The sequence below is a fragment of the Sturnira hondurensis genome, unplaced genomic scaffold (genome assembly GCF_014824575.4).
Source record: "Sturnira hondurensis isolate 20B ecotype Veracruz unplaced genomic scaffold, ASM1482457v3 Scaffold0007208, whole genome shotgun sequence".
Taxonomy (NCBI): domain Eukaryota; kingdom Metazoa; phylum Chordata; class Mammalia; order Chiroptera; family Phyllostomidae; genus Sturnira; species Sturnira hondurensis.
The window spans coordinates 804963-946417 of NW_028079839.1; the positions used below are offsets into that span (position 1 = coordinate 804963).

The window sequence follows — 141455 nt, forward strand, 5'->3', positions numbered from 1 at the left end:
GGGGCTCCCTGCCTCAATTCGATTAACGAGCAGGGAGCTTGGCAGAGGCAATGTGGGAAGAACCCCGGCTGATTGGGTGTCTACGTAAAATAAAAGAGGCACTGTGGGATTTTTAGCCCCGCATGATGGACAGCTCTGTGTTGAGACAGGAGTTGTCAATCCCTGGGTGCTCACGTTACACGCCCACAGGCCAAAGTTGTTCTGCCTCTTGGGAACACGGGGTCTCTGGGCAGGCTAAGGGGCAATGCTGGGGTCCAGGCAGTGTCTGGGGAGCAGCGAGGTGGCAGCGAATTTCTCTCCTCTGTTACTTCCTAATCGCTGTGCGGGCCACAGTGGCGTGGGAGAGAGCGCCGGGGCTACGGCATTAGGAATGTGTTTACGTGTGTAGGCGGGTGTGTGCCTGTCTAAATGAAGAGAGGTGTGTGTGCACCACCTTATTCCCACAGTGAGAATTAAAAGTGAGTAACAAAGCTATGCACTACAAGATAAAAGTCAAACAGATGAGGAAATCAGGGCAAGCAGTATAGCGAATAAAGACTAAAAACAGGCCGGGAAGCAGAGGGGAGAGAGCAGAGAGTGGGTGTGAGGACCAGAAAGAAAGAAGAGTGGGAGGGGAAGGAACGAGGAAAGGAGAAGGGACACGGTGAACAAAGCTTCTGTTTCCATGGCGACCAGCAGCTCCAGGTCCAGAGAGATAAAGCTCCGGAAGGTGCTGTAAGCTGATCATTGAACAGGAGGCAGCGGGCATCCTTCCCAGTGATGGGCCAGCCCAGGGGGTAGCTGGCGGCAGCCTCAGCACATGCACTTCCCACACAAGCTCCCCACCCGGGGCCACACCGGACATACCTGGGGGGACCACCACACGTCCCCTCCCTTGGGGGTTTGGAGGTCAGCTGAGGGACATGCAGTCTGCGGCGTCTGTTGGCAGCTGGTCCTGTGCTTGGAGCCTGCAAGCTGGGAGGGGCTCTCCACTGCCCTGTGGGCTGAGAAGCAGGGAAAGTGAGTGCAGTCAAATGGAAGGTCAAAGCAGCTTTTGCCAAGGTCAGCGGGGCATTCCACGTGCCCACGCATGCCTGCTTCTTTCTAGTCATTCTCTCAGCAGCATGGGCCACTGAGGACGGAGGCTGGTTTCCCAGACACTCTACCATCGTGGATTCCAGAATGCCACCCTTCCTTGGCTTTTCTCCCACACCCTGACTCGGCCGTCCCTGCTCCTTGTCCCTGAGCAAAGAACCTAGACCCTCAACATCTCTCCCTTTACCTCGTCTCCCAGCCCGCAGCACCTCTCTCTAGGGGATCACTTCCTTCCCTGAGGGGTTAAATCCACGTGTGCTGACGGGTTCCAGGCAGGCACCAGCCCTGGGCAGCTCCACGAACCCCCGATCTGCGCATCCACAGATTCCTGGACATCTCCACTGAGACGCCGCCTCTACACCCCAACTTACATGCAAAGTAAATGCTTGGCCGGCTCCCCTAAACTTGTCCCCTCCTCAGTAAAAGACACCGTCGTATCCTGGAGGGTGACTTAAGCCAGAAACCGGGTCCTCACCTAACGCCTGCACTCACAGCGTAGACTCCATCACACGGCTGGTTGATTCCGCTCTCAAGGTGAACCTCGAGTCCTCTCAGTCTCCAAACCCACTATTTCCGCCCAGGCCCCCACCATCCCCAGCCTGAGTTTGCTCAGCGGCCTCCTAACCTGTCCCCATGTCCACTCTCGCTCCCCACACTCTGCTCTCCACACAACAGCCAGAGGGGTCGGTTTATAACGAAAACAGGGTCATGGCACTCTCCGCCTTCCAGCTCTTTTGATGGCTCAAATCACGCTAAGACTGGTGTGCAAACTCCTGTCTCTGGCATTTGAAAGTGGACCTGCTCTGGTCCTGCCTCTTCCAACAGCTTCTCTGGCCCCTTCCTCACCCCGCCCCCAACCAGCTTCCTTTCGCTTCTCCGAGAGCTGGCACCTTTCCTGCCTCAGGGCCTTTGCTCCCACCTGTCCTCTGTCCAAATCTCCCTTGCCCTGCTCTTCGTACACCTGCTTCTCCCTCATCCATCTCTCTGCACACCACCTTCCCCCAGGGAGACCTCCTCCCACCTCTCTAGCCAAAATAAGCCCCACCTACCGCTCTCCATCTCAGCCACGTCCCTGCTTTCTCCCTGAAACGTCACACACCTGGTAACATTTAGTCAGCTTCCCCCTCGTGTCCTGTCAACTTTCCCCGCTGGTGCACAGCTCCTTGAGGACAGAGACTGTGTCTAGTTTACTGTCACTGTGTCTCAGAGCCTGTCCACAGTGGACATCCAGTGAGGATTGTCCTGAAAGCTAAGCAGAGAGAAGATAGCACGAGACAGGGAACGTGGCCTCCAGATGTCCGGTCCTGGTCTCTCTGGAAGCCAGTGGGCACCCCGCCTTCAGTTCCACCGAAGACTTCCAGAGTCTTCCAGCAAAGCCCCCGCCCCCGGCCTTGAGCAGGCTTCTGCTCCTGGAAGCAGGGTCCTATTGCTCCCTGCCCTCTGGGGAACCAGAGCCAGCCTCAGAAGCTCGTGGGATCCACAGCTCTTGGCATAAGGCTCGCTCTGCTGCCCAGCATGGAGGTCAAGGCTGCACTTTATGCTTTTGGAGAAGTAAATGCTGTGCTGATCCAAATGGCTGCAGGAGGGGAGCCGTCTCGGCCACCACCCTTCCAGCCCTGGCAGCACAGGTGGGCCACTGCGGAGCTTGAATCGCCTCCCGGAGGTAGGGGCAAAGTGCCACTATTTGTGCAGTGGGTGGCTGAGTGAAGGGGGCAGAGGTGGTGTGACCCAGGGGCCAACCCCAGGTAGAGAAGCAGCATAAGCCATAAACTGGATCAGACTCCGGACTCCTCTCAGCGTCCATGTCCTGGTCTGTAAGATTGAGACAGCCAGCCACCGAGTCACCCAGTTCAGTGTGCGCACACGCCCCTGCTCAGCGTGGCAGGGATGTGTGTGTGTGTGTGTGTGTGTGAGATCTCATTAATTCAGACTCTTCTCAAGGGCGAGGATCTTGGGTCCCCCTCCTCCCTCAGCTCAGAGCCTGGCATACAGCAGGCATCAATTTAATGTTTGTTGGTTTGATCTGGGTAAATGATCTCAGGGGCGCCTTCCAGCTCTGGCTGAAGCTGCCTTTTGCCTGCACTTTGCTGGGGGGTGTGGGCAGCAGGAGAGGGGAGGGGGCGAGGGGAGAAGGGCAGATGGAAGCTAGAGAAGGGAGGGAGACTGGGCCTGGCTCTCCCAAAACTGGGTGCGGTGGGCAGAGGTGCAGACGTTCGGAGGGACTTGAGGTGCAGAGGAGAGCGGGAGAAGGAGCAGGTGATTCAATCACCAGGTTCTAGAATATTCAGACCTCCCTGAGCTTCCCCGAAACTTGTCCCCAGAGGAGCCCGGAGAAGGGCCTTCACCCTGTTTCTAATTCAGGGTCCTCTTTGATGTGCTGAGCCCCCAGAAGAGGCACAGTGACTAACATTTTAGTGTCATTAAAATAATTGATTTACACAGTCACTTCTCACACCCCGCCGGGACTTTTTCCCCGACCCCTTCCTTCCAAGTGGAACACTGCAAAGGTCTGGGGGAGCTGGGGAGAGCCCGTGACAGACCTCCACTTCCACCGTCACTCCCGGCGAGGGCTGCCACGGGCCTCGCAGCCCACGCCAACGGCCTTGCCGTTTGTGCACCTGACAGACATAACCCCTCGGAGGTCGGTGGCTCTTCCCACCCGACAGCCCCGTGTGCGCTCACTAGAATGTTCTCTTGTCGTACACCCAAGGGGGAAAGGAGTCCTGGCCCCGCGTCACAGAGGTAGCAATTTGATGATGGCAGAGTAAGTGCTTACAGTCACTGAACATCCCCTCCCCCAGACACTGACCACCCCAGCCACTAGCCTTCACCCTCCCCAACTATCGTTGCAGGTCTGAGTCAGGACTCGCACCCGGGCCTGTGACTAAGAACAGATGCGCTTAACCACGATGCTACCTCCTTGGTTCACAGAGGTTTGTTGGGCAGCTATTGCGCACCAGACACCCAGCCAGGGGCCGGGGACACAGCGGTGAATGAGGGAGGCAGGCCCCCGCGTGGAAGGGATGGCATCGGAACAGGAGCGTGCAGCTACCAGCCGAAGAACCTGACTACTTCACACACAGAGATGTGAGCGGGCAAGAAATTAAAACAGGGTGATGTGAGCAAGGGTGTATGGCAGGTGGTGGAGGAGGGAGGGGTGACATTTAAATGTCAAGTGGAATGACAAGCGGGCCCTCCTTTCAGAAGGATATGGGGTAGAGCACTCCAGACAGAGAGAAGTACATGGGTCTAAAATAGTCCCTTATTTAGCTCAGTAGTTCCACTCCTAGGTATCTGTATTAAGACATTTTTAATATAGAAAAAGATATTCACTGCAGACTATTATAATAATGAAAAGTCACAGAAATGACCGAAATCCAATAGGAGGAAAGTTCAAAGAATCATAACGTATGCGCTTGGAGAAATATTGCACAGGCGTGAAAAGTAATTGTAAAGGCTTTGATTCTGCCTGACAGGCGCAACTGACCCCATCCTTCCCAACAACAACCAAAAACCTGGGTGGACTCTACGGGAAAGCGATCATTCTGCCACATAAGTGCTAACAGCAGAGTGGAGAGGGGACTCGGACGCGAAGACATGCAGATACAGCAGTGAGGGTGTGAGTCCCCCCAACATTCTCCGGCTTAGATACCGGGGCGCCGAACCTAGGAGGACACAGCCGCTACGGACAGGTCAAATCCCAAGAGGAATCCTTTGTCTTTTTCATTGACAAGGGTCCACTTTGCCTGGAGAGAAGGCGGTTTTCCTTGTGTTAGTTTATTGCTGTTCTTCTCAGATACCTGGGTCTTGGGTGCTCATTCATTCAAACGATGCCCAGTACGTGCTGGGTTTCCGACGCTCCTCCCCTGGCAGTGACCAGCCCGATCAGCTGGCGTCTGGAACGAGCCTCCCCAGTTCGGAGAAACAAATGCAATTCTCTAGAGTTTATAAACTCTACTTGGCCTCACTGGGTCTCACAGCGTTTCTGAAGGCTGAGATTAACCTTCCCAAAGAGAAGGAGGCTCAGAGGGGTGAGGGGACATTCCCAAGTGGGCGGGCATTGGCAGTGGGGAAGCTCCGCCTTATGGGATCAGCATGGAAGAGCTCGTTTGGCATCTTCAACGCAGTCACGGACTCAGCGAGTTGTTGGGGAGCAGGGTAGTCACACGATGCCAACGTTATCACTCCATAGACGCAAAGCCACCAGCCTCACCTATAAAGTAGCGTTTTGCCAGAGAAATCGAGTGAAGCCCAGTTTAAAGAAAATGCAGGGGCTTAGAAGAAGACATAAAACCTGCAGGGACCCAGTAAGACAGGTCCAGAATGAGGGCGTTCTACAAGACAATGACCCGCAGGTGTCAAAGCATCGTGGAAAAGGAAAAAAAGCAGACAGACTGTTCTAGATTTAAAAAAATTAGAGACATAAACGACCAAATGCAGTGCGCACACCTGAGGGGGGTCTGGTTTTAACAAAATAGCTGTGACACGCATTGTTAGGACAGCCGAGGGACCATGAACAATGACCGGATAGTATATCGTTAAAATCATTGTTATTTTGAAAATGCAACAAAACCATTGCATTGCTACGAGAAATGTCATATCAGTCAGAACTGATTTTCAAATGATACGTGCATGTGTGTATATAATAGATACATATAGACACAGTCACACAGAGGGAGAATTCAAATAGGCCACATGTTAAACTGAATCACGGTCAAGGGTACAAGTGTTTAACTTTTTGTAAGTCTGACAAATTTTAGGAAAGGTTAGTGGTTCCGGTTCCCATAGCAACTCATTCATGTATCCACTCAACACGTGAAAATGAACCCTTGCTGTAGGCAGCTGAACAATGTATTTGAGCTGGTGACCCCAAGCCCAGCTGGGCACAGCCCTGACCTTGAGAAGCCAGCCATCCTGAGAGGGATAAGGGACAGTGTGCCCCTGGAGCCAATGAAACCAGCAAATCTGGTGCTTTGCCTCTGCTTCGTATATCCGGTTTTAGCAGGGGGACTCTTGGGGTAAACTCTGTTGGCTATTTTTCTCAATTCAGTATGAAAACTGCACTGCTTAAGAAACTCAAAGCTGTCAGGCTTGAATGCTTGCCTAGTCCTTCGGCAAGTTTCCAGAGCTCATTAAGCAGTGGAAATTATTAGAAAGACTCTCACACACTTATTAATTTTGTTTTCCAGTGAATCAAAGACCATCTTTGCCAGCCTCTGCTAAATCTGCAAAACACATCAGCATTTTGATCTCTAATTAGTGTACAGAGAAAGACAGCGGCTTCGACAACAATTCCACATAACAGAGTAAACGTAATCGCAATGCATAAATTTAACAAACACTCTAATTTGCAAACATCCTCTTGGAGAACTTACGTGTGTGCCAAAATATTGGTGAGTTGTACACATCCGACGAAACGGGCATCCCCGAGTCCTCACATGTGTTTCGAGGCAGAACTTGCAGCTCCTAGCACAACCCCGGGCGCTTCCCCACCCACGGCGCCCGCCACACCGCGTTCCCACCACCGGGTTACCCACCCGCTCCTCCCGTGGACGCAGAGTCACTCACTCACTCAGTCACTCATCAGATGTAACGGTGGTCAAAAGCAGGGTTACCGTTGGGAGGATGAGACAGAGTTTATTCTTATGCTATTGTTGATTAATTGTTGTATCATTTATGTGTGTCATGTTACTTACACAAATGACCGTGAACCCCCTTTTGCCCACCCTGTACGTATTGACAGTCTGCAAGTGTGGAGACTCTGGTCTAGAAACTAGAGAGAGAGCCGTGAGCAAGTTCACGGCCCTTAGAGATGGAACCCTAACGAACAGCGACAACACAGTCAGAATAGGCTCCGAGATCTCTGCAGAGGCGCCCTATTTGCACTGATTCCCGTGAACTCCCTGTAGCGTGTGGCAGCAGGCGACGCCTGGAGAGCGCAACAGGCTTTCGGGGCGAGGGGGCCCTGGAGCTCATCTGTCCCAGGCGCCCCCTTTTCGAGAAGCGACCCAAGACATTCCCTTCTCACGATGGATCATAATGGGGCCAGAGAGCAAGGTCACAGGGCCTGTGCCGAGTTTCTGAAGTTCCACTGGCCAGAGCAAGTCGCCAGCCACCCCCCAAACTGAGGGGCAGTGAGGAACTGGAGACCCAAGTCCCATCCCCCCACGAGCAGCCTTGCCTTGGGGGTGCTGCTCCCTCTGCCTCTAGCTTCTTCCTCTGCTCGCTCCTACTCTCCCTGAGATGCACCCCAACACTGTCTTCCCAGAGGAGCCCTCGTGGTCAGGCGCCCCTTCTTGGCCGCCCACTGCCCACTGTCCACTCCCACCCTGGAATCCTCGGCTTGGCTCGGCTGTGGCACCAACCACTTTCCCATGTGCATCTCCTGGCCAGTACCCCAGCCTGCTGGTCACTCGGACCCTTCTCTGAGGCCACAGCCAGCTCGGCCCGAGCTCTGAGCCATCGCCTGCCTGGCACTGCCTGCTCATCACCTGTAACAACCTTCTTTCTCAGGTCCCCTGACAAGCGCCTCCACGTGTCTTCTGGCTCCAAGCCTGCTCGCCCCTTGAGGGGTGGTGGACCCAGCCTCCTGCCCAGCAGGGGGACTGGCTGCAGGCTGCCTGTAGGATGCTCCACTCGGGGGCCCCACTCCACTCTGGACCACAGGTGGCTTCCCAGGCACCCCTGTCGCAAGTTCACATCCCAGTGACTACTGTAACACCAGGTCGAACCACCCCAGACTGAGTGGCGTCAGACAACCACCTTTTCTTGTGCGCAGATTCTGGGGGCCAGCAAGCCAAGAAGGGGCCAGTGGGGTGGCTCCTCCCTGAGTTTCCTGTGCCTGGAAAGGCTCAGAGGCTGGGTTGCCTGGGGCATGGCACTGCACCCCTCTGTGCCTCCACTTCCTCATCTATAAAGTAAGGGCAATGTAAGCCCTCACAGGGGCACAGGGAAGAGGAGATGAACCCATGGTGTGTTCGGGGTTTAGAATCGTGCCTGGCGGGCACAACCATTGCTCTCCTGACGGTCGGTCAGACTTAGCTAATCCAGCCGTCACAACAGCCCTCCGAGGCAGGCACTGCCATTGTGCTTGCTTTGCGGGTGAGGCCGCCGAGTCTCGGGGGCCTTCTGCTGCTCTGGAATCACTGAGGCTCCCAGAGCAGGTCCCTCAAGGAGGCCCGGAGGGAGAGAGGAAAGAGCAGGGCAGTCCCTCCTGTAGAGGGGTGACCTTCACAAAGGCCTGAAGGTGAGCCAGAGCGGGGCTCACATAAGGCGCCACCTGCAGAATGGGGCTGAGCCCAGAAACCACGAGGGAGTCGCGGTGAGCCTGGTGAGGGAGTTGGCAGAGCGCAGTCAGCCCAGCCCCAGACGAGCACTCATGGGGTTCCTCGCGTGTCCTAGGGCCTGGACTGTGTCTAAGACTATAGCAGTGAGTGACAATTCTGTCCCTTCCGCGAGAGGCTCTAGCAGTTCACATGCATTGGGCTGGGACTCAGGAAACCTGAACAGCAATGAGTTAAGGAAGCAAGGGATTTCCCTCACGTCATAAACCTAGAGCCAGGTAGTGCACGGCTAATGCAGCAGCATGGAAGCCGCTGGGAACGCCATCCTCTCCCCGCCTCTCTGCTATGCCTCACGGTTCTAGTCCATGAGGCGTTAGTGCTCATGGTTGCATTATAGCTGCTGCACCTCCCGACATCACATTCATGTTCCAGGCTTCCTGGTTGACCCATTGGTGGTTGGCATCCCTGGGTTCCTGCCAAGAGGGAAATTTCACAAGAGCGACTGTATCTGAGCAGAGACCAGGTAAACGGAGGGTCTAGCAGACAACAGATTTAAGAGGAAGAAAGCGTTGAGGCCTCCCCAGAGGAGCCTGCGTTGCCCCTGGACCAGCCGCTTCACTTTCCTGTGGACCCTCTGTTGCAGCATCTTTCTGGCTATCACCCCTTCTCCTCCCACCTCTGCGCCTGCTCAGAAACGCCTTTCCCACAAGCCCTGTCTCAAATCAGCTGCCTCCAGGCGATCTGCTACCCAACAAGCCTGCTTTAATGACGCCCCAGAGAGGCAAGCGGATGTTCCTGGGGCGAGTGTGCACCTCATACACACATGGACACACTCACACACGCACACACTACCTGCCCCTAACCAGATCTCACTCACGTCCAAGACCCCACTTGTAATCGCCAGAAAGGGGCAAGTCAGCAGGGGCACCCATTCCTGGCCACCTGGTCCTGCTTCCTGCGGCCAGGGCTCCCCTGGTTGGCCTGGAGCCCCTGGGGCCCCTGGGGCCCCTGCCAAAGCCGACTTGACAACACCCACCTTGTACCAGGAACACACCCTGCCCGTGGCTGTCTCGGAAAGCCCAGCTCCTCGGCAGGGCCTGCTTCTGCCAGCACAGCCGCCCCCTGCCCCTTCTTGCCTAGATGAATAAAACACACCTGCCCAAACCGCCCGCTCGCAACTCAACACCTTGATGGCTTTATTAAGATTCCTGGGAAAACACCGTGCCCAAATGCACACCCATAAGGCAACCCCAGACTCTTCCCCTACGCCTGTCGCTCACCCGACAGGCAATTTGCTCTCTCCAGCACATCTGAACTTGAGACAGAGGTGCTGTCAGCAAAATAAAACCCAACCGGGGCCTGCTGCTTCCAGCAGCCCTGTGGCTCCGGCTTCGTTTATCTTGGGCCCGAACGATGGCAAAGGAACGCAGCCCCCTTTGCCAGGGATCGGCCTGGAGGAGCGCCGCCACGGTGCGCTTCCTGCTGGGACCCACGCAGGATTCCTGGAGCCACTCTGGCTGCGAAAGCTCCTTTCTCCCCAGCAGGCCTGGCCTCACACTGCCATCGGGGCCTCAAAGGACACTCAAGTGAAAGATAACAAGCCCAGAAACAGCTTGACGAGCCACTCGGACCTCGGGTGGGGGAGCTGGGATTTGAAATTTCAAACCATGCCCGAGAGCGGTCATGTGCTTTCAATTTCCCTGTTACGGTAAACACAGGGGGAAAGGCCATCCGCAGCATGGATTCAATGAGTCACTCCAAGAATGCTCCCCAAACAGTTCACAGTGGCGTTTTCCTGGCATTAATTTAATTGGGCAGCTTAATGTTCGATTATCACAGCCCAGCCCTCTTACAGTTACCGAAAGTGGGGGGCCCGTGAAGTCCTCAGAACTTGGTGCTGAGCTCGTGAATCTCATCCCCAGATCAGAGAGCAGATGGGACACTCACTCACACTGGGTTTGCCTCTATACCCCCATCAACGGCCCAGGCTGCTGAGAATCCAGCCATACCCATGGGGACAGCCTGGCCACAGGTAACGCCTTTGGATGCGACCTTGGGACCAAGCACTGGGTGGCTCTGTGACCTGGACAGGGAATGAACAATGACGATATTACAGGGCTGGACAAGAGGAACAGTCTCCCGCAGCGACACCACATGACAGCCAGAGGCAGCCCAGTCCTGCACTGACGACATGACATCCCGATCACCTGGTCCAGCGTTTTGGCCCAGCTGCCATTGCATTAAATAAGTCCCAGGGGTCTGGATCCTGTGCGGGGAGGGGTTGCCTCAAGATAGATGAGTTATTGCAGGGATCAAGCAGAAAAGCAGCAATGACGTCACCGTATTTGGACACCAAAACTCAAAGAAGGAAGCACACCAGAATCTGGGACCCAGCTGTTGGGGCGAGTGGGCCGAAGGCCACTTACGCTCTCTCCCGCTCAGCCGTTGGGTGGGGGGCTGCCCTCACCTGCCTGCCTCTGCGTCCAGGCCTGGCCTGTTGGGAAGGATGCCGCCGGTTTCAACACCAGAAACTCTGACCGGCTTACCTGATGGCGACTCGTCGTCTCCCCAGATTGGAGGCCCAGCCAGGCCGAGGGGGGCCCTTGCACGCTTCACAGGCACTGTGTGCGTGGGGAGAAGGGGGCCGTCTTCTCCTCTGGGGCCTCCTTGTTGGGAGAGAGGAAACCATTCTTACCAGGAACCCCCCCGCCCTAGCTCCCTCATCTCTTGTTGGCCAGATGGGGTCATGCCTGCCCCGTAACCAGTCCCAAGCAGGGGCAGAGGACAGCAGGCCTGGACCTGGGGAATGACAGTTAAGGCTGTTCCTGGGGTCAGGGCAAGTCCCTTCCTCCTCAGTCATGTTGGGGCGGGGTGGGGGTAACACCTGAGCAGATGTCAGGCTCAGTTCGGAGAGAAGGGGGGACCTGCCGGCAGGTTAACAGCAGCGTCCGCTGGACCTGGTAAGACACGAGAGGGGAACCAGTTTCCCAGGGCGCCGTAACCACGGACCCCACACTGGTGTCTTGAAGCAACAGAGCTGTATTCTCTCACAGTCCTGGAGGCCAGGAGTCCACACTCAGGGTCAGCAGGGCCATGGTCCCTCAGGCAATCCTGGGGAGAATCCTTTCCAGCCTCTTCAAGCTTCCGGGGCGGGGGGTGACACTCCTGGGCTTGCGGCCCCATCACTCTGGTCTCTGCCTCCATCTTCCCCTGGCACCCTGCCCTGTGTGTCTGGGTGTCTCTGCCCAAATTTCCCTCCTCTCAGAAGCACATCGGTCACACTGGACTCAGGGCCCAGCCTCATCCGTATAACTTCATCCTGACTTGATCACACCTGCAAAAACCCTGTTTTGAAACAAGGTCACATTCACAGGTTCTAGGTGGACATGAATTTGGTCGGGGGAGTGGGCAGAGTTCACTCTTCCTTCAATCCACTACAGCCCCCAAGTGAAAGAACAGACCCTGTGAACCGCACACAGAGAGCAGGCTGGCTTCTAGTCCGCCCGTCTCGGGGAAACAAAAGGCAGACATAGCTCTCTGCTCTCTGGTGGGAGGTCCCTCCGAAGAGCAGACCAGTGGACCCCTTCTCCGTGCCTACCCCCACTGTGTGGAGGAGGAGGGCTGTCGGATCCTTTCTCCTCTCCCCCTGTTTCTGGTTTCGCCATGCACGGCCCACTGCTTACACCCTGACTGGACATCCTGGTGGCTCCATGTCCCTCGGGCTCTGTCTCAAGTTCCCCTCGAGTCCCCTCGAGTCAGCCTTCACGTGATCAGGCTGCCGAGAGGTGAGCGCCTCACCGCCGAGAAGGAGAAGAAGCTGAGTGTGAGGTGGGCGCCGGTCAGCGGGAAGTTCCCAGCGGCTTTGTCTGCACACGCTCTCACCCCAGCCCAGCAATTCATCAGGAAGTTACCTACCTTCATGCCCTCTGCCCCCCCTCTGCAGAGCGGACGGGTGTGCACAGTGGGAGTCGGTGGGGGAAGGTCCAGCCACAGAGCCTAGCACATGCTCAGTCCTCTGAACTGTGACCTGTTATGGGTCCCCCAGAGACAGAACACAGAACGTAGCTGTAACTCACAGTGGGGTGACAATGGCTGGCTTAAAACGTGACCCACCTCAGGGAGGGTTGCATTTTAAATGAATAAAGTCTTGAACTGGTGATATTCCCGGGGCGGGGTGGGGGTGGGGGGCTTGAGCAGAGGCAGCAGCCCCGTGGTTTGGAACAGGGGACTCTGGGCCATATCCAAGCAAAGCCGTTCTGGGAGGTCAGCAGGCTGGGCCTCAGAGACTGGGCGGGGCCTGTGTGGTGGCTCCACACTCAGAGGGCAGGGTGTGACCACATCTGTCCCTTAAAGACCCTCTGCCGGTGGTGTGTGGCCTCAGATACAAATTCTGGCCTCACCAGCAAGGCCCAGAAACCGGGGAGAAAGTCCACGAGAGGGGCCTCCACAGCCCCAGCAAGGAGCTCTCGGGCCTCCTCTCCCCACCCCGCGGCCCAGCGGCTCTTCCCACTGCGGCTGGTAAGTGTGGCGCCAGCCACTTCTATGCTGGTGTCCAGGGAGAGAAACGAGCATCATTAGCATCACCACAGTCACCCTCACCACCATCCTCATCATCACATACGATCATTGAACTTTTAGTTTTTACCAGGGATGAGGCACTGTGCTTTATAGTCATTGTTCGATTTAACCTCAAAACTACCCTGCCAGGTCAGCATTATTGTCCCCATGTTACAAGTGAAGCAGCCAGGGCTCAAGGAGAGTAAATCAGACAGGACTCGAACCCAGAACTGCCTGACGCTAGAGCACGTGATCTGGACCATTACGCCCCACGGACTCCTCAAGACCCGTCAGTAACTATGGAAGCAGATGGGTCAGAAGCTGAGTGATCACTCAGAAAGTTCTGGAAGTCCCTTCTTGGCTGCATGCCAACTTCCTGCAGCGTAGGTGGGTCAGGCTGGTGCAGAGTTTCGCTCTCTGGGCAACAGCCATGCAGAAGAGATTCACCCACGTTTTACAGGCTTTCCATGTTAAATAAAAGTGCATTGCACCCCATCACAGTGCCAAGAGCAGCCAAACAAAACAGAAACACACCTCCAACAAGCCTCCAGAAGGAATGAAGGTCTTGAGTGAAGAGGGACTTACATCGGAGAACACTGAAGGTTTCTTCAAAACTTTCTCAATTCTCCCTCCGTGGCCTCCAGTGGCATTTGTGCTCCACTCTCCCCTCCAGTCCCCCTCTCCCTCCACTCCCTACCCTGTGCCGGGGGCCATGGCTTCCCGCCCACCTGCTCTTCTCTCTCCCTCCATGTGGCAACCAACTCCCTGCCCCTGGCTTTGTCCCTTCGGCTTCTGGACCCTTCATCTCACTCACCACGGACAAGACCAAATAATCTTGTGTTACCTCCATCTCAGTTGGATGGGGAAACTGAGGCTCAAAGAGGTCAACATAGCTAGAAGGAGGCAATGCGGGGAACTTTCCCAGATTCTGGGCACTCAGCAATTCCCCTCTCTGGACCTCAGCCTCCCTGAAAAAATGACGGGGAGCTCAGGTGACCCCAATAACTCAGAAATGTGGGGGTGTGCTAACCCATGGAGAAGGAAACCTGAAGTTGGGTTCTGACTCTGTCATTTACCAGCTGGACATTTTGGGAGAACCAGGGTGCCCCTTGGAACCTGGGGCTTCCCTTCCGTGTTGGGGGTGTTTTGGGCAGAAGGTTTGAACCCTGAAGTTCAAGGTTTGAACTTCCCTTCCGTGCTGGGGTGCCTTCCTGATCTAATGCTGAGAAACCTTTATGGTCCCACAGCTTTGAGGTCCCTCCACCCTATTTGCTAACATGCTTCTCCACCCCATGAGAAGGAAAGAAGCAAAATATGAAAACCCCGGCACTGCGGAGAGAAAAGGTTCTGGCCTGTGAGCCCCTGTGAACTTCCCGAGATCTAACACCCTTCCTCCAGAAAGAACTTGGTTCCTGGAAGCTGAAATTCACTTTGAACTTTCTCCTCCCTGCTTGTCGAAGAAGGAAACAAGCTTTTTGAAAGAGAAAGCCTCGGGTGACGTTTTTTATTTTTCAGGGTTCTGTTTTGAGCATGCAGCTTTTAATCTTTCTTAACCTAAAGCCCGGAATTCAGAGGAGAGGAGGAGGGATCCAGCCCTGAGAGCAATGAGCCAAGTGCCATGGTCCCCTTGTGTTGCTGTGATAGGGGTGGACCCACTAGAGCTGCTCCCCACAACACACACCCCATCATTTCTGCAGCTGGATGGGGAAGAGGAGGCTGCGGGATAGAGGGTGGAGGGTAAGGGGCAGAGCTCTGCCTTCCTTCCACACAGAATTAGGATTTGATTGTTCCCAGATCAAAGAGGCACAGACACACAAATGCCACTGGGAAGCGAACCTCCGGAACATCTCCAGCTCCTGCAGGGGTCCGTAATTCTCTCTCTCCGGTTCTCACGCTTTAAGTGCTCACGAAGCACCTGGAGATCTTTCGAGGTGTACCAGGCAGGAGGTCTGAGAGGCCAAGTGTGCATTTCTAACACACTCCTAGGTGACCCTGAAAGCTGGGGTCACACTCTGAGTAGCAAGGGCTCAGGCAGTGAAAGGCATTCCGTCAGGTCCTCACATCACACAGCAGGTGGGCGGGAGGGGACAGGCACCCGGCGGGTGGTCCGAAGCTCAGTCCTGTCAGCGTGCGTGGTCAGTGTCCGCGATTTTCCTGAATTTGGTGGAAATAAAAATAAGGGGGAGCCCAGGTGACCCCCACCTTCCTCTCCCAATAACTCAGACATGTGGGGGAGGAGCCAACAGGGGAGAAAGAAGCTGCGGGAAGGAGGAAGGATGGCTGCAGGTGGCAGGTTCTCCGTGAGGGGACAGGAGGCAGAAGGGGAGTCTTTCTTATGCCTCTTCCTTCTCCTAGGACAGGGACAATTTTCCCAGAAGCCACCTCAGAGAGCTGCCCTAATATCTCATTGGGCAGCCCTCTGTCTTGGGGCCACCTGGGCTGCAAGGGAGCCTGGGAGAGTGAGCATCTGGTCAACAGGAATGGGGCGACCATGGCCGACACTCCCAGCAAACAGGAAAAGGGAGCAGCTGCTGACTGGCCGGCCAGCAGAGTCTGCCGCAGCCGCCTACCCAGTGCCTAAGGCGGCCCCTCGGCTCTGTCTCCTGGGGGCCATGGAAACAGACAAGGGTCATGCCAGGTTTTCCAAGTGGGACACCATCCAGGTGACCCAAACTGAGGGACATAGGTGAGACATGCCTCGGGTGGCCCTAACCGGGGGTGGTACACAGTCCAGGTGACACTCCTCTGGGGGGCTCATCTGGGTCACAGTGCAGGTAGCCTCATATCCCAGCTGGAACATCAGCCCTGACAGCCCCTCTCATCCACCTGGAGCCAATGCCAGCGACACGCCCAGGCTCCCCTTCCCCCTCTTCTGCAGGAGCAAACACACCCTGTCTCCTGTATCCTGGAGACCACACCAGGGACACAAAGCCAAGAGGTGTATCCGCCCAGCCAGCTGGGAACCGTGCCAGTAAAACTGGCCCCACAGCCCGGGAGAGCTCTGAGTGCTGGGAGCCACGGTGTCATTTTTTCCAGAAGCAGTGGGCTGCCCCTCGGAAACAAGGGTTACCATGGTGATGTTTTCTACCTGGGCCTGCCTGGGGGGAGGTTGGAAACAGGACCCAGGTATTTCAGCCGAGCCAGGCAAGTGGGGCCCCGTGAGCAGAGGGCAGGCAGGTGCAGGAAGTCCCTGCTCTGGGTGTCCCGCTGGGCTGGGACCTTCGGGGCCCCATGGAGGCTCTTCTGTGGAGGGGCCCCGCTTCGCGAGCCAGCCTGGCGAGGGAGCGTCTGAGCCTGGGAGTCGCTTCTCTGCAAGTTTGCTCACCTCTGATCTAAACACGGGGGGTGTTCGTTTTAACAGCAGGGCCCAGTGAACACGCTTGTTCCCTCATTTCCAAGTTCTGGGGGAAACCTCAGTGTCCCCCTCACAAGCATTTGTGTACCAGCAGCTTCTCTGTCCCTGCTTCCACATTTAAAGCCCGCCCTGAGTTCTCAGAGGGGCCGAGGGAACGCAGTGGTGCACACCTCTCCAGGGCATGGATCAGACGGAACTGTCCCCCTGGTGGGTGCAGCCCAGGTGGGGTGGGGTCCTCAAAGCTGCAGGACCAGCCGGGCTTCTTCCTGCAGGGCCCGCTGCTCCATGCTCAGTGTTTCCGTGTCCTGGTGCTGCCGGAATGAAGTGCCGCACACTGGGTGGATTAAAACAGCAGAAACGCACACTCTCCAGTTCTGGAGGGTGGAAGTCTGGAATCGGGGGTTGGCAGGACAGGCTCCCCTGGAAGGGAAGGTCCTTCCTCACCTCCTGCAGCACCTGAAGGCCAGGGACTCCTTGGCGTCCTCGGCCACCATTGCAGCGCTTCCATCCCTGTGTCCACCCGCACGTGGCCTCCTTCCCCACGTGTCCGTGTCTCTGTGCCTCCTCCCCTCTTCTAAAGAGGACATCAGTCCTATTGGATGAAGGGCCCACCCTGTGCATTACGACCTCATGGAAATTTACACCTGAGGCCACATTCTAAGGTGCTGGGTGGGGGAGCGGTTAAACACTCAATGTATCTTTCTGGAGGACATGATTCAACCCATAACAGTCATTTTAAAACCGTGTTTGCGTGTTTAACCCAACATGGGTCAGTGAGGGACTACACGTAAAATTCCCTTGGGCTGAAAAGAAGACCCCCACCACCACCTACAGCAGGCTGGACGCAGCGAGGGGCTGGGGAAGGAACTCAGAGCCGGAGTCTGGGCCCCAAAGACCTCATTTCACCAGTTCTCATCCGCAGGCCACCCCCTCCCTGAGCCTCATCTGAGATGAGGGCAGAAGCAGCATGAACAGGGAAACCTGGGGTGTGCGGGCAGGCCGGCTCACAAGCTCTCATGTGCTTAGACCCTCGTGTGCTCGAGGGAACGGGCAAGGTGAGAGCATTCGAAACTGGCCAACAGGATCGCTGGTGTCCTGTCTCACACACCCTCCAGGGTGTCAGATTTTCTAGGGTCCTGAACCCCTCGCTGCCTTTGAGCTATTTCACAGTTCTAAGTCTCAGAACAGCCTGGGGCAACACCAGTGACGCTTGCCCATGGAGGCGCAGGTGACTTTTGTCCAGAGGACTGTCACTGGCGGCTGCCCTGTGGCTCTCGATCGTTTTGTCTCTGTTTCTAAATTCTTTGCGGCATTCCCGACTGCCTCTGGGCGCGTGTTCTTCGAATTTCCTTTGAGTGGCTGTCACATGCCCTCGGTTTCCTCATTAAATCATGACTTAAATAAACTGACAGATGTTCATCTCATATCACCCGAGAGTCATGATTGTAACCTTTACAAAACTATCTTTCTACCAGGGGCAAAAGGAGGAAGCATTTGAAGGTACAAACTCCTGGACAGTTGGGAAATATATGGTCNCCTGAGTTCTCAGAGGGGCCGAGGGAACGCAGCGGTGCACACCTCTCCAGGGCATGGATCAGACAGAACTGTCCCCCTGGTGGGTGCAGCTCGGGTGGGGTGGGGTCCTCAAAGCTGCAGGACCAGCCGGGCTTCTTCCTGCAGGGCCCGCTGCTCCATGCTCAGTGTCTCCGTGTCCTGGTGCTGCCGGAATGAAGTGCCGCACACTGGGTGGATTAAAACAGCAGAAACGCACGCTGGGGCAACACCAGTGACGCTTGTCCATGGAGGCGCAGGTGACTTTTGTCCAGAGGACTGTCACTGGCGGCTGCCCTGTGGCTCTCGATCCGTTTTGTCTCTGTTTCTAAATTCTTTGCAGCATTCCCGACTGCCTCTGGGCGCGTGTTCTTCGAATTTCCTTTGAGTGGCTGTCACATGCCCTCGGTTTCCTCATTAAATCATGACTTAAATAAACTGACAGACATTCATCTCATATCACCCGAGAGTCATGATTGTAACCTTTACAAAACTATCTTTCTACCAGGGGCAAAAGGAGGAAGCATTTGAAGGTACAAACTCCTGGACAGTTGGGAAATATATGGTCGCAAACGGCAGCAGCAACGACGATGATGATGGTGATGAAGAAGAAGAAATCAGAATCAGAATGTGCCTCCTCCAGGGATCTGGGTCACGAAACTCGATTGCAGAAGGGATATGCCTGCTGTCCAGGACACAACCCACGAGAACCGAATCCTGGTGGGGGGGGGGGGGAGTAGGCTGCAGGAAGGCCAGACACAGGCTGTATTTCAGCTCTACAAAGGACAGAGTGATGAGGTTAGGTCTGAAAAATAACAAACAGGACTATAAAAGCGTCACCACTGGCGGGATGGCTGGGCCACGCATGTGCCAGCAGGCTGGAGTCAGGTTGCCAAGACGCCGCTGACCGCCCCGGTGGGTGGAGCGCAGGGCTGAGACTCTGCTGGGCCGTCCAGCGTATGATTCCACCTCCACAGACAGACAGAGTTCGCCTCAGGCCTGAAGATGTCCCACCCCCCGGGATCCTCTTCCCCAATGCAGGAGGCAGAGCCCTGAGGACAGCTTGTATGAACGGTGGCTCAGCAGGGCACCTCTGTCTCCAGAGCTGAGGCTGTGCAGGTCCTCTGTGGAAACCCAGTTAAAGAAGCCCATGGTCTGAGGCACCAGCTGCTGCTGCTTCCACTGGGGCCACCCTGCAGCTGGGGACAGGCTGTGCCTGCCCGTGATGTTGGTGTCAGGAGCCCTTCGTCCCCGAGGCTGCTCAGAAAACCCAGGCTGGGGTGTGAGACTGACCTGGGGCTGACTCCCAACTCTTCCGTGCCTGCCTGCTGCGTGACCTTGACGGAGGGGCTCAGCCCAGTTTCCTTGGGCCACCCAAGGAGAATCACCATGGCGTGCACCTGGTGGGTTATGGGGATCACTGAGGACGTATGAAACATGCTGAAAACAGCCTGCAGACTCCACCCACACGTGGGCTCCCCACCCGCCCCTTGGAGAGTGGACACAGAAGGTCTTACATCGGCTCTCCAAGAACCAGACACAAGTTTACATGATTTGATTCTGGCTCTGAGACAGACGCATTCATTTCCGCTCTCTGGGTCTTTAAAATAAGGGGATCTGTACCAGGTATGGAAGTCAAGCCATCGCCATCGCCATTTTTAGGATCTGGGAAACCGAGTTGCTTCCCTGAGAAATGGCAGCAACATTTCTGCCAAACGCTGTTCCCACTCTCTGCCCCTGGGGGCCCTCCCCAGGTGGAGGCTTCTCAGCCGGACAAGACTTCCTGTGCGGGGAGGAGCAAACCCGAGTTCAGCTCCTCCGCCTCCCCCGTGGTAGTTGCTACACCCACTGCTCTCCGGCAAACAGGTAGCATCTCTGGTACCTGCGGCTTCTTGCCTCCCTCCCTTCTTTCCCTCACTGCGATGCCCAGCGTCCTCAGGCCTCCAAGGCCGGAGCTTGGGCTCCCTGAGCAGCCAGCCAGCCGCAGGTCTGCACAGGCAGACAGTGACCTTAACCCATGGAACTGTAGCCCATAGGTTGTGCAAGGCAACGGGATTATCTGGCCTGGAAAACTCTCCATGTCTGTTCGAGCCTCCTGGTTTCTGCCAAACGGTTATAGTGTTGAGTGAAAAACAGTTCTGGGAATCAAAGGGACCAGAGGGTGAGGACAAATGTGTCCTTCAGTGACCCTCCAGGCTGCACCTCCCGGAGCGCCTCACTCAGCACTCCCAGGATCCCCGTTGACTTTGAGAAAGACCCAGGAGGGCGATTCCTTCCCCTCTCCTCCAAAAGCCACATGTTTGGGGCAGACATTTCCCCCTTGACATCTATTCCAAGAACGCAAGGGAAGGTCATGTTCTCTGCTAAGAGTAGGCCTTCAGGCTGGCCGGAACTGACACCCAGGCCAGGTCAATGATGCGCTGCCCATGTGACACCCTGGAAGCATGAAGAGAGGTCTTCAGTGCCGCCACCCCCATCCCGCAGACAGTCCCTCTCGAGGGCTATTTCAGGTGCATTGGAAATGACTGCAGGAACTGTAACCCGTGTGTCTCCCTGCCTCCCAGGAGCTGGGTCAGACCAGCGCTGATGTTCCTCCGCGGTCTGTAGAAATCCACAGCTATGGGGTGCAGGGGAGGCACATTAAGGTCCTCAACGTCCCTCTGCCCCTCAGTCCACCGTTTGTGCCCCTCCCACCTCCTCCCACACACCCTCTGCTGCTCATGGAGTCAGCTCAGACCGGACTCTGCAGTTTCCACACACGCACATGCATGCACATGGACACACTTGCCATGCACATGTGGCATTTGTGTGTTTACAGATCTCTATGGGGTAACTGGAGGCAGGAGAGGCATATGAGGATGGGCATGCCTGGGCAGAGGTTGCTACCTGTTCACTACAATAAGTTCCCTTTCCCTGGGCACGGAGACTAATAGACTACACTTCCCAGCTTCCCTTGCAGTTGGGTTTGGCCATGTGACAAGCTCTAGCCAATGGAAGGAGAGCAGAAGTGAATTGCTAGTCTATACATAACAGAATATTCTTCAGCAATAAAAAAGAACAAACTACTGACCTGCGCTATGGCAGCATGAACCTCAAATGCGTTATACTCAGTGAAAGAAGCCAGGTACAGGAGACCACAGATTGTATTATTTCCCTTATATGAAATGTCCAGAATAGGCAAACCTACAGAGCCAAAGAGCAGACTAGTGATCACCTACAGGGTAAGAAGAGAGCATGACAGCAAACGAGCACAAGGACTCTCACTGGGAGGATGGAAATGTCCTAAAGCTGCTGAAAACTATTGAATCTCACACCTGACGTGGGCAAACTTCAAACGTGTCTCAGTAAAGCAGCTTTCACCGAGAGGAGAGCGTGGCACTCCCAGGACCGGCTGTGAAACCTCCCAACTGCTCCACACCAGCCCTTTCCCTTCACGCAGACAACGAGGGAGCTGGGGCAGAGGTCCCGGGTCCCTGAGTGACTGCGTGGAGGAGAGACAGCCCCTAGGAGCAACCAGTGACCTGCCGGGATTTGAGCAGTTTGTTCCGGGGCCGTGCGCACGTCTGCATTGGGCTCACCTTCTGGTTCTTTGGCTGCAGCACCAACAGCAATGTGTTTGTTGGCCAGAAGGTCTCTCATCTTCCCCACAGCTCACTGGGTCCTCTCTTCCTCCTGCCCTTCCTCTGTCTGCCTCACCCCTACCTCTGGAAGCGTGCCTGGGAATTCCAGATTCTTCTCTCTCCGTGACACAGAGCATAGCTGTCCGTAGAGACCAGACATGACAGGTTGGAGCAGGGTGGCCTTGATGGGAGAGAGAAAGCAGGTGAGGGAAGAGTCCCTGTGAGTGTCGGGGGATGGGCGCAGGGCTGTGGGGTGGGGGAGGCGGGAGTGCTGCGTGGTCAGGCTCTATCGGAAGGGTGCTGCAGGTGAGGGCGGAGCCAAGGCCACGGAGAACGAGCCACAAACTGCGGCAGAGGTGTGAGCCAGCATGGGCCTGGGCACGTGGGGGCCTTCTCGCATCTCAGGCTCCCAGGTTTTTCATTTCTCCAAAACCAAGCTGGTGTGAGGGCTCGCTTCAGGACTCCAGAGCCCTCTTTGAGTCATGAATAGGAAGAGGCACAGCATAGTAGCATGGCTGAGGCACCAAAGTAAAGACGAGCCCCAAGGTGTGCGTGTTATCTACGCCATTTTTGGAGCACCGTTGAAACTGCGGAGGAGGAGAGTCCTGGGAAGTCTCCGAAGCATAAGCAATGCACAGGGAGGCAAATGGGAGGCCTGTTGGTGGTTACTGTGGGAGCTTACAGTGGTGGGGCATTTCCTTCGTCTGGAGGAGGGCTGTGTTGCTGCCCCCAGGCTCCAGACCCTGTGGAACCCCCCCTGCAAACAGCGAGCCTTCCCCGCCTTCCTCCCCAGTGTGGCCTCCCTGGGCTGCCATAGCTTCCCCCCAGCCACTGTCCCTGCCTCTTCTCTCTCCACCCAAGTGCTCCCCACCCCCAGCATCAATAACCCGCATGGAGCAGGCCCACACTGCTCCTTACTGGGCTGTGCATTGCACAGGTTTAGACAGGCTCCTAGGATGGTGCAGGACACAGGCCACACGCCTGTGCCCCACAGTCCAGAGTATAAGGAACATGAAGAGACCTACAAGGTTTCAGATCCTCGCATCTCTCTGCCCTCGCCTCATGGTGGGACCCCATGGTGGGACCATGTGCTTCCAGATCTTTCCACATTCTGCTCCTTCAGCCTGGAACTCCTCCCACCTCCCTCCTTCATGCAGGTATTTCCCATTCACCCTGCAAAGCTCAGTCAGCTCCTGCCTTTCTCTTTCTCACCCAGGCTGCTGGGCTCCTCCACCAGGAAGGCACCCAGGGTTGCTGCTTCTGCTCTAACGTCCATACCAAGGCCCAGACTGCACTGTGCTGTGACTCTCCCCTGAGCCCCGCCGAGCACTGCCACACACCGGGAGCTATCAGGTGGCCCTGGTCTGTCCCTGGTGGAGCCAGAAATGGAGTCACAGATGTTTCCACCTCAGCCAGGAGGAGGGTGAAATGCTGAGAGAAGCAAAAGGGGAACTGAGGCCAGCCTGAGGGCCCCAGGGCAACCAGAGCAGAACCCAAAGTCAGGCCTGGGACACCAGAGGAAAAATGGCATGTGAATGTTGAAGCTATTCACCATCCCCTTCTCTTCCCCCCACCCCTCCTCATCTACATCCTGGCCTTTCCTGGACCACGACCACCAACCCCTGCTCACCCAGGGCCAGCAAAACACCCTGGAAAAACTGCCCAGGGCAGGCCAGGGTGGCAGGGGAAGCATGGCCGAGTCCATCAGGCAGTGCTGGCAGCCAGTGAGAGGTGCTGCCGGCCTACGAGCTGGCCCAGCAAAGTTACTGTCATAGCAGCAACATTAACGGGGCCACCAGAACCCCAGGCCCCATGCAGGTCAATGCCCCTGAGGTGAGATGCAGGGCCCCATCTCAGCTGCCGGCCCAGCATCCTCTCCCACGGCTGACCAGGGGGGCGGTTGGCCCACTGACACTGGCCGAGGACGCCTGCCCAGGGTGGTCTCGTTTACCCATGCAAGACGACAGAACTGCACATTCATGAAGATTAAAACGCAGTCACAGAGAGCCACGGGAATCTCTCTCTCTCTGCCGGAACGATGAAGATCCTCGGGCTGTGGCCCCTGTACAGAGGGTCAGGTGATGGCCTGCTCTCCAGAGGGGTAGCTTTGGACTTGTCCGTGCACACTGCCAACCCCCACTCGGGAGGCAAGGCTCCGGAAGCTCGGGGGGGGGAGCCCGGTGAGTGTGGGGCGGGGGGCTGCACGCGGAGGGGCCCTCCAGGACTGTCGTGACAACCTCTTCTTTCGGCAGCCAGGCCCTTTCCTGTCGTATTTTTTAAGGCAGTCGCTGAGTTCAAAGCTTGTGCTTCTGTGCTGGGTTTCTAAAAGCCTGAGCTTTGTTTTTCTTTAAATGAGAAACACACCCCAATGGAGACATCTTGTTATGTCTATTAAAGGCAGACACATCCAGAAAAAACAAATGAAAAGGCAGACATAACGCAAGCTTGTGCCTCAGTGTTCTCATGCATATGCATCAGCGCAAGGTCCCTTCAAATAAGCCAGTTTCCCCGGGCTTTCGCTGTGTGCAGAGCGGAGTGTCTGCTCCAAACACTCATTGGGGGGGGGGGGGGGGGGGGGGGGGGGGGGAACTGGGGCCNAGGGCTGGGCGCCCACCGTCCTCCCCGCCCGCCCCCCCCCCCAGTGTGCGTTGACCACTCGTCCCTTTTGGTATTTTGTTACTGGTTGGAGGTGAAGCAGTTCCGAACGAGCCTCCCCCAGAATGTACCGCTTGGGTGTGTGGATTATTCTGGGCTGAAGTCAATCAAAACCCAGGGGCCTGAAGAAAAAACAGCTACCTCTCCCTCAACTGCCTGAAAGAATTTGGAGAGAGGGCCCTGCCCAGAGAGAGAGCTGTTCCCGGATGGCGTTTTACATGAAAGGCCTGTCTGTGCACTGCTCTGGCATCTGCTTTTCTCGTTGTCCCACGGGTCACCACCTCCTGTGCCTTCCTCAGCTCCGATGGCACACAGGCCTCCGCTGCCACACTGCCTTTGGGGCTCATATTTTATCGTGTCCCCCTAAGTACGTATTTAAGTTTGTTTTTCTCCTATTAACCTGTCTCACGCCATTTTAATTATTAGACCAGCCAAAAGAAGCTAGACACGTAGAGAAGAAATTTCAACTCTCCCAACAGACAGAACGCTTCAGGAAGGCCCAGGAGGGTGTTTCCGGCGGTCCCCTCACACCAGGCAGAGACACACAGAAGCCTGAGCGCCAGCCTCATGTCTTTGCCCCAGGGCCTGCGCGCACATGCACAGGACAGCCACTCAGTGCACAAATCAGTGAATAAATGAGACGCGGCTCCATCTCTCCCGCCCCTATGTTCACCCCTAATTTTTCTCTCTTCAAGTCCTACTTTGAAAGGAGCACAAGTCCAGACTGGAGAGAGCAGGAGCAGCAGGCAGAACCTCGGCTCTGGGCACGTCGGACCCCCGAATCACACACCTGGCCTCAGGTCTGGAGAGGGCCCACTGACGTGGCAATCAGGGAGGGCCCGGCCATCACCCTTCAGACAGACTCTGGGCTCTCGTCTTCCCTGCCCAGCTGCCAGGGGTCTGCCTACAAAGCAGCCCTGGTCCTGAGCACCGGGCCCTCCACTGACCCTTCTTCAGGAGCCTGGTGCTCACAGAACCTTCCATCTGGCCCAGGCCCCTGAGCCCCACTCAGCAGGAAGCAGGGAGACCCCCACCCACTCCGGTCCGCAGCCCCCAGCTCCTTCCTTGCCCCGGGGGCATTGAATCAAGGCAGCCACCTTCCAGAGGCATGGGGATCCCGTCTGCTTTTTTTTTTGTTTTTCAATGAAGCCAACCAGATGGAAAAGAGAAAACTCAAAAAGAAATCTTTTCAAAGTAATGACTGTTTTTCTTTTTGTTGCTGTTGTTAAAAAATCATGCTCATTAAAAAAACAGATCAAGCAATGTAAAAAAGGACCAAAAGATACCCTTCAAAACTACGGGAGGAGAAGAGTCTAAAAGTAGGAAGAACTTGAGGTCACTTCGTTTGGATATGGCTGTGTGTGTTCCATGCTTGACTTCCTGCCGTGAGGAGGCGGGAATACCACCTTGCCGCTCCTGCCCTTCAGGTTTGGTTACGGCTTCCTAGGGACGCTGGCCAGGGTGGGGACAGCGACACCCTGGTCTGCCACGCCATCCCAGGAGCTGTGGAGTCCCGATTCCGGAGCATCGTGGAGCCTGGGCTCCACCAGCTCTTAGGATGCTGCCTTGTGTCTGAGATCTGCGGCTAGAGTCCTCCAGGTTCCGTCATGAAGGCTTTGGGGGCGTGTGTCTGCCCCAGGCTTGAAACCCTCTGCTGCCTTTTCTATCCGGGGACCGCAGGGTCACATTCCCTTTCCCTCCGCACTCAGTGGACCTTGGCCATCCTCTTCAGGCGCTGGACGCCGTGGGGTGTTTTTCCTTTTTAGTTTCATTTGGTTGTTTATAGGGCTCTGCCTTGGCCCTGGTGTTCAGTAGCTAAACATGGTTGTGATTCAGCACTGACCACTCTCTGCTTTTTTTTTTCCTGGACTACCACGCACTTGGCAGATGGGAGAGTGCAGGCCTTCTTCTAGAAAGTACTTCTCGTGTTTCGTGGAGTGCTCGCCATCCCAGTCCTTCCGTCCCTTCTTCAGAAATGCTACTTAGCCTTTCTCTTCCCCGTGGGTCTTCTGGCATCTTTGTGCCGTTTCACTGGGCACGATTTTGTCAGGCTTGTGTTTTTAGTTTTTTGTTGCTTTACGTGTGGTTTCCACTGTCTCTGGAATGCTTCACGGTCCTTTCCTCTTCCACTTGTGTCTAAGCTCTGTGGGCTCGCTCGCCTTTTATCTGTCTGCTGTCACAAAAGCTCTTCCTGGAAACTGACTCAGATCTCTGGCTTCTCGGTCCTTAGTGTCCAGTTTCTCCGGATCACAGGGAACTCACGTGATCTCGTCCTCTCCTCCTCTCGGCAGTGACCTCTCTTTGGAAGCACGTGATTCATCGGATGTTTACTCAGACTCCTTTCCTCCTTGTTTGTTTCTGGCTGCCTCCCGCACGGGTTTGACGCGGGTGCCTTCCTGTGGATTACTCAGCGTGAACGGGCCCAGCGACCGGTTGAGAAAAATAGTGTGCGAAGGAGCAAAAGCTGTGAAATCATCTGCTCAAGTCGGGCTTTTTCTTGGGGGCCATGACCCCCTCCAGGTTCTGTGCCCGAGAAGGAGGTGATTGTCGACGCTGCCTCACCTCCAGCTGTTGGGAAGATAGTCACAGAAACAAACGGGCCCGAGGATCATTGTCTCCTCCTTCGGCTCCAGGTCCTGGGCCCATGACCATGCCCTTCACTGAATTAAGGCTCAGCAGGGCACAGAGGGCAGGGGGCACATGGTTGGGGTGGAGGGAATTACAATGGTGGTGGGGAAGTGTTCAGAGTTCTGTTTTCACTTAAAGAAGATATCCCAGTAACAGTTCAATTTAAAATTTATTTCTTTCTAAAAAATTTTTTAGACTTTTATGTATTTTTAGAGAGGGGAACAGAAGGAAAAAGAGCTAGAGAGAGACATCGATGTGTGGCTGCCCCTGGAGCGCCCCCCACTGGGGACCTGGCCCGCAACCCGGGCATGTGCCCTGACCGGGAACCTAACCGTCGACCCTGTGGTTCCCAGGCCCGAGCTCATTCCACTGAGCTACACCAGCCAGGGCTAAAAGTTATTTCTTTGATCATTTTCTTCCCTCTGTTTTCTCTTTCTTTCTTCTGCAGATACTAGAATGTCTAACTTGATCTAGTTTTCTTCTCGTTTCTCTCCTACTTCCCATGTTCTTTTCTTCTCCTGCCCCAATTTTTTCTCATCCTCCTGTGGGGCTTGTCGGTGCAGGCCACCACACTCTGAATCTCAAGAGTCCCCACGCCCTACACTGTGAGTCCTCGTGTGGCAACAGCCAGCCCAGCCTTCCCTGCCTTCTCTTCCCCTGCTCACCGGGCTGGCGGCGGACCGCCTCTCAGGCACACGTGTTCCCACACTCCCCCAACTCTGTACAGTCTGAGCTCCCCTCCGCCCTGCAAACAGCCCCCCCGGCCATTCTGTGGGCCTAGAGCTGCCCCTCCAATAGCAGCCCCCCACCCAGGGAGACGGACCCAGGAAGGAGGCCAGCGAGGTCCCTGAGGTGCCTTGGGGCCATGTGGACGGGGACTTCCAAGAGTCCAGGAGCTGGAGTCTTGTCCAGAAGGAAAGGGGCATGGGCTCCAGCTGGGCATGTCCGCTTGGCATTTGGGCTCTTTGACCCTCTGGGAACAGGCGTGGCCAGGGGAAGGCCGGAGGGGGTGACACAGAGAGTGGGCAGGCTCGCGGCATCTCAGGAGACTTTCAGATCTCACAGGGATGAAAGGGAGGAAACTGTTCTCTGTTCCAGGCACCGTCCAAAGAAAGAACCTTACACAGAGGTGTCATGGGCCCTGGTCTTACACTGTCATCTAAACCACCTGCCCCCCCACCCCCCCACACACAGTTCCTCCCCACCTGCCGTTGTTGTAATAACACACACCTTCCAGGGGACAGGATGCCAGAGGGAAGCTGTGGGGTCACCTCTCAGGGTCCTCGCCTTCCCCTCGGACGTGCCATGCTCTGCAGTGCGGACACCCGAGTCTTGGTCCCCTGTCCACCTGTCCGTCTTTGGGAGCCTCATGCCTGTGGATCAAACTCCAAGCAGGACTGACATGCATCTGAGCCGGGGAGGCAGTCGGCGGCCCAATCGCGGTTCTCAGCCTTTAGGGTTTCGGGAACCAGCACTTTAAATTTGAGGTTAAATCAGGGACTGACAGTGGGTCGTCCGCTTAAAGCAAAAAGCAAAACAAACGAGAATGACAACCACAACCGAACTACCACCCACCGCTCACGAAGGTTCCATGCAAAACGCAGCAGCTGAGTGGCAGAAAGCGGGGCAGCACCTCTCAGTGTGAGGGTGTTCCTTCCAGGTGACTGAACTTGGCTTCACGAAACACACACACTGTGTCGTCTTGGTTTTTCATGTTTGCCTTAGACAAGGGAACACTCGAATCTTCCTTTGCTTTCTCACACAGACCAATGTTTGGAAATCACTTCTTGTGTAAAGGAAACATTTAAAAAGCCATCGTGTTAACACAGAGCCATGCCAATTCCCTGAACCCTGGGGTGGTGGTGGGAACCCACAGAGAAGAGCTAGAAGGGCTGGCACAGGACTGTCTGTCTGCCCTTGGACTTGGCTATTCCATTCCGGGGGAGGAGTCAGTCTCAGCGGGCTCGGCCGGCCCCTGATACGGGCACGCGTGGCACCTGCACCTTCTCCTCCCAGATCCTCTGTCCCGGGAACAGTCTAGAGGGCGCGCTCTGCCTGAAGGACAGTTGTTGGCTTTGGTGTTCTCCTTCTCATCTCCAAGGCCAAGGGCAGGTGGAAACTCACCTCTTACCATAGCAGAAATCCTCCTCTTTTAGACCCTGCCTCTCCCTGCCCTGCTGGGCGCTGTGTGCATTCTACCTTTCGTGCCTGTGAGTCACCCCCTTCCCGCCTTCCAGACGCTCTGCAGTCTGGCCACAGTCCCGGCCGCAGGAAGCCACAGGAAACTTCCTGTCCACGTAGCCAGACCTCTTCCTCCTCAGCCATCTCCAGCCATTCTCAAATCCACCCCAGTGTGTCCACTGCAGTACTGAAGCTAATGTCTCTGTCACACACTGTGACAGATGTGGACAACTTCCTTCCTCTGGAAGAGTGTATTTCTGCAGGGGCCAGGCTGGGGCTGACCCAACTTCGTTCTGCTTCCCGGGAGGGACCTGGCAGGACTCGGCTGACAGCTCTGAGACAAGACCTGGAGCCTCAGACTGGGTTGTAGCTCAGCCTCCTCTGCATGGCGGCGGCGGCTGAGCTGAGACGCACGCGCCGTCCTGCCTTCCCCCACTTGAAGGCAGCTCTGTCCCTTGAATCCATGTCCCTCCCATTTCTGCAAATTCTCTGGTCACACTCCAAGCTCTGCTGATGCCATATCTGTAACCATGACGGTCCCAAGGCTATATTAAGGTTTTATGGGTCTCTTTGTAAAATGGATTAAGAGATTCAGTGTGAAACTCCCTCCATTTTTAAAGTTCCCCCTACCACTCACTCTCTCGGCTCCGAACACTCACGCCCACCCAGTTTCTCTCAAACAGATGGAGGAGCTTCCCTCCCCTGCCTTCCGGCACTACTACTGGGCTGGGTCCCCGGTTCCCTTTTTCCTGGCACACAGGCATCCAGAGGGCTCCCTACATGGACCGTCCTTCCCTCCCTAAAGCTGGCATGGCCCGGAGTGTAAGTGGCTCGAGTGAGGACACGAATGGGCCCAGCTGGCCTTGCCTGCCTGGGACGTGCCGGCTCTGCCGTGACATCTCGCCTGCGAAACCCTGAGTCCCGGCACCCCAGAGGGCCGGCTGTCCCAGAACCAAGGCTTGTTGCAGATCATCCAATGGTAGAACCAGGAGAGCTCCCCGGGCTCTGGGTCCTCGAACTTCCAAATGACACAGAAGCCAGAAGCAAACAGGTGACACTGTGTGCCCCCAGGGGATGGAGGGCAGGAGACCTGCAGCCCCCGGCACCTCTGCTGGGTGCTCCCAGAAGGCTTGGCCTCCTCTGACGTCATCCAACCCCCATGCAACCTGACTCATCCAAACCACCTCTCCGGGAGCGACTTTGCAGTGACCTTGATTGATCACAGTGGATGTGAAACCGCAGCCCTGGGAGGGAAATGCCTCCCCAAGACCACGTGGCTGGTGGCCGTGGGGCTCAGGCTGGAGTCCCTCATCCTCAGTTTCCCAGAGGAACTGAGACAGGGCGCTCCACACCCTCTGGCAGCACCCCTCCCCCCCCCCTCGCACACTGTTGCTCTACATTTGGGACAATCCCCTGTGTTCCTCCCCACGCATCAGGGGTGGCCAGGCTCCTAACTTACCTGGAACTAGACACTTCCACACTCAGAAACTTGGATTCCGCCCCCAGGCCAGCCCCGCAGAGCTTCCAGAATGGAGCATGGCCTGACTCTCAGCCTTTGGGAGGGAGGGGTGGGCCTGCCCACCCTGCCATCCTTCATTACTGGCCCACAGCCACAGACCCAAGCAGCCTGGGGGCACCCAGGGGTGAGGGCTCCCCTCAGGCTTCCAGCTGAAGCTCCTCCAGGGCCAGAGCAGGTTTCCATGGAAACATGCATCCAAAGCTGAGAACCTTCTGGGTCCCTCTGAGCCACCTGCCTGGGTGCCCCCGCTCTGTCTCCACCCAGAGACGTGCCATCCCTACCAGGCTGGACGAGGCTGATGGCGGGCCCCCTGTGCAAGGTGCTGAGTGGTAAACATAGACCGAGACATGTCAGACCTCTCAGGAGCTCCCTGTGCACACGTGGGTTCAAGTCAGGCAGCGCCACACCGACGGTGGTTAGGAGCGCTCCGGGTCAGGGGCAGGGAAGAGGTTTTTATGGGGAAGGCACAGAAGCAAAGCCAGGGAACCACGTGACTGGCTGCGGCTTGGGCAGCTGCCTTACCTGGAAGAACCCGGGTTAGGCGGCTGTTTGTGCTCGGTCGTTCTCAAGTTCCACTTTCTCTGATTCAGGTGCACTGACCCCGGCTTAGGTTTCCGCTCCACGAGACATTGGAGCCCCCAGGCTGATGTTTAACTGACGTGCTCCGTGGTCCTTCTATTCCCTTCTAACCACCAAGTGGGTGGGGCCTCGGAGCCTAGGTCATGATAAAATAAACCACCTCGGAGTCCCCTTGGCGCCTTCCTGCTAAAGAGGGCTCTCAGAGGTTCTACTTTACCGTCACTACTTCTGTTTGTAGGCGGGGACCCCGAGGTTCCGACCTGCCTAAGGACCCCAGTGCGTTAATGAACGCAGCACGGATGCTCCACTGTGGCTACCTGTCACTCACGGGAACGGCCACCAGCCCCTCTTTCCCCTTCTAGTCTGACGGCAGTCTCTGAGATGGCAGGATCACCCACCACCCACCACCCCAGCAAGGTTGCGGGCCCTCGGGTCCCCACTCGAATGCCTGGAGCGAGAAAGGGAGAAACCTGTGCCCCCCACCCCTGCCCTGCACGCCAGGTCGCACAGCACTGCTCACCACTCCCGGCTTCCACTCCATTCAGAGTTCCTGGGCCGTTCCAGGGCTTTGCAGCTTCCAGGGAATCACTGGAAATGCGGCCGAGTAGGCAAGAAAAAGGCCCTGTGGGCCAAGGATGGGGCTGGGGAGACCCCCATCAAGCCCCGGCTCTGCCAGGGCCCGTCTCACCCCCACCTCCCCACCCCCATCAGGCCTGTTTCCTCCTCCAATGAAGCAGCCAGACCGATCGCCTCCAGCTCTACTGCCTCCCCACCTTTTTGTGATTAAGGTTTCGACTGATCCGCTGAGTCAGAGGAAAGACTTGCTTTGGAATTCGCACAGTGCATACACCCTGGGGGGCGTCTGGGAGAAGGGCCTGTGGCAACCCGGTCAGACGCAGCCCCAGGCCGCCCCAGCAGGGAGCCAGAGGAGCCACACTGTGCCATGGCTGGAAAGGACAGCCTGCTCGGGATGGGGGGTGGGGCGGGGGGCATCTGCAGGAACCTGGGGAGCAAACACTGGCCTGGGGGTTCCACCAGACAACGGGCCATGTGTGGGGTCCAGTGCCCTGTGCTGTGGCCCAGACAGAGGGTGTGTGCATGCCCTTGAGCTTCACTGTGCCCTCTGTCCCACCCACAGCCTGGCCATCTCCAGCCCATGGGCACAGCCCGGCTGAGCAGCCTCGTCTGGCAGTGAGGGTGGGGAGGAGGCTTCACGACTCCTGGTAGCTCTCACCAGCCTAGCCTATCTCTGGGGGCTTCTAGAATGATCCAGGCACATATATAATTTCAGGGCTTCCTTACTTTTCTAGTCTGGGACTGAAACTCAACCCCTCAGCATTTAAAATAAACAAGAGGAAAACTCAATCCCTTTTCCTTCCATAGCGCATGGGGACGGGTGGCTTGCAGTTTAAAGTCTCCTTCAAAGAAAACAGAGCTTAATGTGCTGATGGAGACGCCAGTGGAGCCAGGAGGCTGAGGTCGCCCACCCCACCCGCGGGTGGACAAGGCCCAGGCAGCGTGAGCGTCTGCCTGGCGCGGGGCTCCACGAGCTCTGGCTGGGCACCCCCACCTCGTGGATCAAGGTCACTGAGAGTTTCGGGTGGGAAACAGTGTTCCGGAGCTTAAGAAAAACGTATCTATTTATCATCTACATATGTGTATGTGAATCCACCACAGATTACACAGCAGGCACTTTTCCAAGCACTTCTCAACTATTGAGTCATTTGGTCCCACTTTACAGACAAGCAAACCAGGGTGTGGGGAGCCACGGTTCTCTTGCTGCTGATGGTAGAGCCTGGAGCTGAACCTAGGCCAGTCTGGAGGGCAGGCTGCTAACTTCTGTGCCCCTCTGTCTAGGCAGGTCCGGGGCTGGAACGCGGTGGGACTCCACAGGCCTGGAGCTGGCTAAGAGCCCCAGGCCCAGGGGTGACCCAGCCAGCCGGCCCTAAATGGGCAGCAAGGGGGGGCAGGAGCAGCCTTCTTCCAAGACCTCGGGCCCCAAGCCTCCAAGGGCCAGGTCAGCCAGGACCAGCTGGTGGGCAAGGGCGGGGAGCTGTAGAAAGAAAGCAGAGGCTAACTGAGAACTCCCAGGGATTTCCTCTTTGTGGGGAGCAAGCTGGGTCCCAGCAGGGGGCCAGCAGGGTTGGGGAGCAGGCGTTGGGAGGGGTCAGATTCTGGCATCCCTGGGCACTTCCTGGGAAGCCACCCCCTCCCTTGGACCTGTCTTCAGCACATTGTCGGGGCCAGTCCGCCCTCTGCTGGGCTGGTTGGAGTCTGCACCCTCGGCCTGTGCCCAGAGGCCCCTTTCAGGCGTGCGTGCCCGTACACAGGGGTGATGACCCACAAAACCGTCAATACAGCACTGCTTATACACTCACACCCGTTCTAGTCACGTATTTGGACCGAGAACTCTTAGTGCACGTTCTCCTTGTCGTGATGTCACTGCTGGAATTGTATAGAAGGGGCGAGTGGCAGGTTTTTGTCAGGGCCGGGGGCAGGGAGTAAAAGGCTGAGCTCCGAGTCTCCCCTGCCCCAGCATGTCCAGGTCCCCTCAAGTTTATCTGGATCATGAGAGTGTTGCTCTACTTGGAAGTCAGACGCCCTTGGCCACCTGCTGGCAGGTCCAGAATAAGGACCTTGTGGTGCAAGCCTACATCGAGTTCCAGAGGCCATTTGGAATTGGACACCCGAGACCTAAGTCCCTAATGCACTTGACTCGGGGCCTAACTGAGACCCTCAATAGTTGGGAGCAAGGATTGAAGTCTGCTAAGAAAACAGTGTGATGCCTGTTTAACTATGAGATGTTATTTTTCCTCTCTGTTAAATTCATGGTTCTTGTCACTCCAGATATTTTCAAAGCTCTTTCTCAGTGGCCAGAAACACACCCTGATCCCGAAGGACAGTTCTAGAAGATCAGAATCCCAGCCGATTGGCATCTTTTCAGGACCCAAACTTGACCCATAAAATCCTGCCCTCCAGTCAGACTGGCTTCCGGTCAGCAGCCATTATTTGGGTATTTGTGGAAGGAAGTCCAACTTTGTTTCCCCTCTGCCAGGACCTTGAGCTCCTGCCCCCCGTGGGCTGGCACCTGCAGCAAGAATGAGCTGCACAGGCCACCACTCGGGTGGCATCCACACCGGGACTTCACTTGGGAGTCGAACGTCATCTAGCTAATAACAGAAAACAGAACCCAGCCATCCCAGGCACAGGCCAGGGACGACTTGGGCTCTCTCAGCTCCAGCGACACGCAGCCCCGTTCCCCAGCCTCACCCGCCCCTGAGGATGAAGACACGCCTCTCTGCCGGTGACCCCGGGTCTCTCTGCTGGTGACCCCGCACCTCTCTGCCAGTGACCCGGAGCCTCCCTGCAGACCAGAGCCTCCCTGCGCTCCAGCGCAGCAGCTCCAACAGAAATGGCCTCCACCAGCTCCGCACCCTCTAAGCCGTCCCTGTCTCTCAGACCCAGGCCAAAACCTCGGCCGTCACCCCTCGTCCTCTCCCCTCACACCTGAAGCCGATCTGCCAGGACAACCTCTGGGACCACCTCCCCCAACACTCCGATGGGACCCCCGCATCATCGGCATCGCCCGCCCTGGCCCTTGGTTCCAGCACCGCATGCATGGTGTCCACGCAAGGCCTCGGCTCCAGCACCGCATGCAGAGTGTCCACGCAAGGCCTCGGCTCCAGCACCGCATGCAGAGTGTCCACGCAAGGCCTCGGCTCCAGCACCGCATGCAGAGTGTCCACGCAAGGCCTTGAGCCGCCTCTGGCTCTTTCAGTTCCAACCGATGACAACACAGTGAAAGGTAAAACCCGGGCGCTCCATCACACCGATTCCAGGTGCTCAGGGGCCACCTGTGGATGGTGGCAGTTGAACGCCACAGACACACAGTATTTGTGTCACGGCAGGAAGTCCTGTGGACAGCACCGCTCCAGGACCTATCAAGGACCAAGAAACCCGGATGGCTGCCTGCTCGGGGTCTCCGGCCCCCACCCAGCCCACCCCCCGGAGCAGGCGAGAGGTTCTTCCTGACGCAGCAATCGGCGGTCCTCACACCTCTGCTGGAACTCTCCCACCGCCTATTCTGGAGACCAGAAGAACGTTCAGCATCCTGCCATGGCCGCCCGGGGCCGCGGGTTCAGCCCACGTTCAGTGACACGCCCTGAGCACACACCATGTGCAAGGTACTGAACTGGGAACGTACGAGAGGAGAGGCCGGGGGCAAAGAGGCAGAACTCCTTCTGGCAGCCACGGAGCCATGTCGTGGGAGGGGGCAAGGGGGAGGCAGCCGCTTGCTGAGCAAATGATGGTCGGATGGAAGATGAAACGTACTGCGACGAAAAGAAGCCAGAGCAGAGCCCTCGGGGGTGGCCTCACTGCGGGTGACAAAAGTGTCGCAGGAAGGGGGTCAGCCAGGTGGGGGCAGCTCTGGGGTGTGAGGAGCAGCCTGGCCTTGGGACTAGGACCAGGGAGCAATGGGGAGATGCCAGGACACCAGGGAAGCAAAGATGAGAGGGGCCAGGCAGGCAGGCAGGCCCTCGGGGTGCAGGGCAGGACACGGCATCCATCTGAGTAACGGGGCGTCTCGGCGGGATTTGAGGGATGGCCCAGCTCACATTCTGGCTGCTGCTTGTAAGGCAGGGGTGGGTGCTGAGGGCAGAGCCTGCCCAGCCTTTGGAGGAGTCATCTGGGAGGCAGCAAGGAGATGGGGCGGGCGGTGAAGCCTGGACTTGGCTGAGGGATGTGCCCACAGGAAGGATCCTGGCCCAGTGGGGTGTGAGGCGGGAGAGCAGAACAAGCATGCTGCCCCCTGGCGGGGGGCTGGGCCGTGTAAGGATGGAGGTCCAAGGTGGGAAGGTAGGGGGCAGGCAGACCTTCAGGCGGTGGTGAAGGCCAGGAGGCTGAGGTGCAGGCTAGACATCCTCAGCCGGGCGCAGGCNCTCACTGTGGGTGACAAAAGTGTCGCAGGAAGGGGGTCAGCCAGGTGGGGGCAGCTCTGGGGTGTGAGGAGCATCCTGACCTTGGGACTAGGACCAGGGAGCAATGGGGAGATGCCAGGACACCAGGGAAGCAAAGATGAGAGGGGCCAGGCAGGCAGGCAGGCCCTCGGGGTGCAGGGCAGGACACGGAATCCATCTGAGTAACGGGGCGTCTCGGCGGGATTTGAGGGACGGCCCAGCTCACATTCTGGCTGCTGCTTGTAAGGCAGGGGTGGGTGCTGAGGGCAGAGCCTGAGCAGCTTTTGGAGGAGTCATCTGGGAGGCAGCAAGGAGATGGGGCAGGCGGTGAAGCCTGGACTTGGCTGAGGGATGTGCCCACAGGAAGGATCCTGGCCCAGTGGGGTGTGAGGCGGGAGAGCAGAACAAGCATGCTGCCCCCTGGCGGGGGGCTGGGCCGTGTAAGGATGGAGGTCCAAGGTGGGAAGGTAGGGGGCAGGCAGACCTTCAGGCGGTGGTGAAGGCCAGGAGGCTGAGGTGCAGGCTAGACATCCTCAGCCGGGCGCAGGCCTTTCCCCCCTCTCCCCGCCCTCTCACCCTCAGCCGGGACACCAGGTCTCTGTGTCACCCGCAAATGTGGCCTGGCCTCCTGTCCAGGCACACTACCCTGTCTCACACTTCCCGTAGCATGTAGCAGCCCTCGAAATGACCTCAGTCCCTTCCCTCTTGTTGCCCAGCATCAGCTCCTTGAGGACAGATGTCCGTCTGGCTCTGGGCTACGTGCCCCATAATGGAACAGTCCCGGGCCCCTGGGCACTCAGCAGCTGACCGTGCCAGCAGCCACCTGTGGCTCTCCTGCCAGCACACCACAGAAGTGACATGGGGTCCACTGCAAGGGGCAGGGACTCCATGTCACTGCTGCTCCCAGACCCTAATGAAAAAGAACGTCCTTCCTGCACTCTGCAGGACCCAGCTGGACCTTGGGGTGAGACACAGTGTCTGTCTGTCTGTCTGCCTGTCTCTCTCTCTATCTCTCTCACACACACACAGAGGGTTTAACTCGTTTTGTCCCTCCAACCCCCCAGTTCCTATCTATGCCTGAGGGTTGGGGCAGGGAGACTGAGGAAGCCTGGACAGCCAACGGGACCTGTGTGTATTTTTTTAATGCACTGCAGTGTATTAAGTATTACGACTTCGAGCTACAATGAAGAGTGACTGACACTCTTTTTCAGCAGCGGGACCATTTAAAAGGGATAAAAGCGGAAGGCGCAGGACCCAAGCTTGGCTGGTGGACAGTGGTCCTGCCCCTATTCCTGAGCCAATGCCAGTCCCACAGGAAAGCACTGAAAAATGCTGGTAAGCACAACTACAACAGTGGAAATGCATATAAATACATTGGAGGTGGCAGAAATTTTCCCTTTTGTCTCAATTTCACAGCACATCTTGGCCCCAGGAAAAAAGTCTCAGCGGGCAGAGGTCCGAGCTCCGGGGTCTACACCACATGGAAGGAGCTCCCCCTGGAGGCGTCTGGGCGCAGGCCCCCTCTTCCCAGGGCTCCGGAGGATGGGGTGCTTCCCAGAGCCTGAGGTCGGTTATCTGCAGAGGGGGGTCAGGTTGGAGGACAGCTGCTTCATCTCTGCTGGCATGGACGATCGAATGGTGGGTACACTGTTTTTAAATCATTCACAAATGCCCTCTAATCCCCAGGAGAGGAGCATGGTGGGGGGGGGGCAGGAAGCTTCTTCGGCATCACTTGCCCCCACCCCCACCCCACCCCTCTGTCCTGGGAGCCACAGTGGCCGTGCAGGGCCTGCAGACTCCAGGCTAGGTTCAGTGCCTTCCAATGCAAGGTCTCTGCCCATAATGCAGGGCAGGTACCTTCTTCCTGGGATTTTGGCGAGCCCTCAACCTCTTCCTTCAGGTGCACCAAACCTCTCCATCTTCCGAAGACATCGCTGCCTTTTGCCTTCCGCCCCTTGGCTGACTCTCTTGGTGAAGCTGACATGCCTCGTTCAGGAGCGTTCCCCGCTCAAGTTCTGCTGTCGGAAGGTCCTCACCCCACTCCTCCCAGGAGGTCTGCTCCTGGGCTTTGGGCTTTGCCTTATCTGGAAGGCCAGTTACTGCTGACGAAGGAAACATCGCTGCCTATTCCCCTGAATCTTTTATTTCCAGACCACAGCCCTTCAAGTTCCAAAGCAGAAATTTGCCATCGTCATACTCTGTTTCCTTGGTGACCTGCCCTCAGGCAAAGTGGTTCTCCTCACTACTGAGCCAGTTAAAGGGTTTGCTGGAGTGACCAGAAGCCCACCGGCTCCCCTTCCACAGGTCATCCTGCAGGGACGGCACAGGTGGCTCTGACCTGTCTGGCTTCCTGGAGAGCTGGCTGGGTTGTGTGTCTTCCCTGAAATTGAACGCATGCACGGACACATGCGTTCCTCACCTTTCCCTACCCATGCCCTGGGCCAGGGGCACGGAGGACAGAGAGAGGTTGGGTCAGCCCCATTAGAGTCGCTCAGGACGGGTGCTTGCCGCCCCTCAGAGTCCCAGACCTCAGTGTGTCTAGAGTAAGGCAGGTGCTCAGTTCACTTGGGAAGGGGGGCAGGAGCCCCGCAGCCCCCTGGACCCACTGCGCTACTCCCTTCGGCCCCTTACATGTAGCAAGGGATCTGCCTGAGGTCAGGGGTGGCAGATCCTGTCTGCACAGGCTAGAAGGCCACAGAGGCAGGGCCTGAAGCAGGGCGTTCGCAGGTGGGAGGGAGGGAGCTCTTGGGGGCACTGGCTCCCTCCGGGTTCCCCTGGTGTGCACAGTCTTAGGGGGGCTGCCTGAGTCCAGAGCAAAGTTGGCTCAGGGCAGTGTGTTTGGAGGGGTGGGTTGGTTGGAGAGGGATGGGAAGGGCAGGCACCCTCAGCAGAGGCACCGCAGTGGGGAGGGGCTAGGGAAGGAGGTGTCTGGACCACTACCAGTCCCAAAGGGGTCAAGGGGCTCAGCTCAGCCCATCAGGAGTAGCGTTCCGGAGGTACCAGACACAGAGGGGGCAGCGCTGAGCCAGGAGGCAGGTGAGTTCCCAACTCCCAGCTCCACAGCCGGCCATTTCCGGGCCACCCTTTCCCTGAGCGCCCTGTGGATGCAGACTGGACTATGGCTGCAGACCAGGTCTGCTGAGACAGGGGCGGGTGCATCTCTGGGAGCTGCCACAGCCACCCTTCCCCACATCCCAGCACGTTCAGAGCAATGCTCCTGATGGGCTGAGCTGAGACCTTAGCTCTCCCACCCTCAGGCTCCCTCTTACTTGGGGTCACCCTTGATCCCTGGGGGCTCCCTGGCCCAGGAGAGAGGTGGGCAGGAAGACAGGAAGTCAATTGGGCAGTCCACATAGGTGATGGGCATCCTCTACGGCAGCCCTGGGAACCCTGGGCCAAGGCTTGCTGCCTGCAGTGCCCATTGAGGCCACACGGAGGCAGCGTAGGGCAGCATTTCGGTGCCGCCGCTCTGAGGGTGGGACGTCCAGGAATCCCAGAGGCAGGGAGAATGGCCGCTACTCCCATTTCCACCCGCTTCTCCACGCGCTTCCTCTATGAAGTGCCTTAGGAAGGTAAGCAACTTAGGAAAAGTGACAGGTCTTCAAAGGGCAATAAAGGGATGGGCAAATCTGAAAGGGTCTGTAAAATCCTCCAGGCCCCCACCCTGTTCAGTGGCTGGGGAAACGGAGGCTCAGGAAAGCTAAATCACTTTGCCCGATGTCAACCAGTAACCCAGCTTCCAGGGCAGGTCTCTCCAGGCACCGGCTGACTGTCTGTTGGAACATCACTCCACTGCTGGGCGTGAACGCTGAGAAAGAAGATGACAGCTTAGCAGGGCTCCTGGTGACTAACCGGGCTCAAAAATAAATAATACAAATAAAAATTAAAAACCACACACACATTTAAAAAAAGACCCAGAGCCTCACTCACAGCCATTTCTACCCAGGGGCTCTCAGGCTAAGCCCCCTGCCCCCTGCACCTGTCCTGCTCTGAGCCAGATTGGAAGGAGTTCTCGGAATCCTGGTTCAACCAATAAGATGGTGGGGGGGTTCCATGTCCAATTGGAGCGATACCCTCCATCAGTATCTTCACTGAGCAATCAGACAGGCCCCATGGTGATCAGTCAAGACGGTGCCTTTTGGACAGAGCAAACTGCAAGGATTTGGAGTCCTTATTTGCATGAGAAAAGACCAATCAGGGACCAGGGGTGGGGACATCAGTCCATATAAGTCAGGTCCCTGCTGGCTGAGTGTGCTTTCCCCTTCCACCAAAGACTGGATATTGCTTGGCCCTGGCTGGACCTGAAACACTGAAGATGAAACACTAAAGGTGTCTTGCCAGACCGAGGCAGAACAGAGCTGTCTAGCAGGACATGGCCTTGGCCCCAGGGCCACCGAACGGTCTTCCCCAGGCATGCTGTCCTCCAGTGGGGTTGTTTCACCGTTGAGCAGTTTGCACTGAGTAAAGTTTCCTTCCTTGCTACACTACAAACTGGGGACTCCCGCTGGCGTTGCGTTGGTTCCAACCACCATTGGTTGACATCGGTATCTGGGGGAGGGGTCCCCAGAATTTGCTATATGGACAGGGGATGGAAACACAGAAACCAGTNACGGCCTTGGCCCCAGGGCCACCAAACGGTCTTCCCCAGGCATGCTGTCCTCCAGTGGGGTTGTTTCACCGTTGAGCAGTTTGCACTGAGTAAAGTTTCCTTCCTTGCTACACTACAAACTGGGGACTCCCGCTGGCGTTGCGTTGGTTCCAACCACCATTGGTTGACATCGGTATCTGGGGGAGGGGTCCCCAGAATTTGCTGTATGGACAGGGGATGGAAACACAGAAACCAGTAGAGTCGGATAGAAATACCACATTAAGTGAAGAGGAACTAAGAAGGGGGGAGATCTCACGCAGGTCAAGAGGTGAGAGGGAGGGTGGAATCCAGGAGGAGGCAACATTTGAATTTGGCCTTAGGGTGGAGTAAGAAGCTGGTTCAGGGGAAGAGTGGGGAGGGTGGGCACTCCTGGGGTAGTGGCTTGGGGACAGGCAGGGTGGCAGAAACTGTGGAGCCCACGTCGGGCACATGTTCTCGTAGGGGAAGTGGGATGTTAGGGGCCAAATGGAGGAGTTTGCCCCCACCCGGAGACCCACGCAGGCTGCTGTGGGAAGTGGGGGCTGGCGTGGATCTGGAATTTTCCTGGATTCCATTACAATGACAGTGTGGAACAGAGCAGTTCTCCAGATGAGCTCATGTGGAGGTGGGGGTAAACACGCCGTCTCCATGGCAACGGTGGGGCCTGGTCTGGGAGGTCCAGCTGCCCCTCTGAGAGCTGGAGGCCGCTCCTCATTCCTTGGCCGTGACTCAACCATGCAGGGGCAGCAGGGGCTGCTCGCCATGGGGAACCCCTTACAAACCCCAGAACTGGCTAAGGGGCAGGCAGCGGTCCTGAGAAAACCTCGGACCGTGAGGTGGGAGGCTCCGCGGAGCACCTGGTCCCACCTGCTCAGCCTCCCCGAAGTCAGGGGCTCCTACTGAGGGCGAGCGGCCCATCCAGGTGGATGCGGGACGCAGGGCTGCAGACAGGGGGCAGCAGAGGCTGAGAGTGAGGCTGGGCTGGGTTGGCCCCTGCAAGGCTGGGCACTGGATGACAGGCAGGGGAGGTCAGATCCTGTCCAGGTCCGTCTTGCTGCTCCTACAAGCAAATGGCCTTGAAGATGCCACCTGGCCCTGACCTCAGGCCCCAGTGCCTGCCTCAGCCTCCCAGCCTAGAGCACCAGGAAGGCACTGCGATCACCCAGCTCCGCCCTCTCCACTTGCCTCCTTGGAAGCTCAGACATCAGAGGTGAGGAGAGCAAGGTCAGAAGACTTGGGACCTGGAGACCAGTAGACCTGAGATCTGACCTTCAGTAGCTGGGGGCGGGGTCTGGGGCTCCTTATTTGGCCCCTCTGAGCTGCCGTTTCCCCACCTGTAGAAAGGTAGACCCACCCTCCTAGGATGGTGGCAGCTGGGGATCCACGGAGAAGGGGCACCTGGCACAGGGCCCGGCCCTGAGCACATGCTCAGCGAAGAGCCGGCCCCACTGCAACCGCAGGTGGCTCATCGGGCCTCCCAGTGCCGACCTCCAGGATTATTCTGACCAACGCCTTCCAATCGACGTTACGTTTACAATAAATCAATTGTGATTGTTCCCAGGTCTTTCTGACACGGGTGGTGCTTCATATTATAAATGCACGATTTAATTAAATATGTAAACCAGCAGTCCTCAAACTGTTTAGTAGCAAGGTGCCTTTACACTCGTAAAAATTACGGAACATCCTAAAGAGCTTTTGTTTATGCCATTTACGTCTACAGACACTGTATTCGAAAGTACAGCTGAGAGACTTCAGAATGCACAGGCACAAGGTCGGATGGGCTGTGGCCGCTGGAGACCATCCCCTGGACACGGCTGTGATGGGTGGGTCTCCCCCAAAATCTGGAGGGTCCCCAGCACCCCCAGACCGCCCTTTGAGAACCCCTGACGCAAACTAACGAGCCGCACTCTGGAGGCCTGGCAGGAGGCCTTGGACAGTGTGGACACAGAGGGAGAAAATTCTGTGGGGCACCCACTGCCCAGGCCATGGGGGACTGCCTCAGATGGCTTGGCAGGCGGTTCCCACTCTCGGGCCCTCTGAAAACCAAAACCCCAAACCCAAAACGAACACTGAGGCCTCCGAGATGCCCCAGAATCTGCCCCCCCTGCACATTCACATTCAGAGAAGAGGCTTCGGCCCTTTGATCAAAAGACAAATTAATGAGCCCTAAATGTTTTAAGTAAAGATAAAATGTTGAAGAGATGTGTGTGTGGTTAGAGGGGATTCCCCAGTTTTCCAACGTGCCCAGTTTACTCTGTAATTACTGACACTTGGAAAACACCCCTCCCCCATTGCCTCTCCCGGTCAGCAGGGCATGAATGCCGGGTGGGGGCACTGCCCAAGGAATCAGCGAATGAGCCAACGAATCGTCCCCCCATCCCGATGCCCAGGGCCTAGTGCAAAGCAGACGTTCAGAAAATATTTGCCAAAACATCACAGTTTGACTGCTCGTACATTTTCCACCTGGAATGCGTCCACTTGGTGCCTTTGCAACACTCGGGCAAGGCTGAGCCCAGGGGCGGGCCGCCCACTTCTGATGTGACTGCCCGAGAGCTGACCCAGCGGATTTGCAAATGAGGGGCATGGAGGGGAGCAGGGGTGCCACCAAGGCGGGAAGGTCTGGGGACAGAGAGGGGGCTTCAGGAGCAGGGACAGGACCCAGGTCGCAGAGTCAAGTTCAGCCTGGGACCATCAGGCATGACCCATGAAAGAGAGGAGAGAGGTCAGCCGCCCAAAGTCATCCCTGGAGCTCGAGGCTGGGGCCAAAGGTCACTGGCTACCGAGGATCTCTCAGGGACCAGAAAACATTCTAGTTCCGTAGCTTTCACAAGCCACTCCCTTAGAGTGGTCACTGCCTCAGACACAGCTGAACTTCAGAAATTCAAAAGTGCCCAGCGTTTGATGTGGATTTCCTGGAGAACTGAGAAAGTAACTTAAAAAAAAAAACAAAAACCACTTATAAGCACTCAAAAATCACTTCTACCCAGAGATGAAGAAATAGTCCTATGAGGGGTGGGGGTGGGGGGAGGCAGGACTCACTGGGGAGGAACATACAAAAGAATGGCTTGTAATCTGAACTTCAAAGAAAGTGGGCCTTTTGCCCCATCTCACCGTAACTTGTCCCACTCACTCCAGCCACAGGAGCCCGCCTGGACAGGAGGACACACCATCGCAGAGCAGACGTGTCTGGAAGCGTGGCCCGCTGCAACGAAGCTGCCTGCCCACTCAGACCTGAGTGGGCCCCATGGGGCACAGCCACAGCAGGCAGGCCTGTGGGCACCCACACGGCCCTGGACTACCCCGCTATGCGTGGCTGGATAATGGCCCTGCAAGGTGTGCGCACCCCAAACCCAGAACCTGTAACTGTGTTACCTTACATGGCAAAGGGGCTTTGCCGCGGGGACCTTGAGATGCTGAGATGACCCTGCGTTGTCTAGCAGGCCCTGAGCAAGCACAAGGGTCTTCCCGAGAGCCCAGAGGGTGAGAGTCAGAGAGAGCTGTGACGATGGGGGCGCCGCGAGCCAAGGGATGTGATGACCCCCAAGAGCCTCCAGAGGTAACCAGCCCTGCCCATTGAGACAGGCGCTGGGGTTCCACCCCCCAGAACTGTGAGATCGTACCCTTGTTTTAAGCCACTCAGTTTGGAGTGACTTGTTACGGGAGTCCACACTGTCCCCAGAATGACCTAGCCTTCTAAAACCCTGAACTTGAGACAACCCTCATCTCCTTTCTCAGGCATACCCTCCCCAAGTATGGCCAGGGGACCCTGAGGGTCTAGTGATGACTTCCACCCAGTGACTCCAGGGGTCTCCAGTGCGGCCCCCAGAAGCCAGGCAGGCGGGATACCTGGGGAAGCAGCCACAGTGAGAGTGGTCTCTCGGGAGAGGCAGGGCCTGTGCTCACTGGACCTCGGGATCCGAACGTCTGAAGACAGCAGTAGGCCTGCCGGTGGTCAGGGCCGGACCCCACACCCAGACTCTCCCCAACTGCAGGCCTGCACAGGGCGTCCCTGGTCACATCTCAGCCCTTCCCTCCAGAGCCTTGTCTCTCACCTGTCACCAAAGGGAGTAGGTCACCTTCACAGAGAAGGTGCACATCGAATGCAGGTAAGACGCTGAACCCCCTTCAGCGACTCACTCACGCACCAGGGACACCTCAGAGAACCCACCACCACGAGGGCTCGTGACAGCAAGCAAGGGCCTGCGTGCCCAGGCACCCGCCACAGGGCGCACATTTAATTCTGGACGATAGTGATAAAAGCTCAGCATAACTGCAGGTCACTGCACCAGCTCACGGGGCGAAGGGAGAACAACCCAGCTCAGTCCCACACGCGGCTTTGCAGAACACAACACCTCTTGAAGACCAGGTCGGGAGAAACGTTCCACTTCACTTAGGTTTTGGGTGACAGGCTCAGGACCCCCCCACTCAGCCGTTGACAAGAGTGAGCCTCAGGCGAGATAGAGCAGGGGCATCTACCCTCAGAGAAGGGCCCCTGGACAGAAACTGTGGCTTGGTGGCACCGGTGGGCACGGAACGGGCGGGCCTACGTGTATGAAAGGACCTGTCTAATAAACCAAATAACATTGGAAATAACACCATCCGTGATACTTCTGTAAGAAGCAGAATGAGGCTGCATGTCATTCACATGCATAGAAGTGCATAAGAAAAGTCCCCTGCAATTATGGCAGGGGTGGGACAGCACAATACATAGTGAAAATGACAAGTTAGCTGGCAGACATTGATCCGTGAAAGAGCTGTGTCCAGAGCGAGCAGCCTCATCACGCACAGAACTGAAAGGAACCCACTCAGAAAATGCACCCTCCCTCCCCCCACACACGCACACACACTCCGTGCTGCAAATACACGCACACACACTGACGTGATGTTCCCCAGTGCACACATGTGCTCCAAGTGCCGACTGTGACGGAAGGGCAGGGGGCTGTCCCTGAAAGCGGGTGTTGAGGACACACAGCTCCTTCGGTAGTGGAGAGCCAGGGTGTGCCCGTACCGAGAGCCCTCCGCACACCCTTGGACGGGTGGTGCATCCCACCTGCGACAGCAGAAAGGCCAGGGCTGCAGCTGGAGGCTGGCCAGTCCTCGCAACTGTGAGTGCCGATGGGTGTGAGGGTGGCAACAGTTTCCGACTCGGTGTCCAGGACCGTGAGTGGGAGCTCTGGTTCGTTCGTGGAAAGCTCCCTGACAACACGTGAGAACGCAGCGTCACTGGTTCCCACCTGGGGCTGTGTGCTGAGGGGGCTCCCTCAGTCTTTGCCCGTCACCTCCAGGAAATGACAGACTATTAGCCCATCCATGAGGACAGCAGGCTGCCAGGTGGCCCAGCAAGGTCCCTGCAGAATCCCAGCGTGCCACACTCGGCCCCAGGGCAATTCATGCATTGTGTTTCTGAGTCAGGACAGGGGCATCTTGTCATCTGTGGATGGAGTCAGGCGGCTGCCAGGTGTGGCAGAGTGGGGAGGGGCCACAGGCTCACCCAAGGGAAGGCAGAGCAAGGGAGCCCAGGGTGGCCAGACTGAAACTTCAAGTCCCCCCGGTTTCATGGTCTTGTGCACAGGACGGGTCTGGCCCCCCAGATTTCCAGGAACCGTTTGGTGCCTTGAAGTTGCTCAGTCTGGCATGAACAGCCACAGTCACCCCTTCAGGTACAAATCAAATGCTATTCCAATTATAAACCAAATAAGCTCTGGAGCAAACTTCTAAAGAGGCAGGAAAGAGAGCTCCGGCTAGTGAAATGCCTGTTTCACTCTTTACGTGAAACCTAAGTCCACGAGAACAGAATGGGAGGCGGTCCGAGAGGCAACAGGGTTTATCTCGGAGGGGAATGAAGGGCTGACTGTGGAATAAAAGGGGGTGCGGGGGGTGAAAACTCCTCCATCCCTACCAGGTGAGTACTGATCCACAGAGTGTTCCAGAACTGGATGTGAGGGGGGAGCGCTGGCGGGCCCCACGGCATGATCTCGAGTGTGCTCGGCCAGACCCCAGAACAGTCAAGTGCCAGGCCGGGGGTCCCCCCCGAGCTCCTGGAGCGGCGCCCACCGGCCTCACCCCAGGAACAGGGGCCCCGGGCCGGGAACAGAGGGCAATCTGTCCAGCAGGGGGGCTTCTGGTGGCCTTGGGCAGGGGAGCACTGAGAAGGGTCGGGGCTGGCTGTTTGAGGTCACAAAGGAAATTTTGGACGGTCATGATAAACACGAGCCTGAGAGGGAAAGAAGCCTCGAATCTCGGGCTCGCTCCTCACTCTGAGTACAGTGGTCCCCCTCAGACAGAGGCTTGTAAATCACGGTGACAGCGAACCCGCAGGCCCCTGGCCGGCGGCGGGATCCCGGCCTCACGTCTCCTTCCAGGTGAAGGCCTCATCGGCCAGGACCTGCGCCAGCCTGGCGTTGAAAGGCTCGTAGAAGTCCTGCAGGGTCTTCCGTGTGACGGGCCACATGGGCCCCAGGCTCCGGTCCTCGGGACGCCGGGCATTGGACGCGGGGCTCTTGGTCATCAAGGCCTCTTGCTTCTCACTTAAGGGCCCTGGAAGGAGAAGAGAAAAGGCCCGTGAGGCAGGAGGCAAGGGTGCGCTGCAGAAATCCCAGCCGTTCTGCGGGCTGAAATGGGAATCCCTCCGCCCCACCCCAAGAACGTGTCTGGAGATCGAATTCCTGGCCAGGGAGCTGCCAAGCATTGTTCCGAAGCCGAAGGCTCCATGGCCAGTGTTTGGTGCCCCCCCCCCCCCCAGGAGGTGCCCTGGCACTTCAGGCTCCATGGCAGCCATCAGTCAGTCCCTGGGCCCCTGCACAACCAGCCAGGCACAGATTTTCCGACTCACCAGCCCACCATCACACCTACTTCGGGCTGCAGAAACATGGGGGACCATGGTGGGGCCCTAGCTTGCCCTGTGTCTTGCTGTAAAGTGGCCATAGGGAGGGGGAGGAGGGGGGCTGTCTGTGCCAGAGACCCCACTGGCTGGACCCCACCTGGGAGCAAGCCAGCAGGACTGCTGCCCGAGGCTGCACCTCCACCCTGGCCCTCTGGACTGTGACCCCACACCAGCGTCACCTGCCGCCAGTTCACTGCCCAGGCCTCCTTGCCCCAGGCTCTTGCAGTCTCGCCACAGCCTCTGGTGCGTGGAACAGAAAGAGCAGAACTGGCCTAATCGAGCATCTTGGGGACGAAAGACAAGCTCGCTCGTGCTCAAGAGTATAGGGAGCCAAATCAAAGAAAAGTGGGCCGCGGCCTTTGAAGGAGAAGGTGATCCCGTGCCATTTCATCACCAGCTCCCCAGGAGTGGGAGAGAGGAAATCAGATGACAGAAGGGTCCTGTGTCCCCGCAGGGGGCAAGCAGATTTCTGGGCCCCAGAGGCCCAGGAGCCAGGCCCAGCAGCCCAGCCCCATGGCTTGGATCCCAGGGGTCCCCCAAGACTCGAGAAAATGTGATACCCTGTCCGATGCCTCCTGCAGGACCTGTGGCCTCCACAGGATGGTCCCTGCCACCCCCTGACATGCTGTCCACCCCCAAGGCTCAGTTCACGGACTATTGCCCTCCACGCTCCCTTCAGCAGCTGGGACCCCAAGTCGCCTGGATACACCCACTGTGACCATGCTAACCCTCCCCGTCATCCTGCTGGATATTTGAGCCGCAGTATGTCCCCTCCCTCCAGTGGATGGCAGGCTCCCAGATGAGGGGACCCCCACGCACACACCACCCACCGGCCCAGACAGCAGTTGGTGGCTCACTGACAGAGGCGGAGTGGCCTCCCAGCTCAGCCCATCCTGCCCGGCTCACAGAGTCTGCCTGTGACTCCACAAGTGTCTGGCGCATGACACTCAGGTCCAGCGACGCTCATACCGAGGTTGAGAAACTGGAAGACCCGGTGCATGGTGTGCTTGACGTTGGAGGCATGGTCTTCCAGGCGAAGGACCAGGAACTGTTCTTTCCTGAACACGGTGAGCCAGTCCAGGAGATACACAGCGTAGAGCCCCACCTGCAGCCGCACCTAGGACCGGAGAAGGGGGCGGGCGTTACCCCAGGAGCAGCCCCGCCCCCCTGCACCATGCGGCACTTTTCCCAAAGTGTCATGGCACATCCTTATAAACCAGCCCCAAAGAGCGGTTGATCCTAGCAGACAGCTGCCTTCAGGCTCCAGACGTCAAATGCCACGCATTCTGGCCTCCTGTGCAGGCTCCCACTTAGGGTGGCACTTCGTCCTCACGACAGCCCTGTCAGCAGCCCCACGACACATTTCACAGTGAGGACTGCAATGGAGGAAGAGGCTGATGGAGGAGCCGCCACAGGCGCAAATACTCTTTGCACAATATCCTGGCTGTCTCTGTTCCTGTGCCCAGCACACGACAGCCGCGAAAAACACCTACAAACACCGCGAAGACAAGCCCGGTGAGGGAGCCGCTGCCGCCTGGGGCCACGCAGGCCTCTAGGCCCGTGAGGGTGTGTGCACATTTGAATGTGAGCACCTACATAAGGTGGGGTGGGGGGGTGGTCCTTGTTGCCCTCCTGGGCCTTCCCTCATGTCAAACAGCAAGCCTGGCTACTGAAGAATTAACCTCACCCAGAGAGAGACCTGGCTTCTGTCTCCAGCTCCTGGAGGTGACCTCTGGGCCAGCCGGGACGTCCTGCCTGATGTGAGTGTCTTTGCTCAATGGGGGGACCTAGCCTCTGGCCAGTCCAACTCCGTGCGTTTTGACAGGGCCTTTGCACCACTCAGTATCAGCCCGACCTCCCGGAGGGACTAGAGATGGACAGCCATCCCTGCGGGCAGTATACGATGGAGCCCCAGCAAGGACTCTGGACACTGAAGGCCTCGGAGGGCCTCTCGGGTCAGCAGCACTCTGAGTCATGGTCACACCCGGAGGCGGGGAAGCCTTCACACTGCCCTTGCCTCAGGGGACAGCCGGAAGCTGTAAGTTTGGACACCCCCACCCCCACCGAGTGCTCGTTCCCTCGGCTGATTTCAGTCTGTGTTCTTTCCGACGGGAGCCATAACCATGACCACAGCCTCCACCTGGTGTGTGCTGTGATTCCTCCCTGAACCTGGGGGTGGTCTGGGGGACCCCCACCACTTGCAAATGCTGTTAGAGTGACAGTAGTCTCAGGGACTATGCCTGCTCACTTTGCAGTTGGCCCTACGCTCTGGGTAAAGCTCCAAGAAAGAACAGCCCCTCCCCTCCCACAAGAAGCCCCTCCTCCCAACCCTCTCCCCAGGGACTCAGGGCCCCTGTGCCATTCCTGTCTCCCCTCTGCCTCCCTCTCGTCTGCCCACCTCGGCTTGTTCAGTGTCCCATCCACACCTGCCTGGCATTGTCTCCTGACTTACAGTCCCGTTTCGTCCCTGAACGCCAGGCCCTTGTGCCAAGCCTGCCTGGTCACCAGGTGTGGAAATCCGGGGAGGGGTCTGCATGCCCAGCTCCCCAGGCCCCGCCTCCCCACTCAGGCCTTGAGATACTTTGGCATCATACTTCCTTTCCTTCCTGGCTCCACCTTGCGCTTCTCAAGGGCGGGGACCACAGCTCTTCCTCGTCCCATCCTGCACGTGGCCGTGGGCCCCAGCTCATTGGCCTCACAGCGAAATTGCTGAACACCCGGCAACAGCCAGATGATGGGACACCACAGGGGTGGCCACCATCAGCTGCACCTCCCAGTTCCGTCCCCATTTCATCACTCCTCTCACTGCATGGGAGGCCAGGGAGGAAGAAAAACCACTGGAGGGTAAGCCATCCCCAAACTCATCAGCTGCCTCCGGCCCCCAGGCTGTGCACAAACAGACCTCACACAGGGCCGCAGCCACCGAGAAGGCGGATGCGCAGCCTCCAGCCGAGGGACCCCTAGGAGAATGTCCTCTTGTTAAGGCATCGGCTTTGCGGAGCTTTTCAATCCTCTCTGAGCTGGTAAGCTTTATCCCTTCCAGAGAGCCAGCCTCTGCTACTGGAGAAGTTTCTAGAAGGACAGGAGCTAGGTGTTTGTGACAAGATGGGACTGCGTAAGGTAGTGGCAGCCTGCCCCTGACCTGGCTCTGGGCGACAGGATATTTCTCTCGCCAGTCGGCTTTTGTCAGAGTCTCAGGGCTGGGGCCAGAGATGGCCTTCCTCTCCCACACATCAATGACCCATCGCTCCTTCCGTAAGTGGCACCGCAGCCTCATACACTGCTATTAACACGCCCATTTCACAGTGAAGCAATGCATCTCAGAGAAGCCAAGACAACTGCCCAGAGTCACACAGCTAGTGAATGCTTGACCTGGGAGCTGAATCCACACCGCTGTCCGGCCCCAAGGGCCACTCTCCCTGTCCTGCACCACCACACGAATCCTGTGGTTACCTGTGCGCTCGGTGCCGCTTCCCCGCCAAACTACGACCTCCAGCAGGGCAGCCTGCTGTGCTTGCCTTCCCATGGGTGGCCTTGATAACAAGGAGGAGGGTGAAAACCCATTGACCTTGAACCCCACACACCTGTTGGGGTTCCAGGCCTCCACCTCAAGCAGATCTGTCCGTGCCTTCCCACATGACATGATCCACAGAGCAAGGCCTGTGAACCACATCCCAAGCAGGTGACATCGGCCTCACAGGAGAAGGCTCACTCGCAGCACCAGACCTGCCAGAAAGGTGCCAAGGACAAGCCAGCACGCTGCACGGGGGGCAGGACATCCCTTAGCCAAAACATGCTGAATTCACCATTCCCAGCTTCTTCTGCATTTAAAAAAAATTTCTGTACAGCTATACAAAAATGTATAACTACATCCCTCAAGGCAAACAAGAGAAAAGGAAAGAGAAGATGTTCCCATTGAGACCCTGTCAAAGAAGCATTGGAAGTCCCGGGTGGGTAATTTTTTCAACCAACAAAACAACCAGCCATTGGAGGGAATATGAAGACAGCTTGAGAGCTGGGCGTCCGCACGTCTGCCAATCCTAATTGCACGGTGTGTTCTCAAAGCTCGCTAAATGCTGATCTTCCTAACGGCACCCTCCTCTCTCTCAGATGGAGGAGAGAGCCTGCTCACTGGGAGCTCAGCAGGGAAGAGGCGGGGTGCCAGCTGAAAGGCCCCGCCTTTTTCACACGTATGAGCCTAGGCATATTTGGTTCTGATTAGCCATCAGCTCCAAGGCTGGGGCGGGGGGGGGGGGGGAGTCCACCGCACATTCAAATGCTTCTCTGGGCTTATCTGCTCAAATCTCCATGCACGACCGTTTGCACGATCACCACAAGGCCGCCCTGCCCGCTGCGGGGCGAGGCGTCCGGGGCACGCACAGGCAGGGCGTTGCTGAGGGTGTTGTTGTAAACACAGGCGCGCAAGGAGCCGTCGAGGACGCAGTTCTCGAACAGCTGCAGGGCCTCGGTCACTTTGTCGTGGAAGTCGTCCGCGGACTTATTCGAACTTGCAAAGTAGAGATAGTCAGAGTACAACCTGCGAAGAAAATAAACAGGTATTTTTACCGCGCACGCGGACAGGAAATCACACGATTGGAGGAGAGGAACAGTGGAAATCAGCGTGCGATGAGCTGATCCAGTTTCGTCCGTTACAACTCCAGCCTTCCTCTTTGTTCCCTTGCAGACCAGCCCCCCCCCCTTCCTGCCCCTCCCTCCCGCCCCCTAGGGCCACCTGGCTCTCCTGGACCTGTCTATAGGTGCCCCAGACAGACCGCCACTGGCTTTCTCCTTTGTTCTTCCCTGCCCCCTCAGACCAGGGCTGTTGTCACAGTAACCGAGAACTCGAAACAACACCACATCGCCGAAATTGTACAACAGCGGAAAGAGGCCACGAATCTCGTGCTTCTTCCCAGATTCTCCCTCCTCTGTCGGAGGCAAAATGAATGAGAACATCTGTGGCTCTCTCAGCACAATTCTGCCTGAAATTCCCGGCCCTCTCCACAGGCATCCGAACATGACAAAGAACATTACAAAATGCGTCTCTCTAGATTGATAGGGACCGGCTTTTTAACACAACGCACACACACGCCCAGGCATGCACACACACGTGGGAGGCAGGGTTGCACACAGGAGCGGACGGCTCTCCCTGACCAAACCGCTCCAGGTCCTCCGAACCTTCGTCTCCGCTAGGCCTCAGCTCGTGGGCTTGGGGGTCTGTCTCTGCATCGCCCAGGGTCAGCCAAACCTCCTGCCCTCCCCGCCTGATGGGCGCCTCATCCTCCACCACCCCTGGCGATGCCTGCAGGTTCCCCAGGGGGTCCGTTGTTATGTTTCTTAAGTATCCTCCAGAAACTTGCCGTGCATACTGCGGCCCGTCTCTGCCTAGTTAATGTTTTTAGAAACACAGATGCCTCAGATGGCATCTGGTAACATATCTGTTACCGTGGGCCTTTTCTGATCATTGAATGACGGGGAATTCTGGTTGCCCACACAAGCCCAGAAGACAGCACCCTGCAGGCGAGCGGAACGTTACCCCATGGCCACCCAGTGATTTTTCTCTCTCACGGACCTGCCCAGTTGAGAGTTTTCTCAGCTTTGATCGCCCAGTTTCTGGTTGTAAAAAGAGTTAAATTCTTAGCCCCGTTTTGGTTTTCAAAATCCCCCACTTTGCTCCGTCTTGTGTCTTTTCATGCACCCCTGGCTGTGCCTGACCCCTTGGGCGCACAGGGCACCCAGCCCCATGTGCCAGGCTTCTCTCGCCCCTCGGCTCCGTACTCTGTTTCCCCAGCTTCTTCGACTTGGCTCCTCTCTTTCCACTGAAAGCAACTCAGCTCCTCTTATTGCTGGGGTCCCCGCACGTCTGGGGACGTGACGTGTAGTCTGCCCACTGCACCCAGAACCTCCGCCGTCCCCAGCCCCGGGCCACGCCCACTCCTGCAGAAACTGCCAGTGCCCTTGCTCAGGTCAGCTGCAGACGGTCCTTGCCCGGTACCCCTTACATCTAGCAGCAGTCAGAGTAGACTACAGAGGTTCCCCAATCATGAGAACATCGATCACTTCTCAGGGACCCCATCTCCTTCCCCGAGGGCCATGGCACGGCCCTGTGACGTGACCCTTCAGAAATCATCCACAGCCAGTGCCCACAGAGACACTGAGGGGTCGCTGGATGCTCGCAATCTGCCCCCAGGTCATCTCGAATCCAAACACCCTAGAAGGGGCTTTGTCCACCTTGGCCGGTCAGACAACGGCTTCAGGGCACTCGCTTCCAGAGGGGCCATTTGAAAGGCTCGGGGACCGGGGAGTGGGTTCCCCCCCAGACCCGTGCTCCCCAAGCACAGTGTTGGCATTCCATGCGCCTGTCCCCAGTGTCCCCAACACCAGCCCTGCCATCTTCCCTCTCCGAAAACAAGACATCCATCAATTCTGAAACACAATGCCTGTCACTGCAGGTCAGTCAGAGTTAGCAGGACCTCAAAGGCTGATGGACGGACGCCCAAATCAGATGTATGTGGGCCTCAAAATGCAGTTCCGCTATGCGGGCCGAGGGCAACGGCACCACTGGGCACATTTCCCGGCTCACACCATGGATGTCGGTCGGTCCTGCCGGTGTGACTCGGCCCAAGGAACAGTGCCTGTAAAAAGGTAGCAAATGCCTGAAAAACTATCGTTGAAATCTGTTTTTATTTATTTTAATTTTTTTTTATTTTTAGAGCAAGGAGAAGGGAGGGAGAAAGAGAGGGAGAAAAACATGGATGTGAGAAAGAAATATCGGTCGATTGCCCCTCACAGGCCACACCACTGGAGACCCAGCCCGCAGTCCAGGCGTGTGCCCCGACCGGGAATCGAACTGGTGACCCTTTGCTTTGCAGGACGACACTCCACCAACTGAGCCATGGCAGACAGGACTCAGAATCTGTTTTTCACAGGAAATCCAAGTCTAGAATCCCTACCAGAGACTCCCACAGAACTATCCGCACCCTTCGGGGGGACTGGAATTCCATCATATAAATCACCACCCGAAACTGAAGCTTTCCATACTGAGAGTTTATTCTGTGGTAATAGCATTTCTTGTAGACATTTGGCTCATAAATAAAACAAGAACCCCTAAAGCCGCCTCTACTTTAAATAAAGTAACTTTGTGAAGAATCTGCTGATCCCACACAACTCTTTAGAGACCAAGAAGGACTTCAGGGGAAAAGCTGGGATGTGCCCAGAGTTTCAACCAGGGAAGCCGGGCCCCACTTGACTGAGACAGCTCATCTGCATCTGCTTGAGGTGCCTTGAATGAGCTCAGGACCACACCTGCTCTGAGTCAGGTTCACAGCCTTCCAGAACCAGGCCAGAATGAGGCACAACGTCCCTGGCACCTCGGTTGCCCCAGGGCCCCTGGATCTGCCCACAGAGCGGGCCGTGGGCTTTGGGCTCCCCTAAAGCTGCCTCATGCTGGGATGTGTGTCTGTAGGGACCCGTCCTTCATGCCCCACTTTATCGGCAAAGAGCTTCATTCACTGAAGTGATGGCCGCCTCCCAGGTGGATTCCATGGAGTCCCCAAAAGATGTGTCCAAGTCCTCTCCCCTGTCCTAGGAATGGGTTCTTAGTTGGAAATAGGGTCTTTGCAGATGTCACTATGTTGTAGGTCTTCAGATGAGATCGTCCTGGATGTAGGGTGGGCCCTAAACCCCGTGACTGGTGTCCTCCTAAGAAGAGGAGGGGACACGGACACATGGGGAGGAGACCATGCGATGACAGAGGCAGGGACTGGAAACAGGGACGGCCAAGGATGGTCGGAAGCCACCGGAAGCCCGGGAGATGCACAGAACACTCCCTCAGAGCTTCCGACCTTGCTGACATCTCGGAGTGGAACTTGGGAACTACGGAGGAACACATTTCCGTTGTCTTGAGCCGCCACCAAGTTTACGGTCATTGGTGCAACAGAACCTGGGAAAACTACGGAGATTCGAAACCCAAATTCGCAGGAAGACTGCAGAGCTGTCCTAGTCGGCACCTCACCCACCCTGAGCCCCAGCAGGAGCCCTGACTGTGCAGGGGACAATGGCCCTGCAGCCAGCTTTCCACAGGGACACAGGGAGGAGGGCAAAAGGAAAGCACAAGCTCTTGTTTCCAGGGGGCATGTTGGGGCCCCCTGGTAGAATTTGGTTAATGCTTCATAAGACGATGTGCCATTAACAATGCCAGGATTTCCCCAAACTACCCTCTGTGGGGAAAGAGTCGGTAATGGCCTGGGATGAGTGAAAGCCACTGATGGGTTAAAACTATTCTGAAAATACTGAGGACGGCAAACATATCAAGGATAAGTATCCACATGATCCTCCAACACCTGGGGCAGGAAATTCATTGAAGTTCAGATGTACAGACATAAACACAGGTGTCAATGTTTTGTCTTTCAAATCAATGATGCAATCATGAAGCAGGGCAAGAGGCCCCCGGGGAAAGCACACTAAGGGCTTAGTGGGCACAAACTCATAATAAATTGTCACGGGACCGAAGGCACACTGATGCAGCCTCGGGATGCATTAACAGAGGCAAGGCACGGAGAGTGTGGGAGGGTGTCCCCCTGCTGCACCTGGCAGGTAGGTGCAGGGAGCCACAGTGAGGAGGAAAGGCGGCTCCAGCCGGTGAACAAGCTCCGTAGGAAGGGTGCCTCTCCAGAGCTGGGAGATCGGTCCTGTACCCCTGAAGGACGGCCTAGTCAATGGAAGGTTCAGGAAGAAAGGCTGGTTCAATTCAAGGGGAGCTGTCTCAGCTGGGACAGTGCAACATGAAGTGAGTGGCCCCAACAGCAGGAACCCCCAGGGCTGGAGGGGATGAGGCCCTGGGCAGAGTAAGGGCCCTTGGACTCTGATGCCCAGCCAGTCCGGAGTCTGGGGCTCCTGCCGAACCACCTCATTTTCTGACTCGGAAACCATCCCGAACAGATGGGTGTTACATTTGGCCTAGACCGTTTCCAAGAGCAATTCCAAATATAAGTCCAAACATATTCCGGGCCTTCTGTGCTGCAGTTATTTTAGAAGGCTCCTTGAGGGGTGGGGGGGCCAAGCCGTCATGCCTGGCCATGTTTCCAAGCTCCTCTGCTGGGCGCAGTGGGGTCCTGGGGGTGCAGCAGGGTCCCAGGGCCCAGCACTCCTGGAGGGTGGGACTGGGTGTGTGCATTGGGGGAGCTCCCCGACCTGGTGCCTCTGGAAGGGACCACACCTCTCCCCACAGAGACAAAAAGTAGCCACCAGCAGAGCTTGATGGCACCACATGTAAAATGTGGAAAGTCACCCCAAGGCCATGGCTGAGTTCGTTCATTGGCACCGACAGGCGTGGCTCTGAGGCTGAGTGCGCAGAGGCGGGCCGGTGTACAGACCACCATGAGAACAGGGGTAGCGTGGCTCCATGGGCCCCTCCTCCAGGCCAGGCTCCTGTGAGTGCTGTACAGGCCCAGTGCCCCAAATCCTCACAGTGTCCACCCTTGATGTGGCCCTGTGGTTATGGGGGGCTGTCCCCCTGTAGGCCCTCCATTCTCATTCACAATGACCCCCCGAGCCGCATGCCAACATTCATCAGCCTGGCTTGCAAGAAGACTGACATTTAGAGGATTAAGAATATTCCCAAGGTCACATGGCCCAGGAGCACAGCCAGGCCCAAAGCCCACTGGTCCAAGGGGATGTGACCCCCAGCTTCTCAGTCCCAGGAAGAGCCAAATCCATGGTTAGCTAGAGGGGCTGTTAGCCACCTGAGCCACTACATTTTGGGTTTTGTTTGATGTTTTCACTGTTTTAGGTACAGAGTGGTTTAGAAGGAAAAGGCAATTCTGTTACAGAACTACCTAATAAGTTACAGGAGACAAAAGCAATTACGACATGTAATAACAGAGCTGCGAACAAGCACGCAGGATAAACACGGGGAACGTTGCTGCCGTGGCCGGAAGCAGCAAGCGCGTTAGTGGAATATTGCGCCGGGCATCCAGGACATCAGAGCAGCTGGCCGGGGCCCAGGTGTCCACTGGGATCCCAGGACTGGCCGGGAGCCTCCTCACACCCACCCACCGGCAGGGACTCCGCAGTTCCAGCTCGGGCGCCACGTGTTTGGAGAGACCTCTCTCGGATGGTTGCTCCTCCTTTTGTAACCTGCTTCTTTGTAACATTGCTGAGTTAAGATATAATCCGTATACCAAAAAATTCAACCTTTTAATGGGAGCAATTCAGTAGCATGACCACCGCCATTGTCTAGTTCCCTCACATTTGCATCGCCCGAAAAGAAGCTGTTGGTCTCCACCTGTCTGTTCCCGGAGGGGCTGATGTCAGAACTCAGGCAGATCCTAAAGCCCATGAGGTACATGAAGCACAAGCTGCAGGGTCAAGTTCAAGTCAGACAAGTTCAGGTCCTCGGTAACCTTGAGCTGTGACATCTCTTCCAGTCACTGCTCCTCAAATGGGACATCTCAGAGGCCCATGCTTGGAGGGAAGATGGCGTGGCGGGTGCTGAAGTGGTGGACAGAGGGGTGCAGCTGACCACTCCCGGGCTGGCCAGCCCAGGCCATGCCAGCCCCCACTACTCTGTGCCCCTCCGGGGCTGCCAGCCAGCTTCTCAATGACACATGTGAACAGTGACATTTCCTCAACCTGGAGCCCCTGAGGGGCAGACACATCATGTCTTCCAATTAACCACCCCCCTCCACATGACACTGCATGGTTCTGTGGTCACCTGGAAGGTCGTAACACCTGTGATTACAGAGACAAAAGCCAAAGCAGCCCTCATTTTTCTCTATTTGCTGGCATCCAGATTCAAATCACTGATCGATAACTTCCCAAGTTCTGATACGGGGCCATCAATCACGATCAGATACATGTACTTCTTACAGGGAAAAAAGTCCACGTAATGAAGAAGGCAAGAGGCCCTCCCCACCCACGGACTCACAAACCGTGAGCATCTCATCTCTAGGGACAATGAAGCAGGATTGTCCAGGCCAGCTTACCTGGAACAAACATCTCATCACCTGAGACCACACATGTGGGTGACACCAGTGAGGCTTCTTTTCGGCCAATAAGAGCATCAGGTTCGGGCTTAATGTCCCAGTGGGCCCTGGCTGGTGTAGCTCAGTGGACTGAGCACAGGCCTATGAACCAAAGGGTTACTGGTTCAATTCCCAGTCAGGGCACATGTCTGGGTTGCAGGCCAGGTCCCCAGTGGGGAGCGTGCGAGAGGCAATCACACACTGATGTCTCTCTCCCTCTCTTTCTCCTTCCCTTTCCCTCTGTTTAAAAATAAAGTAAATAAAATCTTTATTAAAAAAAATGTTCCAAATGTTCCAATGGATGCAAAGCTTCCAGTTCACGGGGCCCTTTGGGGGTGGTCTCCTCTTCCCCTGGAGTGCAAGTGGAGTTCGGGGTCCATGTTTGTTTCTTCCCCACCATCCAATCCTGGGCCCCTGTAGGGCGTCCGTGGCATGAAAGGCAGAACCTCTCAGGGGCAACACCAAATGTTCCTTTCATCCACAAGCCTGGTGCGGCTCGCCAAGCACTTCCAAGTGATCCAGGGGCCCTGGTGGCAGGTGTCTGGTGGGGAGACAAGGCCACCGCCCTGGCTGAGGCAGCAGCACAGCCAGGCTGGGGTCCTAGGGTCCCCCCCAAGAGCTGGCACGGATGTGACAACACCCCATTCTCTGAACTGCACCTAGTGGCCCAAAGTGGACACCACGCGCCACCCGACCCTGGCCGTCAGCATGGCCTCACCTCTGAATGCCTATAGATGGAGAAACAACGGTGTGTCTCCCAGCGGCCCTCCCCACGCAGAAGTGCCCGTCACCAGCCGTTCTACAGGACACCCAGGGCTGCCGAGGACTTCGTAAACACTCCCCAAGAAACAAAGGGCTCAGCACAGCAATCCTCGGTATAATGGCTCTTCTCCCACCAGTAACAAGAGGCAGTCTCTCACCAGGAGGTCACACTGAACAACCTCCAGAGAAGGTGTCACAGGCCGAGCTGGCCTGGCCACCACCACCTCTCCCTGGCTTCGAGGTCTGAGGCCACCCCCTGGCCTATGGGCGGCTCATAGTTCAGCCCGTGCATGTGACCTCCTGCTACCTGCAGGGCCCACACAAAGTTGTATCGGGGACACCCAGGCAGGCAGCTTCTGGGAAGCAAGATGCCTGAATTCACCAGAAAATGAAGAAGCAGCTTAGAGACTGCCACAATCTTCCTCAAGACGATACTTAGAATCCTGAATCCTCCAAAGGCTTAAAGAGAAAAGGTGACAGTGAGTGCTGGACCATGTCGGGGGGTGGAAACGGATTTGTAGCTATTGTCACAACCTTTATGCTCCAACGGCCTCTCTCCCCGCTCCAGCTGCTGCCCCCAGGGGAGTTCTCCTAATTCCCCTTTGAGATCGTTGCTCTTAGTAATGGATCCACCTGTGCAGGGGACCGCCCGCTTCCTATCCTCCTGCAAATCAGGGAAAACCCCGCCTGCCTCAGCCTGGAGACGCTGGGCTGTTTGCAGAAGGGTCTCAGCACTGGCTGAGTAGCCAGAGAGTTTCTCAAGAGGTGGACGGGAATCCACAAGCTTCCATCCCACTCAGCCCCTGCAATGCCTGCTGGGTATTTCCCGCGGTTATCACCTTGCTCCCTCTGATGGGGAGACAGGAGAATGAGCCAGTCCGGGCTCAGGCACCTGTGCAGGCTGGGTCCTGATCATTCATAGACCTTTGCAAACGTGGGGAATCGTCCTGTTGCTGGCTCACAGTCCAGTCCCTCCCAGAAATGTCTCCCCTGAGAAGACCAGCCACACGCCAGGTCAAGGCTCCCAGGGCAGACCACAGCCAAGGGTTGGGGGGGTGGCAGATGTCTCACTGGGGACAACTCTGAAGGGCTGTCCCAGCTCCAGAGCTCACAGGGTGTTCCCACATAGACCCTTGATGACCCTCCTGCACTCGGTCGCTGTCTCAGAGTCTGCCTCCAGGGACCCCACCTACAATAGGGGTGATAACCTTTGCTCCTCAGCCAGACTGACAGGGGATCACATCCAAGCCTGGCCACTTACTAACCAGGGGACTGTGTTTCGTTTCCTTAATCCCCCTGAGCCCACACGCCTGGCCTGAGAGCACATCACCTCAGCCCTCTCTCGCCTGCTTGCAAAGCTCAAAGGAGGCAAAGCCTGGGAAGGGCGTGGCACAGAGCCAGGCTGCAGCAGGTGCCCAGTTACACCGGGTCACCTCACTGAGGGCTGTCCCCACCCCAACCAGACAGGCTCCGGGAGGACAGACGGGAGGACTCTGCTCTCCAGCATATATACCGCATCTAACATGGCGAGGAGAGCTCAGCGTGCTTATCATTATGATTATTTGCAACTACGAAGACCTAATAATACTACTAATAATTAGATAATACTTTCCATTTGTCTTGTCATCTAATTCTCACAAGCCTCGTAGTAGGACCATTTCCCCCATTTCACCGATGAGGAAATGTGCCCCAGAGAGGTTGAGCAGCCTGCCTGAGGTCACACAGCCAGTGAGTGGAAGATCTGGGGTTCACACGCACACTGTCTGTTCCGCCCAGGCGGTGTCTCTACTGCCACGATCCTGGTCCACAACCTGCTCACCCCCACACCCCAGCACCCACCCTGTGGATGGAGCGAAAGCCACGAGTCCAGGGCTCCTGCTCCTCACGCTCCATCCACATGCCCGACTGCAGAATGCCTGTCCTTAAGGGCCTCGTTCCTCTTCCTCCTCGCTTACTGTCGTAAACTCACCATTCCACCAATCCAGTGGCTGTCAAAAATCAGTTTGTAGAAGCAGATGAAGAAAAGAAAGCCCCAGGTCCCAAGGCACCAGGCATTTGGGTCAAAATCAAGTTCTCGCTTCTACTTGAGCTGAGTTTTCCTCCTCTTCTGACTCAACACCATCACCCAAACCCTAACCATAGCCACAACCAAAACCATAAAAGGTGAAAAACAAAGGCTCCTGTGGCGGCTGCTTCTGCCCATCGCATTCTGACTATACACAGAATTAAAACCAAAATACAGATGATAAAACCCTAACAGATGGCACGTGACAACCTCCCAAAGTCCCTTCAGTGAACTACGTCAGAGAGGTTGGCCCCTCCCAGCCGCAGCCCCATCCCACACTTCGTGGGGACAGTGAGAGCTGCTGAACTTGGGGCCAAACACTATCAACTGTCTCAGAAATGAAGAGATAGGAGGCTGACGGGAGAAGCGTTGAAAAGCTGTCTTCTCCACTTAAGAATCGAATTAAATGAAAAACTCTACTTGTAATTAGAGGCTTCTTTTTCATTCAACGGGCAATTTAGCCCAGGAATGCATCACTTGCATTTTAAATCATCGTTATTTCTCACGCAGAGAAAACTACAAGAATGCTGGGCGGGCCCCGAGCTCCATCCCCTCCACGGGTCCAATCCTCTCCTCCAGGAAAAGAGGGAGACTTACTGCCAATGTTGCTCTCTGGAAGCTGCAAAGTGACTGATTGGATTGTGCTAACGCCAACATTTTCGAACCCTCTACCTTTGATCAGTGATCAAAATAAAGGGTAAATGGGAAACTAAATCGAGACATGAAAGCACCCCCATCGTCTCTCTGAGCCACTTTGTAAAAGGAAATAAACGATTTGGCCTAATCCCACTGGCAGTTAGGCAACCCAGGGACTCTCCCTGTCACTGAAGTGCAAGGTCACGGCCTGACCAACGTGGCTAATGGCCTGGGACCCAATTAGACTATGGGAACTATGTGTTTCTTCAACAGCGACCTAAACACCCTATATTTATCATCCTTTCTGGCCAGGACGGGAAACCAGCCAGCGGCTGCGGGTATGCCATGAGTCACGGGTTTCTAAAAAGAAGAAATTCCTATTGTTACACATCCTTACAAATGTTTAAGGAGCAACGGGACAGCTGCTGCTGTCAGTAACCCACACCAGACCCGTCCCAGCGGTTAGTGTTTCCCTGGCTGCAAGGCCCCAGTTCCTGGAGGACCGGGGCGTGGGACGGACAGAGCCAGGGTGGCAGGGAACTTCCAGGAAGGTTCCCAGGATGCCTGCTTCCTGGAAGTCACACCCTGTACTCTTCTCTTGAGTGTGGCCTGACCCTTGTCACTTGCTTCTAACCAACAGAATGTGGCAAAGGGGATGGGCTGTCCCTCTAGTGATCAGATCATGGAGGATGGAGACTTTGGACTTTGTCCCTGGATGGCTTTGGGGAAGCTCATAGACATACTGCCAAGGCCCAGGGACAAGGCGGTGAGGAGCCAGCAAAGAATGGAGGCCCCCCTTCGAACAGCCCTTGAAGAGCTGAATTCCGCCAACAACCACATGAGTGGGAAGCTGATCCTTCCCCCGTGCAGCTCTCGGATGAGACCCAACCCCGGCGATACCTTGATATCAGCCACGGGAGAGACGAGAGGCTGAAGTTGAGGCCCCAAGAGAGCAGGGCCAGGTTCAGACCCTCGAAAACTGTCCTAAGCTGCCGTGTTTCTGGGTAACTTGTTCCGCAGATGACGAACACAGCAGGTGACCCCCACGGGGCCAGCTCCCTGACGCTGGCTGCCGCCATGCGCCCTCCCTCCCCTCAGCACCGGGACAGCCGGCACGACAGGGTGGACACTTCTCACTCTGATCATGAGCCAGCTCCCGGAGGGCAGGCGCCAGGGCGCCCCCGCTCTTTGCCGGCAGCTACACACTCAGCCCCAAGCTTAATGCTCACCGTGTGATCGGGGCTCAGTAAACACTTTAACTGAGATGCATTTCTATAAAGTCTAGCACCAGAAAGGCAAGAAAAAAATTAACTTTCAGTTCCCAGTATAAACAGAGTCTTTGTTCTTTAGAATAAAAAGGAGAGGAGAAGGTGATGACTCCTCGGAATGGCCATCTCGTGGGCCGTGAGCCTCCTCGAGGGAGGAGACGTGGGGCTGGGAGCAGACGGCGGGCCAGGCAGGCACCGCTCCCACTCAGCTGTCTGACCCTGTGCTGAGGCCGCTCCTCCGGTGCTCAGGTCCCCAGAGGCAGAATCAGAACTGCAGGAAGACAGGGACCCTTGGAAAAGCTGGCTCCACACTCCAGGACAGAGCCGGGGGCTCCACCTTTGTCCTCGCCATTCTCCCTGCTCAGGATGCTTCTTCCCCTGGACTGCCTTCCTCCTCTGCTTAATTGGCAAACTCTCACTCATCCTTCAAAACCCAGCCTGGCCTCAGCGCCCCCTGGGCAGCCTCGAACCTCCTTCCCACCAGGAGCTCATTCTCTCTCCATGCTTGCTGAACCCACAGACCGCCAGCGCCACAGCCACGCCTGTCCCCCCGGTTGGCCCTGAGCTACTGCTTCCCCAGGGCCCAGAACGGGGCTGCACCCACCAAACCAAGGCCAGACACAGGCTGGTGCCCCTCCCTGTGCCCAGGGAATGACAAAAGGCTGCAGGTTTCACCTGACCCTCAGAGGCTGAGGCACTGGTGACCTTCCTCAGAAGGAGGAACTAGGCAGATGTGACAGGAAGACATCCAAGTGAGCAGAACGCACACTCCTAGGAGAACATTCAACCTCCTGAACTGTGGGGGGTGGTGGGGGGTGGGGCAGAGCAGCTGTGAGGACACCTCCGTGGGCAGCGAGGGGTCAGCGGGTCATCAGGCCTCTCCTGTCTAGGCTGACAGTTTTGTCTCATATGTCCCCGAGGGCCCCACTGGTTTGTGTCAACTCCTCCCGACCAAGGGGGGCCGGCCCACACCATGAGCACAGGGCCAAGCTCCGGCCTCCAAAGCGTGGGAACTGGCTGGTAGACATGGAAGCTGCTCGGGGTCAAGGCTCCCACAGAGCTGGAGAGGATGAGTCCCTGAGGCTGGAGGGCAGGCACTTACCCAGGCAGAGGGAAGCCGTCTGCGGCAGGTAGACATGCCAGGTGACGTGGCACCAAGGGGACCATCCAGCTCCCCTCTGACCAGGCCACACTGACAGCAGTGGGGCCATTCTGGGGGCTCGGCAGGAGGAGCAGGTTCAGGGAGAGGTGTCTAGGGCGAGACTTTAAGGCACGTCCCTCAGGGCAACAACGTGAAGTGTAAGGGACTAGCGGTAAGGCTACGCTCACACGCACCGCACGCATCAGCCCGGACGAAAGTCCAGCACGCAGCAACAGTGGCAATCCTGGCGCAGAGCACAGGTGTTTTCAAAGACAGTTTTCCAGTGCATTTTCTAAAACTCCCACAACCAACAGGTCTTCTGTCACCATGGGCACGGACATGGGACCAGGAACATGTGCCCCCTTGGAGGGCATCAGGGCTGCATTTGTGCCCGAGGGCCGCTGCTGCAGATCACCACGAACAGGTGGCTCACCACCACAGGGGCTGGTTCTCCCCGTTCCGAGGGCCAGGAGTCCAAAACCGGGTGTGGGCGGGGCTGGCTCCCCTGTGGGCGTCCAGCCACAGTCCACTGCTCTGTGCGGTGCCCCTCCCCCAGCTCCCGGTGCCTGCTGGCGGCCCTCCCTCGGCACTCCTTGGCTTGTAGCTGAATCACTGCAGTCCGACACGTTCATCACACCGCCGTCTTTTCTACGTGCATCTGTGTCCCCTCTTCTTCTTAAGGGCCCCAGTCACTGGGTTAGGGGCCCACGCTAATCCAGGGGGACCTCATCTCAACCAAGTCCACCTGTAAAGATCGCGGACTTCCAAACAAGGGCATATTCATACATCCAGGGGTGAGAGGCTAGAAGCCCAACCTTTCTTTTGGGAGGGGCACAGTTCAACCTCGACAAGAGGTAACCAGGAAAATACAGGCACAGAGGGCACGGCCACTGCGGTCAGTCTCTGGCAGGTGTCCTGTCTCAGAACGGCTAGATGAGGCTGGCGGAGCTCAGTCAGGAAGAAACAGGTCCCACACGCAGACCCTCCAAAGACAGACTCGCCCCTAAATGGGAAGCACACTCCCCCAGAGCTGTCCCGAGCTGGACCAGCCATCCCGGGTGGGGACACAGAGCCGTCTTCGGTGGAGTTGGTCAAGCAACATGAAACAACACAACTCGAAGGTCCTGGCAGCCCCGCGAGTCTGTTGTCCCCACAGGTGTCACTCATGATTTACGCTCCCCCGGCGCCGACCAGGCCACCCCCACACTGTTCAATATCACCCCTGCTGTGCCTCATCCACACTGGGCCACCGCCGGTCCTTACAACGCTGCAGCTCTGCCTGTCATTTGCCTTCCTTTGGGTCTCTCCGGGAAAGCTGTTGCCCGCCCACTCGGAGCCCACAGGACAGAGGCACCCATCGAGTTGGGAGACAAGGGGTTAAACCCCGCAGATTCCAGGGGCCTTTCTCATTTCCTGACAGTGCCCCCCCGTCTCTCCCCCCCATCTCCCCACTCGGAGGGGCCAGAGGCTAAAGACCAGGGACCAGGGTCAGAATGGCCAAGAAAGCAATCTACAATTTGTTTAGACACAGCGAAGATTGCCCCAAGAATAATATTTACATAGGAAATAGCACTAACATTGAAAGTTAAGCTTGTTTACTTAAAAAGAGAGAGAGAGAGAAGCACAATCTTCTTTGTGTTGAGAAGGGAGACTGTTCTTTGAAAACCACCCTTCTTCCCCTGCCCCCCCCACCCCCACCCCTAGAAACTACGCCAGAAACGCATGCACATCTCAACGCTCACCTCTCCACGGGGTCCCTGAGCATGACGATCAGCTTGGCGTCCGGCTGAAAGGCGTGGATGAAGTCCTGCGTCAGGAAGGGGGGCTCACCGTCCGTGCTGTTGTCGTAGAAGAAGGTCCAGGCGTTGTTGTCCCACATGGTGGAGGCGCTGGCCTCCCCTGGAAACAGAAGACACCAGGGATCAGCAGTGCCCAGTGCTGGGCTCACACAGGGCGCTGGGGCAGCCCTGGCTCTGAGGCCTTCCCCTGACACGGCCAGGAGGGCGAGAGCTGGTCTGCGGCCAGCAGCCTGGTCTCTGGGATGCTAAGGCTGAGACCCGGCCCTGCCCACCACCACAGTGACACCCCCTCCACAAGGGTCTCCCTCGGGAAATCAAGGTGGAATCAAGGTGGCGCAGGCAATGCTGGGCACACCCCCTCTCGCTCCCCTCTCCAGGACACACCCACAACGCCCCCCTAGCACCTGGCCCCCCAACTTCATGGTATTTAACTTGGCTCATGGCCTACAGCTGGGCAGCATTTTAAAGGCCTGCTGAGAATGTGCTGGAAGGTTTTCTTCAAACAGCATCAGGGTGAAGAGGCGGCTGAGGAGGCTGATGCTCATCAGGAAACCGGGCGCAGTCGAGTCAATCTGGCCTTGACGTCTCCCAGGTGAGCGCCCAGACACAAGGGGGAGGCTTGGGGGCGGGAGGGGGGGCTCCTCCCAGCACCTCAGTACCAGGCCTTGTGTCTCCCGTGTCCACATAGCCACACCCACCCAGCCCAGCCTATGGGAGCAAAAGGTAGTGCTCAGTCCCATTTACTATGCTCTGCATGAACGGAGGCGACCATATCAAATATTTGAGGACAGGGTAAGGCCGGACACAGACGTTTCAGCATTTCTCCCTTGGAACCCTTAACTGATCCCCTGACCTCTTTTTTTTTTTAGGATAATCTTCAGAGTTTTGGAAAGAAAAGAAAATCAGTCAAGTATGTGCTGCGCTTCCACTTTGCACGGGGCTCTATGACACATCTCGAAGTCACTCGTGCAGGAAAAGCCTGCACCAGCGGCCTCGGCCTCGCCCGACCAGTGGTGAGCGTGGCACAGGGGCTGAGCCGCGCCCTCCGGCGCTTTGGAGGTGCAGCCGCATCCAGGGGAGGGTTTCTATTCTGCTCTTTCTTTTTCCTTTTTATGGGAAATGCTGAAGAATACAGAAAAACACGTGGAATTTGCAACGTGAAAATTCTACTCACAGTGAATAAGGGGCCATTAGGACAAGGCAAGTATCTCCAACTAAATTGGCACAAACCGTGTCATGTCTCAGAAATGAACTGGTTCTACAACCAGAGAAGCTATTGTCTCTCCACCTGTCCATCCATCTATCCATCCATCCATCCAGAAAGCATTCATTTGGTGTCTAATATGTGCCCAGCTCTGTACTTGGCATTGGGGATAGATCAGGGAAACCAGACAGATAATGCCGTCCTCTCCAGAACCACAGTCTCGACAAAGACCGACAATTCAGTAAACAATCAGAGCCTCCTGTGTGCACCCAGACGGGGCGGAGCAGGGGCCGTGAGGGCAGAGGCAGGCACCTCGACACATGTCTGGAGCCCCAGCCTTGGAGAACCCAGCTACCGGAGTCCTTCATGAGTTCGGCCACTAGCCCAGACCACTGAGGAGAGGCCCCATCTGTCCAGCCCTGTGGGCCGAGATGAAGGAAGACCCTATGGTCCTGCCAAGGATCTGCCCAGAGGAAGCTGGGGCACAGCTGAACCACAGTCAAGACTGGGAGGAGCCCAGAACTGATGTGGCCCCACAAGCCCATTTGAGAGCTGTGCAGACTGAGGTGAGGACCACAAGGAGGGGCGTGGCAAGTGGCACAGAGCAGATTGGCGGCACCAGCAGGGCCAGACACCAGCCCTGCCTCAGCCTCTCCAGGGCTGTAAAGCTTGCTGCACTTGGCTTTGGGTAAATATCAGACCAGCACATTTGTTCTTTATCCTTCCTTCTTAAATCTAGATGTGAATGAAATTAGGAAACTACACTGCGGCTTGCCTTTTTCGTTCTTTATCTCAGTCTCCCTTCCCTGGTCCTAGGATGCGTATTTCTAGCTTTCTCATAAGAAAATGAGATTTTCCCAGAGGTGTGGGGGGTGGGAGTCACTGTGAAATATTAATTAGACTTGGCGTTTGGAGCGTACGGACTCCCAGTTTGTAAAAATACAGTAGCCAGTGTACATTGCAGGGGTAGGGTGGAGAGAGGAATGATCTCAAATGCTCCCAGGACTTGGTTTTGAGCTAAAATTTAAAAAAATAAATAAATTCAGAGCTCAGGCACCTTGGACAAGAGAGTCGTAAGTAAGCCATCTTTCAAATGGTTGATACAATTCCTCCTAGTTGCTAACGGATTCACTGACTTTGGACAATCAAAATATACTAGCTTTAGGAAAAGTTTAAAACTTGGTTGCCTGCCAGTTTAAGCAAACAGGCCACGAGATTTGTCTCGTTCAGGAGGCACACAGGGACAGACGTCTTCTCCTGAGCTGAACCCAATACAAAGGGCAAGCAGGTGCGCTTTTGATAAAACATTCTCGCAAATTAAAGGGACAGTTACTCATCAAATCCCCTCGTTTTGGACGTCCAAAGACATTAGGTTGACCGGGGCTGCGCATTCCTAACAGCAACGAGTCAGCAAGGGCGTGTCTCTCAGGACGGACCGTCTCGGACTTCACCGGCTTCGGCAGCCGGGGCTCACAAAGCCACACTCATGGGTCCACTGACTTAGGATTCCCTACCCAAACTTAGATTGGCTTATCATTTAAAGGCGCATGTGTGCTTAATGAAAATAAAAACAAACAAATGGGAACGTAAAAAAAAAAGCCATTTCAGGTGCACTTTTTATCTCCGTGGAATTAGAAAGTCCACTGATGTTTCTGCTTCACAGAAGCCATGCAAGGGAAGTGAACGTGTTATGTAAGGGTAAGCATGACACCCAGGTGGGGAGTGCATGCTCGGCAGGGGTCATGCACATGTCCCGCAGGCAGAGCAGAGCTGGGCCTGGGCCCAGGCCAGCGCGGGAGGGGCGCCCCGAGGGAGCTCTGCGGAGGCCGTACCGATCATGATTCTACTCGTCCTGCCCTGCTCCTTGGCGGAGCCGGCCTGCAGCCCTTGGTGGATCTGGTGTGCGGCCAGGTCAAAGAGGTCCAGGTAATCTTCCACGGGGTAGCGGTCCCGCAGCCCGTCTCTCAGGCGAACAATTCCTACAAGAGCCAAGAAGCAGGAGTTACTGGGGCAAAGCTGCCACCACCGGGCTGGTGGCCTTCCAGAGAGGGACCGAGAAGGACCCAAGGGCTAGCTGTAGCAGCCAAGGCTCCGCCCAGTCATCCGCAGGAGGGGCAACAGGTAAAGGTGGGCATCAGGCGTTGGCGACCGGCTGCTATCTTTTCACCCATTAGCCTCAGAGATGACATGCACCACAGTTAGGCTGAACAGGCAACTAAAAGAGCATCACAGCTGCTCAAGAATGAGAAACGAGTGCGCTTGGAGGGCCCGAGAATTGGGGGCTGGTTAACACGAGAGCAGGGCAAGACCCCACAGTGTCTGGACAGCAGTGGTCTCCAGGACGCACACAGTGTGTCAAATTATACCTATTTTTTGTCAGATCAGCAAAATATATCTTTTTTTTGCTGTGCCGCAGAATTTTAGCCATTAGCTTATATGCACCATGAGATGACAAAGGTTGAAAATTGCTCTCCCGGCCTATGCGATCGAGTAGCCGGTCTGTCCAAACCATAAGGAGTATTGATGGCCCCTGGACAGAGCTTGGGTCGAACTCAGGAGTTATTCTGGCATCAGCCATGTGCAGCTTCAACTTGACCCCTGCCTTAAAAGTGGGTACATTTCACTCACAAGTTTATTAACCACATAACACACACCGTCCTAAAGCACAGCTACCAAGGTTAATGGGAAGTGTAAGAGAATGGCCATGGACAAAACAAGAGGTTCAAGGTCACACTGGATGCGGATTCCAGAGGCACAGCCTGGGCTTCCCTCTTCCCTGCCAGGGGAACCCCGTCTTCGGGAGGGAAGGGGGAACTGGGACAGAGAGCACGGATGTGACACCCTGGCTCCCACGGCTGCTGCTGCCAAACGCCAACAACCATGTTTATACTTTCGTCCACTCCAAGCAACAGCAAAAGGGTTAAGTCAAACATTTATCTGAAAACACATGCAGTGTAGGTCTAAACCAGGGCTCACTGAGGGACACTTTTAAGGCCCCCTTCTCCACAACCCGGTCCTCCACCAGGAAAACGCCCTCTGGCCTGCGCGGACTTTGGCATTTGTTTTCCCTGAGCTCCAGTGACCAGCTGTCTCCTGGCAGAGGAAAAAGGTTAAGGAGAGGAAAGAGTGACCCGAGGGCTGAGGGATGGCTCGGCTGGGTGGGGCAGAGACCGGGCTGCGTTCACGTGTCCACGGTCAGCCCCGTGGGAAAGAGGGGTGCCGTGAGCAGAGGCACCAGGAACCGTGTCCACGTGGTTTACATTCCAGCCCCCAAGACAGGTGGGGCAAGTGCGAGAAAAGAAAGCACAAAGCAGCTCTGCAGCACACTGACAGGCCCTTGGCTGAGCCAGCAGGGAGGGAAAGCTGGCCCACACGTCAGTCTTTCTTTCCACTGTCTCCTCCCAGGGCAAGGCCCATGGCACAGGCTGAGCTGGGAGCAGACAGCCCCAGACCCACGTCCACCATGGCTCTCAGGCTCTTTGGGATAAGATGCGCTGCCAACTCTACACACTGCCCCCTGCCCCACACACAGCTGGCACTCGTCAGTGCTCTGTGGGTGGAGGGGAGCTGGGCTCCAGCCCACTGGGTATTTGCCTGGGACCTCAGGCAAAGGAGTGATCTGATCTACCTGTCCCTGGGTTTTCTCATCTCCCTGGCCCTGGGCCCCAGCACAGCGCCTGGCCCAGAGCAGGCTCTCTCCGGCTCCCACCCAACCCCAGTGACCTCAGCAAGCAGAAGGCAGGAGCGAGTGATGGAGCCGGAAGCCCAGGGCTACCCACGGGTGGGGGGAAGCCCTCCCCTGGCAGTGGGGACCACGCTCTCACGCACCGAAGCGCTTCCTCGTCCACCAGTGTGGCTCCTTGATGGCGGAGAACTTCACCTCGGGGTGCAGCCGGAGGCGGTCGTACAGGTCGGTGGTGCCACACTTGGGCTGCCCGATGATGTAGAAGCCGGGCAGGCAGCGCAGGCGATAGTGCCTGCCGGCGGCATGGGACAGGTGGCGCCAGAAGGCCTTGCGCAGCGCGTCGAAGGTGGAGCGGAAGCGCTTGGAGTAGAGAGCGTAGGAGTTGGTCAGGTAGGGGTCGGTGGTGTTCCTGCCCGTGAACTCCTCATACCAGCACGGGCTCTTGCTATTCGGAAGGAATTTATTGGGGATTACTGAAAACATCTGCAACGGGAGAGAAAAAATGGGGAGACGCCCAGAGGGAAGAAATTAGCCCAAACACGTTCTGACCACCGCCCAGTCCAGCTCTGACACTCAACGCCCGTGTTCGAACTTGGGGCATCACCCGACGGTGACTAAATACTAATGGCAAGCAAGACTGGGTCAATCGCCAATGACCATAGTTTTTCTCATCCCAAAATAAAAGCAAACTTTGGAGAGAAGGAAGATAAAAGCTTGATCAAGATTCATTCTACCATGGTTTATCATTGGCACACGCAGGCTCACACAACGGTCTAATTAAACAGCAGGAATCTTTTTTACTGGTTGTGTATTTCATGGCCATCAGAGACCCAAACACTAATTAGGACGGAGTCGACGCTGGACGATGGTGATCTACAAAGGCGGCTTTAATCACCCCAGCGACGTCTCCAACAAGAAGTCCAGCAGTGGGATCAGGAGGAGGGTCATCCTTCCAGCTGCACCCTGTCCTGCTACAAGTTCCCTTCTTGCTGTAAACACTGGAAACAGACAGCATTCTCCCAGTGCACCCTGGTCCACAAAGGTGTCGAGTTATCCTTGCTATGCTGGAGAAATTGTTCCTGAAGATGGTGACAGGAAAGGAAGCACCCAGTGCTGAGGAACCCGCCCCTCAATAGAGATCAGCCCCAGGCTACTCACATGTGACTCCTGCTTTTTGAGATCATCTGTGTCTGGGAGCTGCCTGGTGGTGAAGGCGATGTGGGCGGCGATGCTGCTGATGACTAGTCTAACACTCGGGTAGTCCTTCGTGTAGGACACGTTATTGACGGAGGGCTGGTGATGGGGCTCCCTGGCCTCGGCCGGGTTTTCACCATCCATCCAGCCGGGATTGCTGGAGAAGGGTCCGTAATGGAACGGAGAGGAGATCAGAAGCTCTTGGTGGGCCCCAGAAAGGATGTAAGAGGCCATCACCAAGGTCATTATTATCAGTCCAAAGACGAGGCTGCATCGCTTCCCCTTCCTGAAGCGCAAAAGCCCGCCCCAGCTCTCGCTCCCTTCAGCCCGCACTTCGAGAACAGCAAGCAAGTTCATCTGCTTCCCGTCCACGCAGAACACTATCTTGTCTTCTCCTTGGTACACGGGGCCCTCCTGGTGACCGGGGCGGGGGCCTGCTGGGCAGCCGGCCCGCTGTCTGTGTGTGTCGTCGGGGAACAACTGTATGCAGCAATTAATGCAGTGCCTCATGGTAATGGCCTTGGACGGCTGGTCCAGCGAGCCATGGGCGAGGCCTCTGGGGCACGCACACCGTGCTGGAAGACTTGAATGGCGTCTTGTGTTTAAAGAAGGTGGTGTGAAGGCACCAGCGACAGATACAAAACTGAGCAGGCGCCAACGCAGGGAAGAACGAGGAAGGGCGTTCTCTGGTGCGGCTCTGACAGACAGCAGAAGGAAGCGATCTCCCAATGTCATGCTCTGTCAGCACCACTGCGACCGCGGGAAAAGCCACACGCTCGAGGGCAATCCTGCCCGTCCCTTCAGGTTTTTCCCATGGCACTAGATGAAGTAGAAGAAGTCTCGCTGGGGAAGAGGGAAACCCCCAGGAGATTGGCAAATGTCATGGTCTTCTCAGTGAGGGAGGGGCTGGCCCGCCATCTGTGGAGACACCCGCTTTCACATCCTGTGTTCCCTTGAAATGTGTCCTCCTCGGGGGCAGAAAAATCTTTCAGATGTCAGATTACCTAAATGACAAAGAAAAGAACTTTTTATTCCATTGTCTGATAATAGCAATAACCCAGGGGTTATTGGAGAACTTCTAAGAATGAGCCAAGCCTGCTGGGTCACAAACTAGTCAGAGAAAATTATATAGCGCAAAGGAAGGGTTCAAGGCCTCAGTGCCTGGCCTCGGGGCTCCATCTCTGCCAGAAAAGGTGGCCCCAACACCAGCAGCGCCAGCACCACGTCAAACACCTCATATTCTTCCCAGTTCTCAAACCCTCTCATGCCTCTGCTGGACACAGCTAAATTAGTGGGTTCCACCAGCTGCAGGACTTTGCAATCATTCTCAGGTTCATGCAATGGCCAGTGACTGTGAACTTGAGATATTAATTTGAAATATCGGCGCTTTGGAGTCGACTAAAACTCTGCGAAGGGGGTGGTTAGGTTGGGAGCAGGCAGAGGAAAAATGTTTTCCAGCTCCTCGGCAGCACCAATATGCCCTTCCCTGGAGCTAACCTTTATTATCAGCTCAGGAAGCAAAAGTTAATGAAAACTTCGAGGGACTGAAATGATTCTCCTCTTCAGTATCCAGTAGAGTGTGGATCACATAAAAAACCACTTGACTTTAAGTTATTAAGCAATTAAATCCAATGTGCAGTATTCCCTTGTGCGACATAACTCTTCAGACCCTGAAATAATTTTTTACTTTCATCATCCTGGGAAAAACATGATTCTTAAAAATCCATTAATAGAATCCTGTGGTTATAAAATGTATTATTACTCAGAGGATGTTTCTTTGCACATGTTATGAGAAAGAGAAAGAGAGAGAGAGAGAGAGCGCACAAAACTGGAGACCCACTCAGTCTCCACCGGTGGTAGACCAGCACGGACTAGCTGTGTGACCTTCAGCAAGCCACATAACCTCTCTGAGCTCTGGTTTCCTCTCCAGTAAAACGAGGATAGGAGACCCTTCCTTATAACTGCGTAAAAGTCCGCAATTAGCGCACGTAAAGAGTTTGCCTAAAGCCTACCATTCTTCGGCATCCCTGAAAGGGTAGAGAACCCTAACAATACTAGCATCCTGAATGCCTATTCCTATCATGCTTCTTAAATTGCCAGCGAATGCCCAGAACACTTGAAATGGGGTCCGAAATGGGAGACCCTGCCACGCTGCTTTTCGTAGAGTTCTTACCCCAGGGCAAAGGCGGCACCTCCGACTCTGCACACACGGCCTGTCCCCAGAGAAGGTGGAATTAACTAACCCTGCATCAAAGCCTCCTCATCCTGGCTGCCGGCCTGACCAATCGGAACCCAGCAGGAGAAACGTGCAGTCCCCTTGGACCACAGGCCCACATTCCATCCAAACACACCGACCAAGAAATAGCCAAGCAGTGTTTCCTCTGGCGCCTCCCACGTGGCGCTCTGCACAACGTCGCTGCTAAGTGCTCCGTGTTTCGATCACTGGGAGAAAAGGTGAAATGGATGAAATTACAGGCCTCTTTGCAACAGGGCTTCTCGGGGCCTTTAACTCGCTCCTAAGCCATGTGGATGCACAGGAGAGAACTATATGACACAGAACCCCCAAGACGTGACCAGCCGCGGAATTCCTCACTGCAGTCTTGTGGGACCAGTGTGAGAGATGCCGGCCAGCGAAGGCCGAGATGGGGTCGGACAGCTCTGAGAGGGGCAGAGGTGTGGGGGCTGCGGAGCAAGCTGCCCTGGAGCCCGGCGACATCTCAGGCCCCACCGCCCCCTCACCCCTGGGAGCACCAAGCTCTGCTTCGAACTTGTCAGCCACCCCTGACCTCTTCTCTCTGGGTACAAACGATCCTTCCAAACCAAAGGAACAAAAGGGCAAGCTCCCTGACTCGGCAACCCCATCAACTGAGCCAAGAAAACATTGTCTCACACGCCGAGGACAAGGCTCCGGCCAGGGTCTCAGGTGGGGGGAGCGAGTTCCCACTGTCTGTCTCTCTGGCTGACTCAGGCCTAATTAATTTCTTCTTCTTTAAAGGAAACGCGGCCTTTGAAGCTCTGAGACAAGAATGTACAATATCTGGACCCAACAGAATGGGCAAAACATTCCCGATCAAGAACAAAGGCTTCTCGTTACAAGCCAAGTAGATAAATAAACCTCTGGGTAGCCGGAGAAGTGGACCGAGTCGACAGCACGTTGCTGGGGCGTGGGCAGGGCGTTTGTCCCCTGGGCGGACTGCTCCCGCCCACTCCACGTCTCGCTGCGTAAGTATAAGAAGGGGAGCCGAGAACTGGGGAGACAATTCTAGGTGACTTAGGGGCCTTCAAAAACAAACAAACTCTCAGTGCCCAAGGATTGATTGATCACTTATTCGTTTGTTCACTCCTTTGTTCACCAGATCCCTTCGGAAGGCCTGCTGTGTCCAGGGCACTGCTGAAGATGCCAACCCAGGTCTGGGAGGCCCGGAAGCCATACAAGCTGGGGCAGGGGGTGGGTAACATAATACAAAAAATTAATATTTGGTTTTTGTTTCTCACACCCTACTTCTAAAAACACTCGCAATGTCCTGAGTGATAGATTATTATTCATAATAAATCCCTTTCAACACACTTGAATTTGTGCTAATGAAGTGATTCTTGGGGGGCCCCCAGAGGGCTTCAGGATGGGAGTGGTCGCCAGAAGACCGAGCCTTGTTCAGAAACTTAGAACTTTCAGCCCGGCCTCTCCAAGCCCCCAAAGAGAGGAGAGAAACTGCAAGCTGAGTTAGTCATCAATGTCAAAGATTTAATCATCACATCTACACAACAGAACCCCCCCAAAACTCCCTAAATGACAGAACTTGGAGAGCGTGCAAGGTGGTGAAAATGGAGGTGCTGAGAGGGGCCCCCAGCGAGGCCATGGACGTCGAGGACCCCTCCCTGCACCCCTTCCCCTGTGCGTCCCTCCCGTCAGCTCCTCCGAAGTTGCGTCCTTTATAACAAACTGGTCATAAGAAGGAAGGTACTTTCTGGAGTCCTGTGCATTGTTCTAGCAAATTATGGATTCTGAGGAGCACGTCAGGGGGACCTCTGAATGTGCTGCCGAGTCAGACAGAAGTGTGGGTGGCCTGGGGACCCAGAACTTGCAGCTGGCACCTGAAGTGGAGGCAGCCTCAGGGGACAGAGCTGCAAAGCTGGGGGCTCTGCCTTGACTCCCGGTGGTTAGCGCCGGAGTGGAATTGGACAGGATGGCAGGACACCCTGCTGGAATCTGGGGGGGGAGGGGCTGGAGAACTTGCCGGGGCCAGGAAACACCCCAGGGCAGGGGGGACCCTCTTTGAGAAAAGAGTCTAACTATCTAACTTTTTCAAGTTTTACCAAAACGTGTGGCCAGTGTATAGTATATAAAATACATCTTGGTAACATCCATTAGAAACAGCCAGGTGCCCAGGTGAACCCATGGCCAGGCACCCTTGCAAGAACAGAGCCAACCCTGGTCCGACACCCAGGGTGGTGCAGGTGTGACCCAGATGGGCAGCCCTCTTCCCACCTGGAGCTCATATCTCCGGCAGTTGGGACTGGAGACAGCAGAAAAGTCACAACAAGTAAGATCGTCACCTAGATGCCAAGGGAGGTTAAGAAGAAAATTAAAAGGCAAGTGGATACGAGCAAGCCGTTTGCATGAAGGTTCTCAGTGCCTCACGAGGGCTGGTGTTTCTTCACCAGTAGGGACTGTCCTGGGGGCTGTGGGACATTGAGCAGCATCCTTGACCTTCTCCCCACTGGGAGCAGGCACCTTAGAGGGGCAGGAGACAGGATGGCCAGAAAGACCTAGGTTAGGAAGGGACATCTGAATGACAACGACGAAGCCAGACGCAGAAGTAAACACCCCATGCAGGACAGAATCTGGAGATGGAAGCTTTGGGGACTGACCAAAGATCAGGCAGACCCCTGGGCTACAGGGCAGGCAGGACAGAAGACCCCAATGGGAGGGGAAGCAGGGGTCAGACTCTGCAGGGAGGGTCTGGAACGGCCAGAGTCAGGACTGGGGTGTGTCCAAGAGCAAAAGGGAAGCACACTGCATATTCCTCCAAAGGGTCTTTGCAATATGTGTAACTCCTAACATATCCCAGCAAAGAAAAATCAGTCCCATTAATGGGACTCTGCTGTAGGAAAGATCCTGACCTGGCCTTTTCCTTGGCCACAAACTATCCCAAGAACAGTCCTTCAGAACCTGCCCCTCAGGTTGTGGGGTCTTAGAAACTGAGCCACACCTGCCCCTGGCACTTCGTCTGTCTGGAATGCCCATGTTCTGGTGCCCGCGGCCTCGGATTAGGCAGGACTCCCGGCACTCCCATTCAGGTATTAAACCCAAGAACTCAGGTATACATTTCAGGGGGCTTGCCGCCAGCCTGGGGCTCCATGCCGGGCCCTGGGGATACAGACTATAAGCGTGGGAACTCGGCACCACCGTGGGAGATCAGATATCCGGGCCCAAAATAGAAAGCATTCAATTCCCTGGCCCTGGCTGGGATGCCCCCATTAACCTATGCACCCCAAGCATCATTAGCAAGCCATTTATAACAAAATCGTAATTGAGAGATGCAGAAATACCACCGTAGATTAAGTAATTGAATGCCCCCTCGTTGTAAGATCGATAAAGGGCACCCAATTTCACCCTAGGAAAAACCTTATTAAATTATTGTAGCTATAAGCTGATACAGCAGGAGAAAGATGTATTAAACTTCAGAAGAAATCTAGACGGATTTAAATAAATAGCTTCATTTAGGTAGAACATTTACATCTGCCCTCTGGGAGTAGAGAGGAAAATAGCACTAATAACATTATTTTACTTTAATGTTTTAAAGGAAAAAAATTGATGGATCTTAATTAACCTTTACTAAAACACAAAGCCTTATTCTGATTAGTCTATCTAACTGCCAACATTTCTCTTTGGGCTATGCATATGCAAATACATTTTCTTCCGAGGACTATTCGTCAACAAGTGGGGGAAGGAATGTTTTTCACATTTAGCTCTAAGATATTGCAAGGTCGGACCAGAGACTGAGAAAGCTGACGAGAGATCGGAGCGTTCCGTACCAAGACTAGATCGGCAGTTTCCATCGTACACCCGGAGCTCACGGCTTCTGATCGCAAGGTGGTCAGCAAACCGATGAAGCTTCCCCACTTGCCGACCACTCTCTGGCCTCCCTCGTGGAGGGAAGGAGACAGTTAGCAGTCGTGCGGACCAGGATGCGAAGGCCGTGTCTGCTTAGTGACCTTAGAGAACTCACATCTGTGACCTGGGCCTCCGTGTTCTCAAAAAGAGTCCCCAGCAGTAACCAATCACACCCCGCAGGGAGCTTGTGGGCTGGAGCCAGCGACCTGACTTTGACCTTGAGCAAATCGTTCAACCTCTCCCCTCCCGCTTCCTTGGATATAGACTGGGAATAATCCTAGCACCTATGTCATAGCTGTGAGCGTCACGTGAATCTAGTCACGCGAAGTGCTTGGAACACGTGTTTGCTATTGTCACGTACACACACAGTCTGGGCCCACAGCTAAGTGGTGGTGTATTACTATCTACTGCAGATCGAGTTACTGGTTTCAGTTTGTGACCCCTCCCTGTACTCCACCCCTAACCATTGGGGGGGGGGGTTTGCAATGAATTCCTCCAACTAAGGGACGGGGATACAGTTCTCCACCCTTCAGTTCAAGCCCGGAGACTTGCTCTGGCCCACAGAACGCAGCAGAAGGGACAACGTGCCAGCTCCAAGCCGGGGCCTGAAGACATGAGCTGCTTGCCCTTGGCACCTTTGCCGTCACCGTGGGAAGAACGTGGCAGCACAGCCAGGAGAGGGATGAGAGCCACTCGGAGCAGAGCCACCTGGCCGAGCAGAGCCACCTGGCCGAGCAGAGCTAGGATGGCCCATTCCCCCTGCAAGTCCGTGAGAAACAGCCACGTTCCACTGTGTCTAGGGGCATTCTGTCTCGAGATAAACACTAAGGATGCACTCCTCACCAGTTATGGACAATCGATGTTACTACGTTAAACCAGTAACATTCTACATGTAAGGGATCCCCAAAGTGTGTTTATACGAGGAAAGTGAATCACCAGCAATTCATCCAAAGACCCAGGGAAACAACTGAATCGGTGCTTTGCCTCCAAGCACCTCCTGGCTAACATCCGAGACAGATACCAAAATAACGCTCAAAACCCAGAGGCAGCTCTTCCCAAATGAGGCCTAATGGCCCAGATGTCACACGCAGGTGACGTCCTGGCAACAGGTGCGTGATGACAACCACAGCCGTTCTGTTGTAGTTCCCCAGACTCCTGACCCCATCGCCCCACTTCCTGATGAGGCCTTGCTCCTTCCTGTTGAGCGTTCCTATGATTTCTTCCTCGCTTCCTCTCCTTGAGCAGGCCCTTCCTGGACCCTGGTCCTCACGGCTTCCTTGCCAGGTTTCACGGTTCCTGAGGACGGAGACGTAGCGTCCGTGCTTTGTCTGAGACAAGGATTCCCAAACCACGCGACCAGCAGGATGTTCCCGATTGGCCCAAAGTGTGCGTCCTACGAAACTCAGGCTGTTGTTATTTTTAAAGCGCACTCAATTCTATGTACTTAAGTTCATCATCCTCATTATATTTGTTTGTCAGTACCTCCCATGCTTTACAGTGTAGAAAGCATATTCTAAACCATTATTTTATTCCATTAAAAAATCAGCATCGCCCCTGAGTTCAAGTCTCCACAACAGGGAACAGCTCTACCTCGGGCCACCAACTTAGCCATTCTGTGACTTTATCGCCTCATCTGTAAAATGGGAATAAAACCATCTCTGTCTCCCAGTGGGGCTGGGAAGCGAAAGTGAGATAATACAAACGAAAGGCTTAACCCAGCACCTGGCTCAGAGCAAGCGCCAGCCGATGACAGCTATTCTGTGCATTCCTGTATTACTAGCTGTCAGTGGGTACACAGTTCTGGGCACAGGTGTCCAATTCTCCTGTCCGCAATCATCTGAAGTAATGAAGGAGAAGAGGCAGGTGCAGCTCCAGGCAGGGACTCAGACAGGAAGCCAGGGGCAGGTTTTGCAGTAGAAAGAGACGGGGGAAAGCAGAGTGGAGTGGGATCATTGGGCCCCTCAGCAACCAGGGTGGGGAGCCGGGGAGAAGCTGGGGCAGATGTGGCTGCAAGTCGGGGGAAGCTTAGCCCCTTCCGCCTGTGCAGAACTTCAGTGCCTCACAGGGAGGGTCAGGTTTCCAGAAAGGTGTCTGTCCCCAAAGGCCTGAAGGTCTGGGCTAAGTGAGCCACTTCTGGGAGGAGAGAGACAGCAGGGAGCAACTCACAGGGGTCCCTGGGGACTTCTGCTATACCGTCCTTCTCACAGAAAGGTCTGGAAGCCCTCCAAAGCGAGAGTGGGCAGACACCGCCCAGCCGACCCCTGGGCAGGCTCCCATGAATCAAACCTCCAGGCGCCTGCTCACCAGGCTCTGCATTTCACAGCCAGGGAACTGAAACCCCGTGCGGTTCTGCACTTCCCCGAGGGTGGGCGGCCCAGGATAAAGGCCTGGCCTCTGGCCCCAGTCTTCCCCCACAGCTCGTCGGTGAGGGGGCCCCTCCTAACCTGCACCCTGCCACCCCAGCCCGGACGCGACCCCTCCGGCAGTTCTTTCTGGAGATTCCCATCCCTTCAGGGATCCCTCCCGAGAACAGATCTGCTGTGTCACCCGAGACATGGGGTGGGGCGCCCCAGGAGGCCGCAGGAGGCAGATAGGGGAGGAGACGGAGGTACCTCCTTGGTCGCCTTGTTGGCCTGGGGCACTGAGTCTCAGACCGGCTCCTCGTGGGTGCGCCTCCTGCAGCTGTGCAGTCTGACGGGATAAACAGCACCGGGACAGGGACCAGGTTCGCCGAGGCTGCCCTGGTGCCGAGTGGGCCAGGAGGAAGGCCGAGAGCTCTCACTCAGGACTATGCAGGGCAGGCAAAAGCCGGTTTACAGTTGTAATACAATGAAGACTCTGATGTTTAACAAATGGTGCGGGAATGAACCCCGGCCACCACAGCTCCCATGCTGGGGGCGGGCAGGCAGGCAGGTGAGGGATCTTTCAAAGGTTTAGGTGGCAGGTGGCCCTCCCACAGGGCCCTCCGCCCCATCTCCCTGCACCACCGGCCGGCATCTCCCAGAAACGCACCGACGACCAGGGGCAGGGCAGACAAGGGTCCACGACTCAGTTTACATTGCGGCTGCCACCCGTGAAGTCAATGCACACAAGAGACTCCGCAGGTCTCTGTGACGGGGGCAGCCAGTAATCCTCTTGACCTGAAACCCACTGGGGGAGAACCATTTCCAAACACCCCTTTTGTTACTCCAGGAGTCACTCAGACAAGCAACGGGGTTGAGGCCGGATTTCCCACTCAGCCTTGTCTGTGCCCCAAGGGCGGTTTTCTGGGGAATGGGGGAGCCGTTCCCTCCGGAGAAGCTTCCTCGGCTCACTGGGACACACGCCCACCGCGGCAGCTCCTGGCAAGGAAGCCACGACAGCCATGTAGTGTACAGCATTTCAAGGAAGCGACGTTCGGTCTGTTTTAATACATTTAAGGTTAAAAATGAAAGATCGCCCTTTGCGCAGACTGGGGTGCACATGTCACAGACATGGATGGGTCCAGCTGAGGGCTGTAAGGAGCAACAGGAGCGGTCCCTTCCGGATTGGATGGCAGCCTGTGAGGTCAGCACTGAGAGGCCCGAGCTGTGTGTGGGAAACTGAGGCACAGCCAGGTGAAAACCCTGCACAGAGCCCCACACCTGGCCAGCGGTGGGGCCCGCAGCTCTGTCTGGCTGCGAGGCCCACAGACTTCCTCCTGCGTGGCCGCCTGCGATGGAACCTCAGGGAGAAAACTTCTCCGCACCTGAGACTCCACAGTAGACAGGCCAGCCTTCAGCCAGCCCACCAGCCAACCAGTCTCCACGGAGCCACAGCAGGGGGTCCTGGGTCTACAAGCGCAAGGCCAGCGATGCCCCACCCTTCATCCGAACCCACGGAGGTACCTGGATTTCCACTCATCGGTACCCCGCTGCGTGCAGCACAGGGTGGCGGCCGTGACAGAGTGTCTATGCCAATGAGTGAAGGAGCAAAGTGCCAGCAGAGCCCCAGAGCAGGGTTCTTGCTATGTAGTGACACCACAATAAAAAGGACACAAGGGCCTCCTTGTTCCGGACACCAGGCTGGGGTCTGCGCGGCTTGTCCTGTGGATGCGCCACAGTAATCTAAGAAGGACGCCCAGTGAGCCTCCCCGTGTTACCGACGGGGAAACCGGCCAGAGAATCCAATGCCGCCCACCTCCTCCCCCCCTCCCGCCCCGCGCAGGACTCAGAGCAGCGAGTTCCAACCTCCCCCATCTCATGGCACACACAAGCTAACGGCTACAATTCACGGCACACCAAAAAATATGCCCTATTTTCTGCCCATCTGACAGAAGAATTAAGTATCATTTTGATTCATTCACACTGGATGGCTGCTGTTGTGTTGGCTGTTGTCTTTTTTTTTTTTTNGGTCTGCGCGGCTTGTCCTGTGGATGCGCCACAGTAATCTAAGAAGGACGCCCAGTGAGCCTCCCCATGTTACAGACGGGGAAACCGGCCAGAGAATCCAATGCCGCCCACCTCCTCCCCCCCCCCCGCCCCGCGCAGGACTCAAAGCAGCGAGTTCCAACCTCCCTCATCTCACGGCACACACAAGCTAACGGCTACAATTCACGGCACACCAAAAAATATGCCCTATTTTCTGCCCATCTGACAGAAGAATTAAGTATCATTTTGATTCATTCACACTGGATGGCTGCTGTTGTGTTGGCTGTTGTCTTTTTTTTTTGTTTTTTGACCATCTAAGGGAAAAGAGGTCAGTGTCCCCGAGTCAATAGTCGGGTACTGTGTGTTTTAAAAATTCTTGCGGCACGCTGGTTGAAAACTGCTGACTTGGAGTGCAGGCGACAGAGCTGGCCTGGGTCACTAAGGGCTTGGACGGAGCACCGGCCACACCTCTCGCCAGCCGCAGGGCTGCAGACACACCCTCTCCACCTAGACCCACAGCCTCGTCTTCTTGTGGTGCAAGGATCTCAGGAACCTGGGCCCGTGATCAATTCTGTTATTCTTTCAGGATGCTTCTGAGGGTCCAGACACATGAGCCTTAACTACCAGGAAAAAGGGACCCAGGTTCAGCCTGGGGGCGTTTGGGCTCCTGAACAACTGGGGACGGTGAAGATAGCAAGTAGATTCCAGCCGCCTTCCACCAACTTCTCCTGGACGCCACCGACAACAAAGCGAAGGGAAAGGTACGACTCCCACTGTGGCGCACAGACTCCGTATTAGGGCCCAAAGGAGCAGGGTCCCTGTCCCCACCTGGGTCCCCAGGTCCCTCCCGCCCGTTTCGGTGTGACTCAGGGAAGAGTGCCGACAGCAGAAGAGGCCCACCCCACGTGTCCTTCAGGACAGGCAGAGAAGAGGGGACACACAGCTCACACGTTCAAAGCCAAGTACGGATAATGGTCCTGCAGATGTCCGGGGCGCCCTATGAAGAATAAATGAGGGGCCACACCACTGATCGGCAACAGCTGCGTCCTGCCCACCAGATGGCCTGGCTGATCTGAATACACTGAAACATTGTTTTATGCCCAGCGATCGGCAAAACAAGAATCTGGTTAACCCTTGAACAAGAAGAATTGCCTGAAAACCACTTCCTGGAAATTTCTCTTGGATGGAAAGAGGAAGCAATGTGACTGGACTTCAGCGTCCCCTGGACGGTTTGAGAACAAGGGGGAATGGGGCTTCTCCAGGATGTCACTCAGGTCAGTGACACTCCCCGTCTGCTCGCCACACGGCCTGGCCCTTCAAGGTGGGGCAACAGGCCAGGACTGCACCTCTTGCACCAACCCCAGCTTGGGCGTGTGCACCCAGGGCTGTGGGGAGGTGTGCAGGGCCCCCGGGGGTGTGAGGAGGTACGCCAGTCCCACCCCCAATACACCCCCACCCCGGCCCTGTACAGAAGCAAGTCAGGAGCTGCAAGAAGCTACAATACAATTTAAATCTTCCATCTTTAAAATATGTAAACATTCGAAACATGGTTTTTAAACTAAGTTTCACTTGGATGTATCACTAAGTGATACAAAGTCTGCAGAGAGCTCCAGCTTGCCTTCCCAGCTGCAGGCGGCTTCCGGCCCACTGGGGTACCCAGTGGGAATTTATTATCTTCTGCCCTCAGGGCGCCCTGGAGGTAAGTGTAAGAAGCCCGACCGTAGGACTGGGGGTGGGGGGGAGAGCATGACCCAGACTGAACTCCAGCTCGGCAGTGGGCTCTCTGCCACCTCTCAACTGCCCATCTCCAAAGCAGTGATCCAGGGGCGTGTAACGCTCCATGTTGCAGGTAAGCAAACGGCCGCCGAGCAGTGGAGTGGCTTGTCCTGCAGGAGGACACAGGAAGTAAGTGGCAGAGCTGGGTTTAAACACGAGTGGAAGCCCAGCCTGCCCCTCAGTGTAGGGAGGGCAGGACAGTTCGCAGCTTCCAGTCATTGGGGGCGCGGGGAGCGGGGGAGCAGTGGGCTTCGCTCTCCACTCCTACACTGCCATCCTGCTCCCAATTGCACTTACACAGACAGAGCGCTGCTTCTGTAACCACAAAGACAGTAAAGATGAAATGGGCAAAATAAATGTTGAACAAAAGGTGCGGCCCACCACAGACGGCTGAGCCAAGGCCACCAGGATGGGAGCTCCCATCTCTGAGCCTCCATCTTTTCCCCCTGTTGAAAATTCCTGCGCTCTGGCCTCCCTCCCCCGACCAGGTGACCCAGGGGGGGCAATGGGCTACAGACTGACCACACAGGCAAGAATGATGGACTGAAGGCCTTCATGCAAAGTGCCCAGGGGACATTACATCAGGGGCTCAGTTTGTGCCCTCGTTTGTTGTTATCTCTTAAATAGGAGCATCTTCCCATCAGACACACTCAAATGCCCAATTGCCAGAGAGCCCCAGTTCCCTTTGACCTCGGAGCAGTGCGCTGAGCAGTGGGCTCCGCCCTCTCCACCACTGCCGTGGGCCGGCCACAGAGCTCCCTGGAGTGAGCACACACCTTGATTCGCACACACAGTCCAAGAGCGCACCAAGGGACAGTGAGCAACAGGGGCAGCAGGTGCCTGGAAGACAATGTCTCATGACTGTGCCAGCGAGTATCTGGCAGCAACGGACCCTGACCACAGGCCCCACAGCCACCCATGTGTGCAAATGAGCACATTGTCCTGGCGTGGCCCCAAGCAACAACGAAACGCCAAAACCCCAGCAGTCCCAGCCAGCTGGCTGCTGTGTGCCCTCAGGCACCCGGCCATGCCCCCTGTGCCTGTGTGCCGGTCTGTAGAGTGGATGCAACGGCAGAGGCTCTGGTGTGGAGGGCTGTGAAGATCGAACAGGATGATCCACGCAACATGCCCGGCGGGTGCCCGCTTCACCAAACGGCATCCACACCCCACCACCGCCCTCATTTCCCTTCCTCCCTCCTGTCTCTGCTGGCGGGACCTCAGCTCAGCTGTGGGGACTCCAGTCTGCAGGAGGAAGACCGGCCAACTCTCAACGTGAGGCAGGAAGAAGAAAAATGGCAAAGGCCTCGTATCAGCAATGTCTGGACAAGACCTAAACGGGTTAGGAGAAGAGCCCTTTCCCACGGGGACATGGTGACAAAGACACTGGCACCACCAGGATGCAGGAGCCGAGAGCTGCTCTTTGGATGGGAGGGGAGACCCAGAGGGGAGACTAACTTTGAAAAGGATAATTTCAAACCCTCCTTTAGACCTTTAGAAAATGGACCCGTTTCCTGGCGACCCCGCTCAAATCCGAAACCCCGATTCCGTACGGATGCCCCGCCCAGTGCGCAGACCTTAGATATGGCCAGACTATCGAAAAGGAAGTCATTTCTCTCTTCCAGGAAGTAAAGGCATTTCTGAAAGCATTTGGAGGTGTACAATTTTTTTTTTCAAAAAAAACTCTCTCCGAGTTTCAGTACTTGACGCCGGAGCAGTGGACACGCAACAAACAGCGTTAACAAGGGCATATTTTCCAAGAACACCTCCGTGTCTCGGGAGGGCAGCTAAAATGCCACCTAAAGTCTGCCAGCCATGCCCATCCCGTCAGTGGGCAGAGGCTGCTGGCCCCAGACAGAAGCCCCCTTTTTCGATGAGGTAAAGTGGAGTGGGGACAGGACAGGGGGCGACATGGGGCAGAAAGGCAGATGGCTGAGCTGCAGATAAACAAACCAGATTCCTCTCGGCACTAAGACAAAGTGGGATCTTTTTCATAAAGACCTGGGAATGCTCACTGGGAAGGTTGGGACTTGTTTACAGAGAGCCGACTTCCTCCTGGGTTAAAAAAAAAGTCTCAAACGTCTTTTAAAAAAATGACTTTTAAAAGTCCTTATAGCCGGCTGACTTCCTATCAAGAAACTGCTCTGGTCTGTTTCATAAAAATAAACATTTGGCCGAAGCACACGCAGTTCAGAGCTCAAGTCGGCTCAGAGTCCATGAGAACTTGCCCCGACACCCGGAGTGCCCCGTGTGCTATATTCCCCGTCCCTCCCCAGGCCCAAGGGAGGCCACGGAACCACAAAATAGCAGTGAACTTGGAGTCCACGGGACTGCACAGTGAGCAGAGCAGGAACATGCCTACCACGGTGGCCCTTACAGCCCAGGGGACACCACAGGATCCTGACACCACATCAGCCCCGTGACTTTGGACAGGCCACCTAGCCTCTGAGCCCGGGTCAGAAGCTGAACTATAAATTGGACATCTGCCTGCCCATGAAGTACTGCAGGAGGAGGCAGGGAGAAAGGGGACTGCGCCCTGGTGTCTGCGTCCGCCCCTCTGGTCCTTGTCCCACTGCGTTGGTTTCTGTCTGTGTGTCCAGCCGCCTCTCCACTCCGCTGGCCTGCCTGGCCCATGAACTCCAGCTCACCCTCAGATGTCAGCCCAGGGGCCCCCAGCAAAGCCCCCCAGCCCAAGCGAGGCCTCTCTTCTGTCAAACCGCTCCCACCGCTCACCTTGGTGAGTGCCCGGTGGTCGGGCTGGCCTCCACCGGGACCACCAGGCTCTCCACTCCACGCCGGTGAGTGCCTCCTTCGTTCACAGTTACAGATGTTCCCCGAAGGAAGAAAATCACAAAGGGAGGCAGGAGACGGCCAGCACGTGTGCAAATACAGCACAGTCGTAGACAGAATTCCCAGTAAATGTGTGTTTTTATTCTACAGATTTGAACATTCTGCCTGGCTACGATTAGTTCCTAAGTCACTAAAAACCCATTTCCTGCCAACGACAGAGCCGATAGTTGGCCCTGGCTCCATTGCAGGACTGTTGGGTGGGCTAACCCCGGGATCCATGGGCCTGGGGTTCCTGGTCCCCCAGAGAGCCCCCTGATCCCCACCAATCCTGCGGGAGCAGAGAACAGGGCCCCTAAGGGCCGTGACCGTGTCTCCTTCCCACCCACCCAGGCACACCTCCTGCCTAAGTTAGGTTTCCTACTCAGGGTAACACCGCAGTGATACGTCTTAGTTAATGATAGGATTCTTATTTGTGGTTAGAAGCTTTGTTTTTTTCCATTTAATTTTGTTTTTACCCATTTTCGGTTCTTACAGACCTTCCAGGAGCATTTCTGAAGGCGTTCCACCAGTGCAATATTTTTATTCCTCACCTGAGGATATGTTTCCTGGTTCTGGAGAGAGGAGGAGGAGGAGAGAGGGAGGGAAACATCAACTGGTTGAGTCTTATACGTGCCCTGATGGGGAATCGAACCCGCAAACTTCTGGTGTATAGGAAAATGTTCCAATCAACCGAGCCACCTGGACAGGGCTCTATTGACACAATTTTTCAAAACCAGGTTCAAGACAAAAGAAAAGGGAAAAAGTCTCTCTTCCTTTTGGATCACATTCCCTCCTTTCCTGTAAAGGAAATTTGGAAATGTTTCAAAAACATCAGGTATTCAGAGTCAACTAAAATTCCAAATGATCTTTCTTCTTTCTTTCTTTCTTTTTTTTTTTTGCCTCCTCAGCTGCCTTCCCCTCTTCTATACTCCAGAAGAGAAAACTACCAATTACCTACATAATTAAATGAGCTCCTCCATTTAATTAATTTGAGGGCTTCACTGGTTTTTATGAGTGGGGAAAACTAGCATTTTGGACTAAAGAACTAGCCGTGGCGTTAGAGAGGACCAAGGCTGGAAGAAACAAGAAAGAAAAGATGCTTCTGGAGCCTCCTCAGCTTGCAGGCGGCCACGGCCCGGGGCTCCAACCCAGGGCCTCCTCCCCGCCCCAACAGCCAGGACCTGGGCCAGGACCTGCTATGCCCCTGCCTCGGTGTCCTTCCTGAGCCTCACCCCTCCCCCTCGTGTGACACTGGCAGGAAGAAACAACTCGAGGCTGTCCCAGAGCAATCTGGGGTCATTTTCACATCCTGATGACAAAGGTTACCACAGGGCTGGGCCACCTGCGGTTGTGGTTGACTCAGTTCTTCCGAGGGCTTCAGACCCCTCTCTGCTGCTGCGAAAACTTGAGCAAACATGAATGACTAGGAGCAAATCCCAGGGTGCTTTTCCCTAGGGATGGCCGACAGCATTGGCTCTGCAATTTAAAAAGGAGGTGGAGCCCTTTCCACTTGGGCCCAGGGGGCACGCCCACCTGACTCCCAGTGAGGGGGGCAGGGGGTTGGTCAGCTGGGCCAGGCAGCTCCTCCTCTGGGACCTGCCCTTCCTCTGATGGGCACACGCCATCAGTTCAGACTCCTCCCTTTGCCCCCCTTGCCCCCACCCCCACTAGGTAGGACCCGATCCACCCCAGGAGCTTCAAGACCGGAGCAGAGTGGCCGTCTGCCCATCGAGGTGTGAGTGACTGGGCTTCTCAGAGAGTCCCCAGGCACGGGCCCCAGTCGCAAGGGACACAATGACAGCACCCCAGACACCACCCTCTGCAAGGGCCAGGACTCCTGCAGGCAGCCTACACGGAGCCTTTAAAATTCTTGCTGGGGATCTCAAGAGAAAGAAGGAGGAACATCTTTCAAAAGTAACATGAATCTCTTCGTTACCATCTCGTACGGCTGTTTTCTGGCCAGTCATTTGCACTCAGTGAAACTGCTGGCATCTTCCTTCCTTGTTCAGATCCACCTGCTCGGTCATCAGTGCTAGGCCTTGAGGAGGGACCCAAAAGAGAGCACACTGCTGTCCTAAGACCAGCGGTCCAGTGCCACACAGAACCCACCAGAACTGAACGTCAGAACCCAAGCCAGGCGCCTGAGAGACCATCGTTTTGAAGGCCCCACTCCCCGGGTAAGGCGGTCAGTCAACCTGCCCCACATCCCCGCTGACTTTCGAGTGTGACGTCCGGGGCAGACAAGGGTGGGTGTGTCCCCAGTGACACCCACACACAGAAGCCGGAGTTGTCAAGGCCCTTCAGCAAAGTTAGAAATGCCCGTGCATATCAGTTCCCCAAGTAGAGCTGGGTTCTCAGCTTTCATTAAAGGTTGTGTCTCAACGTGTAAGATGGAAATGATGTATTGAGATACTTATCCAGAGACTTAATGTCAAAACTCACAGAATCTTTGCCCTGATTAGTGAACTCAATGAAGAAAAAAAAATGAGCATATGGCTAATTCTGGGACCAGCCGCCTCCAGGTCTCACTTTCTCTGGAGTCAGAGGCCGAGCAGGGGTTGGGGGGGCAGAGACCAGTCTCCATGTGCGAACCTGTGGGAGCAGGGTGGTGACTGTGAGCACATGGGTCATAGACACAGCCTGCCCCCAGGCCTCTCAGGCTCCATCTGAAAAAAGGGACCAAGGTGGTCCTGTGTCGTCTAACGGAATGGCGGGGACTGTGCCAAGCACAGAGCCCGGCACTCTCCTCCCACCCTCGCCATCCTCCTGAGCACCGCCTGACCACCGGTCCACTACCACCCGCTCCCCGAGTCCGTGCTCAGCTGGCCTGTCAAGGATGGCTCTGTCTGGTCCGCGTCACGCTCCGCTGGGCATCATTCTGGCTTCGCCTAGAAGGCTGGCTCACCAAAACGCCTCCGAAGTGAGTCCCTTCCCTGTCTGCTACGGCAGCTGAGCGTCATATTCCGATCCAGGATAAGAAGGTCCAAACAACGTGGCAATGTCTCCTGAGTCTGTTCCAAAAGAACCACCCTGCGCCTACGAACGGGTCTGCTCTCACATCGCCTGCCCGATGCAGGCTCTTAAATACCAATAAATATTGGGAAAGCCAGAGGAAAAGTTATTTGTAAAATAAGACCTCCCCTCCGGCCTGCGAACCAAAGGGTTGCTAGTTCAATTCCCAGTCAGGGCACATGCCTAGGTCGCCGGCCAGGTTCCCAGTAGGGAGCTGCACAAGAGGCAACCACACATTGATGTTTCTCTCCTCTTTCTCCCTCCCTTCCCCTCTCTCTAGAATTAAATAAATAAAATATTTTTAAAAATAAAATAAGACCTTGCCTAGTAAATAAGTGCAAAGCATTCCATTTGTTAAAATGAAAGGCAAACTTGAAGGATAAAAACAGCATCATTCTTACTTTAAAATGTTATTTCTGATGGTACTTGGGGCCCCCAAGCCCAAAAAGAAAGCTTAGCAAGGAGACAGTCCAAGCTGGGAAGAAAGTCTGCCAACAACTATGAGCACATCCCCCTGAGCTAAGCAGCAGTCAGACATGAGTGGGACGTGGCTGGTCAGTGTGGGGGCTCTGTCTGTCAGGGGAGGGACAGTCTGCACCCCCGCACAGACACCAGGTCAGCCTCGCGCCCTGGGGGGGGGGGTGTCTCTCCAAGGAGATGATGAGTCTGAGCTTGACGAAGCAAAGGTGCAAATTCCCAGAAACCAACAGCCCATTCCAGTTCCCACATCCCCTCACTCTCCCAAGTACAGGGAGGATTGGGTTCAACCGAATTCTCCAAGTTTGACTCTAGAACAAACCAAGGTCATCTGGAGCATAAATACAGCCAGTCAGTGCAGCTGGTCCAGTGAAGTTCAAGTGGATCCCTGCCACTCTCAGACCCCAGAAGCTGAGCAGATGAATGAAAATGGGTGGAAGGGACCCGGTTGATCTAATACCGCTGGCCCTGGGGGGTGAGGTGGGGCAATCCAGGGCCTCTGGCATGTCTCAGGGTGTCCCCCACCCCAAGATGATGCGAGGGGAAACACACACAGGAAGTGGACAGAGTCTGTGGCTGGGAGTCAGGAAGGGCACGAGTTTGTGGTTTGGGGTTGTAGAATTTGAGTCACTGACTTTAAAGAGGCGCACAGAGCAAAGGACCAATAAACCAGCCCCGTGCCCCCCACAGTCCCTGCTGAGGGGTGCCAGAGCACAAAGCCAGCCTGAGCCCCCCACCTCACACCCCACCCAACCAGCCAGCTCATCCATGCAGACCCAGACCCCAGGTCCCCCAGAGGAGGGGCCCGGATGTTCCTCACCCCACCCTGACTTCGACATGTCCTGTTCTCCTGGGCCTGACCAACCAGGTTTTGTGCATTAGGCTGCATTAAATGTGGACAATAATAAGTGTGACAGTCACCCCAAAATGGGTGTTCCCCAAAGCTAAGTTCCCTGTTCGCTCTCAGCCACGTGGCCCCAGCTGTTTCCTGGGACAACAGGGAAGTGGTGTCACCTGGGGTACAGTCAGGAGCAAATGGCAGAGAATGATGGACACCGCACCTGGGAGACAGAAAAGCTCTCCAAGGAGGGAGATTTCTCTTTTCAATGTGCACAGTAGAGACAGTTTTTAGGAGAAAAAGAAAACCTGGCACTTGGAGTTTCAGGCTAATGTACACCTTCGACCCTGAGTTCCTGACCAGGTCCAGGGCCCACTTACTTGGAATAATTCAGGGTCACCAATGCCCCCACCTCCAAGGGCCAAACTTGGCCCTCAGATTGAGAAAGCACATTCCCAACTCACCCATTCAATGAAGCACAGCACCCCTGCTATGTGCCAGGCCCAAGTGTAGAGCAAGAACATGGCCATGAACGAAGCAGAGGCAGCAGCCGACGGAGCACTTGGCCAGTGAGAACAGCATCCAGAACCCCACAGAGAAGGTAATGACAAGTCAGACAGTCAGATGGGCTCCGACGGCAGGTGGAAATGAGCCGCTGCACCCGAGTACCTGCCGACACTGCTGTGCGCACCTGTGTGTTGCCACCTGCCACCCCTGCACAGACTCCCCGTAGGGACCCCCACTGCCCCTCCGGAAATGGTGGGGCCAAAGCAGGGGCCAGAAATCAATCCTGATTCACTATCCGGGGCACATTTCTGTGGCTTAGTGTTTGGAGGGGCTCGACCCCATTGGAGTAGAGATTTAAATGAAATCAAACGTAATTTCAAATTCGAGGCCACATTCTCCCGCTGACTGGTGGCCGGTCCTGCCCCACTCACATATGCCTGTCGTGTAGCCCAGAATGAGAGGCACGCTCATGCATGTTCTGGGGCTTTCTCCCCAGTGTGGAGGGTCAGCGCCTGTACTCATTTCCAAAGCACCCTCCAGAGAGAATGTAGGGAGGGTGGCGCCCCAGCGCAGCCCCTGAGGCGTTCCCGGTCCAACGGGCATTTTCGATGTCAAGCACAGGGCCAGCTATGTACTCAGCCTGGCACCCTGCTCCCAGGTGAGTGAGACAATGGGGGGAAAGTGGAGGCCTTTCTCATCCCCCCTGATTCCCCGCACGCTGGCTCCAACTGCAGCAAGGAAGGGAGACCCCTTCCACTCAGTGGTTGCAGCAGAAAGTGAGTGTGGGCCACATACCCAAGTTCAAGTGTCCCAGATGAAGTGTTTTCACATGTTTTGTTCAACCCAGTACAGCCCAAATATTATCATTTCAATACACACTCAGTGCCACCATTATTAACGAAATAGTTTATACTGTCTTTTCACATAGAGTCTTCAAAACCCAGTGTGTACTGCACGGGGACAGCACATCTCAATTTGAATGCTAAACCTTCACCAAAAACTTACAATTGAAAAAGGAGTTACATGCCCAGGCAGCTCCAAATATTCTTAAAAGTTTTCCACTTTTAAGAATTGAACTGAGAGTCTGTTTTAAGTCAGATGAAGATTCAACGCAAGCGAAAGTTTCAGTTCCTCCGTGGTACTAGTCACACTACGTGTTCACTGGCCACATGTGGCTGTCGTCACCATGGTGAGCAGGGCAGACACAAAGTGCCCCCACTGTCACAGGAAGTCCTGCTGCATAGGGCTGCAGGGGACCACGTCTTATTTCCTTCATTTCCCTCCTTACCCAGCCTCCCAAGAAAAGGCACCGGCGAGTCCCTGTGTCCCCACACTGACGCACAGCTCCCCAGCCCGCCCCAGATGCCTGCCTCTCCCGCAGGCTGGGGGACAGGAGAGCCACCACTGCAGGTGACTTTGGAGCCTCCAGCTCAGGGCCTCAGACCTTCCTACCTTTCAAACCTCCCTAATGCATCCAGCCACGGCCGTGGTCACAAGCGGGGACTTGACGGAGCCAGGACGGAGTGAGTGTACCCCTTGGGCCTCAGCCAGGGCTGGCCCCAGTGGGGCTGTGCTCAGGGACAGTGTGAGTCCCCTCCCTTTCAGTTTCCGGTCTGTCTCAGGGAGACCAGCACACCTGCAGTCTGGGGTCTTATCGACAAGCAGGGACCCAGGAAATGCCACCTGCCTCTCCCCACTGCTTTGGGCCCCGGTCACATCGAACATCAGTCACACGTGAGTGCACATCAGTTCAGGTGGGGAAGGAAAATTACTGGAGTAATTGCCAAATAAAATCTCTCAGATCGAGCCATAGTGACCCCAGCCCCCAGGTGAGAGAAACCCCAGCCCGAAGCTGGGGTACAGAGTCTGGCTTCCAGTGAAACATGACCCTGGGGTGCAGGACCCCAGCAGGGACAGTGAGGTTCCTCTGGGGCCTCAGTGAGTAGAGAGAAGGGCTCGTCTCAGTCTTTGAGAGGCAGCAGCTGTTTCCCAGGGCCCTTCGCTTTGGGGCAGGAAACAGAGGGGGACAGGCCTGTTTTCCAGGCCCTTACTGCCTCATCCTCTGCCCATGGGAACCAGACCTGGCCCCATCGCTGGGAAAACTGTCAGCACCCCAGGAGCTGTGGCCATTCGTGCCCAGGACCTGTGGCCTGCTCCGAGGTGTGAGCCCCACCGACATCGTCTGAATGCCCATCAGCGATATGAGCTGGAGGCCTCTGGGCACGGGCTCCCCGGCCGAAACCTCCAATCCATCCAGTGCCTGTCCCCAGCCAAGTGGATCCTACAACTACTGAGTATGAGAAATGAACAGGCCACAGCTACAGGGGACACCAGGGAGCATCTTCTAGATGGAGACCTTGCTGCCTGATTCCGTTTATACACAGTCCGGAGAACAGGAGAGACCAGCTGAGGCTGGGGAGGGGGGGACAGTGACTTCCCCTGCCTGGCGGGGGACAGGGGGCAGCAGACAAGACAGATGCGATCTCTCAATCTCTCTGTCTTTTTTTCTTCTGTTTGTGCGAAGAAAAAATTTTTCCCCAGTAGCTTTAAACCAGATGTATTACTTACTTTATCTCAGACTCCCACACCAGGTGATAAAAACATTGTGGGCTTTAGTCCTATTATTTTTCTTTTCGAAACAAAAGTGCCTGTGGATGTCTTAACAGAGAAAGCAAACAAAACCGGCTTTGGACCGCAGGTGAGGGAGCGATGCGCGCTGCTCCTGAGCACTGGTCTGAGCGCTGGTCTGAGCGCTGGTCTGAGTGCTGGTCTGAGTGCTGGCCACGGCCGCACTGGAAGGGGGGATCTGAAGTGCAGTTGCCGCACTGCCTGCGGCCGGACCCCAGGCTCGGCATGGGGAGCCATGGCCGCCGATTCCCCGCTGGCTCTCTCTCCCCAGCCAGGTGGTACAAAAGGCAGGTTCTTTCTTTCCCCAAGTGTTCCAGACCCACTGACTTGTGACAGTGAAGTCACGGTGTCCTGGCTCCCTGGCATCTCACGTCTCCAAAGGCCTCTGCACACCGAGGACAAAGTAGGAAAACCCAGTCCCCTGAGACAAGGCTCTGCCAGGTGGGACTTGGGCAGCTTTCCTTCCCCGTTCTAGCAGAATGTCCACCCCCTGCTCCCCGCACAGAATAACTTGCCTCCTCATTCAAGACTCCCGGCTCTTTGGCTGACGGCCCCTGGTGCTGCTTGTGGCTCTTCCATTGGCTTCCAAGAGGAAAGGCCCCCACATGGCAGGTGCCAATTCCAGCTCACCGTGCAGGGAGAAAACAAAGACTTAACCCAAAGCAGAGGTGGCTCGCCCAGGCCCTGCAGTCCCCCTTGTCCAGAGATGGGGTGCTCTGGGCCCTGGAGTTTTTCTTTTTCCTTGTTTTTTATTTTATTTATTTATTATTTATTTCTATTTTAGAGAAAGGAGAGGGAGGGAGGAAGTGAGGGAGGGAAACGTGATGTATGAGAGCAACACTGACTGGCTGCCTCTTGCACACTCCCACCTAGGGACCTGGCCTGCAACCCAGGCATGTGCCTGGGACTCTGGGAATGGAACCCGTAACCTTTTGTTTCATAGGCCGATGCTCAATCCACTGAGCCACACCAGCTGGGGCTGTGCTGGGGTTTTTCATCACCAAGATGCACTGTGTACTCCCGTCCCTCAACTTGGCACATTGGCTTTCTCCATGGTTGGAAAATGACTAGGGTGACCTACGTTGGCCCTAAAATCCTGGACTCAGTCCAGGAGGCTCCTGGACTGAGGCACGGAAGATGAGAGGCTGAGAGGGAGGGGGCCACCTCCTAGGGACTGAGACATAGGGCGCAAGCAGAGACAATGCTTGCCGTGAACAGGGGCTGCAAAGCCACTGTCTGCCAGCCTCTTAATTTTGTGAGACGTTGGGTTTAAAACACACACATGCACTCTCTCTCTAGTTGGGTTTTAAATTTGGGTTTTCTCTTGTCCTCTAAACTGAGCTTAGAGAGTATTGGTCCCTGTGTCTGTCCACATGAGATCCCCCCAACAGCCCAGGACAATCACCCCATGAACCACTTCAGCTCCACAAGTCTCTCCTAAGAGGGGACAGGGGTCGGGGCACCCTGGCAGACCCCTCAGGGCACACGAAGGTGATGCTACCACAGCCACCCTGCCCTCTGGCCACTTAGAGTCTCCCGCTCACCCAAGCTGCTGCCGAGCAGCGTGCAGATGCCCAGGACCGGCTCCAGGGTTCCACCCCTGAGTTACAGGGCCTGGCGCTCGCAAAGGCCTGCACTTGATTCAGTGCTCTTGCTGTCCTTGTTTTAAACTCTTAATTTCTAAATGCAGGGCTCACGTTTTCACGCTGCGCTAGGCTCTGCAAATTATAGAGCCAGTTCTGGAAACACCTGAGGCGTTACATAATCAGGATGAAAAGCAGAGAGAAATCACGCCCAGGGAGCGTCTCTGATTCGCGGTATGTATAACAGCTAAGGAACAAATACTTAGAAAATGGCAGGGATGGCTCCCAGAGCCTTTCAGAACCAGAATCTTCCGCTCCACCCCAGGGATGCGGTTAGCAAAAGCACTTTCCAGGAGCCCGTTTATCATCCCCCAGATCTATACCAGTCCCTTCTCTAACGCTGCTCTGCCTGATGAGTCCAAACATATGGGGCCCTTTAATTTACCGTGTTAATGTGATTACACATTCATCCCGGAGCCTGGCTACCGCCCCTGCACTCGAGGCAGGCCCGTCTGCGGAATTTACAGCCCGAAGCCTGCGCCCCTCCAGCCCCTTCAAATGGGAAAATCTTTACCTTCGGTAAGTGATGGGCTCATCCCACAACCTGAAAAGAAAATGAAGCCCTTGCACAAGTGTCCTGCTCTATTAGTTTTTACAACTCACCCCAGGGACGTTGCGGTTTAAACACCGTTTACAAACAAGCTTGATTTTAACCTTGGTTTATGGAGACTGCAAAATCGATGAAGTATTTGCTGACAGTGCCCTGGTGCAGCGTTCTGGTGGCATCTCACAATGAGCGCAGCTCGAGAGGCTGAGAGGGAGCCGCTTCCCCCAGCGCCTTCTGGTATCTAAGCTTCACTCTGACCCAGAGCTGAGTGCGACAGCTCAGACACAGCACGCTGCTCTGGGGGTGTGTGTGTCTTTAAGAAACCAGTCTGTAGGCGGCTTAATTACAATACACCAGAGCATACACGTCCATTGGAGCTGAGGACCCCATCAAACTGAATGACGCAGCAGACACCTCCCCAACCTTAAAGGTACCTAAAAGGGCAGGGTAGACGTTTCCCTCAGATCTCTGAGTGTTTTACTGGTACAACCGCTTTCACCAGTGAAACCAACCACACTTGGGAATGGAAGTGATGGACCTTCTCGGCCATGCCACTTGTGTTGAGGAAAGAGATGTGGAGAAGGCAAGTGAGCAGCCCTGGAACATGGAGCAGTGAGTGAGACCTAAGAACAGAGAAATGTCCAGGCCTGAGCCACAGCGGGCAGGCCAGCAACCTCCGAGGTCAGACTGCCTGGGTTCAAGGCCTTACTCTACTACTCACAAGCTGCCAGAACTCGGGCAGGGCAGACCTCTCTAGCCTTGGTCTTCGGGTCTGTAAAATGGGCATGGTGACCGACATCTATCTTAAAGGCTAATGACATAATGTAGGTCAAAACTAGCACGAGTGCCCAAACATTGATTACTATGATCAGAACTCATCTCCTGGTTCCCTGCCCGACACTCTTTACACCAAACTGCTCCTGGTGCTTCCTTATTCCCCAGAATTCCTCATATAGGAAAGGAGGTTATCTTGTGCACACACCCGGGATGATACCCCCACAAAGAGCCACGTGGGCATGTGGAACATTGGGATGCGTAAATGTGGGCCTTCCAGGATTTACCGACCCGATGGAAATGAATTGTAAGTGATGGCCCAGGGGAAGGGATCTAAAGACAGTCTAGAAGTCTTTTCACGACCTCGGCCTAAACGACAACACTGAGGTCGTGAGATTCTAAAACGCTTCCAGAGTGCCATAGAGCCCCTGGGCCAAACTGACCTAGAAGGCAGCAGAATACGGCCTGTGGCTTAGTTAACGGGACCCGCATCCACTTCCTGATCCTGATGTCCACGGAGATGCCAGCGGGAAGCTGGCCAAGGAGTACACAGCCGTTCTGAACTGTCCCTGCAGCTTCTTGGGAGTCTGACATTATTTCAGAATAAAAAGCTGAAATGAAACAAGGAGGTAACATCTCAGAGCGCCAAAAGATTAAGGGGATTCTTGGCGAGTTGCCAGCACACCAATACAGTCAGTTTCCAGACATCATGGCCCCACGGGAATGTGGGAAGAGATGCTGAATGAGCATCTGGAATGATTCTAAATCGAGCTACTCTGCAAGAAAAAAGTGTCTCTTATTTCTCCACTTCCTAAAACACGGGGAAATGTATTTTTTGCTCATTGTTTAAAAATGAATCATCAACAACATAAAATGGAGATGTATATTGCTCTTACAACTGATAAACATTTATTAGGAAAACTTCGCCATGATACACCCTTAAGGAGGTCCAGAAAGGACCAGAGAGAGGTTTAAAGTTTATGAAAATAATTGGCAGAAACAATTTGTTGAGGCCCTAAGTTGTGTCGGGTTGACCAGTTGGCCGTTGGGCATCATTCCCAAGAAGAAAAGGTGGTCATTAACCTGTCATTAAAATGGAGTGACTATATGCTGGTGGAATAGACCGGAGCATATGAAAAGACTGAGGAGGTGGAGGACCCAGGAGGTAGGAGGACCAAACAGGCTATTCTCACAAAGACCCCGGTACCTGAAGTGATGGCAGGACCTGGGGTGGGGAGGCCACCTGGGGGTCCATTCTAGGAGGAAGGGAGATTATTGCAAGAAAGGCACAGTGAAGGGCAGGGCCTTGGGGGAGCTGGGGTTCTCGCAGACAATCGGGAAAGAAACATCCGGGCTTAGGATGGGGAGAGGGAAGACCCCCCACCTGAGAGACTCAAGAGGAAGTCAGGTCCTGAGGAAGGGCCGGGACTCAGTCACTCGGTCAAGGCCAGGGCAGGAAAGCAGTGCTCAAGGAAGGGGCCACACTAGCACAGGGGTTTGCTACTCCCTAGTCCCTCTCCGAAGGAAGAGGGACTCAGCATATGTGTGCACACACAGGCACACACACTCACACAAACGTATGCATGCTCATCACCATCCCCTTCCCCCGACCGGGCAGCCTGCAATTGTCACTAAATTCAAGTCGTCAGCAGCATGCTCACCTTTACGATTTCACTGTTTCAGTCTCGTGTCTCTGAGTGCGGTTTCAGCTGCACACTGAAGACTTCTCCCTCAAGCATATGCTTCCATAAAAATAACTTCTGCTCACCAGCCAAACCTCAAGTGAGAGGACAGGGAGGATGGGTTTCCTGAAAGTGCACCAGCCACGAGCCAGCCAGCACCGGGCTCGCGTTCTCCACCCAGAGACAAGACAGGAAGAAGGTGGCGCTGTAGATGCCAACCTAGAGGATGCACGACAGGGAAGAACGGACATCGACCCAAGTGCGCTCTAAACCAGCTCTCCCGAGCCCATCCCCTCGCCAGTCCCTCTTGGGATCTTGGTGCTCGCTGTTCCCTCTGCTTGCGATGCTCTTCCCAAGCATCCAGCACCAGTGCCTTCTTGTGGTTCAAGGACCAGCGTGGAGGTCACCCCCTTGGGAAAGCCATCCTGATCACCCAGTCAGTCACTCCCCATCGTACAGTGCTTCTTGGTTCTCTGACATTTGTAAACTTGAGACGCTCTTCTCTGCGAGTGCAGAGACCCTGTCTGTCTAGATGCCCAGCTAGATGGGTACAGCTAGATGCCCAGCTCCGTCGAGCACAGAGCAGGTCCCGGTCACTGGAGGGTGACTCTTAAGGGAGGTGCAGAAAAGTTGGGGAACTCAAAGGGTCAGCCTCCTAAATGTTCATTAAAGAAGCTGGAGGGCTCAGGGTGTGTCCCTTCCCTTCCACGGGTCTGGGCGGCGTCAGCTGTGAAAGAAGGGTGAGCAGGACAGGAAATTGGACCGAATGATACGTGAGACCCTTGCAACCTCTGCATCATGGGTTAACGGTCAACTGTCCAATCTACTCGTGCCTATTCTTCTTTCATCCATTTGTCGTCCATCCATCCATCCGTTTGTCCATCCAATGTTTTCCATGGGCTAGTCCTAGGGATATAACCTTGAATAGGTTAAATAGGGCACATTTAATGTCCTAAAGAGATAAATAACCTCCCAGTGACAGAGATGTAATGGGGGTGATTCCTGCACTGATCAGCTAAGTGCCAGAGGAAACCCCTGGGCCTCTGGCTGGGCTGCTGTGGAGATGAGGGCGTGGCCCTGCATGGAGAAACAGGGCTAATACCCCACAGATGCTGCAAAGTGATGGAAAATGTGTGTTAGCTGTATCCAGGGCACCCCGTCAAGAAACCCAGAGTCACCGTCCAAGTCCCAACACAGAACGAGGACAAGAGAGGCTCATTCCTGAAATCACTGTGTGGGTCACCTGTCCCTCATCTTTGCCGTGGAAGCACTGGGAAGTGACTATAAACTCCTGGGAAGAGTGATTCTAATCTCTGCTAAGTTCCATCAGTAATCCTTAGCTAAAGAGCTCAGCATAAGTGTGCACACACAGGCACACACACTCACACACATGTATGCATGCTCTCACACACACAGGTGCCCCGGGCCCACCCTCCAAGCACTGATATGGGATTGGAGTAGGTGTATATCTTTCTAAAAGCTCCATGGGGGTCTTGACACAGCACCTGGATTTATAGCCAATGAGATTCCTGCAAAGTTTACTTCTTATTGCACTTGGAGAGGTTCATTCGATGTCAACAGTAACCACATGGAACGTAACCAGGAGGATCTTAACAGATGAACTTTCCCGAGCATTGAGAACATTGCACCCGTCAAACCCTTCTATCTACCACATCGTAACTCCAAGGGTACCTGGAAACCAAGCACTTGAAAAGCTTGTCTGGGAGGACAGCCTCGCCCCCGGGATGCACCCCCAGCCCTGGCAGAACGGCCCACTCTCCCATCTCCGGAGATGGGCCCTGCAGCCCCACACAATCCCTCCAAATCTTTGGCAGGCAGAATTCTTTAAAAACAACTTCATAACGTCCCCTGGGGTAACCGCCACAGCCCCTTATTTATGGGCTTGGCCAGATCAGATAAAATGTCATTCTCTGAATTGGTTCTTAATTTAATTGTTCCCTGGATAAGTGCTGGCCTTGCTGCAGGGGCCAGGACCAGAAAGGAGCTGGCGCCACGAGTTGCGGTGTTTGTGGACGTGGGAGCTCTAGAGCCTCCGTCAGGTCAACACGCGTTGGGGCGGTGGGCTCAGCCGGGCCTTCACCTCCTGTGCAGCCAACCAGCCTTCAGTCACCGCCCAAGCCAGTCGGGAGGAGGACCCGGTTTTACTAAGAGCTTCTCGGGGATAATGTGCAGGGTGACTGCACTGACCCCGAAAACCCGAATTTGAGCCCAACTCCCTGTGGCTTCTCTGGGCCTCAGTTTCCCCATCTGTGAAGTGGGGTTGGCCTGTGTTTCCCTGAAGCTCTACAATTCAGCCAATTCTGTGGGAGATCAGAACCCCATCTGAGAATCAAGCTTCCTCTAGGACCAGAGAAAAAGCATGTCAAAAATAAATCAATCTTATGAGTAAGAGCAAGGAAAACATATTTCATAAAATATAACCTCAGAAATGGATACGTGTCCACACAAAAGCTTGCAGCTCTATCCATCGGAGCTGAAAGACAGAGACAATGCAAATGTCTCTCAACAGGCAGCCGGGGAAACCAAATGTGGCCTAGCCATACAGAACATTACTGTTGGGCCATAAAAAGGAATGAAGGACTGACACGTATGACAACATGGATGCACTGTGAAAACACACTAAGTGAAGAAGCCAGTCCCCAGAAAAGTACCTCTTAGATGATTTTGTTCAGATGAAATCCGGAAGAGAGAAACAGAAAAGAAAGCAGATTTCCCATTGCCTAGGGTTGGAGGCACGGGGTGGGGAGTGAGGAGGTGGGAGGGGCCAAGAGCTACAGGAAACAGGCTTTCTTTCTGATCTGATGACACGTTCTAAGGTTGAATGCCGTACTGGTTGTACACATCTGGGCATATGCAAACCACCACTGAACTACATCCTTTCGGTGGGCGAACTGTATGGTATGTGGCTTAATCTCAATAAAGCTGTTCTTAAAAGAAATAAGCAAAATGGGCAAAAGGTCTGTTCCCCGATTTTAAAAAACAAATCTGATGAGAACTTAGTAAACCACACACACACACACGCGCAAGCGCGCGCGCGCACACACACACACACACACATATCCCCCTACACAGTTCTGTGGCTTCCTAACAGGCCCGAAGGCACGCAGCCGACTTTCGGTGGGCAAATCTCCTTCCATAAACCAAGAAAAACTGCTGACTCAGAAGTAGGCAGGACTGCATTTTTCTATTGATCTGTTTCCATTTTAACAGCCAAAAGCAAATTTATTTTATACCACCCAAAGGGCAACCAAGGTCTCTTCTACCTTTTAATACACCATTTTTATTCCCTGAGTCAAACAGGATCCCATTCAAAGGATCTGTGGATTTCCAACCATCACCTGCCAGCAGACAATTGGGAGGGGGCTGGAAGATACCTCGGATGAGGGGGTCCCATTTGCTAAGCTCCCACTCTCCTTCTGCACGTCTTTCCACATCTCATTTCTCACAGAAACTGCTACAGCGTGGGCATAAATACTCTTCAGAGTTAGGATGACAGAAATGGCGAGCTGATTCCTCCCTTCGTCTTCTCCTTTTTTCCTGCTGGTAACTTCCTTAGGCAAGTTCAGCATCTCCTAAAAGTAGCTATTTCCTCTGACTTTCAAAACAGTGCACTTGGATGGGGCCTTTCTGGAACATACCATCCTCAGTAAGAACCGTGACAGAGAATCAGAAGGGTCACATCATCATCGTGGGTCAGGCCAACAACGACCACAGAAGTGGCAGCCAGGAGTTTGCCTCGGTTCAAGAACACCCTGTCACACAGGAAGAGGGTCCTTCCTCAGCAAGAGTGCACCATTTCTGAGCCATTTCCGAGCCCAGCCAATGTGTCTTACAGGCACAGAATGTTCCCTGACGGACCAAAGGAAGTACCCGACAGGGGAAGTTCCATGCTAAACACTTGGATGACCTATCGGGGCAACGTGGGGGCCAGAGCCCAGCTGCCCACTCCTCTCCCCTTGAACCACGCCCCGCTCACGCCCTCTCCAGAGTGGAGCTCAGCATCCTGGGGCCCCAGGAAAGCAAAGACTCCCAAGAAGATATATGCCTAACATCATACAGCCAGGACGCCATGCCCTTTGCAAGATGGAGAGGGAGAAGGCATAACTGGGATGGAGGGAGAAGGTAGAGGACCCCTGTACCTCCGCTAGTCTCCATCCTGAGGCAGCGATGTGCAGTGGGGAGGAGAGAACCTGGTGCCCAGGCTGGCTGGGGAAAGAGAAGTCCCGGGTGCCAGCCAGCCAGGGGCCGCAGCTGGGGACTGGGGCTCTGCCAGGACCCTACCTGCTCCCTTGTCCCACTTGCCCTTCACCTGTGATGATAGAAAGGTTGCCAGGTGGGAGCCAGGTGAATGAGGAGAGGCTGGCTTATCAACCAGGTTGGCCCTCTCAGACGGAGCATTTGCTGAGACTCGGGAGAGGGTTTCCTTAGCGAGCAGCCTCGGGGTTTTGAGAACTCCCCCTGTGCACACACACATGTGCACACGCACACTCCACGCCAGGAACAGAGGCCTGGCCTCGCTCCACGGCAGCCCCAGTCTCTCACTCCAGAGCAGAGCCGGCAGCCAGATGAGGGGTGATATTCTGCCGCCCACGTCCGAGCTGTTCTTCTCAGGCAAAATGGAAAACGAAGCTGCTCCCAACACTCTGACGAAGGAAGACAACCCACCAAGCCCTCGGAGTTCACCCGTGAACCAGAAGCAAGAACTTCCCGCGCCCCACGCCAGGCCACACAGAAAGGATGCCTTCCTCCATTCTTCTCAACATCCTCCTAGAGTGACGGCACTTCTGAAATTCAGCATCTGCTTACGTGACGCAGAGATGAGTCAGCAGGAGCCAAGCCCCCACCTGGAGGCCCAGGAAACCGAGGACAGAGGAGCCAGACGGTCTCCCACAATCCCCAGGGACCTGGAGGGAAACTCCGCTTCCTGGGCCTGGCTGCACAATGAGAGTGCATGCTGGGAAAGACAACCTTTTGGCCCAGATGCCCCAGGGCAACCCGGCTTTCCTGAGATCCCCTCTGTGCACAAAGCCAACCCGGTTCTCTGGATGCATTTGGAAGACTCCGGACATAAACAGGTTCACAGATCAGAGCAGGTGATCATCTGTAGACCAACAGTCTGACTTTTGGCTTGGAAATTACACTCCCTATAAATACATGCCAGGGCATACTTTATGTTCTTAAATGCAAATATTTATATTCCAAACAAAGACACAAGGGACTTCAGGACAAGCTTTTTCTACCCAACGTAACAAACACTTGAGGGCCCCACATTCTTGCCTGAGTAGATGTGGCTCCTGCTTGTGTTTCTGAAACACCAGCCAAGTTTCCGTACTGTTTCTTCCCAAGACTCCCAAGACACAAAATCCCGCGGTTCCTACCTTTTAACAGCCCCAAAGCTAATGCCAGGAAATCCAAGGTTGCTCCATTATGCGCTTGACTTCTCCTGAAATTCAGTGACAAGTGTTAACTCTCCAATGCCATGCTACCAAGTGGGGGACCCTCTTCTGTGGTCTGGGCACACATGCAGAAGCCCACAGGAGGTCTGAAACACCCTTTCTCCAGGAGAAGTGGGCTTCTGAAGGAACTGGGTTAACTGGATGCATTAAATGAACCAATGGAAGACCCCCTTGCCCAGGGGTAGGCCCAGCTGTGGGTGGGCCCCCAGACACCCTCTGCCCCCTTGAGAGACTCAAAGGTAACACTTGGCTGAGGGGAGGGAGACATGTTGGGAGAGGCAGTAAGAGTTATTGGCAAAGGATTCCCGCAGGTGGTGATGGGGAGGTGGGACACAGGGCCCACACAGGTCCAGGCCCTATGAGAAAACCAAGAGGAGGTGGAAAAGGTTGTCCAGGCCTAGGCCAGCTCCTGCTGAGGCAGCCTTAAAGTCGGAAGTAGCCGTGAAGCCGGTGGCTAATCCTTATCTCAGTTTGGCCAATCACTCCCACTCTCTGCAGATAAGAACACTCAGTTGATAAGCCTCATTGTCTTGTCTAAGCGCAATGCCTCGCTGTCTCCATCCACTGCATCCTTCAAGGTGCTGTCAGCACCCAGCCCCCAGGGGCCAGGCCCTGGGCTCAGACTTAGTCCCCAGACTGGGGGAGGGGGGGCGGCGGCGGCGAGCTTTTCCCTCCCTCTCCTGGGGTCTGCACCTGGTGGGGTCGGCACCATCCCAGGAGCGTGGAAGGAGGACCTGGACATTGCAGAGTCAGCCTTTGGCCTGCAGGCTACCTGCAGAGGAGGGGTGGCCCCAGGACAGGCTTCAGCCTTCGCATTCTGCCTGCAACCAACCAGCACAGGTCAGCCAGCCCAACTGCCTGATTCCCAGTTTAGGATGACTGGGCCCACTCACCGGCCTGTTCAACCACATTCCCCAGCATCAGCTTCAGTGGGGAGCAAACATCACCTTCTTATCCCCACCCATCCTCCGCCTGCCCTCTCTCTCCGTAGGTTCAGAACTCAGCCAGGAAAGAGGGGTTCAATTTGAGGCGCTCCTTTGAACCCTAAATTGTACTCTTTCTAACACTCAAACCACACGACAAGGTAGAAATTACTAACCACCTTTTACAGATAAGGAAACTGAGGCACAAGGAGATTAGGCACCAAGCATCAGGCTGACAGGCAACGCGAAGGGGCTGCTGCCCTTACCCTCCTTTAGCCTGAGCGCCTCAGCAGGCGTCAGGAAGGGCAGCACCACAGACCCCTTCCGAAGAGGGGAGAGGCCCGAGTACACCTTCGAAGACCTCTCTGACCCCAAAATGCAGGTTCCGACAGCCTAGCAAAGATGCCCGGAGCCCAGGCCCTGGGGGCAGCAGAGCAGGACAGAACTTTCTGGAGATCCAGGGCTGCCCGGGAGGGATGGAGCCAGCACCCCTCAAGGCCTTTCCCCCCTCTCGGAGGCCACACCACCATCTTCATGACCACGGGGAGCAAAACGGAGCAGCGGGCATCTATTCCATTTCAGGAGAAAATGTGAAACCGCCAGTTCCAGCATATTGTATGAAGAAATAATTGTGCCTGGCCTGCATCTCATTATTTGCCCTTGCTGGGGTATTTTCCAGGCACCAGGGTGACGAGGCTGCCTGTTCCAATATTTTCACCACAAACACAATTCTGGACAGCGGCCAAGTTTCCATTATAACGACACCTCTGCTTTTGAGGAGCTGCCAGCCCTGCTTCCTTCCTGGACCGGGATGAGTTCTAGAAACCTAAAATAGGTGTCAGGAACAGCCTGCCCGACGAGCAGCCCCGCCCCACCCCCACCCCCACCCCCACTGCCACGCCTGTGCGGGGCTCTCTGAAGCTCCCAGTGTGGCTCACTATGTGACATCCAGACGCTACCCCAACACGTTTCCAGCGAGAGCTGCGGGGGCGGCCCTCTGCCTAACTGCATCAAGTGGGAACTCAGCTGAACAGGTCCCCGGCCTGTCGGCGAGGCCAGCTGAGAGGGTGTCACAGCGCAGCTGTGTACCCAGCCCCTCCGGGCACAGATGAAGAAACTGCCCAGAGATGTGAGGCAACAAGCCCAAGAACCCACTAGAACCCAAGGTGTCCCGAGGCTCCCAGCCTTAGGGGGGTCTCAGAGAAGGCTTTGAGGTAGAATACGCTGTAAGTCATGCCGTTTCCCCCACATAAGCACATCTACATAAACACCGCATGGGCAATTTCAGGGGGTCCGGAGAGATAACCCCTGGTCAGAAGCGTTACCGAACACCCCCAGAGCCAATGTTTACTGAGCACTTACTGTGTGCCAGGCACGGCTCCAAGCATGTGGCAGGTGTTCACTCACCCCAGGACCCCAGCTCTGTGGCCAGGGAGTGAAGTCCTCCGGGGCCCAGGCCCAAGGCCTCCTGTCAGCAGCACTGCCAGCTCTGCCTTGTCCCGGCTCCACCTCACCCACGCACCTGAGGGCTGCCTCCGGCTACCTGCCACGGGCCCCACGCACCTGGCCTCCAGGCCTGCTCCTGGGGCAGCGAGAGTCCATGATGCTTCTCGCCACCACTGCCGAGGCTGCTGCCACCGAGTTTCCTCCACAGCCCTTTTGAGGCCAGCTCAGACTGAAAACCTGCCTGCTGCTGCCCCTTCCCCCAGCTTCTGCTGGCTGGGTCGCACCTGCCTTCCCCTCCCCCACCCCATTTCTCTCCTGCCTCCAGCTCACCCCTGCCTCTTCCCTCCCACGCCTCCCTCTGAGGGCGAAAACTCGGTCTGTGTGATCTCAAAGGGCCTCCCCGGCTCTAAACAAGACAAAGGGGGACACCTGTCTGAGCGGCCTGGCTCAGGGCCAGCTGGGAGCCAGCAGGAACCCAGCAAAAGACAGCTGTTGTGACTGAATGTCTTCCTCCCCAACCCCCGTACTTAAAAAAAAATCCTGTATTAGCCCAAGTCAACACCAAACCTCCACTTTTCTTCCTGGATGTCCAGGCTGGATACAGTGGGCAGGTAACTGCCGCGTTTATGCTGCATTTCGTGCTGTGAAAACACAGGTGTGCACATAAATCATCCTGTGCCCGTGTTTTATTTAAGGGAGGAGCGTCTCCGGAAGAAAAGCAGACCCCAGCTCTGCAGGACAAGGAACCAATGCCTTGTGAATCCAAATGCTCTCTCTCTCAGCACCTTGAGCTCAGTACGAACGCAAGCTCTCGACTCAGAGCACAGAACACAGCTGCCCACGGGAGTCAGCCAACGACACCCCCACTCCGGGCCGAGAGGGCAGACAGGGTGGGAGACGGCCACCAGCGACTGAAAGCGTACCTTCTGATTCCCGTGCTCTCTAAGGGCGCCCGCTGACCCACTGCCCAGAGGGGACACTCCCATGCCAGCAGCTACTTTTAAAGACGTTTCTGCCTTTAGTATTTAAGGAGACTCCTCTGTCGTACAAATGGGCTCCACAGGGCACCTGTGAAACTCTGGGCCTGAGGAGGCACGGGGGAGGGACAGGGTCTGGAGGTGTGGGCAGGAAAAGCAGAGTGCCAACCTGTTTGTTGGTCTCCGAGGCCCGGCCCAGCCTGGTGGGCTGAAGGAGCAGGCCGAGGATGGGGCGGGGGGCGGGGTGGGGAGACCTGGACTGATTACCCACTGTACCACTGTGTGAACTTGGGGGCAGCACCCCACTGCTGCGGGCCTCAGTTTCCACATCTGTTAAAGGAGACAAGTACCCCACAACCCAGCCCTCCCCGGCATGCCCCCTCCTTGCCTCAGTGTCCTTCCCAGCTCAGGCCACTCACAGTTCATTCATCGGCCTGGCATGGGCATTTCCCTCTGTCCCCAAAGGCTGAGACGGTGTCTGTCTGATCCCCAGACTCTCAACTAAGGGATCTACTTAGTAAATGAAATTATCTGAAGAGCTTTATGCAGAGTGTCACTTTCCACACGACAGGGATTCATCCAATAGCTCTTGAGCGAATACATGACCCACAAGACTGTGAGGGAGGCTGGCACACAGCCAAAGGCACGATGCATTCCAGTCAATTCCTCATCCCTCAGCCCTTGGGGGGTGTGGCCCCTGTGTCCCACCATGTGTCACTTCTCTCTGACAGCAGGACACGGTTCCCAGGACACACACACAGCCAGATGTCAAGCCCCACCAGTACACTCACCTAGCTCTCCACTCCACTTCGAGAATCTGAGCCCACACTTAAAGACACAGGCTTGGGAATTCCCGTGAAAATTGACAAGACCGTTCAAGTCTGTTTTCTTCCCCAGCCGGCTGGAGCCGAGTCAAAGCTGCCTTCTACAGATGGGCCATGGGCTCCCCTGTTCAGGGTGGCCCCAGTCTCCCCTCCCCATCCCCCTGCACTAGTGAGGGCAACAGCCAGGCAGGCCCTAGCTGACCACCATCCAGTCGCAAAGCAGCTCTGACCCAAAGCTTCTGGGAGTGCAGGCAGGCTCAAAGGGCCTGGGGCTCCTGGGCTTTCTTCCCTGCTGCTCTCCAAACACCAAATAAGCATAGCTCCCTCCCCAGCCTTGCCTGCCTGCAAACAGCCCCTCTTCTGGGAGCACAGGTTCCTCTTCCCTCTGTCAGGCATTCGGGGAACCAAGCGCCTGGCCTCTCTGGCCAGATGAGCAGCATCACAGGATGACAAGGCCGCAGAGACCGCAGCCGTCCCCGTCCCCGCAGCCACAGTCACAGGGCTGGGGTCCTTGGCCCACACGCTGGGTCGGGAACCACAAGCTCTAATGGTCAATCAGAAGCAGAGTACCTGTGTGCTGATGGGCCCCCTGTGGGCAGACTTACCTCCAGGAGGACTCCAAGATCCTGGATGAAGGAACCCTGCCCGCTGCCCCCCAACACACACACACACACACACACACCAGCTCAAAGCCCGAAGAGAAGAGGCATGAAGATGTGGAATTCCCTTGAGAAGGCCCTAGAGGTAAACCTCCCCCATCTCGGAGGGAAGATCTGACCGGAAGCCCCACTTCTGCTCCACAAGGCACTGAGAGGGACACTACCGCGCTGCCTCGGTTTCCCCACCCAGGAGGAGGCGAGAAGAATTCTCCTGCCAATATTTCTGGATAATTAGAAAAACTCATTGAAAAAAAGATCTGCCTAATTTAAGAAGCATTTTTATTCCCATACTACCTTAAAATCATCTCTAATCTGTACTGTGTGTCAACCCAGACACCCTGATTCAACAGTTTGTAAAATTAGTAAGTGTCATGTTCTGGGAGAGGAGGCTTCCGGATTTTGCCAGGTGGCGGGGTGGGGGCCGAGCAGGAAAGCTGGGGACGGAGCATGGTGTGTGAGGGTCCGAGAGAAACTCTGGCAGATCTCGGGGCCTCGGGTTCCTCCGGGCCCCTCAGGGGTGCAGGTGCCCGCAACCCACCTTCCCGCTCCACCCCCAGTGGCTGTCCTCCCGGGAACAGCAGCTGGCGAGCAGCGGGCTGCACACGGAGGGAGACGAGGGTCCAGAGCGAGCCCCTCTGCGCAGCCTCACAGGACACGGTGTCACATCCCCTCTCGGGGCGTCCCAGGGCTTCCTGAAGATACAACTTAATTCCCTAAAACTCCGTGCCACGAACTCACCCAACGTGAATCAGGCGAAGGGCCCCGGGACGGGAAGGCGGGAGCCCAGCGAACGGTCTCAGCCCCAGCCTTGACCTCTCTCTCGAGAATCCCATACACGCGGCACGGACATCCAGCCGCCAGCAGCCGGCAAGCGAGCCCCATCCTTCAGTGTCGACACTAGCCACTCCAACCTCGCGGGCCGATCCGGGCAGCGGGGCGGAGGGGCAACTGGGCACCAGGACCACCACGGGGCGGTCCGGCAGCCGCTGGGGGACCCAGGGGGCCCGAGTCCTAAACACACAAGCACAGGGACGCACGGACGCCGGCCAATCGTGTTCGCCCGGAGGAGTCGGAAGGCGCTTCCACAGCTCTTCATTCATCCCCCCAAGGCCAGGTTCCCGTGCACGGGCACCTCCGTCCCGAGATCCCAGGGAGCACTCAGTGGGCCCCAAGGGGGCCAAGTGCGCCACGACCCACCGCCCCTCCTCCCATGGCCACTGCGTCCTCTCCACCCTACACACAACCGCACAGACTCGCGCTCCATCACGATCGCCCGCGTCGCCCCCAAGCAGGGGCCGCTGCCACCCCGGCTGCCCACAGCTTCTGCTCCCCGCCCGCCCGCCACGCCACTCAGACCTGCCGCTCTCCGCTCGCCGCGCTCAGGCCGTTCAGGGACGCCGCGCCGCTGCGAGGAAGCGCCAGCAACTCCCGAGTCTCGCTGCTTCCAGAACCTCGGCCCGGAGAAAAGAGGCGGCAGGGGGCGGAGGGCGGAGAGGAAAGGGGAGGGAGTGGGGAGCAAAAGTTCAGGCTGCTCTGGGCCCGACCGCGCCCCCGGCTCCTCCTAGGCCCGCCCCCGCGGTCCCCACCTCCGGAACCTGGTTCCACAGGCTTCAGCGCCCGGGACACCCCGTCCCTAAACGCACCCCCACCCCGTACGCCTCCTCCGCGGAGAGCAGTTGCGACAGAGCAGTCGCGAGACTGGAGCCGGGGATCGGGAGGTGGCTCCGAGCCAGAGTCGGGGAGAGAGGGACGGATGCCCACCTACCCGCCTCGGCTGGCGCCTGGAAACTTCCCCGAAGTGTGCGAGGAATCGGAGCGCTTGGCTGGGGAATTCCAGCCCTCCCCCCCACTGCCCCCAACCCCCAACGAGCCTACCAGTGCTCACTGAGTGAAAGCACTGGCCTGTCTGTCCGTCCGCCCTCTGCCTGCAGCTCCCAAAGCGAGTGGCGCGGGGGCGCCCACTCCTGGGACCGTTTTTCTGGTCAGCCGACCTCGTGTGCCCCTCGGCGTGCGCCCCCCGCAGGCCTCCGGCTCTACGCAGCGCCACCACCCCGTCGTCAGGTCCCCAGTCCCCAAGCTCCAGCTGCATTCTCTGGAGCCAGGGAGGGGGTGTGCGAGCCCCCGCTCCACCGGCGGCCAGCCTTTCCCCGTGGGTCCTCTGTGAGCGGAGCTCCCGTAACACCGCAGGACCGGTGGCGAGGGGACGCTACCCGCTGGGGACGGCGGTAGCCTTGTGAACACCGAGCCCAAACCTGCCTCGGCTCGGCGGGCTCGCAAGTTCATTGTCTGCCGGGGCCGCCGCTGCCGTCACCACCATTGCGTGGGGAGCGCCGCAGGGAGTGAGGCTGCCGCGCAGCCTCTGCTGGCCGGGACTCCCTTCGCCCAGCCCCGGCCGCCGCCGGCGGCACTGCCGGGAAGGAACGTGGAGGGGCGCTGGAGCCCAGAGCCAAACACCCACCCGCCGCTCCTCTCCGCCCCCATCCCCGCTCCTGGCGACCAACTTGTACCTGAGACACCCGAGCCCAGTCCGGAGCCTCTGCGGCTCCGGCTCCGCGGGAGCGCGCCCAGCCCTGCACCTCCAGCCCGCAACTAGGGCGCGTCAACCTGACTCCCCGAGCGCAGGGAGGAAAAGTTTGGGAGTGACGTGCAGATGGCGAATGAAACATCCGAAGAGAACCCTCCCCCCGCCCCATGTCGCGTGGACACACAGCAGCTCGAGTCTGGAATGTGAGATTAAGGCGTGTGCGCCGAGCGGTGGGTTTGGTCCCTGCCCTCTCCCCTTCCAAGTAAACACGGCCAGGGTGATGCGGCGATTTTCAAAGAGAAAGCAAACCGAGTCCCCTAAAGTCTGCCAGTGACACCCTACCAAAGACATCGTTGACGAACTGGGCGGTCTGGTGCCAGCCCATACATTGATATTCAAGGCCACGGCACTGGTGTGTTATGCGCCCTCTGTTGTATTTTTTGCATCCCGGGAAGGCTCTCCGGGTCCTTGAGCCCAGCGTGTTTGCTTCTGTGGGGAGGGAAGGCTTGGCGGGACCCCGAGCTCCACTGCTGCCGCAGCGGCCGCCAGGAAGCCACCTGGGCTGCCCGAGGTCACAGAAGCGGCAGCAGTGGTCGGGTCCCCGGATTCTGGGCTGAAGACGCCATCAGTTAAAGAAAAGACACTTTGAATTCTGGAAGCCTCAACTCAAGGGGCGCTTAGAGCACCAAGCCCAGCCTCTCGGGGAAACAGGTCCAAGAGACAGAAAAGAATCCTTGTCTTCAGTCACGCAGCCCTTTGCCTGCCCATGTCCCCATGGCCACAGTCCAGAACCCTCCTCCTTAAATCAACCAGAAGCGGAGCCCGAAGCGCTTCCTAGCCAGAGTGCTTTGCACACCGCCCAGGGTGCTTGCTGACAGTGCCTTGCCCACCTTTTCTCTTCTTCTTAAAAAAAAAAAAAGGTGATCTTTAGTGCTTGAGGCTTCATCTCATGCCCCCCCCCCCATCAGAGGACTACAGCTGCCAATGGGGAGATGGGATGAGAGGGCGATTCTTCAAAATTGTACCTTGTTTCTCTGCAAATAATGCTGCTTCCATAAAATCTACAAAGAAAGACTAATGAAGCAAAGCGACCAGCCTTAAAATCTCAGACTGGATTGCTTTTTCCATACAGACTCCACTTGGTGACTTTTGTTCTTTCTTTTTTTTTTTTTTATTAAACAAAACCCTTTTTCTGGAAATACAATGAGCTGCTTTTTGCAGGGTTCATAATTCCCAATAGATGATGATGCCATTTTTCAAGGTCTTACACATGTTGTGGCTTTGGGGCTTATTTATTAGCTCCCCCAAAAAAGCCTGCCTTTCAGTGAGGTTTATATACTCAAGTAATTGCATCGGGGGACACAGTGCAGGGCGCTGTGAAAAGGGTCGGTTGTGCTAGCGTCGGCAGGGAAGGCCCTGGGCCAGGCGGCTGTCAAGCCGGAGTGTGCAACCGGTTTAAACAAACACAGGGAAGGTTCTATGGAAACACTGAGGAGGAAATCCCTCCTGTATAGGGGCGGGCGGAATATTATTCCACCACCACACATACCGCCCCACCATCTTTCCTCTCCTCCGTCCAAGTAAACACCCGACTCCATATGGAGATGGCCCTGGGCCCACCCAGATCACTCCCAGACTCAGGTGTCAGAAATCACAGCTGACATGGAGCAAACTGTTTTTAAGTAAAATCACGGAGCCACTTTGATACGAATTCCACCAGGGGATTTCCAAAGGTATTTATGCACATGCCCGAGATGAACTGCAGGGAGAGTTTTTCCCTCAGCATTAGTTTCAAAATATACCCAAGAATTGCACTTGAGCCTGGTATCCTGGAGAGTTGAGGAAACACCCATTAGCAAGAGGTGAAAGAAAATGCAGATAATTTGAGAAAACAAATATCCCCTCCCCATATGCACACTATTGCCGTAATTCTGGAGTTAAATCGCCTGGGTTCACACCCTACTTCCCATATCTACTGCGGGAAGTCACTGGGACAAGTCACTTGTAGTGCTGGATTGATTGATTTATCCCATGTGAGGCAGGGCACAACTGGTCTCCATCCTTGTCACAGTCTCTAGTGCGTGGATATACTTCCCCACTCCTTGACTTCGGACTTGGCCATATGACTCACTTTAGACAATGGGATTTGGGGGATTGTGACTGAATCAGAGGTTTGAAGTGTGTTGGAGGCTGGGCCTGCTTGCCTGTGCTCCGGCGGTCCATCATGAGAAGACTCTGTCCCAAGAAGCTGCTCTCTCGTCCAGCCAGGTTCCAGAAAGAACGCACGTGGAGCAAACCTGAACTCAACTTGCAGGCTAGGGCCAAGCTGGACGCAGAGCTGCCCCAGCTGACCTACAGCCACGTGAGTGGGGCCAGGTCAGGGGTGGGGGGAATGCTTGCTGCAAGCCAGTGAATGTTGGAGTTTTGTTACAGAGCATTATTGCGGCAGTAGCTGACTGACGCATTCACTCAGTGGGCTGCTGTGAAGATTAATGACAAAATATTTGGCAAATACTGAGCACAATTCTTGGGATGTAGAAAGAGCTCAGAAATATTAGCTCATATCAGTAACCAACATTCATGATGGTAGATTTGCCCATAACTCTTTTAACTGATTCATTGAATCAATGAACAAGTATTACATGAACAAAGATTCTGTGAGAGACAGGGCAAGGACAACGCCACACTGGAAGACCAGGGACCTTCCACGATCCCCAAATCACAGTTATTTGCTCATTCATTCATTCATTCATTCAGTAGATAGTTCCTAATGCCTACGCTGGGCCACTCACTGGAGTGACTGTTGGAGCCACTGAGATGACCACGTCTCCATACCCTGCCCAGGACAGGGGCCCACAGACTCCACCGTGTGGCCAGCACTCTGCTGAGCCCTTCCCCTTCCTACATCACTTGACCCTCACAACAGCCTTATGAGCCAATATTATTCATCCCCATTTTTCAGGCAGGAAGACTGAGGCCCAGACATCAAGCAGTATAAGGAAAGGACCGAAGCCACTCCTATTGGCACTGTGTGCTCGTGCCAATAGTTCAAGTGGGGACACCGGACAGAAAGGTGCAGTGAGAAGGGAGAAGAGGGGTGAACATGGCCGGGGCCACTCTCCATGCCGCGCATGTGCGAGGTGCTCAGGAAGGGCTGGGGCTCCGAAGATCAGGCTTTGCTCCTGCCCCCAGGGTCGGCGAGACCCAGGCCCCTCTCTGCCCTCAGTTTCTCCAGCTGCCGGGGAAATGACCCTGAAAGCCGCAGCTCTGGCTTTTTTACAGAGCTGCAAATTCAGGAGGAACTGCTGCAGAAAGTCTGTTTTAAGGGGGTGAAAGGATGAAAATCACAGTTCTGGGAACCGTTCCAACAGTGCCACAGTGGGGACAGCGGACACCGTGGGAGGAGAGGAGACGTGGCCAGGCCTTGGGCACCACTCACTGTGGACCCCAGGTCCCCTGCCACAGCCTCACCTTCGGTCACTCCGCCGGGAGGACACTGAAGCTGGAGCCACATTTCTCCTACCTGCCTCCCGTCAGAATGCAGTGCCCCCGAGGGAAAAGCCATTCGAGGCGCCACAGGCCTTCGTTATCAGCTAGCGTGTCAATTTTCACTTAGCGCTTTTGCAGAGACTCGGATGAGGTTTCAATTCGCCTTCACCTTATTATTCCTACCCCAGAGATTGTTCCCAAGGGGACAGCATGGGGGGCGGGGTGGGGCGGGGCTGCCGGAGTCAGAGCCCGTTTTCCGGGAAGGGCTGTGCCTGGGTGAGGCGGGAGGGCCTGGGGTCAGGGCGCAGGCTCTCAGATTCGTGGCGGTGGACCTGGCTTCAGAGCTGTGCCGCCCACCTGCCTCCAGCCCTGTGATTTTGACAGATTTAGACTTCTCAGCAACCTGAAGTGCATTTCAATTTCATAAATTTAGAAATACTCTGGTTAGACAGATTCCTCCTGCAGTAACACATCCATTAAGTGCACTTTAAGCCAATTTTGGTATGCTAATCCTTCACAAATCGACGGGAAATTTAGCTTCTTGCGAAAATTTCCTACCCCCCATCCAAGACCTCTACTGAATTTGGGATGCTAACAAACAGTGGTCCCTTAAAGCTGCAGCCTTCAACTCTGTAGCAAAACCTCAGTGAAGCAAGGAATGGGACCAGTTTTAAACAAACATCTGAACTTGTGTGTTCACGTCAGAGCTGTTTACCCAAATGGGGTCCCCCAGGGCCAGTTCCTTACTCCAAAGATGCAGCCACCACTTGCAATTTGGGGCAGTCACAGTATTTCGGAGATCCCTCCTGAGACGTCTGAGTGACTGTCAGCCCTTGGAGGGCAGAAACGGAGTCGTATGTCTAATTTCCCAGCCCCTAGCTCAGAGCCTGGCCTGGCCGGCAGGCCCAGCGCACGCCCAGCCCACAACCTGGTTGAAAACTTGCTTGAGTGGAGACTTGTCCAACAGACTTACTAAGATTTTCACTGTTTCCTAGAATCAAATGTTCTCCCCACCAATGATATTGGGGATCCCAAAAGCACAATCAGAAACTTCTGAAGGAAATTAGACAAAGACCCCGAGTGAATTGAATGACGATAGCGTGGTAGGAATGGTGCTGCTTCATTCTGCAGTGTGTGAGGCAGGAGGGGATGCACGGTCCATAACTGAGGATACAAAGAACCAGTGGCGAAAGAGACGTAACACCATCGTTCTCCGGGGCTGAGACTCTGCTGCTACCGTTGAAGAAAGGGCCAATTATCCACACGTCTTTTGCTACATAACATACATTTCGCCAACAAAGCTGACAGCCGGTCGCGTCTGCGTTTTCAATGCTCTGTCATAAGATCTAACAGCAAAAATGGGCTGTTGACTAGGGAGATTTAGAGTTGTGGTGCCTGCCCTAGCCTGTGAAATGCCTGTGTTGTGAAATGCCCGAGCCTTCAGAAGAAATTTCATTCTCCTGGTTGAGCATTTAATGCTGTCAGAGGTTACAAAGTGGCGTGTGGGAGCCGATGGCAATGACACCCCCACACACGGTCTCCACGCTGCGGTCGGCGATGTGTACTCATTCCCTGCCCAGCTCTGCTGCTCGTCCCGCAGCCCACAGTTGTGTGAGTGTCCACCAAGAGCNAGAGTTGTGTTGCCTGCCCTAGCCTGTGAAATGCCTGTGTTGTGAAATGCCCGAGCCTTCAGAAGAAATTTCATTCTCCTGGTTGAGCATTTAATGCTGTCGGAGGTTACAAAGTGGCGTGTGGGAGCCGATGGCAATGACACCCCCACACACGGTCTCCACGCTGCGGTCGGCGATGTGTACTCATTCCCTGCCCAGCTCTGCTGCTCGTCCCGCAGCCCACAGTTGTGTGAGTGTCCACCAAGAGCCCTTCTCCTTCTGTCCTTCTATCCCTGCTCCCCAGGTCGAAGAGGAGACTGCAGGTAGCTTTGTCATCTCTTAAGTCTTGGGCATCCTGAGCATTTGGGGAGGCTGAGATGGGTACTCAGCCAAGGCGCACAACTCGGGGGGCGGGGGATAAGCCCACGGGCTGCATCCATGGAAACCAGAGGAGGCTGGCTTCACCGCTGGTCCATTGATTGGGAATTGAGCTGTGGGCCCTTCTGGTCGATGGCGAGGCTGGGCCTCCTGACCTCCTGGCACCTTTCAGAGGCCTGGACTCCAATCCCAGCCCTGTCTCCTGAGCCCATGGGAGGAGCAAGGAGATGAACCAACCACCTGGCTACACTGAGGCCACAGGGGAGGGGAGAGAAGGAAAGGACAAGCCCCTCCCCCCCGCTCCCCAACCAAGGAGCCTCATCACTACATAGAGATGGGGAGGAGGAGTGTACCCCACCCTGACCTTGTGCGGGGCTCTCTTCTGGGGGCTCACACATCCCCTCAGACCAAGGCACTGCTGACAGGGACCAAGGCGGCCAGTGGGGAACGAGGGGCCTGAGGCTCGGTGGTCTGCGCATGCCTGTCCGAGAGACACTGAGTAGCTCTCAGCTCTTGGGTCCAGGGAGCCAGAAACCTGAGTTTCATTGTGAAGCAGCCCATTTAAAAAAATATTTGATTGGCAACTAAAGCAGCAAAAAATATCTAATACCATGGAGCCAACCCAGTCAGAGCAGGAGCGATGCCCATGGGCTGCCATTTCTGCAGCTCTGGGCGGGGGGGGCTCCCNCTGACAGGGACCAAGGCGGCCAGTGGGGAACAAGGGGCCTGAGGCTCACTCAGCTCTTGGGTCCAGGGAGCCAGAAACCTGAGTTTCATTGTGAAGCAGCCCATTTAAAAAAATATTTGATTGGCAACTAAAGCAGCAAAAAATATCTAATACCATGGAGCCAACCCAGTCAGAGCAGGAGCGATGCCCATGGGCTGCCATTTCTGCAGCTCTGGGCGGGGGGGGGGCTCCCCAACTCTTTGTCTAAGCCAGCTCTGTGCAGGCCAGTGAGGGCTCAGAGCATCCAGTCCCATTTTACAGCTCAGAAAACAAAGGCTCGTGTAGTTGACCAAAGGCACACAGCTTTGCAAATAGTGGAGCAGGAGACAGAGTGGTACCCCCCAACCCAGCCATGGGCTGGATGTCACCTGAGAATCCCACCCCAGTCGATCAGTCAGGGGTCTCCTCCAGGAGTCTGAGGGGCCATCAGTCACCTAGCTCCTGATTTGCACATGTGCACACCAAGGGCACAGGCCAACAAGCACTGCAAGCATGTCCAGGTGACAATGTCACCATCACTACCATCCTCGGGGCCACTTGTCATTTCTTGCTTACTCCTTTTATTTGTGGCCCAGGCCTGGCTGTCTCATGGCAAATGTGATATTTCTGGCCTCTGTCGGCCCCCAGGGAAGGGATATTCGGGGAGAGTGGAGTCAGGCCCTGAGAAGCCAGGAAGTGAGAAGGACATCTGCTGGACCAAGAGGGCCCTGGGCTCTACAGTACATACAGGCCTGGTGTCCCTCTTCTCAGAGCTGGGAGGACCCACTGTCTTTGCCCCGAGATGAGGGGAGGCCTATTGATCCTGAGTCCTGGTCCCTGCCTGCCTCCCAAAGGTGCCCACAGGTGCTCACAGGGTTGCACTGGAGATGAAGCCCCCAGTTACCCTCTCCCCCCCCCACCCACCTGCCACACTGGTCTTTCTCCCTCCGGGCTGGGCCTTTGAGCTGCTGGGAGTTCTGGGCATCAGACACCTTTCGGGGGCTCACCCAAATCCTGCCTTTTCACACAGGGTTTCCTTTCTCCCTCAAGGGGGCTCAGGACCCCAAAGTCGATTCCTTGGATAATTGCCTCAAAAGAAACTGAGCTTTGCTTCTCTCGCCCTTCGGGGACCGCTGCTGCGGATATGACATCTGCGTGGCACATGGTGTCACCAAAAGATGCCGTTAGTTAGACGTACAGCTGCCTCCCTGGGGGAAAGCAGGGGTGTTGTTGTAGAAACAATTTTTGCCTCTTTCCATTCAGCCTGAGAGCTGAACAAGATTTGAAGGGTCAAGGAATCAAATATTCATAGAAACGATTGGGTAATTCTTATTTGGAAGATTAATTAGGGGACAACAGAACCAGCCCCCTTCTGCTGAGCCCTGACGAAGGCTCTGTCCCCAGTCTCGGCTGAAAGCCTACAAAATAAGCGAGGTCCCACACACAGCTCGGGGACCTCAGCCCGGACCTGCCCCAGACCGAGAGCCGAGAAACAGCAGCCGCAGAAGCAATCATTCCTCCGGGATCTACCTCCAGGGCGTACAATTTACAAACGCTTTTGTGGCTGCCAGCCCCTTGGGCCCTGGCCCCTCTTAAAGGCCCACCATTTTATAAATGAAGCTGTACCCTCAGAAAGGGGAAGGGCCTTGCCCAAGAACTCAGAGCTAAGACATGTGCGCTGTAACCAGAGGGTTTAATCGGAGGCTAACGGTCTCCCTATTAAACCCTCTTCGTCTGGCGTATCTCGGCAGCACAGCAGGGAATGCACATCATTCGACCCATTAATGGATGAGGAGACTGCAGTTGACAGTGCTTTCCCCAGCCCTTGTCGCGTTCATCCACCCGCCCTTTCAGCCAGAGGAGGTTCCCCGTGCCCCAGGATCCCGGCCCACATTTCCTGGGATCAGGGACCCGTGAGGGGGTAGCTTTCATATCTGTTTTTCAGCCCTATTGCTTTCCAGCTGGTATTTTAAAAATATCAACACACCAAAGCCACAGAACGCCGGGCTTTCTGCACCTTGGCTGATTTCCTGCTGACTCAGCCAGGCTGGGCAATAGCCAGTTGCCGTAACGCCTCTGACCAGGGGCGAGAAATATTTATTGTTGGAGAGTCGTCTGTTTAATAAAAGGCGCCCGGGCCTTTGCGTGGCTGAGAGGCTCGGACGAGTGTGGCCGTGTCTCCCAAACCTGCCCCTTGGGGGCCGGGCTGTTGGGGCAGCGCTTCCTCCTCCGTGTTCGGAGCAGGGCTTCTCTCTGCAGAGAATGGAGCCACAGTCCACACCAGGCGGAGCCCGACTTCCGGTTTCTGTTTTCCACCCTGACAGGGTCCTGCTCGGTAATTCAGGCAGGTGACCTACCCCTCTGCACCTCGGTTCACCCATCTGCAACACGGCTGGTCAAATGCAGGTACTGACTGAATTGCGAAGAACTTGCCTCTGGTGGTCTGGGACTAATCTCCATGTTCAAACTTGGGTCTCCGTTGACGTCAAAGGAGCTTTTGAAATGCCAGAGGGGGCAACACGGAAAACACAGAGGACTTCAGGGCACCAAACAAGACCTCTGTTATTCAGTGATGGAGGAGGTAATATGCATGTGTGTGGTGAGGATGGGCAGACAGAGCCAGTTTCAGAAGAAAGCTCCTTACAATGTGTTGGATTCCGAATCCCAAGGAAATAAATCAGCCCTGAGATTTCAGGGCTGTAGTTACAGCCCTAGTCCATCCCGACTGATAACCCAGTGAATTTTTTCCACCTGTTCACACAACTCAAGAGTCACCTCTCCTAGAAGCCTCCTCCTACCCAGGCCCCGAAGGAAACTAACATCCCCAACCTATGCTTCTAGAGTGAGCTATGATGTCCCCAAGGGAAAGAAACTGGTCTTCCTCGTCATCATGACCATCAGCATCACCACCAGAGTCATCACCACCATCACCACCATTACCTGCATCAGCGTCAGCAGCAGCACCATTGTCTGTCTTATACGTCCAAATGTGTTACCCAAACACCGTATCTTATCTAATGCCAGTAATCGCCCTCTGAGATATGTACTATTTGTTGATTGTCCCCTTTTTACAACCCAGGGAATTGAGGCTCGAGAGGTTACGTGCCTTATTTAATCAGCCAGATGCGGAGGGGCAGTCTGTCTGCGCAAACCCACAGCCCAGGTGCCTTCCCACCGCTGGGCCCCTCCTTACCCACTTCAGCACTCGGCACCACTTCTAACGTACTGTGGGTGCTCCACGAAGTTTGTGCAATGAATACACGAGTGGCGCTTCCTTTCTGATCTTCCTTTTACGCAATCGAGCCTCAGGGAGAGAAGCAGGGCTGCCCACTGGTGTTAGGGGCAAATGGCAAGGCATGACAAAAGGACCCATCATGCCCTCTTCCTGTGGGGCAGTCGACTCTAGACATGTCCTCCCACCTCAGTTTGCAGATCTCTGCAATGGGCCTTTTTCAAAAAACCAGAGAAGGATGTGATGAACGCTGTCCAGACCACTGGCTTCCACCTAGATGCTGAAGTGTAAAGACTGTGGTCCTTCCCATCCTACAGTAGCCTTTGACCCCTGCCCCCAAATTTGCATAGCTCTCCCCAGTGTACAAAGCATTTCTTGGGTATCTTATCTCTCTTGATTCTGAGATATGTATGGGGTTATCACCCCCATTTCCTAGATGAGAACTCTGAGGCCTAGGCACATTAGGGAATTACCCCTGCTCAGGCGGCTCCTAAGAGTGAGCCCAGGTCCTCCCCAGAGGAGCCCATAGGATCTCCTCAGTCCCACACTGCCTCTGCTTTGAGGGGCAGAGGACACACGCTGGGCTGGGCCTGAGGCAGCTCATCACGGGCGCTGGGAGCCAGGGTGGGGAAGCAGGGCTCACAGGCGGCTCTGGCAGCCTCGGCTCTGGTGTCGCACTCAGCACAAGGGAACCATTATGCTAATTGTCCCCTTTCCTGGGCAAGGAAGAAAGCAAACCCAAGGTAACAAGTGAGAAGATTGTTTGAAGGACCCGGGGAGGCCAGTTCTGGGACAGGGCGTGGGTGCAGGGCGGGCAGCTGCCAGGTGAGCAGACAGTTTGGATTTTGTCCTTTCAGGGCTGACCGGCCAAGGGATGCCAGGCTCCGGGGAGAAGAGAGGCAGTGCGTTCCCCTGGGCGGGGGCTGTCGTAATGACTGCACTCAGCTGGCGGGGAGGGGGGGGGGGGGTCTCCGCANCACTCAGCTGGCAGGGGTGGGGGTGGGGGTGGGGGGGGTCTCCGCATCCCGGAATCGACCAGAGGTGGCTCTTTGTCTTCCTCCACACCTGGCCGGATTCGCAACCCAGCGAGACAGCCAGTGGATTTGAATTCACTCTTTTTTTTAAAATTTATTTATTTACATTTTCTCTATTACCATTTATCCCCCCTATACTTCCTCCCCACCCCACCCCCACGATCACCACACTGTGGTCCAGGGTCGTGAGTCCTTTTTCCTTTTTGCTCGATCCCTCCACCCCCTAACCTCTCCCCATAGCTGTCACCCTGCTCTCCATCTATGAATCTGTCTCTGGCTTATTAGTTGTTTGTTCATTAAATTCCACATATCATTGAAATCACGTAACATTTATCCTTCTCTGATTGGCTTATTTCACTCAGCACAGTGTTCTCCAGGTCCGTCCATGCTGTTGCAAAGGGTAAAATTTTTCTTTTTATGGCTGAGTAGAATTCCGCTGTGTAAATGTCCCCTGGCTGCTTTACCCACTCGTCTCCTGACGAACACTTGGGCTGCTTCCGTATCTTGGTGATTGTAAATAACGCTGCACTGAGCACAGGGGTGCTTACATTCTTTTGAATTAGTGTTTTGGAATTCTTCAGATGTATTCCCAGAAGTGGGATCGCTGGGTTGAAAGACAGAACATAAGTTTAATTTTTTAATTTTTTGAGGCTTCTCCATACCGTTTGCCACAGTGTCTGTACCAATCTGCATTCCCACCAACAGAGGAAAGGGTCCCCCTTTCTCCACATCCTCGCCAGCACTTGTTGTTTGTTGATTTATTGATGACAGCCATTCTGACAGGTGTGAGATGGCATCTCATTGTGGCTTTAATTTGCATCTCTCTGATGACAAGTGGAGCATCTTTTCATATGTTTATTGGCCATCTGCATGTCCTCTTTGGAGAAGTGTCTGTTCAGAACCCACTCTGCATGTTTGGCTCATGGCTTCTGCTGGGGATGAGAAAACCCACAAAGGCCATAGAAAGAGACAAGGAAAGAGAAGGCCCCTCTTCTTCCTTGGGACAGCGTCACGTCTACGGCCCCGACACCCAGAGAGGCGATGGCCGTGTCATCTCCAGCCTGAGGGCAAAGCCAACCTGCAATTTGGGGCAGAGCCAATGGGGAGACAAACATCCTCACCATGTACAGCAGTTTGCGTTGAGGCCCTTCTGTAACTCAGAGCAAAGTCATCCTAAACTGACGCAGCAGGAGTCCCCCTTATCCAGGGGCAGTGGAAACTGATGGAGAATGTGCTGGTGGGTGGATGGGTGGATGGGGACGTGGGGACAGGTAGCCACTGCCTGGTCAGAAAGCACGAGGCTGCCGTCAGGGAGGCAGGCTCCTCGAATGGGGGGGGGGGTTCCATGCCAGCCCCACCTGCCTCTGCAGAGAAGCTTCTCCAGGCATGGAAGCCACGCACGGAACAGCCTGCTCCTTCAGCTACTGAGACTGGTCCACAGCCTGGAAGGACATCAGAATCCAACACAGTGGGGCTGTCCCTGGCATCGTCACACCAACCGGAGGCACAGTGCCCACCACCTCTCCGCCCCGGAGACAGCGCTGCCCCTGACTTTTTAACACACAGTCACCTCCATATTCCCTTCACCAGTAAACAGAGGGGAAATCTCGGACCAGAGACTCAGGAAGTGCCACCGTGGGGACCTTGGAGAATAGGACCACAACATCAGGGCATTTGGTCTCGTGTTTGCTACTCAGATGGACCAAGCGGCCTGAGGCCGCTGCCTGACGTACCCTGAACGGTCCTTTATGTTCCATGAATGGACCACTGGATGCTCAGGGCACTCTGGACACACACATGTGGAGCTAACTAAAAATCTCTCGGGAGCCCTGCTCGGGGAGACACCTGTGGCTCTGTACTGCAGCCCTGCCGTTTCCTGACTGGGCGACCTGAAGCTGTCACATTCCTTCTCTGTACCTCAGTTTCCCCAACTGTTAGGTGGGGAGGGCTCCATGTGATAAGGGCCAGGTCCATGTCAGGGGCAGGGGAGGAGGAGCTGGCTATTTAAAGGATTTGAAAGCCAAGAACGAAGGAGGGGTCGGGGAAACGGGGGGACCAGAGGGGAAGGACAGGGGCTTTACGGACACGTTGGCCTATAATCAGAAAGGACCGTTTCCTCACTGTGGTTTTCAGCTCCTGCAGTGGTGCTCTCTGCCATGGATTCACTAGAGCTCCATTCGGTTCTGCTGAAATAGGTCCTTTTGCAGATGCTTCCAAAGCTTCTCCCCTCCCAAGTCCATGTCATCACAAAGCAAAAGCGGGCGTGCTTGGGTGGACGCGCCCAGCCTGCTCGGCTCCTCCACACCCTCCAGCCCAGCTGGCCACAGAGATGTCCTTGTCGTTTACCCCCTGCTCAGGCCCCTGGGGCTCCTAGGTCCCTCCCCTCCCTCCAGAAGAGGCATTTGCGTGGGCATTTTTCTGTCAGCTTTCAATCCACCCAGGGCATGTCCAAGACAGCAGCCCATGCGGCTGCAATCACAGATGAATCCAAGGTGTGGGACAGTCACTCTCTTACCAGTGGGGAAGCCATATCCAAGAAGCCAACGCACAAGAAGTCTTTGTTCTAGAACATTCTCTGCATTTTCCGTCTGACCTGATTGCCCTATAGTTTCCCTTACCCAGTTGTATATAAATGGAGGTCTGAGACCTGCTGTCCCTATTAGCACATTAAAAATCTTCCCTTTCCATCAACTGTCATTATTTGAGAGTCCCCCTCATAATTCCTGCAGATTTCAGAGCAGAACATGGTGTGAACAGAGAAAAGTAAGGGGAGGGGGTAGAAAGAGCAGGCTCCAACAATAAACCTCTGTGACACGCGCCCCGCACCCCCAACACACAAGCCTCCGCCCCCGGGAGGGGCCCAGCAAAGGCTGCACAGGAGCTCAGGGATCTCTAGAAAAGCAGGCAGGACACTGCATTTGCGACATCAGGGAACAGAGGCAGAAGCTGGGCCCGGCCTGGACCTGCATGGCAGACGGCAGGGGGCGGAGGGGGGGCAGTGCCAGAGATGCCACCAAATGCTCCAGAGGTGCTCTGGGGAGGGTGCCAGACCCAAGGGCTCTTAGGGGCGCTGCTAGGACCTGCCACCTGGTGACATGGGGATGGGTCTCATGTTCACATTGCCTGCCCCAGAAAATCTGGGTGGGGGCTCAGGGCAAGACAGCAATCTGTGTTCCTAATGACATGAACATCAGTTACCGTCCCCCTGGGCAGGGTGTCCTGGGACGACCCCCAGCAAGCACCCTGGCACGTGGCGTGTAGACGGACGATGAGAAAAAGCCAGACGGATTTCCTTGTCATTTGAAAGACAGCAGGAAAAGTCTTGGAAAGTGTATGGAAACGTGACCGTTTGCAGGCAGGGGCTTCTGACAAAGATGGAAACAGAAGGTTGCCTCTGGCTTTGAAGGTACCAGAAATGAATGGCCTCCCGAAGATGGAAGAAGCTCTGTCGGGTGATATCAATTATCTTCGGGGCCAGAAATTGTTTCGCAGTTGTTCCCGATTGAAAGGTTTTCTATTAATTCCTACTGGCAGGCAGAATAAGAAATATCGAATACCTAATTGCCTTGGAAATAATTACACCCCCAATGCCGTATCTTAACCAACACATCACAGGATCGATGTGCTGCTGAGCTGGGGAGGCTCGGGAGACGATGGATGGTCAGCCCTGCGTGGGGGAGGGGCGTGCCAAGGCGCTGGGGGTGGGGTTAATGCAGGCCCTCTACTGCAAAGCTGGGGGACCAGAAGCCCCTCCTCTCGGGGCCCTAGGGGAACAGAGTGGGGCCCTTTGCTGGAGGCAGCAGTGGGGTGCAGGACAAGCTGCAGCCACCGCCACCCTGACCCAGCAGCCTTGGGGGAGTTGATCAACCTCGTTTGCTTCCGTCTCCACTTCCTCGAAATGTGACCAACAGAGACCAGCCTCAGGAGGGTTGTGAAAATCCAGCAAGATGACTCACTGATGCACGCAGGAGAGTATTGCCATCTGTAAATTCGTCCATTCCTTCCCTTGAAAAAACGTCTGTTTAGCCCCCTCTTTACTCCAGGGCACTGTCCTGGGAACTAAAGTGACAACTGTGAATAAAACAGACCAAATTGAGGGGGGGAGGGGTGACAAACACAGAAACATGTGTGCCGTGTAGCACACTAGTGACACGTTCAGGGAAAAGCTCATCAGCCAGGAACTGACCCAGGTCTGAGCAACCACGGCCTGCCCCCAAGCAGCCCGGAGCCTCGGCCTTACCCGCCCACAGCCTCGATGCCACTGACTGTCCTGCAGTGTCTGCTTACACGGCGGCCTCTCTTTGGCCACTTGGCACCATTAGGCAACAGTGATCACCCACCTTTGGGACCCTCGGGTCCTTCCTGCCCTACCTTCCCCCTACGGCTCTGCCCATTCCTATTTCCCCCTCCCCAACCAGCCACAGGCCCTTCTCTGGGGGCCCTGCAGGGCCCCACTGCCTTCCTGACCTCTGATCATTCAACCAACATGTAGCTGAGCAGTGGGTATGAGCCAGAGTGGACTGAGGGGACCGGCCCTGGGCACTACACCCCAGTGGGGGAAGCAGACCGTGGGGGAGGCAGTCAGGGAGGAAACATGTGGGGCGGGCAACCTCCAAACGCTCTCCCCAGCATCCTCACGGGGAGGCCGGGGCTCAGCCGCGCTGAGCTCTGGGACTGGGAGGAGGCCACCGAGCCTCTCTGGGCCGCCGTCTCCCCATCTGCGCAATGGCAGGGCTGGACAGTGACGGAGTCTCCGGACCAGCACTGTTCAGTAGAATGCTCTGGGATGGCGGGCAAGTCCGATGTCCGTGCTGTCCCGTTCCATGGAATTTAGTTTATTTAATTTTCATCCATTTAAAGCGGCACATGTGGCCAGTGGCTATCGTATGGGACTGCACGACCCTTGCCACCTAACCCTCCATCTCAGAAGCTCTACAGTTACATGGGACCAGTGGGTGGTGTCGCAACACAGTCACCTGCACACTGTCTGAGTGGACACGAGGGGAGAGGATGGTCCGAGACGAAAACAGTGCTGGTTTTCCGATAGGTTGACTCCTCCTTCCAAAGGCAAACCCCCCGCCCCCATCCCTATGTGAGACCTGGATGGTGGGCCACCGTCCAGGCCACGGTCCCCCACCCTGGCTGGGCGTTAGAATCTGCCTAAGGCGGGGACCTTTTAAAGCATGAATAACCCGGTCCCACCTCGGTTTAAGTCAGCATCTCCCAGCCCGGAACTGGGCATGCATCGCATTTTACAACAGCTTCCCAGTGATTCAAATGTGCAGCTGCCACCCCATCCAATGGCCTCGCCAAACTAATGGGCAACGATGCCAAGAGGAGAGAGCAGCATCTCCAGCTCACACGGCAAGTTTGTCTCGAAGCCTGAGCTGCACTGCAGCTCCCCCGGCCAGGCAGGATTCGGCGCCTGGCTGGCAGGACCAGGGGGCAGTGCCCAGGGGAGATCCCAGTTGCTGACTCCTCCCAGTAACTGAGCGGGGCCCAAGCTGGGATTCTGACCACCTATGTTCTTGTAATTCCCCGAGAGCGGCGAGTCCACCAGCGCACGCTGACGCTCTGAAGGGCAGCATAAAGCAGTCTCCCTCTCCCATTGGGGTGTAGTGTTAAGCCTGAGCCCACAAACGTGAGAAAGATAGCTCCCCCATCACATTGCACAATAAGCAATTTTCTGCTCCCAGAGAAGCAGGTTCACATATAAGCTCATTCCAGGCACAGAGGGACCCAGCATCACACTGCACTCCATTAGCTTTGCCTGAGGGGAGGGAGAGGTGTGAGGCCAGGGTAGCAATGAGGGGAGATAGGAAAAGGAGGGAGGGGAGGGGTGGGGGAGCAGTGTGTGCTGGGTCAAGGTCTCCTTTTAGGCCAGTAAGGATGGTCTGCAATGCAGGACTGTTCTGCTCGGCCTCACTGGCCATGGGCTAGTACCTCTTGCTGGGAGCCACGTGGTTGGGATGGACATTTTCAGCCAATTCAGACCCCAGGTTCCTTCTGGAACACAGAGCTGGCCTTATCCCCATCTCCCTCAGAACTTCCTCAGCCCAGAATCCTTGTCTTCACTCCCAGAATCCTTTTGTGGCCCCACAGGTCCAGTAGCTGGCTCACACCCGGCTCATGTCTGATGAGTGGCAAATGTTCCTTTTGCTAGTTTTGTTTATTCCCAAAGTCGGCCCAGCCCAGTGACCTAGCCGTGGTGCGCCTGGGCTGCAATCTTGGCTTCCCCACTTAATAACTGTGTCAAGTTATCTGAGCTTGAACTTCTCCATCTACAAAATGGCACCCAGCTCCCGGGTGGCAGGGAGGAAGGGTGTGGTTCGCACGGGGACAGAGCAAGGGCTTGGTTAATGTCTGTTTTCCTGTCCTCTCCCCCCACCCCACCCCCCCACCCATCGCCACCTGCCTGCTGTCAGCCTCCTGGGTCTTGGACCCATGTCTCATTGTTCTTTGTTGCATCCCAAGCATTTCTCGGTGCCTGGCAAAGGGCTGAGCAGGGCGGGCATTCTGCAAATGTGTGCTCAACACAGGACAAACACCCGGGAGAGGACGTGGGATCCCATTCCTCCTTGATTCTTCCCCAGGAGCTGGCATTGAAAACTGCCTTTCGCTCGCTGATAAACCTGAAAAACAGACCATCTGTGGCAATTTCCTCCGTTACAGCACCCGCTGCATCAAACGCGTTCCCTTCAAACAATAGGAGGAAATGAGGGGACCGGGCGCGCTGCCTGCACGTTGCGGAATCGCTCAGCAGCCTTGCATTTAGGATGCTGGTGGTGTCAAGAGGAGGAGACCCCGGAGCGGGTAGGCCTGGCAGTAAAGGAAAACAGGAAATGGTGTGAGTGTGTGTGTGTGTGTGTGTGTGTGTGTGTGCCCTGCCTGTGGAATGAGCTCCATTCACAGATGCAGGTGGAACGAGCTCCATTCACGGATGCAGGTGGAACCAAGGCCATTGCAGCCTGGGGAGCTTTCTAACCCTGGAGTTGCCCTCCAGGCAGCTGGGGCAACCTCCAAGCATGGGAGCTCGGGGAGAGGTGAACAGTGTCGGGAATCCTGTGGAGTACACGGAGTGTCTGGGACCTAAGAATGCTCTCAAAGGAAAGCCAGTTTCTATTGCTACCACGGAGGAGCCCAGGTTTTTGATACGGTCTCTGATAGGAAAAGAAAAAAAAAAAGCCCTGACTGGTGTAGCTCAGTGGATTGAGTGCGGGCAGTTTCTGCCTGTCTGTCTGTTTCTCTCTCTCTGTCTCTCTAACCCCTGGACCGCATGACCTCTCCCCTCTCTAGTTCTCTTTCTTCTTCATCCACCACAAGTGGATGTGAGCCTACAGTTTGAATGTCCACCACACACTGACTAGCCGCCAGGTTGTTTGGTCTGGTTCCTCATTTCATAGACATCTACAAAGTGCCCGCCATTTGCTGGGCACTGTCCCCGGGGAGCAGGGCAGAATGACCCCGATGGGCTCCCGTAGTCGTTCCAATTCTCTAGAGAAGTAGGTTGGCCAATCAAATGCCTGACTGGGTCTCTGTCATCCCCGGTTCAATTGGCCACAGCAAGAAGAGTCGCATTAAGAACAAAATGACTGGGCTTGAGTCTAGTGGACCTATGAGCAGGCCGAGTCCCACCTACCACTTCTCTCTGCAAATAAAGTTTTATTGGGGCACAGCCCCGTCCATTCACTTACATGTTGTCTCTGGCTGGTCTGACACCGACCGGGCAGACCTGAGTAGTGGTGACAGAGACTCCACGGCCTGCAAAGCCTGCAGCTTTTACATTGGGCCCTTGGCAGAAAAAGCTGGCTGAACTCTGAACCAGAGTAAGGGATGCAAAAGACCTGTGAGTGCCACAAAGTGTCGTGTTGAATAAGGAGCTCTAGTGACAGTTACACTGTCCCTCAGCCTCCTGGGACTTTAAGAGTCAGCCGGACCCCCTGGTTAAAGTATCCAGTATTCTAGATGCTATTTTCCTTGGTGTTAAAACCCAGGCCATTTGCCAATGCAAGGTGGCACTGACCCAGGCAGGTCCTGCTGCTTGTGGACCTGAGGTCTGGGGACGCTGTCTCAGGACCTCACGAACCCACGAGGAGACCAGAGGAGGTTCCACTGTCTGCCAGATGCACCCAGCGCCTCGTAACCACACTCTCGTTAACTCTCCCAGCAGCCAGATAAGTTCGGCAGTGCTGTGGCCCACCTGTACTGACACCAAGGCTGGGGGCACCTTGCAGTCAGGGGGTCTGCAGACATCAGAGCTCCTCCCAGGGCTGACCTGCTCATTAAAAATCACATATATATATATACGTCATCCGCCCAGTTAACATTCAGGTGCATCGCTGTGCAAAGCAGCGCACTGGGTGCTCTGGGGAATGGCCAGGGTGATGACTAAGACACGGCCCTCACTTCAGGAAGCAGAAGGTCTGGGGGCGGGGGCAGTTCTCATACCGATGACACCAGAGGCAAATGACACTTAACTCTGCACACAGGTCCCACTGAGGGCTGCAGCAGCCACAGGGGCAGACAGGTACTCTGCTGCTGAAAAGAGTCTCAGCGATGACTTCTGTCCGTGCACAGCACAGAGAGTCGCTATTCAGCAGACCTGGTCACTGTCTCCCTGCTGGGACAGGGTGTGGTTGTGTGGCTGCTGTGACTGGTCCCCACCAGAGTGATCCACATGCCATAGGTCCTACCTGCGCTTCCCCCACCAGCTCACCGGCCTGGAGGGGCTTCCGCAGGACTGTGGCCACAGGAGAAGACGACCCTGGAGAGGTCGGGTGGCTGAACCCTCTCCCGGAGGGCTGCTGCTGCTGGGGTGTGTGCGTGGACTGTGACCCGCCCAGTGGGTGAGCTGTGTCTGCCAAACCAGCGAAATCTGGGGAGCTGTGGATCTCAGGAGCATAACCTAACACAACCAGTCCCCACCTTCATCCGGGGACTAGAATCACGGGGGGGAGTTTGTGTGACATCCAGGTGCCCGGTTCCCCTGGGAGTTCTGGTCCAGTAACTCTGGGGGGTGGGGGTGACCTGGGCATGCACATTGGGAAAAAGCATTTTCTGGTACAAATTCTGCTTAGGACCCACCAGGGCCTAGACAAACGGCCTCTTTTTACATGTCACATAGAAAACGAGCCCCAAGCAGGTCCTGGTGCCACCAGGTCAGCAGCTGGCCGGGGGCAGAGAGGGGGCCAAACTGCGATTTTGCACACTAACCAGACCTGATCGTACACGAACTTCCTGGTTATACAGTGAGTTCCCTGGTTGCATACCAACTTCTTCTGGTTGTACAGTCACTTCCCCAGTGGGAGGCTAACTAGTCCTGGCTGTACTCGAACTAGTCCTGGTTGAACCCTAACTAGTCCTGGGTGAACCCTTCTAGTCCTGGTTGCACACTAATCCCTAGTTTGAGACTAACCAGTCCTGGTTGTATGTACACTAGCTAGTCCTGACTGTACTCTAACTAGTCCCAGTTGAACCCTAACTTGCCTGTCAACATGCACCTTTGTCTCTCCACTCCCACTGTGAGTGTGGAATTTGAGGTATTGACTCTCCTTCCCTCTCCGGCTCCGCACCCAGTGGGTCCCAGCACACAGTAGGTGTTTCTCAGCGCTCACGGGCACCACTGTCGGTCCCAGCCCAGGGCAAACACTGCCAGACTTCGACGCCAGCTTTCGGAGCGCGAGGCCCTCGCTGCAAGCCGGGGAGTGGCCGCAGGGAAGCTGGGGCCTCCGGGAGCAGCATCCTCAGTGAGGTGGTTTGAGTCCTTACTGTCAGCGTTTACCGAGGACATAATTTTACCTGGAGGCTCAGGAGAAAATTCCATGTCATGTTTTTAAAGTCACAGCCTAATTTAATTCCCTAATCGATTTATAACAGGAGAAAAATCACCTCTTCATATGGAGCTCTTGCCAGACGCCACATCGACCCCACTGTGAGTGTGGCCGTGCGGCCTCCTCACTGCACTGCCCTGGGCCGCCCTCGGTCTCAGTGCGGAGCGCATTCATGAACGCTTCTCGCCCGGAGCGAGCGAGCCAGGCAATGCCTGCCCTCCCACTGTGCTCCCGGAGGGTGTCTTCCCCAGCACCCACAGGCACATCCAGCCAAGCACCCTGGGGTGGCCGACGGTGCCAGCCGCGGGGGCCAGAGCCTCCAGAGGAGCTGAGAGTTCCCCTCGCTCACCATCCCCTGAAGGGTGCGGCCCGGCGGCCCGCAGCCAGCCTCCGAGGACGACCTGGAGGCAAAGCCCGACCAGCCTCAACTCCCTGCCCCTCCAGTGCTCACTCACCCATCCAGGGCTCGCTGCGCAGTGTGGCCCCTGGTCTCACCATGCTCAGGGTCGAGCTGTGCCTCCTGGCCCCAGACTCCTTGGGGACAGGGTTGGGGGCACAGAGAGGAAATGACATTTCTGCCAGCGCTTGCTGTGTTCACCAGGTGCCTTCTCTGCAGTCAACATGAGCTGAGTGTCTTCAGGTGCCTCCAATTCTCCTAAGAATGGAATTCTCTCAGGCCGGGCCCCTACAGCCATGTCACTGGAGAGAAGAGTCCCCAAAAGAAGGGGAGTGTGGCGTTCCATTCTGAGCAGACCCAGCCTGAACGCACACTGTACTTTACTCTCCTGCGTACGTCGATGAGACTCAGAGGCTCAGATCGCCAAAGACTACACAGCCAATGTTTTAGTCAGCATGGGCCACACAGCCACATGCCACAGCCACAGCCACACGCCGCAGCCCAGGCAACAAGCTTTTACCTTCTCACAGTTCTGGAAGCTGGGAGCCCGAGCTCAGGGTGCTGACAGGGCTGGTTTCTGGGGGGGAGCTCTCTTCCTGACCCGCAGACGGCCCCCCACGCTGTGACCTCCCCATCAGACAGACGGAGCCATCTCCCTAGCATCCCTTTTTCAGAGGGCAGGACTCCAGATTGGGACCCTCCCTCCAGGCCTCAGCTGAGGCACATCGCCTCCCGAAGATTCCGTTGCCAAAGAGCACCACGTGGGGGGTAAGGCCGCACCGCATTTAGGGGCACGAACATGCAGACCGCCACAGCTGGCAAGCAGCGGAATTGGGGCGGCCCCCCACACCCCACACTGCTACAGCTCGGTGCTCCCGGGAGTGAGGCCAAAGTCAGCCGCGCCGGCCACAGGCTGCCCTCGTCTTCACTGGAGCCTGTACCCAGGCCAGCAAAAAAAAGCCTCCATAGCTGCTTTCAGGAGCTCCTGTGTCTAGAAGCTTCCTTGGGCTCCCTTGCCCGACCTGCTCACCTGGCCCTCGAGGCTTCAGACCTTGAATACCCACACAGGAGCGCACCGGCGCCCTAGCGTCCACAGGAAGACAGAGCGCAGCCTCCCTGCTGTCCTGCTGGGTTGCACGAGGGAGGGAGCATTAGAGCAGAGGACCCACAGGTTGGACGGAGACCTGGTGCGGCTCATGGGATGGGTTCAGCTCCTGCCGCCCTTCCTGCCCAGAGGCAGGGAGGACTGGGGGGCGGAATGCCATCTGATGTTCACGTTCGGCACTGCGGGCCTGGGGTCCCGCGGGAGCACCTCAAACTCTCTGCTGGGGTCCCCACTGCTCCTCTGGGCTGCCAGCCCTATCCACATAGACCTACGGGAAGTCCCCACGACCTGTGAACCCCAGGCCCCGAGTCTTCCTCAGAGCACCCTCGTGAGGTGCCAGCCTCGGGAACGTCAGGCCAGCTCACAAGGACACCCCCAGCCTGCACTTGTAGCACAGGGAGTGTCTGGGGGTCTCGGGAAGACGGTTCCCTCCCTCGGCTGCCTTCCCAGTCCTCTCTGGTGTCAGCCGCCTGGCCTTGAGCTTCAGTGTCCTCGTCTGCAGCAGAATGACGAGCGTCCGGCCCTAGTGCTCTAGGTGTCGAGGGGACCGCAACAGGGGCGGGAGGTGTGACACAGGAAGCGTGGGCTGAGTCGCATGCCATCTCAGCGGTGACTTGCAGACACCGAAATAACCTCTGTGCAGCTCAGCTTTCTGGTTCGCAAATGCATCGTGGAGTCGGGACAAAGACATGGGTGGAGTGAAGCCCACGCCTGGTCAGAGTGGCCTGCGTGAGTGCTTGGTGGGTGACCAGGCGGATTTTCCCACCCCATCCCCTGTGACACACCTCCCCTGTGTCCCACCGGCATTCCCTTCAGAGCAGGGCCTTGAGCTGGAGCCTCCTGCCCTGCACCCCTCTCCAGCCTCCCCTGGGGCCCTGACGGAGAAGTCCAGAGAACCTTGGCCCCAGAGAATCCAAGTCTCCTTGGCCAGGCCAGGCCACCAGGGCTTTCTGGAATGAGCCAGTGAGTCAGGTTGGGCTCGCCTCACCCTCGCCTAAGCTCCACCTCGCCCCCTCCCCCGAGGCCCATCAAGAAGCCCCGCCCAGCCGCCTGCAGAAGCAAGCGTTAAGCCTCTGAGTGATTTATCCAATCTGCGCAGTGTAGGTCGGCAGACCGCAAGGCCACGTCCCCAGGGCACCACACGCCCACACCTCAGCTGCTCCAGCCCTGGAATGGTGATCTGCCCCAATGCCCCAGCCCCTGGGAGAGCCCAGAGGTTCCCGGACACAGCAGACCAGCCACTCCCCACCTGGCACTGACTGACCTGCATCTCATCCTCTGCCGTGCTCCACCTGGCCGCCAGGCCCACGCCCTCACCTGGCAGGGCTCGGGTATCTGGGGATTTAGCTGCAGCTGCAGCCTTGGCCAGATGGGGTTTGGCGCGCTCATGGGCTCCCCGAAGGAGAATGCCAGGTGGACTCTGGCCTCACCGGGGGCTGTGAGGAGACCCAGCAGGCCTGTCTCAGCACCTTCATGGGGTGTACTGGGCTCCCCCTCTGAACTGGGTGCTCCTTGATCGCTCTCCACCCCCCCCCACTGGCCAGGTTGAGAGGGATGGACCCCTGGGGGTGTGGGCACACCGAGGCTCCCACATAGCTGCCCTGAGGGTGGCCCCCAGGCTCAGTCTTAGTCCCAAGAACAGTGAGAAATGAAAGGCTTCTGAAAGTTTGTGGCAAGAGCCAGGACCAAGTGATGAGGGTCCTCAGGAGTCCTCTGTACAGAAGCAGCCCCCGTGGGCACTTCTGCCCCCCAGTTTCCTTTCCCGGGGCAACGGCAAGCCCAGCCTTGACCTTCCAGAGACCCATCATTCGGCCTCTGTGGCCAGGCAATGGGATGGCCAGCCCCCGCCTCCCTGCGAACCCCTTGAGGCTGCAGAGGCCCTGGCCTGAGAATAGCAGGAGGCAGCCAACTGGACTGACGGAGGACAACGTGTGCAGGCTTCAGCCTCAGGTGCTGGCAGCGCCTGTGTGTCCCGAGTTTGTCAGGCGTAGAAAACCTCTTGGGACACCAGCGCCTGGCTGGACCCCAGCCATATCCCCACCCCTGTGACTGGTCCACTGCTGCTGTCTCAGGGCCTCGGTTTCCTCTTCCAGGAAGGAGGTGACAAAACAAGCATCCCAAGTGGCTGAGGAGGCCGGGTGGCCTCAGCAGGCTGCACCCAGGTGGCCTTGCTCGGGGGCCCCCCTGTCCCCACCACCCTGGGGTGTCTACCACAGAGCAGGAGACTCAGCATTAGCACTCCCAGGAGAGGATTTAAAACACGCCCAGAAAACCGCTAATCAGTGTGTGTTCACAACCAAGGCCAGTCCCCAGCGTGAGCAGAGTGCGCATCACCACCTCTGACGCTGGCCCAGAGGGGTGCTACAGTCCCTTCTCTGCACAGGGTGGCAAGGGGCTGGGGTCAGCAGGGAGCTCCCCGATTCCCGAGGGCACAGTGTAAGGGGAAGGGGTGCTGAGAACCATCTGGAAACCCCAGAGAAGATGCATTGGGGAATGCCTGCCCAGGACAGGTCTGAAGTGCTGGGGTCCACCCTTGTTGCCCAGGGGGGTGCAGAGCCCAGAGAGGACCAAAGGAGTGGAGAATGCGAGCCATGCTGTGTGGCACCCGCCACTCACCCACTTACAATGGGCATGGGTGAGTCTCTTCCAGGGCCCAGGGTGGCCTATCGCATCCCTTTGTCTGTCTGCCCTCCCTGCTTCGCCTACCTGCCTCATGTCCCTCCTCACTCTTCCCATCTCACTGCTTCCTCCCCAAACTCTCAAGGCAGGGTGGTGGGAGCAGGAGAGAAGGCCTGGGGTCTTGGCTGCTCTTACGGTCCGGCTGGGCTCCCCGACCTTGTGCTGCCACAACCCTGGAGCAGGAATCCCTTCTCTCCCCTCGTTCAACCTCCCAGGTCTCCCCAAGCAGCCCCTCTGTGCACCACTCTGTCCCCCCACCTGCTGTGTGGCCTTGGGTGGATCACATCGCCCTTCTGTGCACCCTCATCTGCAAACCGACAGTGGGGTGAGTCTCCAAGGCGTCTCTGTCACAAAACTGCTCAACACCCACACTCCAGGGTCCATCCAGCACGTGTGAGCCGGAAGCCCAGCAAACCCGGCAAAATAAGCTCTCCCTGCCCCACTTCCCCGGACTCACACACCCAGCTCTGCACAGACCTCCCAACAGTCTCTACCCTCTTAACCTTCAGGGCTCAGATGGTCTTTCCTCATCCTGAGTTTCTCCCAGGGAGACGCGCAGCCCCAGGGGGGCAAAGCCAGAGGCGCAGCCCGGAGGGGAGGCATATCCCAGGCCCTCCCAGTGGCCCCTGTCCCAAGGCTGAGCCCTCGGTGCCCAGCACTCAGGCGGAGCTGACTGCACCGCCCACGCGGCCGCGTATAATCTAGGAGGCCCACCCTCTCCACCTGCAGTGCTGAGACAGCCAAGGCCACAGGGCGGTACGTAAGAAGCTTCCTGGGAAGCCGCCGTTCCTGCCGCCGCTGAGAGGCAATTAATGTGACCAAGGGGCTTCCAATGACAATTCTCTCTGCAGCTTTGATCCCCCTACGAATCCTCCAGAGATGTTCCCAGAAGCACCTAGGCCTTCAGTATGTTTCCTCAAAGGAGTTCCATCCACTTACATCTGTTCTTTTATCCTTAGAGGAAGAGGCTCCCGCTGGGGTCTCGGACTGCATGCCAGGAACCAGAGGGAAGAGGACAGCCACCATCCAGCCACAGGGCCACTCCGAGGCCTTGCCTCCGTTCTCTCTGAGGGCCCAGCCACCTCAGCTCAGCCTCCGCTGATAAACATCATCCCTGCTCTCCAAGGGGCCCCGACCCCCAGGGCTGGAGCAGGGCAGCGGGAGCAGGGCCTGGAACACTGACCTGGACCCAGCGCCATGAGCAGCCAGGGCCTCTGGACTTGGAGCTGCCAGGGGAAGCAGGTTGTCAGCTGAGGTCTACAGATGTGCCCCCGAGAGGGTGGGGACCTTGCACCATGTCACACACACGCAGGAACAGCAGGACCATTCTCTCCCCCTGCCCAACAGCCTCCGGAGTGCTGTGCTCAAACCCACCCGCCGAGTGCCCTCTCCCCCCAGGACCCTCGGGAGGTGACAGCCCTCTCTTCCATGCTGGCAGAAGGTGGGGGCTCACTTCTCCCCTGGGAGTGACAAATAGAGAAAAGGAGGACTTGACAGCTTCATATGTGCACACACATGCCCTCACACATGTATACCCCAGAAACAGACCTGGGTTTGAGGTGCACGGGGAACTCAGAACCCTAGATGAGCCTGTGGGGTCTCAGGGACATTTCAAGGGACTTTGGAAAGGAACCCTTGTGGGGGAGGCCGCTTTGCCCCTGCTGGCAGAGGCCCGGGCTGGGCTGGGCTGGGCTGGCCGGGGACGTGGGAAAGAGCCTAAGCGATGCCACATCACCAGGCGATTCAGCTTCCAGCCCAGAAGGCAGCAGCTGGAAACAGGTTTCAGGACCACACCAAGACCTGGGGTGCCGAGCAGGGAAACTGAGGCAGCCACCCAGGAAGGCAGAGCATCCCAGTGCCTTAGGGGGTGCACCGGGGGTGGGACCCTGGGCAGCGACCCAGGGCTTGTGACCAGCACATTAGATGCCAGGCCAGTCACATTCTCCCACCTGCTGCCCCTCCGTCTGCTGGGGAGGAAGCTGCCACAGGAGACGCCCTGGGGACCAAGCCTCGGGGAGGGAGCGGAGGCGGGTAAGTAGATGAGTAGGTAGGATGTGCCTCTTCCTGGTCTCCTTCCCCTCCACCCAGCCTTCCCAGGCTCCCTGGATTTTAGGTCCCAGCCGGAAATGCACGGTGACCTCCAGTCCCCAGAAGACTGAAATGAACCCAGAAAATAGGAAATAACAAGGTTGAGGAGCACCTGGAAGTCATAAACAATGGAACGAAGGGAGAAAGGCAACACAATAGCACAGCAGATTAAATGAGGAGAAACATCTTTGGAAATAACGCTGCTGACCGCAGGGCACTCAGCAGCTCCCCCAGGGCCTGGGGCGGGGGTGTTCCCTGCGGTCACTCCTCCAAATCGCTCCAGAGTCTCAGGTATTTCTAGTTCGCCTCAGATGGAAACTTGGAAGTTCTTGAATACAGAACATGAATGTCGGCATGTGCCCTTTTCTTAAAGCAAAAACAAGCCAGAATGAGCTTTAAAATTTAGCCGGCATGTGATCGTTTTTCCTGCCCCTTGGTTCAGGGGCTTGACATTTTTGTTCATTCATTGCACAACTGTGTATGAAGCGCCCAGTACTGGCCTGGCTTAGTTTTGAAGGTACTGGCACCTTTTCAACCTGTCTGAGTATTTTTTAAGGGTATTTTTAACATTTGTTGTACCTTTCCCAAACCACCAGTCAGTTTAATCCCGCAATTTGTCATCTTGGAAGGAAAACCCAGGAGCATTGTTCCAAGATGAATGACCTGGACAGAGCTAGACCAGGGACAAGAAAGAGGAAGGGGTTGTGGCTGTTGTGGTTTCCCAGGCTGGATCCCAGAGCCACGGGGCAGGGACCAAAATAGGGGGGAGGGCGGCCTAGCCACCCCACAGCAAGGGGCACTGAGGACCTGCGGAGGCTGCCGGAGTCCGGCTGCATGGAGTCCCAGGGCAGGCGGTCCGGCTGCCAGAGCAGGAGGGTGCCGAGGGCGCTCCCCTCCCGGAAGCCGGGTGCAGAGCTTTGCAGTGAGAGGAGAGAGGCCTTCCCCACCCCCGGGTGTCCACTCAGCCCTCCCAGGTGCTGTCCCAGCCCTCCGAGGCAGGTGCTGGCTGGGTCTCCCCTTCGCCACCAGTCACCAGTGAACCTTCTTGAAACACCCATCTGTAAACAGATGATCACCAAAAACATTTCTGTCCTGCCCCTGCATTTGAAGAGCCAAAGAGGAAAAGCACATACGTGACCAATACTCTTTCATGAAAAGTAAAGCAAGGTGGCGGAACACAGTTCCCAGTGAACTTGAAGAGGTGGGACAGGAAGGTCCCTATACCAGGAATCTGGGGCCTGGCCTCCCCCTCAGCTCTGTTCACCATGGCACCCTGAGAACCTTGTTCCATTCCTAGGTTTTTCTTCTGCATTTGCTTCCATGGAAGCTCAACCGTTCACTGAGCCCCGACTGAATGTGTCGCTGGTGCAAACAACTGAGCCTACAGCTGTGGCTGAGACACAGGCCCTGCCCTCTTGTCACCAGGGTCAATTATGGCATAGGGTCCTGTCTGCCACTGGGAAGAGCCCATGGCGGGGGCAGCGGCCTTGAGCACAGGCCCCCTGCTGTCCTGGGCCCCAGGGGGGGGCTGGGACAGAGAAATCAGGAGGAGCGAGGTGGGCAATGGGACCACTGTGGACTCCAAATGCAAGGTGACAGCGGGTAACATCTGACCGATGTCAGCTTCAGTGGGAATGAAGGAGAGAACAGGACTAGATGAGTGACCGAGTTCTCGTGCCTCGGTTTCCCCATGGGAGCAACGCAGAGGCAAGGCCTGGCTGGCACACCTGGCTAAAGGATGGGGAAATCTAAGGCTGGTTTGAACGCTGCCGAGTGCATGGCAATGGCAAGCCGGCGAAGAAGTGCAGACAAAAGCCTGACTCTGCATGAAGGAGGGGGGTTTACTTAACGTTCCTGTGTGAGGTTCCTTGTAGGAGTTGAAGGCTCTGACCAAGTTAGGCAGAAGAAAAGAGCAGGTTGTGAGCATCCTAAGCAGATCAGTGTGGCTGGTTATGAGATATAAAGGAGAAAACTTGGAAATAGTAAGAAAAGCAGCAGCTGTCAATTCTCATTTGCAAGTCTGTATGGAGACTGCCTCTTAACACAACAGTGGTGCTCACAGAGCCTGGGGGCCTGAGAGCCAGCATGGAGGGCCGCAGTGGCCCTCCCCTCGGTGGGCAGTGAAGATCCCTCGTGAGAAGATCCGGACGGATGGACGCTGCTGGTGAGAGCTCCCTAGGGTCGCAGGGTGGTCGTGGGGCCATCAGAAGGCAGTCTGCGCCTGGAGGGGGGTTTTGATAGAGCAGCGACCGCTGACAACTGTGGGCCTGGAGAAAGCACCTGCTCGATCCTGCACGTTTGTAAAGCGTTACGTCTGTCCTAAATCGTCTGGTAGTTCTCTCTTTGTCGGTAGTCTCTGGAGACTCCTTTTAAATGTTTGTTTTAGCAGAGAGTGCTGTCACTGTCAATAAATGTAATGCCCACTAAATACTATCTGGGAGAAATTAGCAGGCTCTGGGGGCTCAGAAATCGCATCTACAACGTGTAGGTACGTACTGAAACGAGATGTTACGTGTCTGCATTCTAAAAGCTAGTTTTTCTGACTCCTCCGAACGGCGGCTTCCCCAGCCACCCAGTAGCCAAAGGACGCGGACTCAGAACAGGAGCACACTCCTGACC

The 141455-nt window shown here is 56.0% G+C and overlaps 1 protein-coding gene and 1 long non-coding RNA gene across 3 annotated transcripts; both read right to left on the reverse strand.

Annotated features, from left to right (window-relative positions):
- Window positions 1-37085: 37085 nt before the first annotated feature.
- LOC118990539 (uncharacterized) lies at window positions 37086-39274 on the reverse strand. The gene is made up of 2 exons (XR_005067255.1): window positions 37818-39274; window positions 37086-37575 (listed from the first exon to the last, which is right to left on the reverse strand). It is a non-coding gene; the product is annotated as an uncharacterized LOC118990539 (long non-coding RNA).
- Window positions 39275-43697: 4423 nt separating this feature from the next.
- Window positions 43698-112465, reverse strand: CHST15 (carbohydrate sulfotransferase 15). Of its 2 annotated transcripts, none has more exons than XM_037051144.1 (8): window positions 112272-112465; window positions 72210-73249; window positions 71195-71534; window positions 69199-69345; window positions 66106-66262; window positions 51851-52007; window positions 48440-48587; window positions 43698-47124 (listed from the first exon to the last, which is right to left on the reverse strand). In XM_037051144.1, exons 2-8 carry the CDS (start codon window positions 72978-72980, stop codon window positions 46934-46936), a joined length of 1911 nt encoding a protein of 636 aa, XP_036907039.1. In that variant the 5' UTR covers window positions 72981-73249; window positions 112272-112465; the 3' UTR covers window positions 43698-46933. The 2 variants fall into 2 exon arrangements, with proteins under 2 accessions (XP_036907039.1, XP_036907041.1); XM_037051146.1 differs by lacking the exon at window positions 112272-112465 and adding an exon at window positions 111121-111247.
- Window positions 112466-141455: the final 28990 nt, after the last annotated feature.

Excerpts from the sequence above, each read along its gene's own strand:
- CHST15 (XM_037051144.1), bottom strand. The coding sequence starts at position 72,980 with ATGACATTGGGAGATCGCTTCCTTCTGCTGTCTGTCAGAGCCGCACCA. Across the intron at positions 52,008-66,105 it reads CTCAGGGACCCCGTGGAGAG|GTTGTACTCTGACTATCTCT; the intron begins GTGAGCGTTGAG and ends TTTTCTTCGCAG. Across the intron at positions 48,588-51,850 it reads CCCTCAGCAACGCCCTGCCT|GTGCGGCTGCAGGTGGGGCT; the intron begins GTGCGTGCCCCG and ends CTCCGGTCCTAG.